The sequence below is a fragment of the Capricornis sumatraensis genome, chromosome 21 (assembly GCF_032405125.1).
Source record: "Capricornis sumatraensis isolate serow.1 chromosome 21, serow.2, whole genome shotgun sequence".
In the NCBI taxonomy this organism is placed as follows: domain Eukaryota; kingdom Metazoa; phylum Chordata; class Mammalia; order Artiodactyla; family Bovidae; genus Capricornis; species Capricornis sumatraensis.
This window is the reverse complement of record NC_091089.1, coordinates 47,970,306-48,114,484: the sequence shown is the minus strand read 5'-3', so window position 1 is coordinate 48,114,484 and position 144,179 is coordinate 47,970,306. Positions and strand designations below refer to the sequence as shown.

General features: G+C 45.9%; 1 protein-coding gene across 2 annotated transcripts; it reads right to left on the bottom strand.

Annotated features, from left to right (window-relative positions):
- Positions 1–34,849: 34,849 nt before the first annotated feature.
- SLC14A2 (solute carrier family 14 member 2) lies at positions 34,850–100,224 on the bottom strand. 2 transcript variants are annotated; one of them, XM_068993570.1, is made up of 22 exons: positions 100,045–100,224; positions 89,001–89,181; positions 87,847–88,036; positions 80,858–80,986; positions 76,002–76,194; positions 71,874–72,021; positions 70,450–70,584; positions 68,652–68,701; positions 67,991–68,165; positions 60,861–60,879; positions 55,909–55,915; positions 54,405–54,412; positions 52,340–52,431; positions 50,252–50,334; positions 49,054–49,213; positions 48,215–48,404; positions 47,773–47,901; positions 46,710–46,902; positions 43,706–43,853; positions 42,944–43,078; positions 41,840–41,889; positions 34,850–35,050 (listed from the first exon to the last, which is right to left on the bottom strand). In XM_068993570.1, exons 1-22 carry the CDS (start codon positions 100,222–100,224, stop codon positions 34,850–34,852), a joined length of 2,796 nt encoding a protein of 931 aa, XP_068849671.1. The 2 variants fall into 2 exon arrangements, with proteins under 2 accessions (XP_068849671.1, XP_068849672.1); XM_068993571.1 differs by lacking the exons at positions 54,405–54,412; positions 55,909–55,915; positions 60,861–60,879 and having other exon boundaries at positions 52,340–52,462; positions 100,045–100,200.
- Positions 100,225–144,179: the final 43,955 nt, after the last annotated feature.

Sequence of the window (144,179 nt, the reverse complement as noted above, 5' to 3'; positions counted from 1 at the left end):
CAATTTCTCAATAGTTTCTCATGCCCCATAACTTACGAGGAGAAACTAGTCTTAAACTGATATCCATTAGATGGGACATCCTTGGTGATCAAGTAGCTAAGACTCCACTTTTCCAGTGCAGGGGGTTAGGGTTTAATCCCTGGTCAGGGAACTAGATCCCACATGCCAAGATTAAGACCTGGCACAGCCAAACAAATAAATTAAAAATCAATATTCATTACCATCTTGAAGGGAGAAAAAGTTACCCAAAGGCAGCCCTGGGGTCTGGTGGAGGACCCAGAGCTTTGCTCAGTGTAGAATCTAAGATTTCTTATCTGTAGAGCTCGTGGGCAGCCTCAGCCTTTTGTCTTGACTACAGCAAGAGATGAAGCATTGAAGTTCTTAAGACATCCTCAAATCCCTTTTGCTTCGAAGGGAAGCATTACTTCATTTATTCATTACTTCACTGAACATTACTTCATTTATTTTTCCACTTGATGTATTTCATCCTATCATTAAAAAATAATCCCAGTTATAAAAATAAAATTCCCAAACAAGGTTTCCTGATGGTGACCATTCACCCTGATGTTGGTATTTCGTCCCAGCTGAAGTCCTTTCTCCCATCATTATGTGCTTAGCTGCTCAGTCGTGTCTGACTCTTTGCGACCCCATGGACTGTAGCCACCAGGCTCCTCTGTCCATGGGATTCTCCAGGCAAGAATACTGGAGTGGGTTTCCATGCCCTCCTCCAAGGGATCTTCCCAACCCAGGGATCTTCCCAACCCAGGGATCGAACCCAGGTCTCCCACACTGCAGGCAGTTTCTTTACTACTGAGCCACCAGGGGAGCCCTCCCTTTCCTCAATTCCAGCGAGACTCCCATTTCTCCGCTCCACTGGACTTCCAGACTTTCTTGGCCATTGGACCCACCTTGTCCTTCTTGTTGCATCCATTCACTCATCCATCCAATTGCCCAATGTATGCTAAGTATGGGAGGACTCATAGAGGAATTAGACGTTCTAATTTAAAGGGTTTTGTGTGTGTGTGTGAGCTTTTCTAGCTTTCTGAATCTTTTCCTCAGCTCTTAAATGTGAACTGTCCCCTGTTCACTGTAACCCTCGCTCTTCTCTGTCTTTTCTCTTGGCAAGAACCTCCATCCTGCTTCTACTCCGGTCCTACTCCATCCCGCTACAGAATTTTTGTTTAGCTGGCTTATTAGAAAGAGTCCTAGAGTAGGAACTGAGAGGTGCTGCTTCTGACAAGATTGGCACTTCATCCATCTCTTTTCAGCTGCCTCACTTACTCAAAGAGGAATTGGACTAGCTCAGTGATTCTCAGTCTTGTCTGCACATTGGAATTACCCGAGGGGCTTCTAAAAAGTGCTGATAGTGGCTAGAGAGTCTGATCTCATTGGTGTGGGGTGGGGGAGTTTTTAAAGTCCTCTTGATGATTCTAATATGAAGGCAAGGTTGGGAACCATCGAACTGAATCCAATCCTAATTCCTTACCCACCAAAACAAGGAAGCATGTCATTGTAGCATTAGATGGGTTTTGGAGTTTGACAGACCAGGTCCAAATTCCAGCCAGCTATAACACCCGGGGGAAAATTACTTCACCTTTCCAAGCCTTAATTCCATTATGAAATGAATGGGGATTACTAATACCTACATTGCCAAACAAATAGATTAAAAAGATCATGGTACACAATAGGCATTCAACCAAAGGTAACCTTTGCTATTTCCCTCTAAAATAGGTCCTACCTCTGATTTTCTTATTTCTGCCAGTGATGCCATCAGTATTCCAGTTCTCAGAGTGAGTAATAGATGGTTGATCTGACTATACTCTCTCATGAAGGAGAGGGGAAGGCTCACTTTTATTCACTCTGGTTAAGGTTCTCAAGTCTTCAAAGTGTGATTCCTTGGGAACTTGTTAAGAATCAAGGAATCTCAGCCTCACTCAGAACTTCAGAATCGGAGTCTGTATTTTAACCAGATCCCCAAGGATCTGCATGCACTGTGAAGTTCGGGAAGCTCCACTCTGAAGCCTCCCTGTCCTTGGAACTGAGTGAAAACAGATGGACTCGAGCTTCTGGAGTGGAGACAGTTTACAGAGTCCAAGGTCTTGTTGGAGATGCCATGGTGAGCCCAAATGAGTCATGGCTGCATTCCAGCTGGTGGCGGGGAGCACGCTGTCACACGCTGGGCCACGCCGGAAGAAGGCAGGGCTCTAGGCAAAGCCTATTCATCCCATTAGACTCCATCAAGCCACTCCATCAGGTCCCACCCTCTGTCTGGTGTTGGTTGCTTCACATGGGCTCAGTGAGTGCCTCACCCCCCAGTCACCATGACAGATTATCACAGATCATGCAAGGGTGACGCCTACATGCATAGGGACTGGCCTCCACTGGCCCCTATGTCCAGCCAGGGAACTCTGCCCCTGCCCACTCATAGGACTGATACGCCTGTGGGTATCAGCTATGACACTCTGGGGAAAGGACTATAATGCCCCCGGGTCTCGGGGATCTTCCCTAGCATTTTCCTTGGTGGCTACCATTTCTCCACCCTCCATCTTGGATTTCTTGGCCTTTTACACCAGGGCCCCTGCAGTGATTTCCCCTCATCCCACTTGAGTTTACAACTCCTTTGGCCCAAAGGCAAAAGCCCTGTGTGGAATCATATTTTTTTACGTTCTAACAGTAGGCGTGTTAAATACCCCTTTCACACCACACTTGTCGCCCCATGAAGACTCACGGTCTGAGGGAAGGTGCTTTTCAGGCTAAGGCTGGAACCGCTGGATGCATATCCCAGAGGGTTTCTCTTTCCTCTTATAGTGTTGGCTGTTTGGAATCACGTGGTTTTGTGAGTATTTGCTTCACTGAGTTTGCCCACTGGACTGCAATCTTCCTGGGCAGAGTTGAGCTGGTCTTGTTCACTCTGTGGTTCCAGGTCTGGTCTCGGAGTCTGGCTCACAGAGATCCTCACAAGGTATTTGTTGAGTGTGTAGACGCATGAGTGGGTGAACGATCTGGGACTCTGGGGCCTTCAAGGGCCAAGGCGAGCTCTTGCACAGCGCTGTACTGAGATGGGTGTGTGCGTCTTTGGTGTGGCAAAGGAGTCGGGGTAGACCTGCCCCAGTTACGTCCTCAGAGCTGGGTGCAGCACCGTGGCCGGGACACGTAGCTCACGTGGCAGAGCCCCTGACACCTGGACACACACAGGCGGCCCTTGCTCATGGGCTTCTGCCACAAACCCATCCATCTAAGGCCCCTGCACCCAGCACTCCAGCTTGCAGGTCAACCTCTGTGACTACAGGCTTTGCTTTTGCTCTAAGACTTTCCTGAAATGGGAGAGGACGAGCTCCCATTCAGGCTGGCCAGCTCTTGGAGCACCTGAGTCATCCTGACTGTGGGTGAACAGGCAGGAAGCTGTATCTTCAGGGCCTCCTTGGTGGAGATCAGTATGGATGGGATAGGACGGTCCCAACCCCAGCTGCCAAAACCTGGTTCAACCCACACCCAGGGAGCCTGGGCTCTCCAAGGGCTGGATGTGGGGTACAGCTGGTTCCTCTTTGCTTTGCACCTCAAGTCATAGGCTGTAAATTCACAATGTCTTGGCCAATTCACTTTCTTCCAGCTGCCCTGGACTCAGCATCTTCTCTCAGGCTATAGACCATTCTCTGAGCCTCCCCACTCCAACCAAGCTGGAGTGCTGGGTGCGGGGGCCTTAGGTTGATGGGTTTGTGGCAGGAGCCCATGAGCAAGGGCCGCCTGTGTGTGCCCAGATGTCAGGGGCTCTGCCATGCGAGCTACGTTCCTGGTTTCCCATCATACTACGGATCAAAGTCAGTCCCTGGGACTCTCGGGCATGGTGTGAAGTGTGGTTCTCACATCCTGGTGCAGCAATAAGACACAGGGAACATTAGTGTCAGGGTCAAGGCTGTGTCTGATCACTGGTCATGCAATGGGTAGAACAGCATTTTCCTTAGCAAGAAAGGATTTGTAATATCATTGCCCTACGGGGGAGCCTATCTTGTGATCTTCCAGGGAGGGTCAGAATACCTGTCAAGTTTAACCAAGAACTGGCAGGTTTTAAGGCCCTCTAACATGATGTGTGTTTTCTGGGTAGCTCAAATGGTAAAGAATTTGCCTGCAATGCAGGAGACCTGGGTTCGAACCCTGGGTCGGGAAGATCCCCTGGAGAAGGGCATGGCAGCCCACTCCAGTATTCTTGCCTGGAGAATTCCATGCACAGAGGTGCCTGGAGGGCCTAACAGTCTATGGAGTTGCAAAGAGTTGGACACGACTGAGTGAGTAACACTAACATGATGTGAGATGCTGTGCAATTAAGTGCTAAACAGGGTGGACGCAATTTAGGGCTAAAAGAATTTGGGTCATATCAGCGGTGTCTGGAGTAGGCAGAGGGAGTTTTACTGAAGATATGGGCCTCATGAGGCCCTTCACAAGTTTGAGTGGCATTAGTGAAGGCTGGAAAAGAGGGAATGGCCTTTCAGGAAGAAACCTGAGTGTCAGCAGAGGCTCAGTGTGCTTGTGGGCTGTGAATAGCCTCATGACTGCACTGGCCATGAGTCCACCCCACTCGGGTCCACAGAGAAAGCAGCGCTCCTTCATGTTTGCATCAGGCATCTATATTGACAGGCACTCCGACATTTGCTTCTTTGTGATACAATACGCTAACTCGGCAAAGGGTCCCTACCGAAGGACCCAGCATCAAAGAAAGCATAGGTAAGAAAATACTACATTATGAAAGAAAAGATAGAATTATGAACCCTTTAACCATATAAAACAGCAAAATTATGCTCAAAGCTTTAAATATGGGCAGTATTAGAGTGTATTGGGGTCCCTTGTGTAAAGTATACATGCAAGTAATAAATGTGGCAAACTGTAAGCAAACATTAAACACTCAGCTTTATTTGCTTTCTTAAAATTTGAGAGGAGTAAGCCAAATTTGCCTGCTTTCTGTTTCCCATGCATGTATTTCTATGCTTCTCTGTAATGAAACTTTCTACCAGTCAAAACCTCTTAACATGGCAGATGTTTGAGAACAGTAGCTGAAGAGAACGTTTCTCTCACTGAGAAGCAGTTTTAAAATCAGAGCCAACTTGCATTTTCTATTTGTTATTCCCTCTCCTCCCCACCCAGTTAATTTCCAAAGCTCTGCCGGCTTTCAGATCAAATAAAAGTTACCAGCAAATAAGAAGTGATACTTGTCACTGTAAGAAAGCTGTGACAAGTCACTAAGACTTTTGTCTTAAGTTCTTTTTCTTAAGTTTCTTGGGGATTCTTTGGAAACAAGAGTGTTGGGACAGTCTCTTTAAGTCTCTGCCAGCAGTAACTCTCCAGCTCAGGGGTTTGTTGTAGAACTGCTAACAGAGAAGACAGATTTCCTGCCAAACAAGCTAAGGACAGAGGCGTTGGAGAATGACGTGAGGGAGGCAGCACTGTGGCCTAAGGGAAAGATGGGATCTGCTTAGTCATTGGCGAGGTCAGCAGGGTGTCAATAACCAGATAAATAAACAGGTAAGCTCCAAAGTAACTGGAGATCAGGAGCGACTGTACTTCTGTGGACCACAAGGTGCGATGATGAGAGAGACTTGTAGGGAGACTGCGCAGGTATGGATCCTGGGAAGGCTCTGCACAAGTTCACAGTGCCTGCTGCAGAACAGCATCAAAGAGGAAAGGCCACAAATGTGAGATAATTGGGGAAGAAAAAAGAGATAGGCTCGGGGTGAAGGATGGATGAATCGAAAGTGGCCCTAAGCGTTTAAGAGTGGAGAAGCCAGAACTCATGATGCAGGTGGGCGACGCACATGGATATTTCCTGGCGGCATCTACAGGAGTGGATAACTGCCTACTGAAGGTGTATGTCCAAAAATCCCTTCTTAGGAATGTGCACAAAAGAAATGTGTACACACGGCCACACTGAAGGACAAGTGCCACAAAGTTCAATGCAACTCTACTCCTAACAGCCAAAAAAATGGGAAACAAGTCAATCGCCCATCACCAGTAGAGTGGATAATGATTCCTTTGCAGAGAAAGTGAGGGAATGACCTACAGCTTCACGCAGTGCTATGAATACATCTTGTAATGTTGAGCAAAAAGAAGCCAGGCACAAAACACTACAGACTGTGTGATTCCATTTATGCGAAGTTCAAAAAAGGTTAAACTGAGAGAAGTCAGGGTATCAGCCACCACTGGAAGGGAGATCCGGGGACTTCTGAAATGCTGACAATCTGCTGGCTACCTGGGTGTGTTAGTTTGTGAAAAGTACATACCATATATTTACAATATGTACCCTTTAATGTCTATCATCGTGCTTTAATAAAAGTTTAATGACAGTGTAAAGTAAAAGCAATTGAAAGCCTATGACATTGAGCTTGAGATGTCTGGACAGGCAGCTGGAAATCCTCAGGATGCGTTTGGAGATGGGGGACTCTGGTCTGCACAAGAATCCAGATCTGGAGACATTTAACATGGGGGGAGGCTGTTTAATCTGAAGAGACAGGAAGACGGGAGGGTGGGCGTGTGTTTGGGACACTAGGGGAGCAGTTAGAGCAGCAGTCGGTCCTGTTAGAAGGCTGAAGGCTGATGAGAAATGAGCAGAGCCATGTATCAGAAGCCTATTCAGCACTTCCCTCCACTGCGACCCCCTGCTTTACTCTGTGTTGGGCCTTATATTTTGGTGGGGTGGAGGAAAGGTGTTCCTTTATCCCTTTCGGTGGCATCATCTTCCCCAAAAAGCTGAAGAAACAGGGGGCTGGCGAGGTGAACGTTCCAGGCGGGCAAGAGTGGCCTGAGGCACCAGCCCAGCCGTCCACTTGAAGGCATGTGATGCCATTGACCGTGCAGCTGCCAACAGGGCAGGCGGGCCCCTGGGCAGGAGGGCGGGCCCCACGGAAGGGCCTTGAAGGTCAACCAGAGGGGGAGGGGTGATGCACCACCTGGCTCTCCTGCTTGGGATACAAGGGCCTCTCGAGATGCAGGAGGAATGTGCTGGAATCCGGGCACACACACAGCGGCGACACAGGCTTGTTGTCACACCGGCTCGTGTGGGCTGCTAGGCTGCTGCTTTCTCTGTAAGCACGGCAGGTCAGGAGGTCAGGGTGCTGTCGCAAACACCTGTGTGATGCTGGCGGCCAAGGTGATATGTCCATAACAGAGCCAGTACATTTCCTCTGATGGAAAATACCAGGGCAGCTGCTGCTACTGCTAAGTCACTTCAGTTGTGTCTGACTCTGTGCGACCCCATAGACGGCAGCCCACCAGGCTCCCCTGTCCCTGGGATTCTCCAGGCAAGAACACTGGAGTGGGTTGCCATTTCCTTCTCCAATGCATGAAAGGGAAAAGTGAAAGTGAAGTCGCTCAGTTGTGTCCGACTCAGCGACCCCATGGACTGCAGCCTACCAGGCTCCTCCATCCATGGGATTTTCCAGGCAAGAGTACTGGAGTGGGGTGCCATCGCCTTCTCCAACCAGGGCAGCAAGGACTACCAAACATAGCCACATAAAACATGGAGGTGTCCGCAGCAATGCAGAAGGAAGATACTTATCAAGATACCTCTCTCTCTCCCACGTGCCCCAGCGTCCCCATCATGAACTCAACCGTTACACACGGAATGGGCAGGAGTGGCAAAGTAGCTGCTTGGGGTGAGCGGGAGAAGTCCTGCATGGAAGCCCCTGACTCGTTTTCAGGACCCTCCCTCTGCAGTGGGCTGCTACTCCTCCTCCATCACCGACTAACATTCCTCCTCAGTGGGATGATGGATGGGTGTGTCAGTCCCCAGGGTAGAAGTGTCCCAGGACCAGTGGTTCTCATTTCCACTCCAGAGCCTTTATGTTTCTTCCCCCTAGAAAGCTGCCCTTGAGGATCCGAGGGATGGGGTTTCTGATTCTGGGCTTCTGAGCATGATAATATGAAGATGTGGGGCGAGTTCTGGGTGCTCACCTCAGTCTTCTCATCTGTAAGATGGGAACGGCACTCCCAGTGGCGTTGCCCTGGTAGCACAGAGACCCTGGCAGAGAGACAACACACACTAGTTGTTCTCCATCTCACTTCCATTAACCTCTGCCTGAAAGGTCCTGACAGTCAACAGGACCTCGTTTTTCAAGTGGTTTCACTAATCAGATAGTGTACCTGCCTCGCCTGATTCTGGCTCAGCTCCCAGGCTTGGGCGCACCCACTGTGTGGCCAGGTTAGCTGAGGGCTGGGGTATTGCTCTGGAAAGGAACACGGTGTCCACATCCTCTGAGTGAAGTCACTTCTGTAATTTCTAAAATGTCTTTGAAAAGCTAGTGACTATTTGCACATTTGAATTTGATAGCTCACTTAAAAAATCGCACGTTTCAATAGTTAATTGCATTTTGAAAATACAACTGTCGGAGGGCTTCTGGATGCTAGAGTGATATTGTTTCTTGACCAGGTATCAGTTACATGAAGTGTGTTCATTTACTAGAAACATATTTATGAAGCGTTCACTTTTCTGGATATATATTTTAAAAAATGGATTTGCTACAGGTTTTCTGAGCTCTGTCACTTGAATTCATAGTAGGCATTGAGGACTGTTATGGAGTGACTGCTGGCTCAGCCTGAGGGTCAGAAGTCTTGGACCAGAGTCTAAAGGGGACCTTGAAGAGGTCACTTTAAGGCTACCTCTGGTCGGCAAGGAGACCCCATCAGCTTGTTACCAGCCAGATCAAAAATGTTAGAGCTGAGGTGTGCACAGACTACCATGAGATGTCAAGAATGGAAACTTACTTTGCCTTGAGGGTCAGGAAACTCCTCATAAAAAAAATGCCAGTGACATTTGACCTGAATACTGAAGACTGAAAAGGAGTGTATCTGGTGGGAAGAAAGAGATGAAGAATAGTGTGCACAAAGACAGTAAAATTAAGGCGCAAACTTGGGTCTGAGGCTCAGAAAATATTCTAATGTGGAAGAGCTTAGTGTGTGTGTGTGTGATTAGTGGGAAGCGAGGCTAAAGAAGTAAGCAGCAGTTGGATCATGAAGCACTTTGTCGAGCTCAGGGGTTGGGATTTATCCTTCAGGTGGTAGGATCTCTGAAGGATTCTGAGTAGCAGAGCCCACCGCGGCTTCTCCACCATTACTTTCTCTATCACCAATCTCAGCAGCTCAACAACCACCAACCTCACCATCACCTCTCCCTGCTCCACCACCACGTTTACCATAAGCTCCGTTTCCACTGCTTCCTTCCCCACTCAGCGTCTGCCTGCAATGCGGGAGACCTGGGTTCAGTTCCTGGGTCAGGAAGATCCCCTGGAGAAGGCAATGGCACCCCACTCCAGTACTCTTGCCTGGAAAATCCCGTGGACGGAGGAACCTGGTAGGCTGCAGTCCATGGGGTTGCACAGAGTTGGACACGACCGAGCAACTTCACTTTCTTCTTTCCTTCCACCACCACCTCCTTCCCTAAAGCATCTACTGCAATAGCTGCCTTTGCAGAGTGAATTATCACAATGATAATTATAGCCCAGTTAATGAGGGAACAACACTTAGATGTCGTTTATATTTTGCTACCTAACAAGGCCTGGGGGAAGGATACAGAGAAAGTGTGGAGCCTGGAGCCAAGCCCCTTGGTGGGAATGGAGGCTCCCCGTTGCTAACCTGCATTCTTCTGCTCACCGTTGGTGTCATGAACTGTGCTTTAGGCAAAATGATAAGGTCCAGACCAAAAATTATCAAGGAGACAGAGAAGCTTCTGAATATAGGCATGCAAGATGGCCAAGAAGAAATTAGATTTGCTTATAACTTGTTGATAATACAATTTTTAGAACTTTTTTTTTTTTGCAATTCAAGGTTTCAGGATTTCAAGCAATGCAAATCACTGCCTATGGTAGAAAAGCAATAGCCAGGGGCACTACCTTTACTATCTCATTTAACTGTTAACAGAACTACACTAACAGGTTCATATTTTTCCTTGTTAAGATGAGAAACTTGTGCTCAGGGGATTAGACAAGTTCCTCAGGGCTTCACAACTCATAAGAGGTTTTTAAAAAACAGCTGTGCGCTCTCATGTGATCTGACGTCCTTTTGGGAATCAGTGAGTTGGGGCACAGGCCTGAGATTGGGAGATTATACCCTGGGCGGAGAGTCTGTAGTGGAAGAGTGAGAGGGCGCGCGTGGCTTTCGGAGGTGCTCTGGCACCCTCTGGTGGCAATATAAAGGTACCACGGACCAAGGAGTGCTTAGTGTGCCTGAGTTCAGCGATCATATATGTACACAGGATGCGCGCACACACACACGAAAAAGGGCACAGAGTGGGCAGTGGAAATGGGGACGGGAAAGAAAGAAGTGCAGGAAGGGAGGAGTCATTCTGGTCCCACTTACCTATCAGGGTCTGTCTCCCTTTCCCCCTCCCCACCCATCTTGCTACAGACTACTTTGCTCTCTCCCTTAATCCAAGGATGAGCCGCAGTTCTTAAGCTTTGGTGTGAACAGGAATCGACAGAGAGCCTGTCAGCGCAGCACCTGGGCTCCAGCTTGAGGGTTTCTGATTATTAGGTCTGAAAGCGCCCCAGCAATCTGCCCTTAAAAACCAGGTTAGTCTGATGCAGATTGTTCTTGGATCACACTCTCAAAAAAAAAAAAAAAAAAAAAGAAAAGAAAAAAGTGTTATTTAATATTTACCTTAAAAAATGATGCTTTATTATAAACCAAACCTGTGCATCCTAAACCAGTTAGCAAAGTGATCCAGAGGAACTCATGGATTACTGACTTATTTCTGCTCTCATCTGGTTAAAGATGAAAACATGAAGTGAAAGTTGCTCGGTCGTGTCTGACTCCTTGCAACCCCATGGACTATACAGTCCATGGAATTCTCCAGACCAGAATACTGGAGTGGGTAGCCATTCCTTTCTCCAGGGGATCTTCCTGACCCAGAATTGAACCGGAGTCTCCTGCATTGCAGGTGGATTCTTTACCAACTGAGCCACTAGGGAAGCCCAAGAATATTGGAGTGGATAGCCTATCTTTTCTCAAGGGGATCTTCCTGATCCAGGAATCGAACCGGGGTCTCCTGCATTGCAGGTGGATTCTTTACCAGCTGAGCTACAAGGGAATCCCTAAAGATGAAAAACAAACAATAAAACAAACAACCTCCAGCCATACTGGTGGCTTAATTCTCAAAGAGGAAAGTTAAAACATTTTAAGAGCATTCAAATGAGTAAGTCTGTTGAAAGAGTGGATCCCAAACTTGAGTTTCTTGGAAACATGCTTCTAGAGAAATTAATATGTGCCCACATGAAAAGCCTTCACTGATAAAGTAAGAGATCCATCAAACATGCTGGTACTAAAGTCTTTGAGACTACAATATGGAAAGATGGTTAATTTTATTCAGCTTAATATACCTAGAACTTGTTGGGTCATGTGGCTTTTTTTCCAGTTGTTTTTGGTAACATGTTTACTAAAGTTCTCAATAGACCAGCTTCGGAAATACTACCCTAGAATAATAAGATTGTTAATTAAAGATTTTTCTGGGTTCTGGAAAAAACTCCAATAAGTGGGAAAGAGTAGTCTTATATAAATGATGCTAACTAAATAGTCATACGTAAAAGACTGATAATTCGACCTCACACCACATGTAAAAATAAACTCAAAATAGATAAGAGGCCTAAATATAAGAGCTAAAACTGTTACATTCTCAAAAGAAGTGTTTTCATGACCTTGGCTTAGGCAATGATTTTTTAGATATGACACCAAAAGCACAAGCAATACAAGCAATAAAAGAAAAAATAAATTGGACTTCATGACAATTAAAAGCTTTTGGATTTTGAAGGACACCAGCAAGAAAGTGAAAGGACAACTCATAGAATGGTAAAAAAATTTTGCAAGTTATATATCTCATAAGGGACTTGTATTCAGAATCTATAAGGAACTCTTACAGCTCAATAATAAAAAGACAACCTAATTTTAAAAATGGGCAAAAGATATAAATAGATATATCTCCAAAGAAGATAACACAAATGTCCATTAAGGACATGAAAAAATGCTCAGCATCATTAATCATCAAGAAAATGCAAATCAAAACCACAATGGGATATCACTTCACACCCACTAGGAGAGCTATAATTAAAGACAGATAATATAACTGTGGAGAAGTGGAGGAAATTGGAACTCTAATACATTCCTGCTGGTAAAAACGTAAAATGGTGCAGCCATTTCAGAAAACAGTCTGACAGCCCCTCAAAAGGTTAAACAAATAGTTACCATATACCTAAGTAATTCCTCTCCCATGTATGTACTGAAATGAAATAAAATCACACAAAAATTTGTACATGAACATTTATAGTGGCATAATTCATAACAGCCAAAAGTAGAAACAACACAAATATTCATTAACTGATGACTGGATAAACAAAAAGTGGTATAAGAACACAATGGAATCTACTCAGCCATAAAAGAGGAAATACAGAGGAAATTTCCTGCTGTAGTGTGATGATCTCGAAAGCCTTATTTCTGCCAAGTAAAAGTCACATTTCCATATATGTGAAATGTCCAGAATATGCAAATCGATAGCGACAGAGAGCTGATTAATGTTGACCCAGGGGTTTGGAGAGGCTGGGGGGAAATGCGGAGTGACTGCCAGTGAGTAGAGTTTCTTTCGCAGGCGATGAAAATGTTCCAAAATTGATGATGGTGATGCTTTTTATACAAGTCTGTGACTATTATATGCTTCAGTGGGTGAATTGGATGATATGTAAATTGTATCTTAATAAAAGTGTTATAATAAATTTATGTTTTTTCTTCCATAGAGGCAGTGGAAAGTTCTTGAGAATTATGTATGAAAACAAATATTTATTTAACAATTAAGTGTTTACGCCAGTCAGAGTGGCTGCGAACCCAAAGTCTACAAGCAATAAATGCTGGAGAGGGTGTGGAGAAAAGGGAACCCTCTTACACTGTTGGTGGGAATGCAAACTAGTACAGCCACTATGGAGAACAGTGTGGAGATTCCTTAAAAAATTGCAAATAGAACTGCTTTATGACCCAGCAATCCCACTGCTGGGCATACAGACTGAGGAAACCAGAATTGAAAGAGACATGTGTACCCCAATGTTCATCGCAGCACTGTTTATAATAGCCAGGACATGGAAGCAACCTAGATGTCCATCAGCAGATGAATGGATAAGAAAGCTGTGGTACGTATACACAATGGAGTATTACTCAGCCATCAAAAAGAATACATTTGAATCAGTTCTAATGAGGTGGATGAAACTGGAGCCTATTACACAGAGTGAAGTAAGCCAGAAAGAAAAACACCATTCCATATATATGGAATTTAGAAAGATGGTAATGATAACCCTGTATGTGAGACAGCAAAAGAGACACAGATGTATAGAACAGTCTTTTGGACTCTGTGGGAGAGGGAGAGGGTGGGATGATTTGGGAGGAATGGCATTGAAACATGTATAATATCATACATGAAACGAATCGCCAGTCCAGGTTTGATGCATGATACTGGATGCTTGGGGCTGGTGCACTGGGACGACCCAGAGGGATGGTAAGGGAAGGAGGAAGGAGGGGGGTTCAGGATGGGGAACACGTGTATACCCGTGGCAGATTGATGTTGATGTATGGCAAAACCAATACAATATTGTAAAGTAATAAACCTCCAATTAAAATAAATAAATTTATATTTAAAAAATAAAAAAAGAAAAAAGAAAAAGATTTTGCATATGATATTAATCCATGTTCTTACTGATACATGTTTACTGTTATGTAGTATCTCACTGTATAAATAAAGTACAACTTATTTATTCATTTGAAAAAAAAATTAAGTGTTTAGTCTATCTTGACCACCTTTAACAAGACCTATTGCCTGCTTGAGCTAAAATGATAACAAGGACATAAAGTTTAAAAAATACACATTCCTAAGGGTAGTGGGGACAAGATGGTAGAGTAGAAGGATGTGAGCTCACCTCTCATGAAAACACCAAAATCACAACTAACTGCTGAAGAAACACTGACAAACAAAACAAAAAACCCCACTGGAATCTACTGAAAAGCATATGCTATGTCCATAGACAAAGAGGAAGCCACAATGGGATGATAGGTGGGGTGCATCTGTAGTAAAATCACATCCTGAGTGGGTGATGCACAGACAGGAAAATAAGTATATCACAGAGGTTCTCCCACGGAGTGAAAGTTCTGAGCCCCACGTCAGGTTCCCCAGCTTGAGGGTCTGGCATTGAGAAGAGAAGGCCCTGGAGTATCTGGCTTTGAAGGCCAGTGGGGTTTGATCCTAGGAATTTCATAGGATTGGGGGAACAGAAATCCCATTCTTAGAGAGTGTGCACAAGGTCTTGTGCATACCAGGAATCAGGGGGAAAATCAGTGACCTCGTAGAAGCCTGGGCCAGACCTCCTGCTGGTACTGGAGGGTCTTCTGTGGAGGCGGGGGTGGCTGTGGCTCACTCTGGGGCCAGAGACACTGTTGGCAGTAGTTCTAGGAAGTGCTCATTGGCGTGGGCCCTCCTGGAGGCTGCCATTTTCTCGCCAAGACCTGGCCCCACCCAACAGCCTATATGCTCCAGTGTGGGCTGCCTTAGGCCAAACAGCCAAAAAGGCAGGAACACAGTCCCATCAATCAGTATCCCTGACCCCACAGCTGTCCACTAAACACATCTCTTGACATGACCCTGCCCACCAGAGGGATAGGACCCAGCTCCATCTGCCAGTGTGAAGGACCAGTCCCTCCCACAAGGAAGCCTGGAAAACTCTCATAGACCAGACTCATCCACCAAGGATCAGACAGCAGAAGAAAAAGAATTACAAATGCAGTCCACAGAACAGAAACTGCAATTTCAGAAAGCTAGATAAAGGGAGATGGCAGAGGAATCTGTTCTAGAAGGAACAAGATAAAACCCCAGAAAAACAAATAAGTGAAGTGGAGATATGCACTTGACCTGAAAAAGAATTCAGAGAAATGATAGTAAGGATGATCCAGGATTTCAGAAGAAGAATGGAGGCACAGATCAAAATGTTTAACTAGAGCTAGAATTTAGAGCTGGAGCTAGAAGATCCATAGAACAAACAAACAGAGATAAGCAATGCAATAAGTGAAATGCAAAAATGCACTGCTGCTGCTGAGTCGCTTCAGTCGTGTCTGACTCTGTGCGACCCCAGAGACGGCAGCCCACCAGGCTCCCCTGTCCCTGGGATTCTCCAGGCAAGAACACTGGAGTCGGTTGCCATTTCCTTTTCAATGCATGAAAAATGCACTAGAAGGAAGCAATGGCAGAATAAACGAGGCAGAAGAATGAATAAGTGAGCTGAAAGACAGAATGGTGGAAATCACTGCAGTGGAACAGAAGAAAGAATGAAAAGAAAGGATAGCCGAAGAGACCTCTGTTGGTTATTAAATGGTCAACATTTGCACTACAGAAGTCTCAGAAGGAGAAGAGAGAGAGAAAGGATCTCAGGGGATATTTGAAAAGGCAATAGCTGAAAAATTCCCTAACATGGGAAAGAAAACAGTTACCCAAGTCCAGGAAGCAAAGAGAATCCCAGGCAGGATAAACTCAAGGAGGAACGTTCTGGGACACATAATAATCAAACTGACAAAAATTAAAGACACAGAGAAAATATTTTTAACAAGGGAATATCAATAAATAACATACAAAGGAACTCCCATAAGGTATCAGTTGATTTTTCAGCAGAAACTCAGCAGGCAGGAGTGAGGGGCACAATACATTTAAAGTGGTGAAAGAGAAGAACCTACAACCAAGAACACGCTACCTAGCAAGTCTCTCATTCAGATTTGATGTAGAAATTAAAAGCTTTATAAACAAGCAAAAGCTAAGAGAACTCAGCACCAGCAGACCAGCTGTGCAACAAATGCTAAAGTAACTTCTCTAGGCAGAAAGGAAAAGGCCACAAGCAGAAACATGAAAATTATGAACGAAAAAGTCCACCAATAAAGGCAAGTACACAATAAAGGTAGGGCTTCATCTACACAAATATGACATGAAATTCGCAATCTTGAGAAGAGGAGAGTACAAATGCAGGATACCGCAAATGTATTTGAAATTAAAAGAACAGCAACTTCAAGCAATCTTGTTTACATACAGACTGCTGTATCAAAACCTCATGGTAACCAAAAATGAAAAATATATAACAGAGACCCATATACACACAAAGAAAAAGGAATCCAAATGCAACACTAAAGTTAGTCATCAAATCACAAGAGAAGAAAACAAAAGAAGACCAGGAGCAAAAAGACCAGCAAAAACAAATCCGAAACAATGAACAAAATGGCAATAAGAGCATACATGTCAATAATTACTTTAAACAGAAACAAATTAAATGCTTCAACCAAAAGACATAGACTGATTGAATGGATACAGAAAGAAGACGTGTATATACGTTGCTGTAAGAGATCTACTTCAGACCTAGTGACGCATACGGACTGAAAGTGAGGGGAGAGAGAGAACTTGTTCCATGCAAATAGAAATCAAAAGAAAACTGGAGTGAAAATACTCATATCAGACGAAATAAACGTTAAAATAAAGCTTGTTACAAGAGACAAAGAAGGACGCTACATAATGATCAAGGGATCAATCTAAGAATAAGATAGAGAAGTTGTAAATATATATGCACCCAACATAGGCAAATAGTAACAGTCATAAAAGGAGAAATTGACAGTAATATAATAATCGTAGGGGAATTTAACACCCCACTTTCCTCAGTGGACAGGTCAAACAGACAGAAAATCAGACAGGAAACACAGGCCTTACATGACACATTGAGATCAATGGACTTAACTGATATTTATACAGAATCCCACCCCAAGGCAGCAGAATAAACATTTTTTTCAAATGCAGATGAAGTCTTCTCCAGGATTGGCCACATACTGGGCCACAAAGTGAGCCCTGGCCACTTTAAGAACATTGAAATCATATCAAGCATCCTTTCCCACTACAATGCTATGAGATTAGAAATCAATTATAAGAAAAAACTGTAAAAAACACAAACACATGGAAGCTAAACAATATGCGACTGAAAAACCAATGGGTCATTGAAGAAATCAAAGAGAAAATAAAAAACCAAACAAAACTAGAGAGAAAAGAAAACAAAAGCACAATGATCCAAAACGTATGAGGTGCAGCAAAAGCAGTTCTAAGAAGGAAGTTTATAGCAATGCAAACTTACATCAAGAAACAAGAAAAATCTCAAATAAACAATCTAAACTTATAGCTAAAGTGGCTGGAGAAAGATCAAAACCCAAAGTTAGTGGAAGGAAAGTAATAAAGATGAGACAGAAATAAATGAAATAGAGATGAAAAAGTTGAAAAGATAAATGAAAATAAAAGCTGGTTCTTTGAAAAGATGGGGCTTCCCAGGTGGCTCTGGACTAAAGAATCCACCTGCAGGAGATGCAAGAGACACATGTTTGATCCTTGGGTCAAGAAGATTCCCCAGAGGAGGAAATGGCAGCCCGCTTTGGTATTCTTGCCTGGAGAATCCCGTGGACAGAGGAGCCTGGTGGGCTACAGTCCACAGGGTCACAGAGCCAGACACGACTGAGTGAGCACGTACACACACTCTTTGTAAAGATAAACAAAGTGGGTAAAACTTTAGCCAAACTCATTAAGAAAAAAAGGGAGAGGGCTCACATTAATAGAATTAAAAATGAAAAAGGAGAAGTTATAATGGATACCACAGAAATACAAAGGATTACTACAAGCAATTATATGCCAATAAAATGGACAACCTAGAAGAAATGGACACATTCTCAGAAGGTACAAGACTGAACCAGAAAGATATAGAAAATATAAACAGGCCTATCACAAATACTGAAACTTAAATGATGATAAAGAAACTTCTGACAAACAAAAGTTCAGGACCAGATGGCTTCACAGGTGAATCCTATCAAACATTTAGAGACGAGTTAATACTTATTCTTCTGAAACGCTTTCAAAAAATTGCAGAGAAAGGAACACTCCCAAACTCATGCTATGAGGCCGCCATCACCCAGATATCAAAACTAGAAAAAAGATATCACAAAAAAAGAAATTTACAGGCCAATATTACTGATGAACATAGATGCAAAAATTCTCAACAAGATACTAGCAAACCGAGTCCAACAATACATTAAGAGGGTTGTACACCATTATCAAGTGGGATTTATCCCAAGGTTGCAAGGATACTTCAGTATCTGCAAATCAATCAATGTGATATACCACATTAACAAACTGAAGAATAAAAACCGTATAATGATTTCAATAGATGGAGAAAAAACTTTTGACAAAATTCAATACCCATTTACGATACAAATTCTCCAGAAAGAGGGTGTAGAGGGAAACTATTTCAACATAATAAAGGCCATATATACAAAGCTACAGCTAACATCATACTCAGCTGTGAAATACTAAACACATTTCCTTTTGGATCAGGAATAAGAGAAGGATGTCCACTCTTACCACTTTTATTCAACATGGTTTTGGAAGTTCTAGCCATGGCAATCAGAGAAATAAAAGGAATCCAAGTTGAAAAAGTAGTAAAACTGTCACCGTTTGCAGATGACACAATACTACACACAGAAAATCCTAAAGATGCTACTAGAAAACTACTAGAGCTTGTCAATGAATTTGGTGAGGTTGCAGGATACAAAATTAGTACACAGAAATCTCTTGCATTTCTACACATTAACAATGAAAGATCAGAAAGAGAAACTAAAGAAACTAATTCCATTTACCCCTGCATCAAAATGAATAAAACACCTAGGAATAAACCTACCTGAGGAAGCAGAAGACCTATACTCTGAAACCTATAAGATGCTGATGAAAAAAACTGAAGATGACACAGACGGATGGAAAGATATACCGTGTCCTTGGACTGGAAGAATTGGTACTGTTAAAATGATTATATCACCCAAAGCACTCTACAGATTCATTGCAATCCCTATCAAATTACTACAGGCATTTTTTTTTTTTTTACAGAATTAGAACAAAAATTTTTACAATTTGTATGGAAACAGAAAAAACACCAAATAGCCAAAGTAATCTTGAGAAAGAAAAACAGAGCTGGAGGAATCAGGCTCCCTGGCTTCAGCGTATATTACAAAGCTACAGTCATCAAAACGTTATGGTCCTGGCACAAAAAGAGAAATATAGGTCAATGGAACAGGAAAGAAAACCCAGAAATAAACCCACACACCTATCATCAATTAATGTATGATGAAGAAGACAAGAATACACGATAGAGAAAAGACAGTCTCTTCAATCAGTGGTGCTGGGAAAACTGGACAGCTACATGTAAAAGAGTGAACTCATAACATTCTTTAATACCACAGACAAAAGTAAACTCAAAGTGGATTAAAAACCTATATGTAAGACTGAATACTATAAAACTCTTAAAAAAAATAGGTGGAACACTTTTTGACATAAATCACATCAATATCTTTTTCAATGCATCTCCTAGAGTAATGGAAATAAAAATAAACAAATGGGGTCTAATTAAACCCAAAAACTTTTGCACAGCAGAGGAAATCATAAATGAGATGGAAAGACAACCCACAGAATGGGAGAAAATATTTGCAAACTATGTGACTGACAGGGGATTAATCTCCAAAATTTGGTTAACAACTGATGGCTCAATATAGAAAACAAACAACCCAATCAAAAAATGGGCAGAAGGCCTAACTAGGCATTTATTCAGTGAAGATGTACATATGGCCACGAGTCACATGAAAAAGTGCTCAACATCGCTAATTGTTGAAAAGTAAAAAAGTGTTAGTTGCTCAATCATGTCTGATTCTTTGCGACCCCATGCACTATAGCCCGCCAGGCTCATCTGTCCATGGAATTCTCCAGGCAAGAATACTAGAGTGGGGTAGTCATTCCCTTCTCCAGGGGATCATTAGAGAAATGCAAATCAAAACTACAATGAGGTATCACCTCACACCAGTCAGAATGGCCTTCATCGAACAATCTACAAACAATATATGCTGGAGAGGATGTGAAGAAAAAGGAACCCTCCTACACTGTTGGTGGGAATGTAAATTGGTATAGCCACTATGGAGAACAGTACAGAGGTTCCTTAAAAAACTAAAAATAGAACTACCATATGATTTGGCAATCCGACTCCTGGGTGTATATCTGTGGAAAACCATGGTTCAAAGGGATACATTCACCCCAGTGTTCACTGTAGCTCTATTTGCAATAGCCAAGATATGATGAAATCAACCTAAATGTCCATCAACAGATCAATGGATAAAGAAAATGTGATAGATACATGCACAGGAATATTACTCAGCTATAAAAAGAATGAAATAAGTCATTTGCAGCAACACTGATGGGCCTGGAGATTATCATATTAAGTGAAGTAAGTCAGAGAAGCACAAATACCACTTATATGCAGAATCTAAATGATACAAATGAACTTATTCACAAAACTAGAATAGACTCACAGACTTAGAAAAGAAATTTATGATTACCAAAGGGAAAGCATGGGGGAGACAGATAAATCAGGAGTCTGGGACTGACATGTCTACACTACTATATTGGAGTGGGTTGCCATTCCCTTCTCTAGGGGATCCTCCCAACCTAGGGATCAAACCTGCATCTCCTGCATTGGCAGGCAGATTCTTTACCACTCAGTTACCTGGGAAGCCCTATATATATACAACAGGCTTCCCATATATACAGCAGATAATGAACCAGGGCCTACTATACAGCACAGGGAAGTCTACTCAATATCATATAATAACATAAATGGGAAAAGAATTTGCAAATGAATAGATGTATGTATATGTATAACGGAATCATTGTGTTGTACACCTGAAACTAACCCAACATTGTAAGCCAACTATATCCCAATATAAAATAAAAACTTAAAAAAAATGTTCCTGGAGAAAAGACTGGGAAAACATTCTGTTTGAACTAAGTCTAATAATGTGCCCAATGACATCAACGGTAGCTTAGCTGAGAGTGTTAGCAGTGTCTTACTTTACTCTTTCTGGAACTTTTAATATGTGTGATCGTCCAAGGAAGGCAGGGTGGGGATTATCATCTCCATTTTATCAGTGAGAAAACAGGTTCAAGGACAGGAAATGCCTTGTTCCAGGTCACAGAAAGAAATGGGACATGGGCTGAGGTCTTTGGACTCCACGTCCAGTGCTTTGGTTACACCAGTGTGGTTTCCTTCAGTTGTCATGACTGCCCCCCCCCCCCCCCCCCCCCCCCCCCCCCCCCCCGCCGCAGATCTCCATGTCACTTACAAGTGTTCAATAGCTCAAAGCCTCCTTTGTTTAGTTTCCTTGGCCAGAGTCCCTAGTCCAGGCTGGTTACTTTTATCGGTCTCCAGTCAGTCATGCCGGACTTAACAAACATTCTGATACTGTCCTCAAGTTCCATCCTTGCTCAAGAGACTCCAAGGGCAACCGTGAAAGTTTGGGTGTGAATTCTGGCTAAAAGATTTATGAGCTGGGTATTTGTGAATACCACTTCTAATTTATTAGATTCTTGGGTATTTGATCTGTAAAATGGGAATAAGATGATCAACCCTATAAGAACGATGAGATTTAACTGAGATTTTACTTAAAGTGCTTTATGGCCACGTCTGTCTCACCTGATTCTACTCCCTGACCTTGCATCGAATCTGAAGTATTTTGCTTAGCTTGCAAGGCCTTTGGAAACCTCTTCCCTTTCCAAAAGCCACACAGAGCACACAAGGGCCAGCATTACACTATTTGGTGCTGGCCTACTTTCCAGTGAATTTTCTAGTCTTAGTCATCTCTCACCTTGAAAATCCCTGTCAAAGTGTGGTACTGAATCATGGAATAAGGGTCAGAAAAAGCTGTGGCTCTAGCCTAATAATCCAGATCTTCTGAATCACACCCCTTGGGTGGTACTGGTAGAAAAGCACAAAATGGCATTTTTTTGGTAAGCTCTGCCGTTATCACACCCCCTCCTGCACCCCCAGTATGCAGTAGCTATAAATTCTAAGCTTCTTGAAGCCAGGAGAGGTTACAGGGTCTTTGTTCCTATCACATTATTTAGCACAGATTTAGGCACCTAATAGAACTTAACATCAGTACCTCTGTGATTGAAGAGACAATTCCGTGCTCAGCTTACTAGTTCTCAAACTCCACCTGCACCAAAATCACCTGGATCGCTGGTTCCCACCCCCGGAATCTCTGACTCAATAGATCGGGGGCAGTGCCTGGGAATTTGTATTCCTAACATGTTCTTAGCTGATTCTGATGTGGCTGGTCTGGGGACTACAACCTGTCTCCATTCAAGTCTGGCCTGAAGACCAGCAGCATCAGCACCACATGGGACCCCATAAACTGCAGTGGCTCAGGCCATCACGAGTACCCTCTGCTGTAGCTTTGTCCTGGGCCTCTATGTGAACCCTGCTCTCACCCGACCCAGAGCCCCCTCTCCTATGCCCCTCCCTCAGTCCTTCATATACTCTGGAGGATCGGCCTTCTCAAGTCACTGGGTGATGCTTGTAGAAATGCAGTTTCCTGGTCCTCTTCACCTGTTGAGTCCCAGTCTCTGACGGTGGGGCCCCAGGATCTACTCTCGAACTAACACTGCCTTGTTTAAGGACGCACCTTCTGGAATTATTTGCTAAAGTAGGGGTTGGTTTTTTGGTAAATTATTTACCAACACTTAGCGCTGCCAGGACCTGGAGTTGGGGGGCCCTGCGAGATGCATGATCTGGCCCTCAGAGAGCGTTTAGCATATGGAGAAGACAGTTCAGTGAACAAGTCATGGTGTGATGGGTGCACAGGAAGCCGAGTCGTGGAGGTGCCCTCTGCTCATACGTACCCGTGTTCGGGTGAAGTCTCTATACCAGGCGGATGAGACTGGTAGGGGGAAGGTTGGCTGCTCTTTTCTCCTTTCTACTGTGAAGGGTTTTGCTTCTTGACCATGAGTAGGGTCTCCTGAGTTTTGCCTTGACTCTAGTTGGGAGAGCCATGGACATTTCCTGGGTTTCCTGGCCTTCAGAGTGGCAGGTGCCACCTCTCTCTGCATATCCCTCTTCCCTGGGTGCTTGCCTTTCTCTCTCTGCGGTCCCTTGGTGGATGTTGGAGAATCACGTTGCTGTCTCAGGCTGCCACCAATGAGGAAGGAGTTTGGAAAGCAGAGGGGAGTTTTGAAGGTGTTGCCATGGGAGAGAGCTCAGCCTCTGGCAAGAGCCCAGTGCAGCAATTCACAGCTACGAAATTCACCGGTCCAGGGCAAAATGTAAATGCGGGTCTACTTAGCCAAAAATTAAGACTTTTGAGATGGTGATAGAATAGCATTAAACCAAGCTGGTAGCCCACATGACTGCAAAGGACCCGTGCCCAGGAGGCCAGTCTCAGACCAGAAACGAGAAAGACTGTACATCCCTTTAACTTGCAAATGACTTGCCTGTCAGGGGATAAGTGGTCTGTGTAAGAGAACTGGGGGAAGAAGAAAATAGAGGAGGCAATGCCCTATTTTTCTCAACATGGCTTAGAAGATTTACTTGAGTAGAACTGTGTCTGAGTTTACTTGAGTATAACCCTCTCTCACTGCTCCTGGGGAAGAGGGTGGGTGCTCTGGGGCATATGAATCCCAGTCTCTATCCACGGGGTCCTTGGAGCCTGTTTCTGTTGAGAACCTGGGACCAAGGCCAACGAGCCAAGCTGTGGTCCCAGGGGAACAGGATGCTTAGGCTCAGGAATGGTGGTGGACACTCTGACCCCCGCCCCAGGCTCTCTGTCTTGCCCTCCTGGTCCTCACATCAATCTTTTCCCCTGCTTTCTCTGCTCTCTGCCTGCCCTGTGCCAGGATAGCCACAGACTGGTTGAGCACCCATGTCTCTTGGGGAGTTTAAAAACATAAGAACCATCAGATGAGCTGAACAAGTTTTTGGTGGGGCCAGGAGCACAGAAAATATGTCTAGGTTCAGAGGTTAAGAATTGGACCCCAGAGCCAGGACGACTGTCCCCTGACAAAATAATGCTGCCTCGGTTCCTCCCACATGATGCTAAGTCACCTCAGTCGTGTCCAACTCTGCGACACACTATGAAAACTGCTCCTTCCTTGGCCCAGCTTAGAGGTTCTGATGGAGCTGCTCTGGACTGTGGCCTGTGGCCTCTGGGGCTTTTAAATGCTCTGCTGCCCTGGAACTAGACTTGCAACCATTTCGAAATGTATGGAAACATCAAATCACTGTGCTGTGTACCAGGAACTAACAGTGTTATAGGGCGCTTATACTCCAAAAACAAACAACCACTCACAGAAAAAGAGACCAGATTGGTGGTTGCCAGAGATGGGGAGCAGGTGGGTGGCTGGATGAAGGTGGTTAATAGGTACAAACTCCCAATTATAAGATAAATAAGTACTAGGGATGTGATGTACAACACAATAAATATAATTAACACTGCTCTACGCTATATATGAAAGTTAAGGCAGCAAATTCTCCAAGTTCTCATCATGAGGAAAACATTTTATTTTTTCTGTTTCTTTAATGTTGTATTTATATGAGATGATGAATGTTCACTGAACTTACGATCACCATTTTATGAAGTGTGCATGCCAGGTCATCACGCTGCACCCCTTAAACTTACACAGAGTGGCAGGTCACTTGTATCTTGTTAAACTTGAAGAAAAAACTGCTCTGCTTCTGATTTGCTCTCTTCCTGCCCTCATGACTCTCCTTATCACGTCTGCCGAGGCCACACCATAGGGGACAATCTCTCTCTAGCATTCTGGTGGGCCAGCAAGTAGTGGGGACAGGAGTGAGAACCACCCTGTCCCCATCCCATTCCTGGCTCTGCCATGAAGGGTGGAACCTCGCCTCAGCACCAAAACCCACCTGCTGTTTGCTCACACCGACTCCATGGATGTGAGTTTGAGTAAACTCCAGGAGTTGGTGATGGACAGGGAGGCCTGGCGTGCTGCGGTCCATGGGGTCGCAGAGTCGGACACGACTGAGCGACTGAACTGAACTGAGTTAGAGGACCACCTGGCTCCTCTGCACGTGCTCCCTGCATTTCTCTGTGTTGGGCTTTTCTCCGTCTTCTTTATTTCTTATCGCAGGCGTCTACCTGGTCCGGACTTCCTGCACGCGGGTCTTGATAAAGCTTCCCGTCCTGCCCATTTTTCTGTCCGCCTGTGGCAGCAGCTGCAACCATCAGTGCCCTCCCAGCCCTCCACACCCTGGCCACCCCGCACCCGACAGCCTTCGAGCTCATCCTGTACCTGCTGGTACGGCACCCCTGCAGCTCCTCACCTCTCGTCACTCTTCCCGGCTGGACCAGCGCTGCCTGTGCCCACGGAGCCAGGGAGATGGGCTCTGGGCCCAGGGCAGCGGGGGCGGAGGTGCTGGCCACCATCCGCTTCCTCACGCCTCCTCCCCAGGGCCAAGGCCTCCCACTGAGCAGGCTTCCGGGGCCAGTGCAAAACCTTGCTTGTCTGCCAGCTATTTCCTGTTAAGTGGTTTCATTTTTCTTTATCTAGTCTCCTTGGGGGCACAGGGCTGTGACCCAAGAACCCTGAGAATGAGGCAAACCTTTTCAAGAATCCTCTGTGCCTCCTGTACATGCCCCTCCTGCCTCCAAGCGCCACGGGCTTTTCATTGTAGCCGAATCAGGCCCACTGCCCCTCATCAGAATCCACTGGGGGACTGAGGGCGGCAGGGCCTTGTAGTGTGTTGGAGTGACTCTACTGGGAGTCAGGAAAATAGAGCTCAGGAAATGGACACCCAGCTGTCTTCAACTTGGGCTGCCCATTGGAACCACACCAGGAGCTTTGAGAAATACCTGTTTCCAGACACACTGCTGACTTACTTGGACTGGGGGAGGGGCTGGGCATCCCGGATTAAACACTGATAGCAGTGATTTCTGGAGAAGGCAATGGCACCCCACTCCGGTACTCTTGTCTGGAAAATCCCATGGATGGAGGAGCCTGGTGGGCTGCAGTCCATTGGGTCGCGAAGAGTCGGACACGACTGAGTGACTTCACTTTCACTTTTCACTTTCATGCATTGGAGAAGGAAATGGCAACCCACTCCTGTGTTCTTGCCTGGAGAATCCCAGGGACGGGGGAGCCAGGGGGGCTGCCATCTCTGGGGCTGCACAGAGTCGGACATGACTGAAGTGACCTAGCAGCAGCAGCAGCAGCAGCAGTGATTTCAAAGTCTGAATCCTGATCCAGTAGCATCCATTATAATCCAAGAGTTTGTTAGAAGCTCAGATTCTTAGCTCTACCCCAGTCTACTAAATCAAAATCCTGGAGCTGAGGCCCAGGGGTCTGGGTTTTGATAAGCACTGTCGATGATTCTTTAAGGCACAAGGGTTTGCAAATGGGGATGTATTGGAGTATGCAAACAAAGAGGAAGGGATGATTGCAGAGAGCATCCTGTTTCTAAGTCTACACCAGTGGTTCTCAAAGTGTGGTCCCTGGACCAACAGCATCAACATCATCTGGGCACTTGTTAGATATGTAAACTCACAGGCCCTTCTCCAGACCTACTGAATCAGAAACTCTGGGCATGTTGGACATGCTTTCTCAGTGGTTCTTATGCGTGCTTGAGTTTGAGAGTCACTGGTCTCCCATCTACGTGCCTCACTTGAGACCATTACATGATTTGTATCTGTAAATCATGTAATGTAGGCGGCTTTGTAGGGAAAGGATGGCAGCCAAGGACAATTGTAGAGGCTTGAAGTTATTACCCATAAAATGATGACATGCTTAGGGTGAGGTGGTGCGTCTGTTCTAATGAGTTCTTTCCTTAACCACTCTTCAGGGAATGTCTGTTGCAGGAGGCTACAGGCAGGAAGTTTTGGAGGCAGGATTCTGTGAGCTGCCCACTCCTCCGTGAGCACCTGTGTGTGTACTATATGCATATGCCTGTGGGTGTGTAACAGGTTTCAAGTTCCCCCAGAACGAGTGCACGGGCTCTGTAGAGAGAGAGAGTGGACGCAGAGGGGTCAGTTATTTCCCTGGCTGCTGTGTGCCCACCTGTGGGGTAGTTCTGTGAATAATAGAGACAGAAGCAATAACAACCATGTGTGCACATGCAGATTACTCTCACGTGTATGTATGAATGTCCAAGTGCATGTGTGTGCATGTGTTGCCTATCTGTATGTACATGTGAATGTGTACGTACTTCTGTGTTTAGCATATGTGTATACATCTATGTGTGTTTATATGTGTGTGTGTGAGTGTTGTGTGTGTGTGTGACAACCACGATCCTCACAGGACTTATAATCTAATTGGAGAGGAAAAATACCTTTAAATGAAGTGGAGTACAGTTGTGCCCTGAGCTCCATGGTATTGACTTTACAGAAGCCATTGTTTAAACTTCTGAAGAAATTGTCCTAAAACAGGTGGTGCTCTTCTCTGGTGAGGCAGGAAGAGGAAGGATGGGGTAGTTCAAATGGGGAAATGAGGGGGCACCTTTGGTGCACACCCCTGAGCGCCCAGCCCGTCCTTTCCTCAGCATCTTAAAGCCACGCAAAGGTTCTGAGCTGGCCCTGCTGGCCCCAGACATCGCATTTTAAAGAAGACCCCTGAGACGATGCCCAGGCTCTGCTGGATGTTCCCAGTCACTGTGACTCTTCCCGGGACTGTGGCCTCTATCTCTCCTGTGCCCATGGCCCCTGCATGGACTGATCTGTTTCCAGGCCTTCTTAAGTAGCCTTCACATGAACACTGCTCTTAGGTGGGTACAGTCCTCATTTTGTAGACGATGAACTGCAGGCTCCAAGACAACCCCCCAGCCAGTAAGTAATAGAGAGGGACTGGATTCAAAACCAGGCTTATCTGAATTCAAAGCTGAGACCTTTTCATACCGACCTCCTGGCTCGCCAACAAGGTTTGATGACTATAGGAGGCTACGTGGATTTATTCTGTTTCTTGTAGGCTCGTGGTCTTTCTGAACTCAGTTCATATCCTCAATTCCTAGATCTTTTATTTTTGGAAATGTTCTTTCCCAACTTTCTGCAATCTCAACAGTAACAAAAATTTCCTTGCATTTCTGCATTTCACCAGAGATTCTAAAAACATCTTAAAAGCAGAAATAAAACCTATGTTCATTATTGTTGTCCTTCTGGGAATTAAAATATGTTCAACTAACTTGCAAGCAAGGTTCAAAATCTTCAACTCTGTCTCAATCCATCTTCCATCTTCTATCTCCTGTGTATTATCTGTCTATCTCACTTTATAGTGTGACCAGAATGCTTCCAAATGCTAGTGGAGGCAGATGGACTGCTCTCAGGCTTTATGGGTTGATCCTGCCCCAATTCTGGGGTCACTCTGAGCTCTAACAGGGCTGAGCAGAGCACACACTATGCCCTGCCCATTTTGTAATTTTTCTGACTGAGAATTGAGCGAATCATGTGGCTTAGTCCCTGCGTATTATCTTCTTGGTCTGTGCAGGGCCCTTCTCTTGAATGTATGAGGGTCTGTATTTATGCCTTTTCATTATTATACTCCACTCTCTTTTCCCTCTCGTATTCCAAGTGCCTTTTTCTATTTGTTTGCATTCTTGAAAAACAAGTGTTGCTGGTTTGTGTGCGTGTATTTTTAATTTATGAAATGGGTATTGATTTTATGCATCATTTTCCTATTTGTGCCACCACTAGGGTTTTAGGATCTATCCACGGCTCTACGTGCGGTCCTGGCCTTCAAACTGCGTGCTGGCTCCCAGCTGTGTAGCAGCCATCTTGGCCTCTGCTTTCTCTCCAGCTCTCTCCAGTGCAACCAAGGCTGTGGTGAACAGCCCTGCTGGGAACCGTTTATACTCTGAAGTCGAACTTCTTGGACACAGGGGCTCTTAATACTCAATGTGAGTGAATTCTGAGGACCTTTGCGCCCCACATGGCAGCAGTGAGCAATTTCCCACCAGCAATGAGGACCCATCTTTGCATGAAATATTCCCTTGGTATCTCTAATTTTCTTGAAGAGATCTCTAGTCTTTCCTATTCTGTTGTTTTCCTCTATTTCTTTGCATTGATCGCTGAAGAAGGCTTTCTTATGTCTTCTTGCTATTCTTTGGAACTCTGCATTCAGATGCTTATATCTTTCCTTTTCTCCTTTGCTTTTCGCCTCTCTTCTTTTCACAGCTATTTGTAAGGCCTCCCCAGACAGCCATTTTGCTTTTTTGCATTTCTTTTCCATGGGGATGGTCTTGATCCCTGTCTCCTGTACAATGTCACGAACCTCATTCCATAGTTCATCAGACACTCTATCTATCAGATCTAGACCCTTAAACCTATTTCTCTCTTCCACTGTATAATCATAAGGGATTTGATTTAGGTCATACCTGAATGGTCTAGTGGTTTTCCCTACTTTCGTCAATGTAAGTCTGAATTTGGCAATAAGGAGTTCATGATCTGAGCTACAGTCAGCTCCTGGTCTTGTTTTTGCTGACTGTATAGAGCTTCTCCATCTTTGGCTGCAAAGAATATAATCAATATGATTTTGGTGTTGACCATCTGGTGATGTCCATGTGTAGAGTCTTCTCTTGTGTTGTTGGAAGAGGGTGTTCGCTATGACCAATGCATTTTCTTGGCAAAACTCTATTAGTCTTTGCCCTGCTTCATTCCGCATTCCAAGGCCAAATTTGCCTGTCACTCCAGGTGTTTCTTGACTTCCTACTTTTGCATTCCAGTCCCCTATAATGAAAAGAACATCTTTTTTGGGTGTTAGTTCTAAAAGATCTTGTAGGTCTTCATAAAACCGTTCAACTTCAGTTTCTTCAGCATTACTGGTTGGGGCATAGACTTGGATAACTGTGATATTGAATGGTTTGCCTTGGAGACGAACAGAGATCATTCTGTCGTTTTTGAGATTGCATCCAAGTACTGCATTTCGGACTCTTTTGTTGACCATGATGTACTCCATTTCTTCTGAGGGATTCCTGCCTGCAGTAGTAGATGTAATGGTCATCTGAGTTAAATTCACCCATTCCAGTCCATTTTAGTTAGCTGATACCTAGAATGTTGACATTCACCCTTGCCATCTCTTCATGGGAAATGGGGAAACAGTAGAAACAGTGTCAGACTTTACTTTTTTGGGCTCCAAAATCACTGCAGATGGTGACTGCAGCCATGAAATTAAAAGACGCTTACTCCTTGGAAGAAAGGTTATGACCAACCTAGATAGTATATTCAAAAGCGGAGACATTACTTTGCCGACTAAGGTCGGCCTAGTCAAGGCTATGGTTTTTCCTGTGGTCGTGTATGGATGTGAGAGTTGGACTGTGAAGAAGGCTGAGTGCCGAAGAATTGATGCGTTTGAACTGTGGTGTTGGAGAAGACTCTTGAAGGTCCTTTGGACTGCAAGGAGATCCAACCAGTCCATTCTGAAGGAGATCAACCCTGGGATTTCTTTGGAAGGAATGATGCTGAAGCTGAAGCTCCAGTACTTTGGACACCTCATGAGAAGAGTTGACTCATTGAAAAAGACTTTGATGCTGGGAGAGATTGGGGGCACGAGGAGAAGGGGACGACCCAGGATGAGATGGCTGGATGGCATCATGGACTCGATGGAAGTGAGTCTGAGTGAACTCTGGGAGATGGTGATGGACAGGGAGGCCTGGAGTGCTGCGATTCATGGGGTCGCAAAGAGTCGGACACGACTGAGCGACTGAACTTAACTGAACTGAATGAGGACCCAAATTTTGCTCCATGAGTGCTTGAGAAGAACCTGGTCTCTATTTGAGAACGCACTTTGGGGGAGGTGTTGAGTGGGAGGGTTTGGAATCCAACATGTATTTAAGAGCTCATAGTTATTAATTCAATTGTTCATAGCCTTGATATCTCTGCTCATTTTTTTTATTGTTCTCTCGGTATATCAGTTTCTGAGGTTTTGGTAAAATCTTAGCTACAATTATTAATTTGTTTGTTTCCCCCTTCAGTTCAGTCAGTTGTTGCTTGATGTATTTTGAGGCTGATTGTTTAGCACACAAGAGTTGATGATAACTGTGTGCTTTTGCCCTATTGTTCTTTTTACATGATTCTTTATACTTTTTTTGCCTTAAATTTCACTTTTCAAGGTGTTATGGTTGATATCCTAGTTTTTTTTTTTTTTTTTTTAGATCTGGATTTGTTTATCTTATTTCATCCTCTCACATTCAAATACTTATGCCTTTCTGTTTTAAATGTGTTTACTGTAAATAGCAAACTGTTAAGTCTCAAGAAAAGTGCAACCTAAGAGTCTCTGTAGTCCAGTGGTGAATTTAATAGTCAACTTTTTTTTGGTCAGTTAGGTACTGTCATATTATATCTAATTTCTTCCTTCTGTTTATTTTTTTTTGCTTGCTATTTTTTTTGGAAAGGAAGACTTTCTATAATATTTTCCTCCTTTTCTGCTTTCCATTGTAAAGATAATTTTCTTCTGGATCAAAATTTGTAATTCTGATTTTGTTCTCATGGTGGTTGCCCTTATCACCCATGTTTATTCCTCCCTGTGGACTTTGTAAACTTACCAACTTTTGCACAAGCCAAGTACTGTAATAGGTGCTCATGCCTCTCTCTCTATCCCACCCCCTGCCATCATTTAATATTCCAGTTCTAGGCCTATTTCTTCCACTTTTCCCCTTTGGTCCTACTACTACTGCTAAGTCACTGCAGTTGTGTCCAACTCTGTGCGACCCCATAGACGGCAGCCCACTAGGCTCCCCCATCCCTGGGATTCTCTAGGCAAGATCACTGGAGTGGGTTGCCATTTCCTTCTCCAACGTATGAAAGTGAAAAGCGAAAGTGAAGTCACTCAGTTGTGTCTGACCCTCAGAGACCGCATGGACTGCAGCCTTCCAGGCTCCTCCGTCCATGGGATTTTCCAGGCAAGAGCACTGGAGTGGGGTGCCGTTTACACATTCAGTCACCTCACATTTCTTGTGTCTTTTGCAGCATTTCCTGGTTTCATTTTTCTCCCCTGTTTGGATGCTTCCACTCAAATTGTTTTCGGTGCAGGCGTCTGTGGGTGAATCTTGTGCCTGAGGACACTTGTTGTTCTCTTTAATGCCTCTGGTGTGTGGAGTAGTATCCAGGCAGTTTCGCTGGACTGAATATTTTGGCCCTAGTCTTGGAGTCTCTGGTTAGGAAGTCTACGGTATTTCCCTTTTCTCACCAAACTGACTTGTCAGTGGAGTACTGGTGAGCTGGCCACCTGGGAAAACTCAGATTTGTGGTCTGTTGATTTCTGGAGTGTAAATACTCCCATCCTGGCCAATTTCCAGCCATCTAGGCAATGCCACTAAGTGAGACCCTGGAAGGATATGTTCACAGAGGGATCTGTATAACCAGAGCTCAGAAGCTGCTTGGAGCTGGCTCCTCTCTCCACTGTTGACACAGAAGTGAAGGGCTGTGTTGCATGGGCATCCCTGGTGGCTCAGCAGTAAAGAATCCCCCTGCCAATGCAAGAGATGTGGATTTGATCCTTGGGACAGGAAGATCCCCTGGAGAAGGAAATGGTGACCCACTCCAGTATTCTTGCCTGGGAAATCCCATGGACAGAGGACCCTGGCAGGTTGCAGTCCATAGGGTCTCAAAGAATTGGATACGCCTTAGTGACTCAACAACGACAAGTAGAAGAACTACTTGGGTAGCCTCTAGATGTAGTACGTTTTGTAACTCAAATCTTTTTTTAAATCCCATCTATTTCTACCTTGCTTGGTATCCTGGGCCAACTCAACTTGCTTTACAGTGGAGGACATTGAAATATTTAGAACAGCTGAACGGATTTGTTAGTGGTCAGTAATCAGAATGGCATGCATGTAGAGAGTTTTCTGCTCTTAATAAAACCAGATTATAACACTTTAGTGGAAAATGCACGAAAAGTGCTATTTTAATAGCGCTATGTCATCACTTGGAGGTTCTGGGGCAGCCGAGAGAGCTGTGAACATAAACAGCCTTCTGGTGAAATTCCCGGATGCTGGATCCTCAGAGACTCATAACTCCCTGGTCAGGAAAATATAGCCTGAGACTTTTTGGCCTCCAGGTGCGATCACAAACTCAGAGGTAGCCTCTGGAGTGTGACTTGCTTCCATTTCTTATGTGGGCATTTGTTTCCAGAGGTGCACCATTTTCCTGGAGAAGCTATAATTGGTTAGATATAATCGGGAAGAGAGGTAGGCAGCCCAGGATTCTTGGGCTGGTGGAAGAGGGCTGGGATCCTAGGGCTGACACAGGAAAGATAAAGAGAGAAAAATAAACGCAGACACCAGCTTTTGCTAAATATTAGATTTATAAAGAGTTTGTCCCCTACACCTTGCTTCCTTCCTTCATCTTCTGCCTTAGGTCACCCCCTCATGCTATCCTGGAAAGATGGAGGACACGGGCACTGTAAGATCATCCCTGTTCTTGGAGGGGACGGGTGGGAAGGCTGAGCCACATGCCTTTCCACAGAGGGGTCCTGTGTTTTAGGAGCTCAATGTTACAACCAGAGCAACTGAATAACAAAGAGTTGTTCAAGCGGCGCTGGATTTTAGGGTGCAAGACCATGCCCTAAAAAATGGGATGAGTTGTAATAACCAGAATTTCAACTCAAATAGAAAACAATGACTATGGTCATTTCTGTATACTTCCCTTTATAAGCAAATCAAATCTTCTGATAACTTTCAACCTATCCTCATCTCTTTTTCTAGAGAGGAGGACTTTTATTGCTTTGCACTTTATATAATACAGTCATTACAATGAATACATAGCTGTTTCTTTCTCATTGTTAAGACAGACTGTGTGGCAAGTGATCCTGTGGAAAAAGGTTAGAGTGTATCTTATTTGTTCATCCTCAGGATATATACTTTTCAAATATACGTTTGATCATAGAAAACCCCTCAAATGAGCACTGTGTGGACAAGGTAGGTGAGCCTCATTTTTAAGAAAACCCACACCAAATTGCAAGCTTAATCATTTAATGAGTGTGCTTATGAATATTCTAAAAGGAAACACATTTGTTTAAAATATGATTTAAATGTTGAGAAAGATCACTTTTCATTTGATGACATTCCTAGTAACATTTGTGATGCAAAGGATGGCATGTTGTCATTTCCAGTGAACTTAGGCTATAACCCCAAGTCAGAGAACATCACATGTGTTCCTGTGTGCTCAGACGCTCAGTCGTGTCCAACTCTTTGCAACCCTGTGGACTGTAGCCCTCTAGGCTTCTCTGTCCATGAAACTTTCCAGGCAAGAATACTGGGGTGGGTTGCCATTTCCTCCTCCAGAACATCGCATGACTTGAGAATAAATCTCCACACAACATTAAAATTGTCCTGTCTCTTCTCCTGGTAGCCCTTTCATCTTTCACTTAACTTAAAGTCATTATTTATTGGTTATGTTGATTTGTCAGTTTAAAGGAAAGAGAAGAATCAATACTTCTGAGGTGGAAGGGACTGCAGGGCCCCTCTCCATCATGAAACCAGTAAGAGATTGGAGCTGAGAAGGGGGATGGACCCACTCGAGTGGTTGGAGTTCACTCGTGACAGAGCTGGAGGCAGATCCGCCCTTGGCCTTGTTGGCTAATTTCCTGATACTGTACATCACTGCACTAGATGACTGATGACAATGTCACCCATCTCTGTCCCCTTCCTGGTGAGTTGTCCTTAGGGATGTGGTTTATTTTGCAGAAGAGGGAGGCTTCTCCTCAAAGGGAGCTCTTATGGAGTGAGCTATAGGTATAAAGTTGAAAGTAACCATATTATTGACAAATATTGTGCATCTTGGAACAGAGAGCTTCCTGAATAGTGACTGCACACATATTTCCCTGTGCTTGGGAATAACTAGGGTGTAGGCTTGCTTGGGGGCAGAATCACAGAACAGACAGAAGGAGAGCTTAAGTGGCTTTCAGCTTGGGAACCTGGACACCCTGCCAAAGGCTGAATTTACAGGGACATGTATTGGAAAGGGCAACTTAGGAGACATCGTAGGCCTGGTACTTTGTGATGGTCGGTGCTCTTCTGTTTTTCTCCTGGGATAGGGAGTAGATGCGGTTGGCCTCTGGGTAGGTGACTCTGCTGAGTGGGAGCTTGTAGATGGCGGGGTTGTTGGTCGTCAGGAGCAGGAAGGTGAGGGCGGAGAGGCAGAAGGGCCAGGTGCAGGGTGGCAATCCAAACTGAGGGGAGGGGAACACAAGAGGAGTCTTGGTTACATCAGAGGCCCGTGCTCATTTCATCAGCCTTTCTCAACCAGCCACCGTCCTGAATGCAAAAGGGGAGGTTTTGTGGGCATTGATTGCAATAGTACTTAATTCATGATCAATATAAATCAAATTGTGCTGGGGTGTGTGTGTGTGTGTGTGTGTGTGTGTGTGTGTGTGTGTGTGAGTCTGCACCGACAAGCACATATTCTTCAAAATGCAGAACCTACCAGAACCCTCTTATAACATGCCTCTGTGTAGAAGACACATCTTTTCTTGGGTGTCTGGCCAGGCTCTGCCTCCTGACTACAGGACTTGTGGCCATTCCTCACCTTCTCCTCACCTCTCCAAGCCCCTGTTGAAGGAACAGCATTGGCAGCCATTTTTATTTTGTTGTTGTTCAAAACCTTTTTCTCTTTGTTCATGTCTGCATGGACTAGAGATAAACACATAGCCCAAATACAGCTTCCCTTAGGCAGACAATCTGGGGCTAAAATCTCCCTCTTGAGAGTCTGAACTAAGAGACACAGAGACTGTGTTCAGAGGCTCTCGATCGGGAAAAACTCGAGAGCCAGCCAGTGCTGGGTGGATATTTGGGGGCCTGTGTGCAGCAGAAGAAACCCATTCCAGAGAGACAGAGGGACAGAGCAGACATATGGAGAGAGGCAAAGATGTCACCTCTGAGTCCCAGGGAGCTAAGACCAAGAGGGGCTGAGCCTCCCTCAAGAGTGCACCCATCCCCAACAGCCTCTCTCCTGATGTTCCTCGGGTTTTTATTCCTTAAAATGCTCGGAGGCTTTTAAATACCCCTCTTCATTCTTCATTTAGGATGACCTCAATAGTTTTTTAGCAAAGAGCCTGAAAATCCAACTATGAAGCAAATCAAACCAATGCCCCTTCTCCTCTACACACCCTTTTATCATAAGCAGTAAAAACCTGAGGGAATGCCTTTGGAGGAATGAGGCCAGGTGTGTGTGCATGTTCAAAGATGGCCCTGTTGGGTGGGACTTAAGGATCAATGACAGACTCACATCACCCTTAAGAAATACCCGCGACTGATGATTTCCACTCTGTGAGTCTTTCCAAAGCCCTGCTAAGGCTGTGTGGGGGTGTTTCAAGTCCTACAGTGGGAAGGATGTGAGCTGGGAATTCCACAGACCCAGATCCAAATCTCAGCTCCAGTCACCTTTGTGGGAGCCATTTCCTCTTTCTGAAAACTATTTCCTCAATAAGAAAATAGGCATAAAGCTATCTACTCAAAGAGTTGGTGCCTTGTGCATACTAAGCGCTCAATAAATGGTCTTCATTTGTGGTCACTGTCGTCCAGCAGAGGGCAGCCCTGTGAAGTTGGGGGCTGCACCTGCCAAGGCTGACTAGAAAGCAAAATTGTGCAGCTCCTCAGTGCTCTCCTCTGTGGAGGCGTGAACAGTCTCATAAATGTCATTCAACACTTTTATACCCTGTTCCTCAAGGAGACTGGGAATTCCTTCAGCGTGAATTAATAGCCTGCATTTTTTGTATCCCTGAGAGTGGGCAGCCACAGTGTCTTACACATAGTATGCACACAGAAAGTAAGCATGATTTTGTTTCGAAAAATGTCTAGATTGAGTGGTGTAACCTGTAACTTCTCTGGACATAGAGGAAAGGGCCATTGACCACAAGCAGTCAGGAGCCAAAGCCTCCTGTTTGCATCATTTCCAGTATCTGGTCTGAGGAAGGACACATAGCTATTGGATGGACAATTAGGTGAAAGGATGGGGGCAAGAAGAGATGGAAAAGCCTGGAGCAGACAGGAGACTCAGATGCCAGGCTTCATCCTGTTTCTGGAGATTGGCTAGTCAGCCCCAGCTCTAATATACCCCATGGCGGGGGCTCACTACCTTAGAGTTTCATTCATTCTGCATTTCTTGAGCACCTACTATGAGCTGAGCCTGTAACAGGCACTAGAGATAAAGATAGGAATACAGTCAGGCCCCTGTTCTGAAGGGGCACAGGGGCTGAAAGTGGAGGAGGATTGGTGTGTACTAGACTTGCCACGGTGTCATCTGTCATATGTCAAATGTTATATGTCATATGTCAAGTGTCACAGCAGATATGCACACAAAATGTGATGGGCCCAGAGAAGGGACTTAATTCAGCAGGGTACACAGGATGGTATCAGGGAAGCTCAGTTCTATTGCTTAAAAATTTCCTTCCTATGCTATGTCCAAACCACCCAATGTCACTGAGGGTGGAGGAGAGATTTAAACAGATGTTAGTGAAATTCCCATCTCCACCCTCACCTGTAGGACCATCAGGACTTTTCCTGGTTACCTGTGATGAGCCTTCAATGCTTATGGAGTGGGAGGCATCAACTGTAGGCTGAGCCCCGTGTGCTCTGCAATGGGGCCTGGGCCCCTCCTGTGTATATGGGGCTGGGGCTGGCCATATGGCTCCCCTGGACTTCACAGGCCACCTACATCTGTGCTGAGACAAACAAAGGTTCTCAGACTGCTGTGCAAGTGCTCAACCACCAGCTCTGGCTTCTCTTGGACTTGGCTCCCTGTCATCGCAGAAACCTTGCCTCCTGACACCAGACCCAGTAGTTGCTGTGGGATGAACAAAGATGTACACAGGCCCACAAGTTAACTGGGTGTTGATCCAGAAACATAGGGGAAAAATTAAATAATCACGTTTTAAAGTTAATTGTGGAAGAGCTTGACTTACAAGAAACTTATAAAATATGTCTGATTTATAAGATCATGCTCTTCACACTGTCCTCTAAGGAGGCCTGCCTGCCCCCTGACCACAGGATCTGATGGACTAATGTGGACATTTCCACTTTTGAGGCCCGGCTCCTTCTATCTAGTAGATGCTGAGTAAAGTGTCATTTGAGACAGTTCAGTTCAGTTCAGTTCAATCGCTCAGTCGTGTCTGACTGTTTGTGACCCCATGGACTGCAGCACATCAGGCTTCCCTGTCATTCCAACTCCTGGAGCTTACTCAAACTCATGTCCACACAGTCGATGTGCCATTCAACCATCTCATCATCTGTCGTCCCCTTCTCCTTCTGCCTTCAGTCTTTCCCAGCATCAGGGTCTTTTCCAATGAGTCAGTTCTTCGCATCAGGTGGCCAAAGTATTGGAGTTTCAGCTTCAGCATCAGTCTTTCCATTGAATATTCAGGACTGATTTCCTTTAGGATGGACTAGTTGGATCTCCTTTCAGTCCAAGGGACTCTCAAGAGTCTTCTCCAACACCACAGTTGAAAAGCATCAATTCTTTGGTGCTCAACTTTCTTTATAGTCCAACTCTCACACCCATACATGACTACTGGAAAAACCATAGCTTTGACTAGATAGACCTTTGTCAGCAAAGTAATGTCTCTGCTCTTTAATAAGCTGTCTAGGTTGGTCATAACTTTCCTTCCAAGGAGCAAGCATCTTTTAATTTCTTGGCTGCAGTCACTATCTGTAGTGATTTTGTTTTTAGCCCCAAACAATAAAGTTTGTGACTGTTTCCACCGTTTCCCTATCTATTTGCCATGAAGTGATGGGACCAAATGCCATGATCTTAGTTTTCTGAATGTTGATTTTTAAGCCAACTTTTTCACTCTCCTCATTCACTTTCATCAAGAGACTCTTTAGTTCTTCTTCACTTTCTGCCATAAGGGTGGTGTCATCTGCATATCTAAGGTTATTGATATTCTCCTGGCAATCTTGATTCCAGCTTGTGCTTCATCCAGCCCAGCATTTCTCATGATATACTCTGCATGTAAGTTAAATAAGCAGGGTGGTAATATACAGCCTTGACGTACTCCTTTCCTGATTTGGAAACAGTCTGTTGTTCCATGTCCAATTCTAACTGTTACTTCCTGACCTACATACAGATTTCTCAAGAGGCAGGTCAGGTGGCCTGGTATTCCCATTTCTTTAAGAAATTTTCACAGTTTATCGTGATCTACACAGTCAAAGGCTTTGGCATAGTCAATTAAGCAGAAATAGATGTTTTTCTGGAACTCTCTTGCTTTATCGATGATCCAACGGATGTTGGCAAGTTGATCTCTGGTTCCTTTGCCTTTTCTAAATTCAGCTTGAACATCTGGAAGTTCATCGTTCACGTATTGTGAAGCCTGGCTTGGAGAATTTTTAGCATTACTTTGCTACTGTGTGAGATGAGTGCAATTGTGTGGTAGTTTGAACATTCTTTGCCATTGCCTTTCTTTGGGATTGGGGTGAAAACTGACTTTTTCCAGTCCTGTGGCCACTGCTGAGTTTTCCAAATTTGCTGGAATACTGAGTGCAGCACTTTCACAGCATTATCTTTTAGGATTTGAAATAGCTTAACTGGAATTCCACCACCTCCACTAGCTTTGTTCGTAGTGATGCTTCCTAAGGCCCACTTGACTTCGCATTCCAGGATGTCTGGCTCTAGGTGAGTGGTCACACCATCATGGTTATCTGGGTCCTGAAGATCTTTTTTGTATAGTTCTTCTGTGTATTCTTGCCATCTTTTCTTAGTATCTTTTGCTTCTGTAAGGTACATACCATTTCTGTCCTTTATCGAGCCCATCTTTAATTGAAATGTTCCCTTGGTATCTCTAATTTTCTTAAAGAGCTCTCTAGTCTTTTCCATTTTATTGTTTTCCTCTATTTCTTTGCATTGATCACCGAGGAGGCTTTCTTATCTCTTCTTGCTATTCTTTGGAACTTTACATTCAAATGGATATATCTTTTTTTTCTCCTTTGCCTTTTGCATCTTTCTTTTCTCAGCTATTTGTAAGGGCACATCAGACAACTATTTTGCCTTTTTGCATTTCTTTTTCTTGGTGATGGTCTTGATCACTGCCTCCTGTACAATGTCATGAACTTCCATCCATAGTTCTTCAGGCACTCTATTAGATCTAATCCCTTGAATTTATTTGTCACTTCCACTGTATAATTGTAAGGGATTTGATTTAGGTCATACCTGAATGATCTAGTGGTTTTCCCTATTTTCTTCAATTTCAGTCTGAATTTGGCAATAAAGAGTTCACGATCTGGGCCACAGTCAACTCCTGGTCTTGTTTTTGCTGACTGTATAGAGCTTCTCCATCTTTGGCTGCAAAGAATATAATCAATCTGATTTCGGTGTTGACCATCTGGTGATGTCCATGTGTAGAGTCTTCTCTTGTGTTGTTGGAAGAGCGTGCTTGCTATGACCAGTGCGTTCTCTTGGCAAAACTCTGTTAGCCTTTGACCTGCTTCATTTTGTACTCCAAGGCCAAATTTGCCTGTTTACTCCAGGTATCTCTTGACTTCCTACTTTTACATTCCAGTCCACTATATGAAAAAGACAGTTTTTTGGGGTGTTAGTTCTAGAAGATCTTGTAGGTCTTTATAGAACCATTCAACTTCAGCTTCTTCAGCATTACTGGTTATGGTATAGGCTTGGATTACTGTGAAATTGAATGGTTTGCCTTCAAACCATCAGTTGAATGGAAATGAACAGAGATCATTCTGTTGTTTTTGAGATTTCATCCAAGAACTGCAATTCAGACTCTTTTGTTGACTATGATGGCTACTCCATTTTTTCTAAGGGATTTTTGCCACAGTAGTAGATATAATGGCTATCTGAGTTGAATTCACCCATTGCAGTCCATTTTAGTTCACTGATTCCTAAAAAGTTGATGTTCACTCTTGCCATCTCCTCTTTGACCACTTCCAATTTGCCTTGATTCATGGACCTAACGTTCCAGGTTCTTATGCAATATTGTTCTTTACAGCATTGGACTTCCATCACCAGTCACATCCACAACTGGGTGTTGTTTTTGCTTTGGCTCCATCTCTTCATTCTTTCTAGAGTTATTTCTCTACTCTTCTCCAGTAGTATATTGGGCACCTACCAACCTGGGGAGTTCCTCTTTCAGTATCCTGTCTTTTTGCCTTTTCATACTGTTCGTGGGGTTCTCAAGGCAAGAATATTGAAGTGGTTTGTGTTTCCATTTTCCAGTGGGCCACATTTTGTCAGAACTTTCCACCATGACCTGTCCTTCTTGGGTGGCCTTACATGGCTCATAGTTTCATTGAGTTAGACAAGGCTGGGGTCCTCTGTGATCTGAATTGGTTAGTTTTCTGTGATTTTGTTTTACATTGTCTACCCTCTGATGGAGAAGGATAAGAGGCTTATAAGCCTCTTATGGGAGAGACTGACTGAGGGGAAACTGGGTCTTGTTCTAATGGGAGGGGCCATGTTCAGTAAATCTTTAATCCAATTTTCTGTTGATGGGTGGGGCTATGTTCCCTCCCAGTTGCTTGACCTGAGGCCAAACTATGGTGGAGGTCATGAAGATAATGGTGACCTCCTTCAAAAGGTCCCATGCATGCACTGCTGCACTCAGTGTCCCCAGCGTTGCAGCAGGCCACCGCTGACCCACCCCTCTGCTGAGGCTCCTGGATACCCACGGGCAAGTCTGGGTCAGTCTCTTGTTGCGTCACTGCTCCTTAAGATCGCGTATTGAAAGAAATGAAGAGCTTCCCTGATGGCTCAGTGGATAAAGAATCTACCTTTTCAGTATTTCGGATGTAGTCTTGCAGGGATTGCAGAATCTGGTGAGGTGGCTTAATTTTTTCCCCCGTATCTGATAGATCTGCATAATCATCCTAGCCACCCACGTGGAGGATCTACACAATGCAAATGATTTGAGACAAGAGGGAAGGATTGGGGAGGGGCTCTTGGAAGAGGGCCTTGGGGAGCCAAGAGAACATGGGGGATGGTGTGAGGCATGTCCTTAGCCCTGTTGACTCACCACGGACAACATGTTAGCCAGGGCGGTACCCAGGTAGGCTGTAAACAGTGCTGCAAGAGAACAAAGAAATTGTCAGGAAACCAGCAGTGCCTCAAGTTTATACATTCTCTCCCCATACATTTTATGCCACAAATGCTATCTCTTGGGTTAAAAAAAAAAAATTGAGTTACATTTCCATTGCTTGGCAGCTTTGAAAAGTGTTAAATTCCACGCAAATGCCGGCATAACTAAGACAGCAGATGAACTTTGTTAAAAAGGACCAGAATTTAGCTGTTACAGTTCTCTTGGGTCCTACCACCTTGCATTCTAGCAAAGAAACATTTAGCAGCATAAACCATAAATGAACGTTTTACTATACAGCCAAGGCGTGTGAATCCCAGAACTCCCTGCTGGGATATTTCATCACAAGTTATTAACATAATATGGGTTTCCAGGGAGGAACAGCATTCTGTAAGCTTGAGGAAGACCAAATATGCTTGCTGCCTTGTCATCTGGGCTTTGCTTTTTGAGGGCATCGCCAGGCTTGCCACTGGGGAGACCCAAGAGCTGGTGGGAGGTCAGGGTCTGTGAAAATGGGCCACAGTAATTGGGATTTGCTTCTGAACCCTCAATTTCTCCACTAAAAACATCCCAATGGTTCCTAGGATATTAACAACAGCAAACCTTTATTAGAGAGGCACTGAATACCCCGACCACACACCTACAAGCACTATTTGAAGGTCCTATGGTCATTGTTTGGGTGTTTAAGGTTAACTGCTATATCTGATGTAAATCACCCAACTCTCCATATAAGGATTAATTTACACAAGAGTTGCTTCAATCACCAGCCTGGAAAGCAGCAATCACAGACAACAAATGAACAACCTCCGTCAAAAACTCTGTCTTCGTGTGCTGAACACTTTGCATTCAGTGAAAATAGTTTTAAATGTACTAATCACTAAAGGACTATTCAAAATAATTTAAAATAAAAATCCCTTTATCAAGCAAACAAATTCTCCCATTTATCTTTGGAGGCTCAGCAAAAGTTTTGCAGGGTGGTTTCCCTGTGGGCATAGAGGCTGGTGTCATTTGAGGTGGATAGAGAACTCTGCTGGCGGTACCCACCGCAGGCGATGGCGAGGAGGTGCGTCTGCCAGGTGATGACGTAGAACATGCCTCCTATGGCGATGCAGGCCAGCGAGCTGTTGAAGCCACACAGTCCGAAGTAGATGGAGTCAAAGGGCGTCGCGAGAGTGAGAGCTGAGGGAGAAGACAGGCTGAGTGCTGTGTGGGGTCGAGTGGGCCCACCTGCCCTGAAGTCCCCCATCGTCTTCAACTCAGACAGTTATCAGTGCCCCCGGAGTATTTATGAAAAGGACTCCTGACTATTCAGTGGGAAAACATCTAAAGGAGACAAATGGCTTTAGAGTCACATGCATATCAGTGGTTCAGCTGGGATGGGTATGAGACTCTTTTGAGTAATGATCTGAAGTTTGATTGAGCAGTGCCAGAAGAAGGAGGATTAAGGTATCAACCTGAATGTTCTCCTGGAGAACAAGCTTCTTATCATGATTAGAGATAAGACTTACAATATAAACACGCCTGGAACAAGCTCCTCCCAAGCTTTTAGTTTATCCAGAGGTGTAAGTGACCAGAGCTTTTCTCGAGGATGGGGTTTGCTCAGCGAAGCAGGAAGATGCAGCACTCAAAATGCTAAGACCAGGTGATGTGGAAGGAAGAGAGTTTACAGAAATAAGCAGGTGGAGCAAGAAGACACACGTCAGCATTTTCTTTGGAGCTGGCCCCAGGCACAACATTCTTGCAGCCCATTAATAAGGGGCCCATTCATAAGGCCCATTAATTAAGTTAATTAATAATGACACTAACCTGCTAACATCCCAATGGCGGATCCAATTGCAGCGTGCAAGCAAATAAGAGGCGATGATATGAACAAAGCTATGAGGAAAATGCCTCCAGTCCAGGGGTTATCGCAGCCGTACACTTGGCCGATTCCAACAGGGATGGCTCTCAAAAGCTGCAGGTCCAACAGGATCACATGCAGTTACGAAGGCAAAAGAGACAACTTGAACAGGAAAATATTTGGTGCCAAACCCTCCATACTAACATTTTGCAACAGTGTTCCAAGATATTTTCAAATAATTTCACTCTACAAGGAATACAAGATTTATTGTTTTAATCTTGAGTTATAAGAACAGTAAAGGGTTAAAATGTTGTTTTCTTTATTTAGAAGCATGAGTGTAAGGCACTAAACTCCCAGGCTCCTCTGTCCATGGAATTTTCCAGGCAAGAATACTGGAGTGAGCTGCCGTTTCTTACACCAGGGGATCTTCCCAAACCTGAGGATCACACCCATGTCTCTTGGGTCTCCTTCACTGGCAGGTATATTCTTTACTGCTGCACTACCTGGCAAGCCCTACAAGGCTGAAACTCTCCTTTAAAAGGACTCCGAAATAAAGCAAAATTTCCTTTCCTACCAATGCTTGTCTCTTGAGAATTGGCTTTTGAGTGATGAGCAACTGGACTTGGGTTTAGAAAAAAATCAGGGTGTTGTTCATTAGAAAATTACTAGATGGCTAATCAGAGTTGGGATTGAAAAACTCTTGTAACATCTGTTTGCTTTTTTTTTTTTTTTTAGCTAAAAACATGCCTAGAAGGCCAGATATTATATGGGAAGATGGTTCCTTGTGTTTTCAAGAACAGCATGTCTGGGCCGTGGTCATATTGGTGTGGTCGTCTGGATGAGCAGCTAGACCTGTATCCACAGAGGAGCCCCTGGGCAGGTGGTGCCCTGGCATGTGCAGGTTTTGGTGGTAAAGCCATCACGTGGTGGCTGATGGGGGAGGGCCCCGACGTGTCAAGCTTCCGTGTGTCTCAGTGAGTGTCTATGAATGAGAAAGGATGTCCAGAGTCCAGTATCTTGTGGGCACTTGCACACGTGCCCTGAAGTTTGGGAAAAGATCCTGGGCACATAAGCTTCCGCAGTGGCTGAGATTGGGTCTGTGTTTCGAAGCTTGGCCAGAGGGACTTGAGCTAGGAAAACGTGGGAGGGGCTCCAGGCCTGCTGGGGGGCACTGGGTTCATCCTCCCCTTGTTTATATTTCTTGGTGAAACAGGTCTTCCCATGTCCTCTGAGGCCTCCTCCTGGGGTGCTGAGGAGGGAGGTCTTGTGGCGGTAGGGCCCTCACCCCACATCCAGATAGGATTCTAGCGGGGAACCCTCTGGGCTCAGTCCCCCCTTAACCTAGGACAGAGAACAGGACAGGACTTGGACATTGCTATGCAGGGGACAGCGGGCCAGGCAGAGTTCTGGACAGAGGCAGTGGCTGGGCTATCTGGTCCCCAGCCAGCCGCAGCCTCCAGCAGGCTCTCCCATCACCAAAGAGCAGGGGAGCTTGCAGAGGCTCAAAATCCTTCCCTCTCTCTAACATCGACCACTGTTTCCCCAAACTCGAAGCTCTAATGATGACTGTCAAAATGACAAGACATTCTCACCATCATCATAATACATTCAAAATTAGCCAGAAGAGCATTTCTCAAAGAATAATCACCAAGCATTGAATTTGTCTTTCCTGGAACTTTGGGGGTTCCAAAGTATTTGTACAATATTTTCCATTTAATTTTTTTTCCCACAAAATTCCTAGTTATCTTTTCTATGGAAACTGTGGTTTGGAGTTTGCAAAGTATCTCAGACTTTCCCTTTCTACCATCATCCCCCTTAGCCATGCCAGTTAGAGCTGTTTTGACTTGAAAAGATACTGATTGGGTGAATATTGTGAAAGGAAAGTGTGAGGGTCTGAACTGCCAACATGGCCCGTTTCTCACCTTTGGCTCACGAACGTACACACGCGTACACACACACACACACACACATACACACACACACGAACATCAACAAGCATGGGGCTAACGTGAACATGTCTCTTCCTAGGTAATACGTCTTGGGCAAATGCAGGGCTCTTTCTTCCATGCCATCCTGCTGTCTCCATGAACTGTCAGAGAAACTTGGCACCATTATTTCTGACACAAAGTCCCTTCAACAAGCCCAAGTGGCTTTGTGGTTAGATGATAGACTGCTAATAACAAATTTCAGAGTGAGCGCTAGTCCGCAGAGTCATTTAGTGTAACAGAGTAGAGGACCTCAGAGAAAATGTGCCCAGTTTAAGAAAGAAGGCTGATGGGCACGTTTCTCCAGGCTGCCTTAAAGCTTTTAGTGTAGTTTTTTTTTTTTTCCTCAATCTATCTTGGCAGACTTCCAGAGGCCAGCATTATATACAGAATGCTTACCAAAAGCTTAAAAAGCTCTGTTAGATGTTTCTTAGTGGAGGAACACCTGTGCTTTAAAGTCGGTGATGCCCCAGAGAGCAAGGGGAACCCGCTCCCCAGCCTGGAGCAGAGACTTCTCCAGCCAACAGACGGCAGTGTGGTGTGCATGTCATCAATGATTCAAAGATATTGAATGAGAAGAAAAACACGACGTAGCTTGGATTGAACTGGAGTAAAGGCTCAAAAAGGCTCAAAAACAAAACAACAAAAAAAGATAAAAGAACCCAAATCTAGAAGTCAGGAGGCTTCTTTTGACTTTACCCCTCACTCATTAGCTGCATGACCTCAGGCAGTCTCTTAACCCGGCCTTGGTCTCTCTCTCAGGCTCTGACAGGACAGAGTAGGGCCAGAAATGGCCCTTTTAGCTCTTAAAAAGAGAAAAGCAAAAGCTGGTGGCTAATGTGATGTTGTAGGTAGAGTGCCTTGCACTGAATAATTGGTAATAGGTATTAATATAACTGGATGTTTCTGACATGCAAATTAACTAAATGCCACTTTAACACTGAGTGTGGGTAGGCGCTGCCTTTCCACCTTCCACAATACCTACCAACGGCACTTGGATCTCTGACCAGGTGATGTTGGGCACGGAGGAGACCGGCTGCAGCAGCGTCGCGGGGAAGAAGAGGTTGTAGTGGCCCGTGGCCGCCAGGTACAGGGTCACGGCGATGTTGAAGGGCAGTGTGAAGACTGGGAGGTCCCACTTGCTGAAGATGGTGCCCAGGGCACTGGAGAGGATGGGGCTGACGGCAGAAGCACAGGAAATGCTGTTCATGATGTCCTCTGGCCCTGGCGCTAGACTGAGTGGGACAAGCGGGCTCCCTGAGCCTTCTTGGGGAAAAACAGCTGGTTGGCTCCCTCTCCCAGCCTGACTGGCTCTGGGCAGCCCCCTTCCTGGGCCTCCTTCCTCTGCCCCACACAGCAACAGGGCGGGTGCCCAGATTCAGCTTCAGAAGCAGGTCTTTTGGAGAGAGTCCTAAGGCAAGGGAGTCACAGAACTTCCTTGAAGGGCCTTAGGCCTCCCTCTGGAAGGGTGAGCAGAGAGAACAGACCAGCGAAGGGGAAACCCATTCATGCATTCAACAAATGTTTGCGGAGGAGCTGAGGGCGATCCTGGCAGGAGTAACCTTTGGTTTCTGCAGGGGAGGGAGGAGCTGGGGTCTGGCCCCCTGAGGGCTCTGGGCAGTGCCTGGGCCTGCAGTCCTCCCTGGGAGGTTGTCCTGGTTGGGGCATGGGGTCCGAGGACAGGGCAGCACTGGGGAGGAGGGATGAGAAGTTTTCTGGAGAGTGACAGGACCCCATGGCTCTAAACCCTCTGTGGACCTCAGCTCCCTTCCCTGTGCTCTGGTTGGGTAGGGCCAGGGGCTCTTTCAGATCTCAAAAAAGAAGAGTAAAGGGACATAGCTAATGAAACCCCTCACTGTCCCCTGGACAACACGCAGCACAGAGGTGCTATCGCTGTGCAGTGTCAGTAATTACTTTTAGACGGTATTTCTGATGTGATGATATTTCTAAGGAAATGCTGCTTTGAACTCCTGTTTAGATGGTCACAGAGTTAGGTAGAAAGGTGGGAAGCCCTTTATCTGCACCCACAGCCTCAGAAACAAACTTACCAAGTCATGGACATCACGATGACCGGGAGTAGAAGCCACCAGAAGTAGTCGCCTTTGTCTGAGAACACGGCCATCAGCAGCCCCACCAGCACCCCGTTATAGCCGTGAAGTCCAGCTGCAATGGCGGACCTAGGGGGGGAGGGCTACTGAAGGGGGGGTCCCCTGCAGCCTAAAGCAGGGCATGGCCCCCCGATTATCCTCCTGAGCCAGGCTTTTCTCAGCTGGAGCCTCACCACACACACTTTCCGATCATCAACTCTTCACCGTCCCCTGGACAACGTGCAGTTTTGTAACCAGGGGATGGTTGTTTTAGTTATGAGTGACCTTGTCTGAGGAGTTTCTGAGCCGTGAGCCAAGCAGTGAGGATGGGAAGCTGGTGGAGGGTCCCCTCAGGGAGCTACCTCTGGTCTCATGCCGGGACCCTGGGTTTCCTGGGACTCACTTGTCCTGACTCAGGATGAGGGCTGTCAGGGTGGACACTACGGTGCCCAGGCAGCCTGAGATGGCCCACCAGGGGTTCTGGATGAAGAGGCCGAGGACGATGAGGGTGCCGCTGAGGGGGTTGTTCACAAACATCACCTGGGACGTGCCCCGGAGCACCCAGTCGAGGAACTGGAACACCGGGGATTTGTCTGAAAATGGAATGGGTCAGGGAGTCAGTCAAGGCTCAGTTGTGCCAGGCGAGGCCCCAGCAGGTGAGAGGGTGAGAGAAGCTGGCATCCAAGGTGGGTTCAGCCCCCTGCTGTCACCTGCCACAGAGCGAGGTAAGGAAAGAACCCGAGAGCATCTGGCTGCCCAGAAAACCCTTCACCCCATCTCGAGCTGGCTCGGGTCTGTAGGTTGTTGTTCAAGCAGTGGGTACCCTGGAGAATGGCCTGAGTTTTCAGGAGGACGGATCCAGGCACCAAGCCTCTGGCCTGAGCTCTGGGAGACTGCTGATGGGAACCTGTCAGAAGGGTAGACACAGCTCTCCCATAAGCCATTTCTAGGTGGGCATTTTCCTAGTAAGCTGGCTCTAGAATTCCAGTACTAAAAAGTGACATTCTGAGGGGGTATTGGCAAGAGCATGACTGTTATGTTCAGAGGTGAGAGCTTGCACATCTACCGGTGTTGGCATTGACATTCTGCGATTCCATATGCCTGTTGTAACAGGGAAACTCCTATCCATGGAAACAGGACTCCATTTCATCTACAGAGATCTGAGCAGCGTGTTTCCTAGAGGACGGCCAGAGGGGACATTTTCAGGGGTGGGAGCAGGGGCTGCTCTCGTGGAGCATTTACCTTTAAGACCCTCTCCACACTCCTTCATCTCTCCAGTGATGTAACCCAGGGCTTTGCGGACCCTCTTCCCAATAGCAGCCAGGGAGCTCCGAATCCAGGAAGTCTTGGAGATGCCCGTTTCCACCTTTATCTCGGAGCTGTCCTCCATGGTCTCCAGAGGCTGTCCAGGGACAAGAGACGGGCAGGAAGCCCCACATTCTGAGCTTTTCACACAGGGGGCAAGCTAAGATTTGCATTTGATATTTAGTGAAATTGCTATTTAAGCATCTTTGTTTCTGTAGACTAGATTATCTTTTGTTTCGTTTGACACGTTACTTCATTTAATATAGGCAACAACCTTGTACCGTCGACATCTGTATCATTTACAAATTCAATTAACTGTGGATTAAAAATATTTGAAAAAAATTTCCAGAAAGTTCCAAAAAGGAAAACTTGAATTTGCTGCACACTGGCAACTTTTTATTAATATGTATCATTTACATTGTATTTACAGCTGTTTACACAGCATTTTCATTGTATTAATATTAAGTATTATAAGTAATCTAGTGATGAATTAAAATGTATCAGAGGATGTGCATAGGTTATATGCAAATATTAATACTATGCCATTTTATGTAAAAGACTTGAACATCCACAGATTTTGGTACCCTTCAGGGATCTTGGAACCAATCCCCCATGACTGTAGTGTAATAAGACACTAGCTTTAGCCTCATTCTGTGGATGAGGTCTCAGGTGTGGATAGAGAGGTTAGGTTCTCACTTATAAAGGTCAAGGTCAAACGATATAATTTGGATTTACCCACAAATTTTTAGATTATTTTTTTTAAAAAATATTACTTCTAGTATACCACACTCTTTGCAGCACCTCCCCAAACTTCAATATGTCTAGGCTTTAAAATTTAACTATCCATAAAATTAAACAAGTAGAGATTCTGTTTTGAAAATTAGCACCAACTTATTTCCTAAATACCTGAATGCTGGATCCAGAAGGACAAACACAACATAATCCAATAAAAGAAGCAGCAAATTTTATCAAGTAAACGGAAAAATAGACATCTTTATCCACATGATTATGTTTCTGGAAATATGAATTCAAGAAAAGACATCCAGAAGATATCTTTTCCGAGCCTGGTTTTTCAACTCTGCGGCAAGCACTGGGATGCGGGTGCCACCCCTGATTCAGGCCACTCTGTACTCACCAGCAACTCGACTGTGGGCTTCCGGTATAGGCGGGGAGAAGGGACTTTGGGGTGCCTCTCCTGCTGCTCACCTTTACCAAACACTGGAGTCGGAAGGAGAGAGTACCATCAGTTAGGACCTCTACCCTGGCACCTTTGTGGCAAGTTTCCTGCCAGGCTTAAGTTGGAATGCTCAGCACTTCCTGGCCCACTGAGGATGGCCTGGGCTTGTCTCCTTGTACAGGAAGGCCCCCTCCTCTGCTACTGCAAACACCCATGGGCAAGCTCTTTGGAGGAAAAAAAATGCACATCTTGATGTAAACAGGACATTTTACAGGAATTTAGGGGATTCAGAGGCTCGGCTGACTTTTAGTAAAGAGGCTCTGATTTTACTCAACTCCTGTGTTTTGTAGGTAAGCAAACAGAGCTACTCGTGAGCCCTGAAGCCAGGGTTCTTTCCCTACGTGACACAAAGACTGGTATTTATAAGGTATTGTTGCTCATAAAGCATTAAGCTGCCCAAACCATCCAAGGTCTGTGTTCAAATTTTACTACAACTCTTCCCAGCTGGATGACCTAAGTTGTTTTGGTCTTTTTAGGATCATGTCTCAGAATTTTAGATATTTAAGCAGCAGTGGCTGGTTGGATTAAGACAAGGGATACCCATGTTGTTAACTCAAAACAGATTTTGGCATGTCCTTGTTATTCTAGAAAACTCATTTGTTTTCATTATTATGAGATAATCTATTTGTAAAGATGAGGAATGTCAGATGTGTTTCGGTATCATGAAAGGCCTTTGGAAGTTTTGCTGTTGATGCTCTGGTGTCCTCTTGTGGTCAAGTGTGAGAATGGCAGTCTGAGCTCTAGGTGCCGAGAATCTTTACACAATCGGCCATTCAGTCCGCATTAACGAGATTTCAGGGCACTTAGACACTAGAAGAGATGCACCAATGGCCCTGTGACCCCTCGTTTGAAGGAGCAGGAACTGCAAATACCAGTGTGGTGGTTGGAAAGTTACACTACGTGGGAGAAACAAATTAAGGGAGTTTGAAAGGAAGAGCAGGAAGCAAAGAGGATACTCTAGACTCTGAGGCCAGTGTGTGTGATATCCTGAGAGATTCTCTGCTTCTGTCTGAAACGCCAGCTCTTCAGCAGCTCCTACTAACCCTTCTCCCAGTCTCTGCAGTGCATGGCTCTCTGCCAGGCCCTCCCTTACCGCAGCCCTCCAGCACCATCCTAAGAAGATGTTTGTAGGGAGAGTGTTAACTTTTGGAAGCAAACTATGCTCTCTTCCTTGGGATGCCCTGGGGGCTCTGTCAAACTTCTGGCCCAAAGGGGTCCTCTCTGGGGGGCACAATTAGGCCTTCATGAGACTGCTCCCACCTTGCATCTGATTGAAGACCCTCCTATCCCTCGCTTGCCTCCTCCCTGTTTGCCCCAACCTGCCCCCCGCCCCCAGCATCCAGGTTTCTGGCTTCCCTGACTGTTTGCCTGCCCTCTGGACCTCCTCTTGGCCTTTGGGAGCCCCTCCTCTTACAGCTGTAGGAGAGAACTTTTTATCTCTAGCAGCGTGACCATCGTGACCACATTGTGGTTGTGATTTGCAGGGCTTTTTTGGTCACTTTAAATGTGATGTTTTATTTAATTTTAATTTATTTTCTTGTATTTTGGCTATACCTGCTGATGGCCTGCAGACCAGTTTTCCAACCATGGACTGAACCTAGGCCACTGCAGTGGAAGCACCAAATCCTAACCATCAGGCTACCAGGCAACTGCCTTACGGAGAGCTGTTCAAGCTTCTTCTGCCACCTCGGCTGCCTCCCAGATGAACTAGAGTAGCGTTTCTGGGCATGGGATGTGGGTGGTTCCAATGTGCCATCAAGTTTGCAACCCTCCTGGCCAAGACTGACAAAGCCTGTCTCAGTTCTGGTCTCCCCATTTTTTGCTGAGACTCTGAGACCCATGGCTGAAGTCAGAGGTTGGGGGATGACAAGGATGAACCTCACCCTCACGGATTTCCCTACTGCCTGTGACAGAGGTGATGCCAGGGTTCCCATTTTAGAAATGGAAAGGTCAAGGCCCCCTGGGAGCCATGGGGGGAGCACGCACCTTTGCTCCTTCTGTGGATGGACGACCACTCGATATGGAACACGTTCCTGGGCTTGGGGAGCACGGCCTCCGAGCCCTCATCCGCCTTGGGGCTCGTCGAGGGTGGCTCTGCCTCAGTGTTGCCTAGCCAGGGGCAAAACGAGACAGGTCAGTGTCCCACCCTGGTCCACCCCTAGAGGCAAGCAGAGAGTGCTGGGAAATTCATGCAGAGCGGGAGGAGCAGTGCAGTCCGACCGGCAGTAGTGATTGCATTAGTGTCTACGGAAAAAGCCCTCTTTCCCACTCTTCCTGCTAAAACTTCCACTTCCTTTACTCACAGAAGCCACATCAGAGATACCTGGCAGTGTCAGGATACGGATAGGCCAGCCTGCCTTGTTCCCCCAGGAAGGCACTGCTCTAAGCCTCCTTCACTGGGCTTCAGACTGGTGTGAATGATGGACCTTAGGCCACTGCCCATTCCCGTCCTTCAGCCAGTGCCCTGGTCTCCATCTGCTGCAGAGAGAGTGTGTGTGGGGGAGGGTCCTCAGTGCTCCCTGCACATAAGAGGCACCTGAGTGCTTAAAATATGTCTGACTCCCATCCCAGACCAATTTTAAAAGTCAGAATTTTAAAGTCAATGGTGTTTAAAAGATGACCCTAATGTGCAGTTGGAGCTGAGAACCTCTCATCTAGAGTCTTGCTACTCAAAGTGTGGTCCCCGGACCAGTGCCATCAGCCTTCTCTGGGAGCTTGTTAAAAATGCAGAACCTGAGCTTCCACCCAGACTGATGAAATCAGAATCTACAGTCCAACAAGATTCCCCGGGTGCTTTCTGGGCACATTGGTTTGCTCTGTGGGAGGTAAGAGTCCTGGAGCTGTGTTCAGCTACCAGAAACCCGCAGTGAAAATAGAGTAACTTATCACCTGGGCAGCGTTTCTCAAAGTGGGGTCTGAGAATTGACAGCATCAGATCACCTGATGGCTTGTTATGAAGCATGCCCCACGCTGATTAATTTGGGTACTTGGTGGTCCCCAAGGTATGCAGTTTTGGGACTTTCTGCTTGTGGTTCCAGTGAACTCTGGAGTTAGCTGATCAAATGGCTACCTGGAATAGTGGAGAGCTCTTGAGCTGTCTTTCCATTTGGATACTTTGGGGCATTGTTATCTCCGAAAGATGGAAAACTTAGGCTCTGGTGATTTCTGAACCACTCTACAGTGAGTCACATGGCCCTCAGCCCTCAGTTCTTTCCTCTGCATCTTTGCTGCACAGCGTCAGCTTTGTGGACTGGCTTCACGGACATCCAAGGGTGCTTGTTAGAAATGCAGACTCTCAGGTCCCATCTCAGACCCACTGAACGGGAATAAGTTTGTTTTTTTAAACAAGATCTCCAACTGACTTGCGTGCAAATGAAAGTTTGAGAAAACTGGTCTAGATCACGTTGCTCATGTAGAAAGAGCTCAGCAAAGCTGAGAATATAGCATCACCAACCAGAGCATGGGGCACATGTATGAGCAAGGAAAGGGGTTTGTCTATAGTTTCAGACTGAAAGTTCAAACATGGAACTTCAAACACGCCCCTCTCCTCTAGGCTCGGGATGGGAAAAATCTATTTCACTCAGCATCCTGCCTGTGGGTCACCATGGAGCCTTAACTTCAGAGGCTGGAGAAGCTCTGGTACATCAGACACAAGTGAATAAGGCACCTCTGCAGGTAGGTGCTGTGCAGGAGGGTGGGGACCCAGAGGGTATCATTGCATCATCTGACAAAGCAGGGCATTCTTCCATAGCCAGTCTACAGGGCACATCCGCCAGGCTGGAAGGGCACCTCTGCCCGCCCAATGCTTTTCATCCCTCATATGCCAAGTGTCAGCCACCCTAGTCACCCTCTGCATAGAGAAATATATTGACCTTATTTAGCATCAGAGACTCAGAATTGCATGGATCTTCAAAATCACAGTCTACTTCCCAAGTCCAGAGAAATTGCATTACTGCCCCCCGACCCCTCCCAGATCATGTAATTAATTATGGCGTAGCCGGGAGTTGCACCCAGGTTTCCTGGCTCCCAGTTTGCTGATCTACAGAAAAACTGTCCCCCCTTTCCTGCCCTGGCCCTTTGCTTTCAGTTCTTATCAGTAGACTGCGCTGCCTGCTCAGAATCCAGGAAAGTAGGTCAGGGTCCATATTACCATGCATTCCTAGAACTGATCTCCCAGCCACAAAAACAAAAACAGAGAGTATCTTTCTTTTCCTTGAACCCATGTTCTGTACTTATTTGGGTGATTGGGGAGATGGCTCCAAATGTGGTCTGATACAGTGTTGCTTCTGGTCTCCTGTGGGCAGGACGGGAGTGCAGGCACAGACTGACCCCCCAGGGAGGGTGACCGCTCTTCCAGATGTGCTGGCCAAGAGATGAGGATGGCAGGTGAGAACAAATGCCACAAGGAAGACTGGAGATAAAATAACAAATTTCCCGAGGCTGTGGAAATACTTAAAGCTGAGGTGATAGCAATTTACCACTACCTTTGGGACAGATTCTCAGGACTTTCACAACAGATAAAGGCAATTTCAAGGATATCATGAACACATCTATCAAATGCTCTAGAAAGAAATGTTCCATTGGTGTGGTGGGGAAAAAAGAAAACAATGAGAGTGCTGGCCAGGAGCCAGCATCACTCATTTCTGCGCTGCATTTTGCAAGTCATCAGATTTCATTGACAGTTTCCCCCACTGCAAGCATGGCGGTACTCAGAAGGAGATCTACAGACCCTATAGGACTGGCCTTGCAAACCCAGCTTAAACAGAATGATGACAAGTACTTTGGAGGGTACCTGCTTTTTCATTCTCATGTTGTTACAAAGATGAAACTAATGCTCACAAAATGCTGGGGAGAATTACTTTGCAATGCTGACATCAGGGAGCCGGCTCCTCGGGGAGGCCATGTCCCTGGAATAGCTTGTGCTCTGGGCAGAGTGGGCCCTCATGTCAGGCCAGGGCTGGCAGCTTACACATACCAGCACCCCCTCCTACCTCGTGTTCCTGTCTGTCACCCTCACAGGATCCTTGACAGCCCATTTTTTCCCCTTACAGTGGTTTTTCTTGGCACCTCCAGCACCCAGCATGATCCTGGCATATTGTAGGCACTCAGAAGTATTTGTTGACTATGTTAATGAGGGATAATTACCCTAGATATTTTAATTTCTGACTGGTATAAAGAACCACCATTGGCTGGGTATGAACCACCATTTCAGGGTATGAACTATAAAAGAAATAATATATCTCACTGTAGATGTTAAATGCTTGGTAAATATTGAAAGTGAGAGTCTTACACAGGTTCACGATGGTGATGGCTGAGCTGTGTAGGGATGCGGAAACTGATGGGCAAGAGCTGACTGTTTCCAGCACTGCCTGGAGAGAAGAAAGGGAGTTTATAGATGTGATTGAGTGATGGGCCGCCTGTGACCAACCAATCAGAGGCCCAGAAATCGTTCATGAGTGGATGGAAGAACACAGTTAGTGAGAGAGAATGAAACAGGCCTCTGAAGACCGAGATTTTGCTCCATGTGATTTGTTTTGGTTAGCAAGAGGTTATACCCCGTGGCTGAAAACCGCCAAGCTGCTTGGAAGGTGGGGGCCTGGGTGTTCTAAAGCCCAAGAACAAAATTTTTTCAACGATGACTCACTTTGTGGGTTTATTTCGGCTTTCCCTCTAACATCATGGCACACAAAAAATAGTACTGTGTGGCATAGTGCAGCAAACAGATGGTGATGCTTACGGCCTGATCCTGGGGACTCGGGCCATGCCAGGCCCCCTCTGTTTTCTTCAAGTACCAAGGGCTTTGCTCTCTTGCTCCAACTACACATGTTCTGGGAAGCTCTGTCCTCAAGAATCTGCAGGCAGACCTTAGCAGCTGAGTAACTCCTCGGCATGCCTACCTGGTATAGGGACTGCTGTTACCTCCTTCTCTAACCAGACTTTTAAGTGTCCCAGTGCAGGTAGCATCACACTGGGGTTGTCCAGTTCAGGGGCACAGTCCCTGCCCTCAAGGATTGCCAGCATCTTGTATCTTTAGAGGCAAGAGTCCAACGATGCTACCCTCTCATTGATTCAGAGAAGGAAAGAACAGTCATGAGCCACAATGATTTGCTTAAAAGGCCCCCCCCTTCTTTTTTTTCTGAAGAGTAGTATCCATAGTATCTACGCGTCTACTGATTGCTAACACACAGAAAATGCCATCTGTTCAAATATCAGGGGTAAAAGTCATTTTACAGAAGACCCCACCTGTCAGATACAGTTTTGAAGCTTACTAAAGTTCCTTTGAGGGGAAAAAAAAACAAACCCAAATCGTATATGACATCTTTCAGAAGAGGAAAAATGATCTAGTCTATTCTACTAATAATCAACCTTTACTCCAACAAGTCTCTACCTGTACACTGTCTACAAGCTGTCTTTCTCAGGTTTTGAACAGGTTTTCCTGCCTCCTGGAGGTGGGCCAATGCTGTCCATCTATCTCTAGCAATGCCCAACATATAGAGAATCTGGAACCTACTGTCAAGACCCTTTTGTCATCACTCCACAGATCCCTACGTCTCTTATTTCTCCAGCTTACTGTGGCAGAGACTCCCACATCATGAGGCAACTACACCAGAAGGATATTTTTTGAAGTGACAATTGTATATAATTTGATTTTTTCCTACATCCAGTCCTACAGGATAACACTGGCCACAATTTGGGCACACATTTCCCCATGGAGAAGTTGAGCTTTGTGCTGTGATGTGCAATTTTCCAGGCTACCGTGTGTGTATGTGTGATGCAGACATCTGTGGGTGGTAAATGAGGTGTTATCTTTTTCTGTGAAGTTGTGTTTAGTTGACATTTTCAAAGATCATTCTATTAACTATCAGAGGCATTGAACGTTAACTGGAAAAGGCTTTTCGGCGTATCCAGTCCAGCCCTCTGACCCAGCCCTTCCCCTAGTAGCCATCTCCTCATAGAGGTGCAGAGAAAGGCTTAGAGGAACGGGGAACTTTGGAGTCTCTGTCTCACTCCAGGAAGACATTAATAGCATAAATGAGTTGGTGCCTCTTGCAACCTCGTTTAACCTTATAACAACCTCATGAATGAGGCTGAGGAGAGTGCGAAGGTCAGAGCGCCCCATCTGTAACTGGGGTAACATCTGACTGACCTTCCTCTGAGGGAGATTTCACTCTCCTTCCCCTATTCACACCCAGGCCACACCTCAGAATGGTGTGTCTGTGCTGTTAATTTCCCTCCTTTCAATCCATTCTGTGCTTCAGTTATTAGGCATATCATTACGTGACTCTCTCACTCAACAATCTCTGTGGCTCCCTACTGCCAAGGGTATATTAATGCCTAAACTGCTCAGCCAGGCTTTCCAGCTGTTCCACAATAGGGCTGATTTCATCATCCCACTCATCCTTTGCTGCCCAACACACACCCTGCCTTGGTATTCTGGCCTTGCCTCTGGCCCCCTCTGCCTCTTCTTGCCTAGTTTCTATTCAGCCTTCATCATCTGGTTTATGTTCCGCTTCCTCCACGAAGCCATCCTTGATTTATATGGCCACGTGGATCATTCCGTTTCTTTCCAGAAGGTACTCTAGATCCATCTTTTGAAGTTAGGGCCACGGGGGAGTTTTATACTGATAGTTACAATGTACATGAAAATTTTCCTATCCAATGAAACTACTTTGAACTCTCAGTCTTTAATAACCAAGTGAATTTGGGTCTGTGTGTGTGTTAGTCACTTAGTCGTGCAACCCCATGGACTGTGGCCCACCAGGCTCTTCTGTCCATGGGGTTCTCCAGGCAAGAACACTGGAGTGGGTTGCCATTTCCTTCTCTAGAATTTGGATCTAGGTATTAGCAAACAAAGCAAAACAAAACAAAACTGAGGCCCAGAGAAAAGCAGCTTTCCTGAGGCCAAATAGCTGATTAGTTACAGAGCTATGTTTTAACCTCCTGGTTTTGAGTCTTTACTCCTGCAATATAGATGTGTTACAGACTGTTGGAGCCTTCGCAAATGATATCAATGGACTTGTGATCATTTTATTTAAAAAAATTACAAAGTATTTCATATCCTAAAAGGAGTAACAAAAGTTACCAAAAACAAACAGAAAGAATCCACCCGTGTGCCATTACGTTCGTGTCATCCAGTGACAGGCCAAGGAAATTCTGGGCTGCTGTGTACCTGCTTTTTCTCTTGTGGCAACGTTTCCCTTCTCTGCCGCTTCTTCCCTGCGTTGTCTGTGGCAAACACAGCTATCTGACCATAGACCTCTTTCCCAGTCAGTTTCAACACAGCCTCAGAATCCTTCTTAACACAAATCTCCAGACAAACAATACCAGTTAGATACAGTTGGCACTTGAGAGTAAACTTATTTTTCCCCTCCCCTTTTAAAGGAAAGTGTGGATGCTGTACAAGTCTGAGAGGGTACATGAAGGCAGGCAGACGACTGGCCGTGGGCTCTCCAAGTCTCAGGATTGCCTAACCTCAGCAAGTTCACTGAGGCTCCTATCCTTCAGCGCTAGTTTTGAGGAGATCACATATCATACCAGATTGTTCATTCTCTGATCAGATAAAGTCAGTGTCCTGAGACTTTGTTCCTCATGGCATGGCTACCTATCTTCCAGAAACATCACTCTGTAGCTACATGGAACACGTCTAAAGTTATCTCAGATGCCCATGAAAGAAAAGGCCACTGAGGAGATGGGCTGTGTGAAGATGTTTGTGGATACTGAGATGCTCTAGTTCTCTTGGCATGTCTGTGGAAGGAGCATAGGACCTGAGGTGAGAGGCTAAGGTGCCTCTGGACCAGGCACCTCCACCCTGGAAGCAGCAGGTGAGGACTCTTGGGAACAAGGTTCTCAAACCTACCTCATTAGCATCTCACAGTCAGCTCAACATGGGGCTGCCCTGGGAATCACACTGATGTCAGAGCTGTGTGTTGCAGAGTTGTGGAAAGGATGATAAATATGAAGGCTCATCCAGCGGACAGGTAGGTGGTAAGGGGATTTGAGGCTGATGGGTTAACTTAGATCCATCGCCAGATGTCCAAGAAGAGCTCAGTGTTGTGAGTTAGGACACCTGGGCTTCTGTCCAGGCTCATTTATCACCTGGACAGTTTCCTGTATAAGCCATGGGGTTCCTCATGGGGTTTGAACTATTAATAGAATTATTTAAGAGCTTGTCCAGCTTGAAGCTTCCAGGATCTGAACTCTCCCTGGAGTTCTTAATAAGGTCCTCCATTCCCAGGACTGTCTTTCTGAAGCTCAGCAGAAGAAGGAACAGAGAGATTGACCTTTTTTTTTTTCTGTTTCTTTGAAAAGTCAGATAGAGGCCCCTGTCGGGTAGGGGGTCTGTTGTTCAGTCGGTCAGTCGTGCCTGATTCTTTGCAACTCCATGGACTGTAGCCCACCAGAATCCTCTGTCCATGGGATTTCCCAGGCAAGAATACTAGAGTGGGTTGCCATTTCCTGCTCTAGGGGATCTTCCCAACCTGGGGATCGAACCAGAGTCTCCTGCATTGGCAGGTGGAGTCTTTCCCACTGAGCCACATGGGAAGCCCAGCTGGAGGGTCTCCCTGATTCATTTTTCTCCCCCAGACCTCTTACCTGAGTTCCTTTGGATTTCTTGCACAGGTCTGGAGGAGTCCAGACCACTGGGATTTGGGAAGAAACTTCTTTCCAGTTGGGTGGCGTCTCTGGTCCTCAACTCAGGCGCTGGGCTTCTCCCTAAAACTGAGCCTCTTCAGTTCCCACAGCCCACCAGCTCATCCTCTGGCTGCCTTTCTGTAAATTCCCCTCGCGTTTCCTCACCTTATGCCTGGTGCTTGGCTTCCACTTGAGGAAGGGCACCATGTGGCAGAAGAGGGAGAGAAAAGCAGCGCTCTTCCTGCAGCGGGCTCACTCTTTGACTTTCCTAAACTCCCTGGGGAAGACTGGCCTTGGCCACCATGGTGCCCCCATCAGGCAGGTTTCCTTTAAAGGGGCAGAGCTTGGACTGCCTGGAGGTAGTTTCTCTGTCCTTCCTCAGGCATCACCTTCAATCACCCCTTTCCTTAGAATTCTTGCTCCAGTATATGCCTTTAAGGCAATTACCTAAGTGTCGTCTCCTCAGGGGCCAATTTGCGTTCCCACCTCAATGAACTCCCTTAATCCCCCACACAGGCAGGGCACAGGCTGAGGAATGTTATTGCCATCTGTGTCTTGATGGATATTTCTGCACAGCCTAATTAATACTAGATGCCTTCTTTCTGGTTTTGTGGAAATTTCTAGACCTTTCCTCCTGACTCTGCTGACCAGGTCCTGGTGGGCCCTCTCAGAGTAAGGAGGGCAAAACCTAACCCCTGTCTCCAGAAAGGACTCTGAGCTCTATATATGGAGGGAAGCGGCCCTCCTGGGTCCCAGACAGCCGTGGTGGTGGTGGTGGGGGAGGGGTGGTGTCTGGTGGGCTGGAGTCTGGGGAGGAGGCCCAATCCAAACATGTTCTGTTTGGCTTTGTGAGTCTGAAGGGTCAAGCATCAACTGCGTATCACCCCCACCCCCTCAAGTGACAGGGTGTGAGGTGGCTGCCCAAGTTCAGAAACAGAACTCACACTGAGGATATTAGCTACACCTGAGTAGACAAACTCCCCGCTGACGTCAAACGCCCTTTCCACCAGGCCAGGTGTTTCGGAACTGCCGGAGAGGGGTCCTGATCACAGGGTGAGAGGGCCCTTCTGAGGAAGGAAAGCAAACAGACGAGTGGCAGGGGGGGAGCCCCGCATTCCAGGGAGGGGTGGGGAATGGACTGGAGTTCAGCTCCCGCACAGGGGCCTTCCTCTGGTGTTGAAGTTCAGGGCCTGTGGTCATCTGCTGATGACACGTTCCTTGTCCCCAGCCTGCTGGTCTCTCAGCTCAGGAGGCCCACCTCGTGCCCTCTCTTGCTCTGGCCTCTCCTGAACACTCCTGAACTTCCAGTGCTGCATTCTTCACTTTAGCCCCCTACGCATCCGAAAGTAACAGGGAGATGCTACCCAGGAACAACATGTGACCAATTAGAAAAGACAGGAAATGAGTAGCCAGGAGGGAGGAGCCATCAGGAAATCCACCCACATCTCAGGAGCCAAATGGAGCTTCGTCCTCAGATGAGTGGTGTCTGTCACACACACTAGCTTAGGGAGGGGCAAGCGAGTGCTCCTGGAAAGCAGAAGACTGAGGTGGATGCTTGTTGCCAAAGGGTCCCACCAAAGGCCACAGCTCGATACTGGGAGATCCCCAAGATAATTTATGGGTACCGGTTATTATCTCCTGGTGGGCTTGGTCAATCAGAATTTACTTCGGAACTATCTTCTTCATAATGTTCATGGCTTCAACTCTGCATTGCCAACTTTGTAGGGGCAGGAGCCTGCACTGACCTCTAGGAGCCAGACGTGGGGAAGTCAGATTCCTCCAGGGAAAAGGCTAGAGTTCCTGTGGAATGAATGAAAGCTGAGCTAGAAGCTCCCTGGAGAGTTACTTCCTTTATTCATTCAGTTTCAGCAGCCTGTGGAGGAGAGGCTGGAGGCTCCTAGCTACCAGTTCACAGAGAATAAGAGGACTTTTCTAGCAATGTCCCCCACCTCCCTCCTTGGGGCCTTGGAATTCTAATTCCACTAGGAATAGAAGTGTTTCTTATGGATTCTTCTATTTTCTTTGAATCACAAGAGGCAAGAAAAGCCAAGTAAGTTGAAAAATCTCATATTAAAAAGTGAATGCCTTTTAAAGTTGCCAGATGAGACTGTGGTTTATTGAGTGGAAATCAATAAACCTCACTGAAACTGCCAACTCTTAGCTGGTTTTAGATTATATTAATAGTCCCCAGGCCCTTACAACATTTATGACCCATGGAGACAAAGCTCAAGACTTGTACAGGAAGTACAAACAAACCAGAACACACAGATCTGATGTAGCCACAGATGTAGGCCACAGATGTAAGAAGATTGAGTTTCTTGATGGGCAGATCTTATAGGGTTGACCGGAAGAGGAATCCCTGGACAGAGGAAAGTGATGAAGATGAGAAAGTCAAGGAAAAGGCACAGTTAAATGATGCTGGTCCCTCAGGCTGCATCCACACAAGTAGCCATGTTGAGCATTTTGATAGACTGAGCAAATGGCTAACCAGTCAAGCTCTAGGAAAACCTATAAATGCAGCAACGGTATATTTTTGATATATTTGTCTCCATGTTTATACTTTTTACCACCTTAATGATACCTCCCCCTTATTTCTCTGTAGGAACTCAGGGCCATAGTATCACTGAAACTTGAAGTTGGAAGAGAGGCTGCCACGGTCATCTGGTCTACCCTACCAAAAGCAAGCATCTCTTATAGGTCTCCTGCCCTTGTCCTGAACTCAGAGTTTCACAGGACAACCATTTCTCAGGCAACTTCCATTGTAAAAAGCATCCCTTTCCATTGGTTCAATGTCTGTTTGCTTATCACTCCCATCGAGTGGTCCTTATTCTATGCTCTGAGGTATTGTTGAGTAACAGGACAACTTCTTCCACAGTCATGGCCCTAGGCATTTCTTCTCTTCTCTAAGCTGAATACAACAGTTCCTCATCACCGATGATAGAACAAAGGGCCTCCATATCTCATTCCTCTAGCCTGGCCCCATCTCAGCCAAAGACACTCTCACAATGTGCTACCCATTTTTCTCTTTGTACTCTCGTCTCCTTTTCTCATCCAACCAGTTCTCAGAAATGACTCCTTCAACCTAAGATGCAAGTGATTGATCATGCTTACTATGTTACCTTCCCAAGACTGTTTACTTTGTAACAGGTTCAAAGACTTGAACTGAAGGGACAGCTGGGAGTGTTTGGGCAGGCAGGTAATGACAAGATAAAGAACAAGAGGAGAAGAGGCATAGAAATTTTCCTGAAACCCTTAACATCATGCTTAATCTTCCTAAACAGAAGATTAACCCAACAAGATATTTCATTCACCACTCAAAATCATGAAACTGGCGCTGTGACCTTATGTGGCTCAGGCAGTCTGGGGTGACATCCTCTCAGGTAGGATTACTCACATGGCCAGGCAAATCCCCATAACATGAATTCCTTGAAGGCAGGAAATGGTCTGATTCTTTCCTGGTTTGTTGTCAAGGGGGCCTGAGTGACATATTAAAAAAGTTCATGCAATGTCTTCTGGATGAATGAGTGAATGAGGTCAGAAACACAGTTAAAAGAAAGTGGTACAGTTAAAAGGAAATGATAAAGTTTAAAATAAAAGGATAAGGAAATACCAGAAAGTGGATTCAGCAGTGTCAATGACAGCTGAATTGGAATTTGGTTAAAGGCATTAATGAGCATAACAATGGGCAGTCTGTAGTAGTAAAAGATAAAATTTAAGAATAATCAATGTTAATCATAGTCCATAGGTACCAAACAATGTAGCTCCTAAATATATGAGACATATTTCAGAAATACAAAAAGAGTTTAATAAAACTATACAATTATAGTTGAATTTTAATAAACCCTTTTCAGAATTAAGATTTATAGACTAAAAATAAATAAGTGCATAGAAGAGTTGAATGATGCAGTTAATAAATCAATTTAATACACATTTCCTTCAGATTAAAAAATCTGCATTTTGTATGTTCAAAATCAATCATATACTTGGCTACAAAGAAAAATGCATAACATTTAAAAATAAAGATTGTACCAGCCATATTCTTTGCTCATAATCCTATAAAAGTAGATATGGAAAGCTGAAAAACATCAAAAAGTTTGAAGTGCTGGAAATCAAGAAACACATTCTTCAAAAATTCTTGCCTCAAAGAGAAATAAAATGTAAAAATAACAAACTTTTAAAATTGATGAAAACAGAACACTTTATTCCAAAACCTACAGTACACAGCTAAAGCTGTAACTGAGGGAAATTAATAGACTTAAATGTCTTTGTTGTTAAATGGCAAAGATCTAAAATAAGGGAATTTTATATGAATTTTAAAAACATTAGGAGAAGAGAACATTTAAATAAACCACAAGAAAACAGGAAAAAGAAATAAAAAACAAATCGAAATGAGTAGAAAAAGACAAATAAATTCTAAACTGCTTCTTTGAAAAAAATCAATAAAATGAATGAACCCCTCACAAGCCTAAGGGAAAGAGAAAATTACATAAGATTAGAAATGAAAAAGGAGACAAAGCCGCAGATAACCGGAGAGATACAAATTACCACGAGAACATTGTGAATAATATTCTGGCAATAAAATTTTAAAGCTAAAGAAAATGGATTATTTCCTAGCAAGCTCCCAGTTTGAAGTAGAGATTTTGATGATGTCAGTTATCATAGAAGAGACTGCAGAGATAATTAAAACCGACCATTTAAAAATGCGACAGAACAACACTGTTTCACAGTGATGGTAGAGCTTGTCAGTGTTGTAGGACAGAAGATGAAAATGGGTGGGAGAGATGGCCAGGTCAGAGGAAGGAGGCAGTGGAGAGGGGGAGAAAGGGGTTTGTTAGGGAAAAAAGAGTTTAAAGACAGCACTCCTGCTAAAGCCCGCCCTCCCCAACCCCACACATACATTCTTACTTTCTTGAATTTCAGACAGTAGTAGTTTGTTTCTGTTCAACCATAAATATTTATATTCAACTATCATTTGTACTTCCCTGGTGGCTCAGATGGTAAAGCGTCTGTCTACAATGTGGAAGATCTGGGTTCGATCCCTGTGTCGGGAAGATCCCCTGGAGAAGGAAATGGCAATCCACTCCAGGACTATTGCCTGGAAAATCCCATGGACAGAGGAGCCTGGTAGGCTACAGTCCATGGGGTCGCAAAGAGTCGGACACAACGGAGCGACTTCACTATTCACTATATCATTTGTACATCCAAGAGCTGCTGGTAGTTTGAGATGATACTAGGGAAACAGCTATGACATGTTCCCAGAAACCCTTCTTCCCTCCTGGAGGCCTCCTGGATTGCCCCATGCTGGTGGGGAGAATCTGCAAGGTTAGGGCTCTCGACATGTTCATTCAGGGGCAGGAGAGGGGGAAGCTCTGGTTAAAGTGGGATAAGATAACACCAGGGAGTTAGCTCTCAGGTGCTGGGGGCTATTTGGACTACTTACGAGGACCTCTGGACATCTGTCCATGGCCTGTGGACAGTGGCCTGCGCTGGGCAGAGTTTTCTTAGAGGGTTTTCACTTCTGCCTACCCTCAGCCGTGCCCAAGAGAGATGCCGCTTCTGTTCACCAGCCTGGCTTAATGACTATACTTGTTCTGCTTTTAAGAGGAGATTGTTTGATCACATTTGGAAAATATCGTCAACTTTCAGCATCTTAGCCTCAAAGGATTAAAAAAAAATTATTTTATCATTCCTGTACAACTTCTCTTGGCAAGATAATTCACTGATTAATAATACACTGTCTGTTTTTTCCTTACATCATACTAGCAGATAATGTGTAAAAACACTTGTAAAAACATTTACTCATGCATAAATACCTGGCCATCTTGATCACACTGCATTATAGAGTTTCTGGGGCTGTGCGGCTTTTCCAGATTTGCTGGACATACTTTTTCCTTTTTCAGAATAACTTAGCTTTTATCCATTTTTCTCCGAACAAGTTTGGCAGCTTGCAACACAGTTAACTTTTCATTCTTGTGGGGGAATTAAAGCAGGAACTTGGGAGGGAAAAACAACCCTGATAACTGTGACCCATGTGTTACCTTGTAAATGACAAACCAAGAAGTGGTGTAGGAAGAGAAGGAAGGGGAGAGAGAATCTTGTCCAACTGAGCTGAAAGCATTTTTCATATCCAGATAGTCTTCCTCTCCTGAGAATCCAATAAAAAGCGTGGCTAAAGGACTGTTCCCATCAGATCCAGTGCTTTGGGTGGAGATTCTCAGGGCTTAATGGAGAGAACAGGGGATTTCCTAGGACAATTTGCCCATAAAGAACAAATAGGGTTTCTGGTTCTATCTCCTGCTAGGACATGTGGGGTGCGGGGTCTCCTTCCAAAGGGCGACGGGAGTCCCCTCTGGAAGGCTGTCTGGAAACAAAAAGTCCTCTTCCTCCAAATGGAGGTCATGGGTCACAGTATGGTGGCACAACCTGGCCTGCGTGCTCCCTCCAGCCCTGAGATTCCAGCGCCTCCCTGCTCCTCTTGCCTGGAAACCCTGCACTGAAGGGCTCCAGTTTTCTTCCTCCCGTGGTGGTGAACCTACTGGCAGAGGCAGAACAGCGAGGAGCCAAGAGCGGGTGAGCCTGAGGGGTGGTTCCTAGACACGTGTGTGGACGGAGGGGCCGGTGTAAAACTGCGCCCCCTAGTGCTCATCACTGGGCGTGTCAGTCTCTGAAAGAGCCCCAGGGCAGATCTTCCTGCTTCCTGCCACCCTGATCTCCCTTTCTCGGTGCCCTCGATTTCCTAAGACACTCCGCACTATCGCCCAGCATGTAAATGCCTTGTGGCTTTGTCTGATGTAAAGAATCTGGTGGTGTCCTTTGAGTCTGCCCACTTCCCACCAGCTCCTAAGTCACATATGGGTCTCCAGATCCTGAGCGTTGTTGTCTGGATGGTCTATAGCAGGGACCAGCCAACTACAGCTAGTGGACCAAATCTAGCTGCTTGCTTAATAAAGTCTTATTGGAACACAGCCACCCTCTTTCATTCACATGTTGTCTAAGGCTACTTTGCTCTATGATGACAGGGTTGAGTATTTATTTGTAAGAGATTGTGTAGCCTCCAGAGCTGAAATTTGACACTTTTCAGGACAAGGTTGACAACCCCTGTATCTAAATAAAGATAGAAAGTTAATGCCTATAATTGGGAAGACAAATTATAAAATTCATTGATAACTGTTTGTTCTTCTACTCAAGGTTAACCATCTGTTTTAAGTATCATAAATCTCATAAAATTCCAACACCCACAGGCAAACTGGGAAATGAAATGGATCTCCCCAGCCTCTCACATACTGAGCTCAGGTGATTTCCTCAACTGAATTTCCTGCTCAAAGTCGCTGGCTTGACCTGCAGTGAGACATGCCAGTCTTTCATCATGAGTCATGTAGGAGCCTAACTTACTGATTACTTCCTGCTACAGAATATCCTCTTGCACTTTACTCTGACCCCTGAATGTCTGAGTCCCTATTTAGATACTTTCAGTGCCCTAACTGTCCCCATTTTGACTTTCAAACTGTGTTCCTCTATCTGAAATTTCTCTCTTTTATGTAAAGCTGTATGTACCCACCAGTCGTCAGCTCTGTGCACTCTGGCATCCGCATTCCCTGAACTTTCACCCATTCAGGAACCCCTCAGCACGTTTAATTTCATAGCTTCTATTATTTAGTTAAACCTGCTAAGAAGATCATCTCTGAATCACCTTTACAAAAGACTAAATACAAAGAATGGTTTTGTTTTAAGTCACTGACATTGAAAATACACGCCTTCCTACTACCACCAGGAACTCATCACCAACTTCTTCTAACAGTGCACAGTGGAGAGTTAAGGCGATTTGGGCAGAGAGAGAAAATCAGCGACAGGGAGAGGGAGGTATAGGTGTGTTTTGTTCCACACAGGTGTGAGGAGAGGCAAAGGAAGCGAGTGCTGCAGCCGATTGACCCAGAGCTGAGATCACAGGGAGCAGAGACCCTGGTCGAGGCAAAGAGCATTTCTGCCTATAGCTTGGCTCGTCACCGCTGGAGGGCTTCTCCTCTTCCCGGCTTTTCACTGTCAAGTAGTAGATGCGGTTGGCCTCTGGGTAGGTGACTCTGCTGAGCGGGAGCTTGTAGATGGAGGGGCTGTTGGTCGTCAGGAGCAGGAAGGTGAGTGTGGAGAGGCAGAAGGGCCAGGTGCCTGGTGGCACACCAACCTGAAAGCAAAAACACTGGGATCTGAAAATGTTCCTGGGTTCCTGGGACCCTGAAGGAGAAGGATGCGGTAGGGGCTGAGAATGGCGACCCTCCCCTGGTGACAGCCTTGGCTTCTGGGTTGATCGTGTCAGAATGGTTGGTTTGAATTTGGGGACAATCAGATTCTTCTAATGATGGAGCTGAAAATCCCCTAGAGACAATCTCTCATTTCCGGCTAAACATGAGTACCTCCATCTGTCCACCCATATTCCCCACTGCTGGTTACAACACTTTCTCTTTCACACACACATCCACACGAACACACCCCCCAGAGGCACATAAAATATGCCACGGCCAGTCCTTCTCTGGGAAAACCCTGAATAAACCTTGACCAGGCTGTTGTATGGAGTGCTAGTGACCAGAACTCACTCACAAGACTCCAAATGTCCTGAAGCCCTGGTTGGGTCGGGGCACTTTAGGGTAGTGTCAGGAGACCCCAAACTTACCACTGACATTATGTTGGTGAGGGCTGCTCCCATGTATGCACAGAACAGGGCTGTGGAGACACAAGGACCATCAGGAGTCAGCTTCCCAGGGCCCATCCCCAGCCTTCCCTAAGAGCAGGCTCCACCCCGGCCGGCCCCAGTGCCACCGTGTTGGCCCCACACCCTGACATCTGGCGTGTTTCCTTGTGACCCATCTCTCACTGGGCTGTGTGCTCTCTGAGGGTAGAGATGAAAGCTTGCATATCCCTTTATTCCCTCCCCACCTCCATGGTAGCCCTGCATAGAGTCAGGGGTCTACAAGCATCTTGTACTCCTCCACACTACCCTTGGTGATGCTCTAGCACAGACTGGATGGCTGGGTGATTGTCTGTCTGGAGGGATGAGCTGTCAGACTATATGAACTCTGAATAAAGTCCCTCTTGTCCAAAATTCTGAGCTGCTGTGATGCTGTTGGACCCTCACCAAGTCCCCTCACAGCTGGACCATGTTGGGTCCCTGAGCCAGGCACCTGGCTTCACCCACAGATGAGGACCCCCAGGACAGTGAGGGGAACTCATCCACAGCCCTGGTGCCTCTGGACAAGCTACTTCTGCCTCTGTTTCTCTGTTTTCCTGTCCAGAACACCTTTCCCCTCTCTTTGCTTATCTAAATCCCACCCTGAAAGGGTTGAGATAAGCCCCAGCCTCCTCCCAAAGCCTTCCCAGGTGGTTCCAGCCACAGGAATCAGCCATCTCTCTGAGGATCATAGACAATTACAGTCTCAACCTCAAAATACCTTGGTAGTTTTGACTTGGTGAATATTTGCTGAGCCCACTGGCTCCAAGTCCAGCCTCCAGCTGGATGCTGAGGAGGGTACAAGAGACACAGAAGGCATTTACAGTTCCCACACTTAACTGGGGGAAAACAAACAAAAAAAAAGCCCTTCTGGATGATATTATGCCCTTCACTTGTCTCTAGTTTTGTGTATTAGTGATTAGTGTCCTGTTGGTTCCAGAGGATATAGGCAACTCCAGGACAGGGAGACTGATGGGACTGGAGTTTGAATCTCACTTCTGCCATCAATAGTTGTGTTTGGACAAGTTTGTCAACCCTCTGAGTCTCATTTCCTCACCTGTAAAATGGGGCTAAAATCCATGCCTGGCAGTGGCCTTGGCAGGATGAAACGAGTGCTGTTTGCCCAGCACGGAGCGCGGCGCTGGGGTGCAGTATCATGCCTGTGGTCATTTCTCTTCACACAGCGCGTTCTTTGTTTACTCGATGCAAGTCAGGCTCCTTTAATTATGTGACTATTTTCTGGGACCTCAGTCCTCCCAGGCACGTCATCTCACTGGCTCTTTCCAGTGGTCTTTTTAGATATCACAGACAATTGTCCTGAATATTGGGCAATTACATCTCTGCTAGACCATGGCTTCATGAGGATGCGGTCGGTGTCTTCCAGGTCTAGCCGAGGGCCTAGCACTTAGCGGTGCCCTGTCGATAGCGGTGGAGTGAGAACGGTTGTTGAGGCCAGGCATGCTGCCACTAGCACATGAGGAAATGCGTGTGTGATTTCCTCATGAACTTTAGTGGTTCATGAGGAATAGTGGTGGTGATGCCATCTGACAGGGGAAGAACCTCAGATCCGCCAGCTCTTAGGGAAGGCCCATCAAATCCCTTAGTGATAAGATCCCAGCTGCAGTCCTTCCATCACTACTGCTCAGTACTGATGAGGGTCCACCATGGGTATCACACAGCCAGGGGAGTGGGGAAGGGCAAGGAACAGCAGAGTGGCTTGGCTGCCAGCTTCCCCGGTACCTACCGCAGACGAGGGCCAGCAGGTGGGTCTGCCAGGTGAGGGCGTAGAACATGCCCCCAATGGCGATGCAGGAGAGGACAGAGTTGTAGCCCCAGAGGCCCAGGTAGATGGTCTTGAAGGGCGTGGCCACCGTCAGGGCTGTTGGACAAGGTACTGCATTTCTGGCTGATTCGAGGTCACAGCACAAAGGCCACCCCATGGCTGGTGCCAGTCCCCGGGTGCCCTTCCTCCCATCGCTGACCCCCCTCTCCCCGCCAATACCTGCTCATCAGAGGAGCCTCTACAAAGGGCGTCTGGTCTTAGGAAAGCAACAGTGAGGGGAGAGCAGTGGCTTCCAACTGTTTTTCAAAGATTTCACTCAGAGGTATGACTGCTTCTAGGGTGAGGGTGGGCCAAGGAAGCAGGGCTGCAGGCCCTCCCCACTCCTTTGGCCAGAGCAGCTGCATTTTTAGCAAGAAATATTTCAACTGCTTGAGAAAAATTATGTCCAGACACTTATCGATACATGCAGACAGAGAAATGAGACGGCAGGGGTTGGGTGTGAGCAGCAGGTGAATCTGGATGAAGAATTTGTGGGTATCTCTCAGACACAATTTCTAATTTTGTAAGTTTTCATAAGTTTGAAATTATTTCCAAGTAACATTTTTTTTAAGTCATGCTTCCTAGAAATTTTTGAAAAATATTGGGATAAGTCAACAGGCTTCTATTCCCAAAACACTCAAGGTCCATTTCTGACTCTACTCTCTTCATTTACATATATCAATGTGTGTATAGACACATATGTAGAAATTAAATCACATTCGTTAAACTGCAATCCAATTCTTGGGAAAATTTTTCCTGTTAGCTTAGTCAAAATTTTAAAGTGCTAGGTCGTTTATGGAGAAGGCAATGGCAACCCACTCCAGTACTCTTGCCTGGAAAATCCCATGGACGGAGTAGCCTGGTAGGCTGCAGTCCATGGGGTCGCTAAGAGTCGGGCACGACTGAGTGACTTCACTTTCACTTTTCACTTTCATGCATTGGAGAAGGAAATGGCAACCCACTCCAGTATTCTTGCCTGGAGAATCCCAGGGACAGAGGAGCCTAGTTGGCTGCTGTCTATGGGGTTGCACAGAGTTGGACATGACTGAAGCGACTTAGCAGCAGGTCGTTTATACCCCTACAGGGTCTGCTAGTGCTCCACACCCACACCAGATTCTCCTCTGCCTCTCACCCCTCAGCTCCCAGGGGCTACAGGCCAATAGGTCTCAGCCCTTTTGCATCTCCCCATATGCCCTGCAGACTCAAGAAAGGAAAAAAAATAAGTCTCAAGCCCTGACAGTGTTTAAAAACTTCAGTGAAGATAGTAAGCTTAGACTCTTTAGTGTGTACTGGGAGAAATGACCTCAGGAAAATGACCCCTGCCGAGACGGGGCGTCTTGGCCTACCTGCCAGCAGCCCCACGATTGAGCCAATGGCTGCGTGCAAGCAAATGAGTGGCGAGCAGATGAACAGGGCCACCAGGAACACGCCACCTGTCCAGGGGTTGTCACAGCCGTACACCTGCCCGACCCCGACAGGGATGGCTTGTAGCAGCTGCAAAGTCAACAAAGTCCAGGTCAGTGGAGTGTGGGCTGATAATGCAAGGACCAAGCCTCGGGGTGAGGACTGAGCCTTTCCCCAGGGGGTCATGGCATGGAACGGGAGGATTGCTGTGCCCGCCAGCGTGTGGGAGAATGTGGAAGGGAAGGCACGAGCTGGAACAAATGACTCCTCACTCCACCACCTGGCAGGCATCTAAGCATCCCTCATGCAAAACCGAGCAGGTCCCCAGCACAGAGGCTGGAGCCAGGTGGTTCTGAGGGACATGTGGCTTTTGCTTTGGGGGTCTAGAGGGTGCCTCCCTGGACTGCCTTTGGGAGATTTCAGGGCACCAGGGGGCTTCCTCTAGACCTTCTGAAATCCTAGAAATATTCCAGGAATTCTGGAAATATTCTAGGCCATTAAAAAAATTTTTTAATAAATTTTTTAAATGGAAGGATAACTGCTTTACAGAAAATTGTGTTGGTTTCTGTCTAGGCCATTTTGATGAATGATTTGACCGAAGATCACCCAGCTCATGGTAGTCGATCCCAGCCTAAAGCCTCTGAGCCTGACCCCTAGTCTCTTGGTTGCTCACATTTGGTGCTACCCCGGGGATGCGGGAGCCTGGGAAAGAAGAGGAGCACTTCCCCTGATCTCCAGGAGCACTTGGCAGACAGGTAGCATGAGGAATATCTGGAGAACAGCACGAAGCACCGGATCCCTGGGTTTGAGAGTCACTGGGAGATGTTGGAACTGGAGATGATTGATTTGGTAGTGATGTCAAGATAGCTTTTTAAAAACAATACCCAAATCACCCACATTTTGGCAAAAAGTTCTTTGAGGGCACAAAGGAAAAGAGGGAGATTGACAGGGCAGGGAGAGCACTGGCCCAGAGTTGCGAGCCCCAGCTTTTAGGGGTTTCTGCAGAAGTTTGTGTGTGACCATCTCTGTAACACAAGGAGGCTGCCCAACAGACAATCTTCCAGCTTCAAAATTCTGCCAACTCCTTCCTCCATTACTAGCTCATGTGACCTCTTTGAGGACAGGACTCCTTTAGCTGGGGCCATAATAGGTGTTTAATAAATATGTGTGGATTAGTTCAGTGGTTTCCAAATTTTGTGAACACTGAAATCACCTAAAGATCTTTTTAAAAAAATGTTAATGCCTAGCACCTCACCAGACATCCTAAGTGGTGTGAGGGGGCATGGCCAGAGCACCAGATATTGCTAATGTACAATAGAAATTGGGGACCAATGGATTAGTCATCATCTACTGTAGATGTAGGGAGTTCACTGCACTTCTCCCTTTGGTGAAATTTTGTTCTTTTTAACAACTTGATTTAATTCTAGAGTCAGTCTGATTTGTTTAGAGAATTTGAAGTGTCCCAGACAGTTTTTAAACTATGTCCATTCTTGCCTCTGAATGTGTGGCCTTTTAAACACCAGCCATTGTTTAGTCCAGAGCCTATAGACTTGTGCAAGGAATCACAGGGTGCGGGCCCTGTCTTATTTAAAGGAACCCTGAAAATCTTTTGTTCCAATCCAGGGACCTCTGCTCCATCTGGGAAGCCAAGTTTAAAGTCCAAGCAGCAAGAATGAGAAAAATGAGGGGGCAAGCTGCCTTGGAGTGAAGTCTGAGTTTAGAATGAAGTTCTGCTGGGATCCAAACTTCAGCCTGGTGAACCAGGGCCCTGACCCCTCCATGTTGCTCTCTAAGCCAACACCCTGGTGCAAAGGGCAGTCAGGTGTACGGTGGAAATTTCCTAAGGACCGGCCTTCTCTGTACTCTGGATAATCCTTGTGTAACAACAACAAGCCGGCTAAACAAAACAGAAATCACTCCCCTCATTGTTTTAAAGAGGAAAAAGAGAAATGGCGCTGACTGGTCAAAACTCAGATCTGGATGGTGTAGAAGGAAAGGAGTCAGTGGTCAGAGAGGCGGTGGGGGGGAGCTCAGAGGGTGAGCCTGGGCCTCAGGGAACCTGGATTTGGCTCCTAGTACTTTTACTGTTTGAAGATGAATAAGAAGCATCTCTTCTAAGTGGCTGTCTCTACTCTGGTCTCTCAGCACGGGATGGCACAGCCTCACCATGCAGGGCTGGTCGGGGGCTCAGTGGGCCTTTTTCTGCAGTGCCGCCTGCCCTGTGGCTGTCACTCAGACCAGCTTCACCCAAAGGGCTCAGGGACAGCAGATTGTGCCCTGAGGCAGTGTGTGCAGTCAGCAGACGGCTGATCATTCAGTTCGTTTTGTTCCTGCTCTGACCCCAGTAGTTTTCCATTTGAGAGGGTGGGCTTTCACTTAAACACAGGGCTCTGTCTTTTCCATTGCCTTGGATTTAGACCCTAACCCTGCTTCTGATCCCATTCTAGCCCCAGCCCCAGCCCCAGATAAAACTTCTAACACGACAAAAACTTTAAAAAGAGTTTGGCAGCAGCGTCTGCCACGAGGGACGGGGGAGGCCTTCCTTTCCTGACAGTTTCAGGCTCAGGGTGTGGCTGAACCTCCAGGGCCTGCGCTATGCATGCCACCTGATGTCTGCCCGGCACCAGGGCCACACCGAGCCCCACACTAAGCACATCGAGACGCAGGGCCAGGCTGGGTGGGGAGGGCTCAGAAATCAGATTTTGTGGACAATATTTGAAGCACCAGCTACAGCTTGATCTTGGGCAACTAACCCTCCCTGTGCCTTAGTTTTCTCATCTGTAAAAGAGGATGATGGTAGTTAGCATTGGGTTATGGTGAGGTTTAAATGAGTTAGTAAGCTAAGGGCTTCGAACAGTGTCTGGTACATGATAAATTTGCTTCAGGGTAAGCTGTTAGCTATCCCTGTATCCATTAACAGGGGTTCCCTGGTGGCTCAGATGGTAAAGAATCTGCCTGCCATGCAGGAGACCTGGGTTTGATCCCTGGGTTGGGAAGATCCCCCAGGAGGAGGGCATAGCAACCCACTCCAGTATTCTTACCTGGAGAATCCCCATGGACAACAGAGCCTGGTGGGCTACAGTCCATGGGGCTGTCCATTAATATGCAATAACAAGGTCAAAATTTTACAATTCTATATATTTAATCTTGTGTGAGATTTTTATTATATCCCTTTATCTCTGATTTCTAGAGATCAGTAGAATAAATACATTTGTATATGTGTGGATATCAGGACATAAGGCAAGGTTTCTCAGCTTTGACATTATTGACATTTTGGGCTGGTTAATTTTGCTGTGGGGAGAAGGCCGTGCATTGTAGGAGGTCCAGTAGCATCCCTGGCCTCTACTCACTAGAGGCCAGTGGTACATTCCACCTAGTTTTGACTTTTAAAACATTTCTGTAGACATTTACCGTCCCTAAGAGGGAAAAAAAATCACTCCTGCTTGAGAGCCACTGAAATGGAAAATACACAAAAATTTACCCCCATCTTCTATTGATAATATCTTTTTTTTTGGTGGGGGCAGAGGGCATGCCTCGTGGCTTGTGGGATCTTAGTTCCCTAACCAGGGATCAAACCTGGGCTCTTGGCAATGAAAGCTTGGAGTCTTAATCACGGAACATCCAGGAAATTCTCCTATTGCTAATATCTTTAAATTCCTAATTTTAAATATTATTTCAGTGCCGTGACCCTCCACCTACCTATTCATCTTGTTTAATATTTTTCCCTCAAAGCCACCGTTCTATATTGCCAGCCTAACCCTTATCTGTACCCTTGTTTATCATCTGTTGCCCTGGGTAGATTGTAGGTGTCCTGAAGGCAGGGATGTTGTCCTATTTTCTGTGTATGCTCAGTGTCTGATGACAAGCCTGGCACAAGTAAGGTCTCCAGTAGGGGGTCATGGAAAGAAGATGTGGAGGTGGCAGCGACCCTTTCCCGTGCTCCTCTCTGCTAAGACGCATCATTTACTGGAGATGCAGAGAAGCTGAGAGCCTGAGTAATCCACAGAGTGGTGACTGAGATGGCTGCAGTGGAAACAGGCCGCCCCCAACACCTGCCGTTGGCGACTTACCAAGGGCATCTCAATCTCCGACCAGGTGATGTTGGGCACTGAAGACACAGGCTCCACCAGCGTCGCGGGGAAGAAGAGGTTGTAGTGGCCGGTGGCTGCCAGGTACAGAGTCACGGCGAAGTTGAAGGGCAACGTGAAGACAGGGAGGTCCCACTTGCTGAAGATGGAACTCAAAGCACTAGAAAAGACAGGGCTGGAGATGAAAGAGAGAAAAGATTAATTGCTGTCATCAATCTTCGGTCTACACTGTCTAGTCCGCTCACTGGGCCACTCACTGTTCCCCTTTCCTTGACACAGTCATTCTGTCTCCCTTGAGAATCTAGTGGTCCACTGACCTGGGACTAGATATAAGCCAGTGTTCAATATAAGTCTACATCTTTGGGAAACAAAATGTAAAAGTCTTATACTTTGTGTTCAGTAGGAAAGTTTATAAAATAATAATTTACATATTTCTTGATTTCTTAAACCAGGAAAACAAAATCTAATCCTTACAAAATGGCATGAGTTGCCTTTGGGTCATTATAAGGTACATCATGATGTATCCTGGGCTGTGATAACATTTAGAATATATGCTTGAAGTAACCTTCTGGGGGAGGCTGCTATGGACGTAGGAAACTCACAGGCTTGAATTCAGCTCAAGTGCTTGGAACTATTCTGGGAACCAGTATGTGAAAATGAAACCTTCAGTTGATTGTGTCCTGTGTTCTTTTCATCTTCCTTGTAGAGAGCACGGATTTTGGAGAAAGAGGGAGTGAGGTGCAAATCCTAACTCCTACACTTAAAGGCTGAGTGAGTAGCACTAGGAAATTTACCTTGCCTCATCTGAGTTTCTTCTGAAAGGACCATCGCCTGGCATCCAATGCCCTATGCCTCCCACAGGTGCACAGGTGTACAGCTGCAGGGCCAAACTTGAACTCATGTGATGCGGTTGATTGGGTAACTTTTAATTAAGGATGATCAGTCTCAAACAGGCATTTAAGCCTGCCCTAATCCCTACTATAGATCCCTAGCAAAGTAACTTTCCAATTTGCTGAGACAACTATTTCACATTTTCTCCTTTCTCCTCAAATCTTTGCTTTCTGTCTCCCTGTAGTTTCACTAACCACCTTGCTTTACTTCATTAAGAAAACAGAAATGACAAGATGAGAAATGCCTCATCTTCCTGACCATAAGAATCATATTCCATCTGCTTTGTTCCCACACACTCTGCCTCTCTGCTTTTCGTATAATGGAGTGCTCCCGCTCTCTTCTCAGGCTAATTCTTTTTCCTGTATTTGGGATTCAGCCTGTCTCAAAGTCTTGGTTCCTGCAGTTCTGTCCTTTCTCTTTTGCAGCTTCAACCTCTCCTTTTTCTCCAGGTCACCCTCATAAATGCATAACGTGCTCTAGTGTGTGTGTGCTCACTCGCTCAGTCGTGTCCAGCTCTTTGCGACCCCATGGACTGTAGCCCGCCCCAGGGTCCTCTGTCCATGGGATTTTCCAGGCAAGAATACTGGGGTGGATTGCCATTTCCTACTCCAGGGGATGTTCCTTCCCCAGGGACCAAACCCGGGTTTCCTGTGCTCCTGCATTGCAGCTGAATTTTTTACCACTGAGCCACCTGGGAAGGCCAAAGTGCTCTAGCGCCTTCTAACATAACGATCTTCCCCCTTTAACCTGATTTCTGCTCCAGCTATTGCCCCATTTCTCTGCCTCCTGCACAGCAACACTCAAGACTAGTCTGCCTTTGCTGTCCCCAATCTTTCTCTTTCACCTCTTTACTGAACCCACTCCCATCAGGTATATGTTCTGCCCACACCATGGAAATGGCTCTTGTCCAGCTCACAGATGCCATCTCTTTTGCTGAATCCATGGTCAATCTCTGCCTCTTTCATTTGACAGTTGGACCTTCAACCCTTCCATCAGGGATTGAGACCCTTCTGTCAGCGCTACAACGACACTGCACTTCGTTGCTTCTGCAGGCGCTCCTCAAGTCCCCTTTGGCGGGTCTTCCCCTCTTCTGCCAGACATCTAAATGCTGGAGGATCCTACAGCTCTGTATTGGGTCTTCTCTGTTCGAACACTCTCTTTATGTGTGACTGTCTTTAGTCTCCAGGATGAAGTATCTTCTACATGCTACTATTTTCTAATCTTGACCAGATCACTAAGTTCCGGATTTGCACATCCAATGTCTTTCTCAGCATCTCTACTCAGAAGACTGACGTTTAATGTGTCCAAACAGAATTCTTGATTTGTGTCCTGTCTCCCACCACCAGCTTGCTTTTTTCCCCTGCCTTTTCCATCAGCCCAAGTTCTCAGGCAGATTATAGGAGCACACTGAGTCTTCTCTCCTCCCTGCCTCATCACGCTCCACAGCCTCCCAGAATGTCCTGTTGTCTTCACCGTCCTTAAAATACACCCTAAGCCTAGCCGCTTCTCATCACCTTCATGGACATGGGTCTAGTCAAAACATTTCTGTCCTCTGTGGGTTATTGCAGCAGACTCCTAACTACACTTCCAGCATCCATGCCTGTTCCAGCTAGAATCCACTCTACACTGCGAGGAGAGAGATTTGTTTAAATTTATCCACATCCTTCCACTCGTCTGCTTAACTGCTTCTTAACACAGCTGTAGTAAGAATCGAAAGGCTTACTGGAGAGGTAGAAACTGTTAGGTACAAAGTAAGCTACAAGGATATATTTGCCACACAGGGAATATAACCAATATCTTATAATATTTATAAATGGAATATAATCTTTAAAGATTGTGAATCACTATATTGCACACCTGTAACTTATATAACACTGTACAGCCACAATATTCCAATTACTAAAAGGCTCCCTGGAGTCATGTGGTGTATGGAACATGGCCCTCATTACCTCTGCCCTCGCCTCCTGCCACCCCTGCTTCATGCACTGGGCTTCAGCCCCGCTGGTCTTGTTTCTTGAACACATCATGCTTTTTAGTTGGAATTTTTTCACATGCTGCTGGTTCTGCCTGCGACTTCAAATGGCAGGTACACTCTTGTCGTTTAGGTGACTGTTTAAATATCCCCTCTGCAGAGTGGCCTTCCCTGACCATACGAGTCTGAACCACTCCTTCCCATTTGCCCCGTTTTGCTTTTCTTAAAGTACTTACCACATCTTGAAAGGATCCTTTTAATGAACAATTTATGAATGCATTTCTTTCTTTGCCAAGAAGAATGTAAGCTCCCAGAGGATGCAGACCTTCTCTTGGTCACAGCTGTCCCCACCATCTAGAACAATCCCCGGACAATGAAGGCCCTCAGCAAATTGTAGTTTGCTGGGGAACTCTGGCACTACTAGTCTCTGCCCTGTGGACTGGCTTCTAGGACTGCATGAATGGATCAGTGAGGTGCCAGGGTAGAGGTGCTCAATTTTTTTTGTTTTGTTTTGTTTTTTTCATTTTAAATTGGGAAGTGAAGGTAGGGTGAGGGCACTGCAGACACACTGGCATCCAGTGCTCCATGTCTTAGGGGCTTAATCTTTGCAGTTATAAACCAAATGGATGCAAATAAAGACAGGCCCTCCTCCTTCTGCAGCGTGGCATGTGGGGGGCATTAAGGAAATCACCACAGAAATGACTGCCTTAGCATTTTGTCTTGATACATTAAGGAGGAAATCCTAAGAAGAAATGTAAATTGCCCAGAATGCTTAATGTCTTAATTTATTTGCAAACACTACTAGAAAGTGCTGGAACAGCACTTAAACTAAATTAAACTGACGGGTTTTAGTAACTCCCGACTTTGAAACCAGAGAAAGATGTTAAAAATCAGACGGCATGTCGGAGAGCTGTAGAGCTCAGGGGCTGGGGGGCACAGGCTCCCCTGAGGCTCTCAGCCACTGCGTGGCAGTGGGCGTGACCAGCGGCAGTGGGCGTGACCAGCGGCAGTGGGCGTGATGCTACAGACTCACTGCAGGTTCGAGTGAACTGGGCATCATGTGTGTAAAAGGCCTATTTGTTCCTAACACCCTTTATCTTGACTGTTTTATTTTGAAAAATGAGGCGATTGCACAGCAAGACCTCAACTGATGCTTCTTGCTCAAAGATTCTCTGCTTTAAACAGAGAGATTTTTGTCCCAAGCAAGCTCTCTGATTTTGTTAGAAGTGAAATTTCAGCCTTTGGGTCTTGGTTAGGCCGCTGGATAGACGATTCCCATGTAGCCTGGAGTTGAATAGTGTGGACTCTGGGTTTATCATCTGGGGTAGGTTACGCAGCCTCTGCATGCCTTCCTTTCCCTTCTGTAAACTGGGGACAGTAATAGTCCTCCCTTCGTAGCACTGTGCCAGGCACTTAGAAAATACTTGGTAAGTGTTAGCCCTCATTAGGAAGCCTATCATAAAGAGGAGTTTATCAGCACAGTAAAACCTATGTGGTGGGCTTCCCTGGTGGTCCAGTGGTTAAGAATTCACCTGCCAAGGCGGGGGACGTGGGTTCAGTCCCGGGTCTGGGAAGATTCCACATGCTGTGGAGCAACTGAGCCTGTGCTACGACTGCTGAGGCCCACGCACTCAGGGGCCTGCTTTACGACAGGAAAAGCCGCCACAGTGGAAGCCCACGTATGGCAAGGAAGAGTGGCCCCCGCTCATCATGCCTGTAGAGACCCGTGTATAGCAGAGACCCAGCACAGCCATAAACAGTAAAGAAAGAGCCAATACTAAAAACATGAGGCATTTGGCCTTTGAAAGGTCCCTATTATTCCCAACTCAAAATGACCCCCTCATGTTACAACTGAACTCCTGGACTCTTGGGAGACAAGCCAGCCTTTGAAGAAGACACTGGGCCCCATGCCAGTGTCAGACACAATGCCTTGGGTCCCTGTAGGTAAGGAAGCAGAAGGAAGGAGGGGCCTCACCAGGACATGGCTGTGAGGGTCACAGGAAGCAGAAGCCACCAGTAATAGTCTAACTTCTCAGAGAACACGGCTATCAGCATTCCTACCAGCATCCCGTTGTACCCGTGCAGACCCGAGGCGATGGCAGCCCTGGGGGTGAAAACACAGTTACTGTGTAAATTTGGGGGCACTCACTTGGCCCATTCCTGGTGCTCACAGAAAAAGATCAGCTCACTTGATGAATATTGGGTAGTCACCCTGCTGCTAGTATCTTTCTAGATCACACACACACACACACACACACACACACACACGTGATTACTCTCATTGATCTGGAATTAAATGACGCACTTTGTGTATAAGATCTCCTCTGCAAGTCAGGGCAATCTAGGCTCCTTGATATAGAGAGAAATCTAATAGAAACCTGACACCAGGAAGGTGTATGTGTGTGTGCGTGCACACGCGTGTGTGAAAGAGACAGGGCAGGAGGAAGAAGAAGGGAGGCAGGGAGGAGAGTGTATGTTTTGACTGTGCTGTGTGACACTGTGACTTTCTGACATTGAATGCTTTCTCCTGTCTGAGGTTGTCCCCAGAGTTGATGAGGGGTGTTCTCTGTGAGGCCCATGTGCCTCCCCACCCCCGGCATGGCAGGAGGACCAGAGGTGCCCTAGAATCCAAGCTTTGCCTCCTTCTGCTTCATCAGAGATGCCTGTGTGCACCCAAACTCTCCCTGATCTGAGTGAACTCTGCCCTTGACCCTTCCCATTGCTCTGCTGGGCAAGGGATGAGACTGGGCAAATATCATTGCAAAGCCCCCACAGAGAATAAGATTTGTGTGCTGTGGTCTCCGCTGTCCTCCACTGAAAGCTTCATGGGGCCAACGCTCATCTGACGTGAGTGTCAACAGCAGTGAATAGTGTCTGTACAAGGAGTTGTTGAATGGATGTGAGTGCATGTTAAATCCTACCAGGTACTGACTGTTTCACAGGCAGAGGCATCTGGAAGCATCATGTCCTGTGATGGAGGAAGGGTGCTCTGACCAGAGTTGGCTCCTGCCTGGCAGAGGCCACAGCTTAGGTCTGGAACAGGGGGACCTCCTGTTGTGGAATGAGCAGGAGATCAGCTCAGCTGGAGTGGGGGGCAGGGGAGAGGGTGCGCAAGCGTATCAAGTTTCCAACAAGAGAAGCTGAACATGGGGCACTTGTGTGGGGACACTTGTATGGGATTCAGGACAGCTGAGTCTTTAGCTGCTCCCGGGAGCAGGCTGGGGGCTGAGAAATAACAGGGCAAGAGGAAAGACCATTGGAGTTCAGAATCTCCTCAGGACTAGAATAACTACCTGAGAAACCTATGTTTTGGGAAAAAAAAATCATTAAGGGTGTTTGCATTTTCTCTGTATTTCTCATTTCTGTTCCATGTTAGAATTTAGTCCTCTTTTAGTTTTAATAACGGCTGATTTGGGAAAACTGAGCAGAGACCATTGACCCATATTGGCAGGAAGGTGTATAGGAACAGCAGGAATCAAATAAAGGAACTCAGGGGAGATGAAATTAGGGGGGCATCTAAGGCCTGCCTCCACAGTTGCCCTTCCCCATGGCAAGTCCTCTCCCTGGACCCTTCTGTACCAAAACTTTGGTGGCTTCTGGTTTGATTGTCAAAAGGAAACCCATCACCTTACATCCCTACCTTGACCATCAAAAATATAAAATTAGGTTCAATCTCAATGCCCCCAAAGACCTTCACTAGAACCACATTCCTCCAGGACTCTGTGGCATCAGTGCTTCTGAACTTGAGGCTGCAGTGGTAGGGTGCCTTCTTGGACTAGTGGGGGTGGGGTAGGAGAAGTCAGGATTGGGGAGTGAGCGTGCAGGGAAGAAGGAGTGGTGGACAGGGAGAAGGGGTGTAGGGGGGAGTGGGGATAGGCCGGTAGGCATTGTGGAGGGGAGTGGTGGAGGTCATGACTAGGATATGCAGCTACATCAGTAGTTTTCTGGGGACCGTGGTGAAGCTGGGGCTTCCCGGAATGATGTGTGTATGGATGTCATGTAGGGTGCTTAGAGCCTTAGTGTAGAACATGTCACTGACCTTCCAGAAATGAAGTTGGAGTCTTTGCTAGACACTGTGGTGGAATATGGAACATCTGAGATGGAATTCTTGTTCTCAACATAGCCAGTGAGAGCAGACTCAGAAAGCAGAGAACCATCCCATATGGTATGGGGGTATATTCTGTGATTGTTCAAAGAGAAAGGAGGGTTCAGAGAGCACTGGGAGAGTCAGGGGTGGCTCCCTGGAGGAGGAGGGATTTGCAGGAAGTAGAATTAGATTTTACAGTGGAGGTGATGAGATAGATTCTAGGGATTAGATTTGGTAGACAGAGTGCCTGAAGAACTATGAACAGAGGTTTGTAACATCATTCAGGAGGCAGTGACCGAAACCATCCCTAAGAAAAAGAAATGCAAGAAGGCAAAGTGGTGTCTGAGGAGGCTTTACAAATAGCTGAAAAAAGGAGAGAAGCAAAAGACAAGGGGGATATGGAAAGATATACCAAACTGAATGCAGAGTTCCAGAGAACAGCAAGGAGAGATAAGAAGGGCTTCTTAAATGAACAATGCAAAGAAATAGAGGAAAACAATAGAATGGGAAAGACTGGAGATTTCTTCAAGAGAACCAGAGATATCAAGGAAATATTTCATATAAGGAAGGGCACCACAAAGGAGGACCTAACAGACGCAGAAGAGATTCACAACAGGTGGCAAGAATACGCAGCAGAACTACCGGAGGAAGGTCTTAATGATCTGGATGACCACGATGGTGTGGTCACTCACCTAGAGCCAAACACTCTGGAGTGTGAAGCCGAGTGGGCCTTAGGAAGAACTAAGAACAGTTCAGTTCAGTCGCTCAGTCGTGTCCGACTCTTTGCAACCCCATGAATCGCAGCACGCCAGGCCTCCCTGTCCATCACCAACTCCCGGAGTCCACTCAGACTCAACATCCATCGAGTCAGTGATGCCATCCAGCCATCTCATCCTCTGTCGTCCCCTTCTCCTCCTGCCCCCAATCCCTCCCAGCATCAGAGTCTTTTCCAATGAGTCAACTCTTCGCATGAGGTGGCCAAAGTACTGGAGTTTCAGCTTCAGCATCATTCCTTCCAAAGAAATCCCAGGGTTGATCTCCTTCAGAGTGGACTGGTTGGATCTCCTTGCAGTCCAAGGGACTCTCAAGAGTCTTCTCCAACACCACAGTTCAAACGCATCAATTCTTCGGCGCTCAGCCTTCTTCATAGTCCCACTCTCACATCCATACATGACCACAGGAAAAACCATAGCCTTGACTAGACGGACCTTAGTCGGCAAAGTAATGTCTCTGCTTTTGAATATGCTATCTAGGTTGGTCATAACTTTTCTTCCAAGGAGTAAGTGTCTTTTAATTTCATGGCTGCAGTCACTATCTGCAGTGATTTTGGACCCCCCCAAAATAAAGTCTGACACTGTTTCCACTGTTTCCCCATCTATTTCCCATGAAGTGATGGGACTGGATACCATGATCTTCGTTTTCTGAATGTTGAGCTTTAAGCCAACTTTTTCACTCTCTTCTTTCACTTTCATCAAAAGGCTAAGCTACTAGAAGTGATGGAATTCTAGCTGAGCTGTTTAAAATACTAAAAGATGATGCTATTAAAGTGCTGCACTAAATATGCCAGCAAATTTGGAAAACTCAGCCGAGGCCACGGGACTGGAAGAGGTCAGTTTTCATTACAAGCCCAAAGGGCAACACCAAAGAATGTTCCCACTGCTGTGCTATGGTGCTCGCTTCACAGGTTAGGATGGCTATGCTCAAAATCCTCTAAGTTAGGCTTCAGCAGCATGTTGACTGAGAACTTCCAGATGTACAGGTTGGATTTAGAAAAGGCAGAGGAATCGGAGATCAAATTGCCAACATTCGGTGGATCATGAAGAAAGCAAGGGAGTGCCAGAAAAACATCTACTTCTGCTTCATTGATTATGCTAAAGACTTTGACTATGGATCACAACAAAATATGAGAATTCTTAAAGAGATGGGAGTACCAGACCACCTTACTTGTCTCCTGAGAAACCTGTATGAGGGTCAAGAAGAAACAGTTAGAACTGGATATGGAAAACTGACCGGTTCAAAATTGGGAAAGGAGAATGACAAGTATGTATATTGTCACCTTGCTTATTTAACTTATATGCAGAGTACATCATGTGAAATGCTGGGCTGGATGAATCACAAGCTGAAATTAAGATTGCTGGTAGAAATATCAACAACCTCAGATATGCAGATGATACCACTCGAATGGCAGAAAGTGAAGAGGAACTAAAGGGCCTCTTGATGAGGGTGAAAGAGGAGAGTGAAAAGGCTGGCTTAAAACTCAGCATTCAAAAAACTAAGATCATGGCATCTGGTTCCATCACTTTGTGGCAAATAGAAGGGGAAAAAGTAGAAGCAGTGTAAGATTTTATTTTCTTGATCTCCAAAATCACTGTGGACTGCCCTTTCCAATCACTTTCATGACTGCAGCCATGAAATGAAAAGAAGCTTGCTTGCTAGAAGGAAAGATATGACAAACCTATTAAAGAGCAGAGAAATCAGCTTGCAACAAAGGTCCATATAGTCAAAACTGTGGTGTTTCCAGTAGTCCTGTACAGATGTGAGATGTACAGGTACATCAGGTATAGCTGTAAAGAAGACAAAGCACCAAAGACCCTTGGATGGCGAAGAGATCAAACCAGTCAATCCTAAAGGAGATCAACCCTGAATACTCACTGGAAGGACTGGTGTTGAATCTGAAGATCCAATGCTTTGGCCATCTGATTTGAAGAGCTGACTCATTGGAAAAGACCCTGATGCTGGGAAAGACTGAGGGCAAAAGGAGAAGGGGGCGACAGAGGATGATGGTTAGACAGCATCACCAGCTCAGTGGACATGAATTTGAGCAAACTCTGGGAGACAGTGAAGGACAGAGACCCCTGGTGGGCTGCAGTCCGTGAGGTCACAGAGAGTCGGAAATGAATTTAGTGACTGAACGACAACAACGGGATTAGATAGGCAGAAGCAAAAGTTCTCAGCTGGGAAGAGTGTGATGTTGGGTAGTAGGTTGGGTGAGGCCTGTCAGAGAAGGCTTTGGAATCCGGCTGAGGGATTGGGTTTTTAATCTAATGCACTCTTGTCTTAGATTCTTAATCAGGACAATTGGGAAGATTAGGCAGGCAAGGTGTGTGTTTCCCTTGTAAAATTGGGAGCAAAAAAAAAATCCATGGAGCAACTCTTTGAATGACTTGGCAAGTTTTCCAGTGGATTATGGTCAGCAGGGAAGGGGGAGAATCAAACTGTCAGATCAGGAAGGAACCTGGGCTTCTTGAAGATGACCTGTAGGTTGGCTAGACGGAATTCACCTCAGGGGATTTTTGGCAAACAACGACCGAGCAGAAAGGACAAGAGCTGATCCTGCCAGAGGCCAGTTATGTGTCAGCTGCTGGGAGGCTTTAGGTAAGTGGCAGCAAGGAATAGGGAGCCCAGTGCTAGACGCCAAGACACAGATCCTGGCTGGAGTGCATTTCTTCTGTCACTCGCCAGAACTTCACCCCGAAGAATTCAGCCTCTCATCCATCTGACCTGGAATGGCCTTCGAGCTTAGAGCTGGCGTGTGTCTTGGTGGAGCTGGAATGTCGGGTGGCTGGAGGAGTGTGGCACTGGTTACAACACAAGCAGCTTGGATCGCTCCCCAGGCTCTGGGGTCACCAGGGGCCTCTGGCTCTGCTGTCCACTCTGTCCATGTGCCAGCGGGAGCAGCCACGTGTCTAAATCTGAGCCCTGCTGCTCATTGGCCATGGCACCATGCGTCAGCAACTCCCGGCCTCCTTTCTCTCACTTGCAAAATGTGAATGCTTTTACCTTCACTATCTGCTTTGTGAAGTCACAGGAAGAACCACAGGTAACAAGGCTAAAAGGTATTTTTCAATCTTTTGACAGTGCTCCACAGTAAGGAAGGAATGTATTTCATAGTATGACCCAGTTTCTCTCTCTCTCTCTCTCTCTCACACACACAACATGATTGAAACAAAAATTTCACAAAATAATCCTTTACCTTTACTATGTATTGATCACTCTAATCTGTTTTATTTGATGCTGTTATTTTAATTAAAAAAAATTTTTTTAAAGCTGCTGACCATTCATGATATGTGAATGGATTTGTGACCCCAAATTAAAAAAAAAAAATTGAGATCATAGGCATTCCTAAACCTCTCTGGTCATCAGAAGAACCCAGGAGAATCTTATTTAAAACACCACCCCCATATCCAGATCTGCTGAAAGGGAACATCTCTGGGAAGGAGGAAGAATTGGGGGGAAGTGAGAAACTACATTTCTTAGCAATCACTCCAGGTGATTCTGGCCCTCAGGAAAGTTTGGGAACCATAACTTATGGCAAAGGTCAGTTCAATAAAATGCTACCTATTGTTACTGGAATTTGTGGCCCTGGTGCAGAGCTGGCCGCTTCCCCCGCCTGCCACTGTGCTTTCTGGCTCTTGTTTATTCCCTTCTCTAAACCACCCCGGCACTACCCTCTTGCCTGCTGGCCTTCCACTCTCCCACATCAGCGCTGCTAGTTCAAGGCTGCCCTCTCTAACCTTCCCAACACGTAGAGATGTCTGCCTGCTCTGAACTCTCCAGTATGTATACTGCCTAGTGTTATTCAGAGACATTTCTTGTGTGTTAGTTGTATCTCCCTCAACTGCATTGTAGGCTCCATGAAGGAAGAACAGCTACATCTGCCTTTGAGGGAATGTTTCCAGAAGGCTCTACAGTCAGATGGAGCCTGGTGCTGTCACTTGCTGTGAGCACACTGTGTGAAGAACTCCAGTGACATGTTCAAAGGTGATTCTCAGGAAACTGGTTGGCTGATGCTAGGGTACAGTTGGCTGGTCACTCAAGTAATTGCTTCTCCACCTTTCTACTCCGAGAAACCAAGACCCTCACAGAGAGGAACTCACCTGTCCTGGCTCAAGATGAGGGCAGTTAAAGTTGACACCACAGTCCCCAGACCTCCCGTAATTGTCCACCAGGGATTCTGGATCAGGAGCCCTATGAAGATGACGAACCCGCTGAGAGGGTTGTTGGCAAACATCACCTGAGCGGCCCCCCTCAGAACCCAGTCTGTGAACTGGAAGGCCAGGGGTTTATCTGAAAGAGATAGGCAGAGTCATCAGCAGGGTTGAGCCTGTGCTTCCCTGCCGGGCCGCTGGTTGGCGTGGCAACCAAAGCAGACAGGGCCGCACTAGTGGGGACCTCTCTCATTCCTCCGGGTGCTCAGCCTGAGCCTCTGAGTGGCCTGGCAGTCAGTCCACGGTGGCTGTCCGTTCTGTCGTACAGACTGAGTGCCACGCTGAGACCAATTCAACGCTGTTCCAGCCATCAGCTTGGCTGGCAAGGAAGCCCAAGGATCATTCCAAGGGAAATTTATTGGTCCAAAGGAAGAGGTGGGGAGGGAAGGAAACTCTTTTTGTGTAGAACTCTATGGCTCAGTTGAGGGCTGGTATCTGAGCAGGAAAGAAGCTGGTCTGGAGGGAAAAAAAAAAGCTGGGAAAGAAACGATTTTAGCCCAGCTGTGAAATTAGCATTGAGTTATGCATTGACACTGAAGACTGACATATGTTCTGTCTCATTCCCTGGCTTGGTTTCCAGGACAACCTGTGCAAGTGGGCGGCAGGTGAGGGAGAGGAGGGTGGGGGGTATTTGTGGCAACATTAGTTAAGGAAACTGGCAGATGAATGATGTTATAAGGAAAGAACCTGGAACACTGGGGAGGGTGAGGCCAATATTTTCTTGGCACAGAAAAAATGACTGTGGAATAAGTGAAGGAATGACCATTTAGTTTGCTAGAAAATGGCTTACATGTTGCCACTATGGTTGCCCTATATCTATTCCAGGTAGGAGTGACGCACTGGCCAAGAGCTAAAATCAGTGAAATGTACTGAACTCTGAAATCATGGAAATTCGGATGGTAGGATACATTATGCTCACTGGAGCCAGCTTGGGGCTGGGACCTGCCATGGGTAAGTGAAGGAGCAGCTTCCCCAGTCCAAGCCAGGGGGAGCACCGGCTCCCTGGCCTGGCCTGGCTGCTTCGTCCCTGGACATCTGCCTACCTTCCAGCCAGCTCCTGTACTCCTCCATCTCGCCTGTGAGGTAGCCCACTGCTTGGAAGAGACCGATGCCCCCTTGGCCGGCAGAGCCCTGAGGGGCTGCCCCACTTTCTCTTCTTGTATCCTTTTCATTGGGTTTTTCAATCTTCACAATGTGGCTTTCTTCGTTGGATGACCGGAGATCCTTTCAGGAAGAACCATGATAAAACATTAAATAACAGAGCTTTTTGGGATCAGGGGTGTTTGGGGCTAGGGAAGATCGTCAGATTTTTTTTTTTTTTTTGATAAAGATAGGGGATTATGAGATACATGTCCATTGCGCAATGCTGTCTAGAGCGCTTCATGCAGGCCTGCTCCTCCCAGGACCACTACACATTCCTCATAGCAGGGTTCTTAACTTTGTGTGTCCGTGGATTCTTTTTGGTAGTTTGGCAAGCCTGTGGACTTCTCTCTAGAATGTTTGTAAATGCATAAAATGAGATTGCAACGAAAACCAATTATATTGAAATGTGGTTATCATAATATTTTAAAAACTCGATGTACATATAGGGGCAGTAGATCCAATACCAATACCGATTATAATCCCAAGGTAGAGATGAGTGAATATGTGGGATGTCAACTCAGGACAACTGCATAGGGCCATTCCAGCTCCAGCACTCACGGCAGGATCACCCACGACCTTTGCTCTTGACTACATCACAGCCCAGCTTCGGCCCAGTCCTGCTGCTTTCACTTCTCTACAAGTATTGACCCAAGGACAGACCCCAGTAAGCGTCTTAGATCCATATCTCCACCTCGGAGTCAGCTTCCTGGGAGAACCCAATCTCTGGCAACGACAAAAATCCCAGGTACTACTAATGTGGCTGTTGTTTATTGCTTGCATTTATCATCGAAGTAAATGCTAAAGTTCCTCGGAGGTTAGTGAAAATAAAGATAAATTCTTTTCTCCATCTAAGTTCCATCCATTTATGAACCCTTGGGTCAGGACTCCTTGCTCTAAAACTATGTCTTCCAATATAGTAGCCAGTAGGACATGTGGCTCTTGGCACTTAAAATGTGGTTAATCTGAACTGAGATGTGCTTAAGTGGGTTTTGAAGCCTTAGTATGAAAAAAGAATGTATGAAAGACCTCAATGATGCTTTCTATTGATTATATATTAAAATAATAATATATTCATACATATTAAGTTAAATAAAACATATTACTCAACTAATTTCACCTGTATGAACTGTTTGCTTATTTTAGAGATAAATATATTTTAGAGCACATTTCAATTTAGATTAGCCACAGTTCAACATCACAAAAACAAACAATCCAATGAAAAAATGGGCAGAAGATCTAAACAGACATTTTTCCACAGAAGGCATACAGATGGATAAAAGGCACATAGAAGATGCTCAGCATCACCAATTATTAGAGAAATGCAAATCAAGACTACCGTGAGGTATCACCTCACACCAGTCAGAATGTCCATCATCAAAAAGTCTATGAACAATAAATGCTGGAAAAGGTGTAAAGAAAAAGGTACCCTCCCACACTCTTGGTGGGAATGTAAATTGGTACAGTCACTATGTAGAAAAGCTAAAGACAGGGCTACCATATGATCCAGCATTCCAACTCCTAGGCGTACATATGGGGAAAAACACAATTTGGAAAGACACATGCATCCCAGTGTTCACTGCAGCACTATTTACAATAGCCAGACTATAGGAACAATGTAAGAGTCCATCAGTTGGACAATTGGATTGATAAAGAAAATGTGGTATATTTATACAATGGACTCTTTCTCAGCCATAAAAAGAATGAAATCATGCCATTTTCAGCAACATGTGGACCCAAAGATGATCATACTAAATGAAGTAAGCCAGTCAGAGAAACACAAATATCATATGATATCTCTTATATGTGGAATCTAAAAAAAAAACAGTACAAAGAAACTTACATGCAAAATAGAAACAGACACACAGACCTAGAAAACAAACATGGTTACCAAGGGGAAAGGGGAGGGAGGGATTATTAGTTTGGGATTAACATATACACACTACCATATATAAAATAGATAAGCAACAAGGACCATACTCAATATTTTACAAAATATTGCAATAACTTATTAGGGAAAAGAATCAGAAAAAGAACACACACACACACACACCCACACACACACACACACACACACCCACACACACACGTAACTGAATCACTTTGCTGTACACCTGAAACTAATACATTGTAAATCAGCTATACGTCTAAACAATAAAATGATTTTATCTATTTCTTTTCTTTTTACTTTTAAAATATAGTAATATATATTTAAACTTATATGTGTGGCTCACATTATGTTTCTATTGTACTTTAATGGTCTACAGATTTCTCTAACCTCGTCCCTGCATCAAAACTTAAATATCTTGAGGATGTCAGTAGAAATGGTGAACTGAGGCCCCCTCAAAGTTTCTCCTCCATTAAGGCAGTGAGAACACTGGGAAACAATGTGCCTGAGGTGGTGGATAACAATTGAGGAAAACAAGAAGCTAATCAAAAACTTAAAAGGAAAAAATGGATGTCCAAAGGGGGCTTTAAAAGGCTTGGGCATAGGCCTTGCTATTAGCTGGAATTCTGCATTCAGTTGGGTCTATCTTTCCTTATCTCCCTTGCCTTGCACTTCTCTTCATTGGAGAAGGAAATGGCAACCCACTCCAGTGTTCTTGCCTGGAGAGTCTCAGGGGCAGGGGAGCCTGGTGGGCTGCCGTCTATGGGGTCGCACAGAGTCGGACACAACTGAAGTGACTTAGCAGCAGCAGCAGCACTTCTCTTCTTTCCTATTTGTAAAGCCTCCTCAGATAAACACTTTGCCTTCTTGCATTCCTTTTTCTTTGGATGGTTTTGGTCACTGCCTCCTGTACCATGTTATGAACCTCTGTCCATAGTTCTTCAGGCACTCTGTCTACCAAATCTAATTCCTCTAATCTATTTATCACCTCCACTGATTTAAGTCATATCTGAATGGCCTAGCAGTTTTTCCTACTTTCTTCAATATGTCTGAATTTTTCAACAAAAAACTCATGTCTGAGCCACAATCAGCTCTATTGTTGATGGGCATACAATATATAAAGATGTCATTTGTAGGACAATAACAGCACAAGAGAGGTAGGGATAGAGTTACACAGTAACATAGCTTTGTGTAATATTGTAATTAAGTTGAATTTAATCCAAACTATATTTTTATATATTGACATTTAATTATAATATCCAGAACAACTACTCAGACAAAAAACTAAAACATATACATAACAAGGACAGAAGAATTAAAACGATACACTAGAAAATACCTGTTTAAGATAAAAGATGGTGGTAGTGAAATAATACATAAACAGAAAAGATATATCATATATAGAAAGCAAATAGCGAAATGGCAGGCATAAATCCTAACTTACCAGTAACTACATTAAATGTAAATGGATTACACACTTCAAAGATAGAAATTTGCAGAACAGAATTTAAAAAGTTATACAACTATATCTTCTCTAAAAGAGACATACTTTATATTGAAAAATATAAATTGATTGTAAGGATGGAAAAATATATATTGTGCAAACAGTTACTAAAAAAAACAAAAGCTAGAGTGACTATACTTATATTAGCAAAATAGACCTTTTGCTAAAACAAAAATTGTTACTAGAGAGTACGAAAGAAAAGTTTAATAATAAAATGATCAATCTACCAAGAAAATATAATAATTATAAACACTCCATGCTTAACAACAAAGCCCCCAAATTTATGAAGCAGTAGGTTTTAGAATTGATGTGAGGAAAAATTGACTCAATAATAATAACTGAAGCCTTCCATACTGCATTTGAAAAAAATGATAGACTATCTAGACAGAAGATCAAGGAAATAGAAGACCTGAACAACTCTAATAAACCAGACCGAATAGACATCGGTAGAACACTTCACCCAACAGCAGCAGAATATACCATTTCTGGTGCACATGGAACCTTCTCCAATATAGGGGATGCTGTGTGCATGTGTGATTGGTTGTGACTGACTCTTTGTGACCCCAGAGACTGTAGCCCACCAGGCTCCTCTGTTCATGGGATTTCCTAGGCAAGAATGGTTGCCATTTCGTTCTCCAGGGAATGCAGGAATCGAACCCACATCTCTTGCATTGGCAGGCGGGTTCTTTACCACGGTGCCACTAGGAGGGTCTGATGCTGAAGCTGAAGCTCCAATACTTTGGCCACCTGATGTGAAGAGCTGACTTACTGAAAAAGACACTGATGCTGGGAAAGATTAAAGGCAGGAGGAGAAGGGGATGACAGAGGATGGTATGGTTGGATGGCATCACTGACGGGTATTGGTGAAGGACAGGGAAGCCTGGTGTGCTGCAGTCCATGGGTTCACAAAGAGTCGGACACGACTGAGCGACTGAACACCACCACTTGGGAAGCCCATAGACCATGCTGGGCCATCAAATAAGTAAAACATTTTTATGGTTAAAAACATTAGTAAAAGGATTGAAATCATACACAATATGTTTTCTGGCCACAGTGGAGTGAAAAAGATCCACTGGGAAAGGATTAAAGCTAAAAATGAAGAAAAGAAAAAAGAAAACCAAACACAGAAGGATATTTGTAAAATATGTAAAAGTCAAACCAACCTAAAATTTCCCACAAAGAAATTGTGGCTTCATCTGTGAATTGCACCAAATGCTTAAGGAATTAATTCTAATACCTTCCAAAAAGCAGAAGAGAAGGGAACACTTCTTAAGATAATCTATGAGGCTAGTACTATCCTGATATCAAAGCCAGACAAAGACATGACAAGAAAGAAAATATAGATCAATATGCTTTATGAATATAGATGCAAAAATCCTTAACAAATACTAGCAAAACAAATCCAGTAGATGTAAAAAAGATTATGACCAAAGAGAGTTCTAAGAATTTGAGACTGTTTCAACCTATAAAAACTATCAATAGATTGTTTCAGAAAGAAAAATACTCACATGGTTATTTCAGCAGACACAGAAAAACTATTTGAAAAATTCAACAACCTTTCTGATAAAAGCAATCAACTAACTAGGAATACAAAGGAAGTTCCTCGACCTAATAATTAAAAAATTCAGAGCTAATATCACACTTAATAGTGAAACGGGATGCTTTCCCTCTAAGATCAGTAACAAGACAAAGATGTGAGTTCTTGTCACTGCTATTCCATATTGTACTAGAAATTTTAGCCAGAGTAGTTAGGCAACAAACAAACAAACAGAAAAGACAAAGGGAACCAGATTGGAAAGAACAAATTTAAACTATCTCTATTTGAAGACATCCTTTTGTACAGAAAACCTTAAGAAATCTGCAAAAAAAAAAAGCCCAAAACTGTTAGAGATAATGAATTAATTCAGCAAGTTTTCAGGGTAGATAATCAGTATACATACAAAAACAGATTTTATTTTTATTTAAAAATAAAATTAAGAAGACAATTCTATCTGTGTAGCATGAAAAAAAATGAAATAGTTTGGACTGAATGTAACAAAAGAGGTGTAAAACTGTGCACTCAAACTTACAAAACATCACTGAAAGAAGTTAAAGACTTAAATAAAAAGAAAGATAGCTTATGCTCACTGACTGGATGACTTAATTTTGTTAAGATACAATATTCTCCAAATTGGTCTATAGTTTTGATACAATCCCTATCAAAATGTCAGTTGCCTTTTTGTTTATTTATTTATTTGTGGAGATTGAAGTTTGGATCCTAAAATATAAATTCAAGGATCTCAGATTAGATAAAACAATCTTGAAAAAGAAGAACAAAGTTGGAAAACTCATATTTCCTGATTTCAAAACTTACTATGAATCTCCATTGCTCAAGGTGGTGTGGTATTACCTTAAGAATAAACATATAAATCGGACCTATAGAAATTAGAGCCCAGAAACAAACCCATGTATTTATGGTCAATTGATTGTTGATAGGAATATCAAGGCAATTCAGTGGAGGAAGGATAATCTTTTTAACGATGGTGCTGGGACAAGTGGATACTCACTAGTTAAAAGACTGAAATTGTATCCCTACTTAAAATCATATAGAGAAAGTAACTTAAAATGGATAAAAGATTTATATGTAAGTGCAAAAACTATAAAAGCATTCAATTAAAACATTGGTGTACATCTTTTGACCTTGGATAAGAAAATGGTTTCTTGGATATGACATCAAAGGATAAGCAATCAAAGAAAAAAATAGATAAATTGGACTTAATCAGAATTAAAAACTCTGTGCTTCTAAGGACATTATCAAGAAAGTAAAAGGACAACCTACACAGTGGGAGAAATAACTTGTAAATTATATATCTGGAAAGGGTCTAATATCTAGAATATAAGAAGAATGAACACAACTCCACCATAAAAGGACAAGTAACATAATTTAAAAATGAGCAAAGTACTTGAAAAAACATTTTTCCAAAGGAGATATACAAGTGGCCAGTAAGTACATGAAAAGATGTCCCAGAATCATCTGCCATTGGTGGTGGTTTAGTCGCTAAGTCCTACTCTTGGTGACCCCATGGACAGAGGCCCACTAGGCTTCTCTATGGGATTTCCCAGGTAAGAATACTGGAGTGGGTTGCCATTTTCTCCTCCAGGGGATCTTCTCGACCCAGTGATTGAACTCATGTCTCCTCCATTGCAAGCAGTCTCCTACATTGCAGGCAGATTCTTTACCAACTGAGCCACCAGGGAAGCCCCATTTGCCATTCGGGAAATGCTAATTTAAATCACAGTGAGCTGTCCCTTCACATTTACTTGCTGCTGCTGCTAAGTTGCTTCAGCCATGTCCGACTCTGTGTGACCCCATAGACAGCAGCCCACCAGGCTCCGCCGTTCCTGGGATTCTCTAGGCAAGATCACTGGAGTGGGTTGCCATTTCCTTCTCCAATGCAGGAAAAGTGAAAAGTGAAAGTGAAGTCGCTCAGTTATGTCCGACTCTTCGCGACCCCATGGACTGCAGCCCACCAGGCTCCTCCGTCCATGGGATTTTCCAGGCAAGAGTACTGGAGTGGGTGACATTGCCTTCTCCATCACATTTACCTAGACTATAATAAAAAAGACAACACAGTTTGTTGAGGAGGTGGAATGGCACAATGTGTACATTGCTGGTGAGAATAAACACTAATGCAGCCACTTTGGAAAACAATTTGTCAGTTTCTTAAAATGTTGAATGTAGACTTACCATGTAACCCAGAAATATCACTTCTAGGTACTCTTGCCTTGAGAACCCCATAAACAGTATGAAAAGGCAAAAAGATATGATACCAGAAGATGAGCCCCTCAAGTTGGAAGGTGTTCAATATGCTACTGGGGAGGAGTGGAGGGCAATTACTAATAACTCCAGAAGAATGAAGTGGTTGGGCCAAAGTAGAAACAACACTTAGTTGTGGATGTGTCTGGTGGTGACAGTGAAGGCTGATGCTGTAAAAACCTAGAACGTTGAGTCTATGAATTAAGATACATTGGACATGGTCAAGCAAAAGATGGCAGGAGTGAACATTGACATCTTAGGAATCAGCGAATTAAAGAATGGGAATGGGTGAATTTAGTTCAGATGCCCACTATATCGACTATTGTGGGCAAGAATCCCTTAGAAGAAATGGAGTAGCCTTCATCATGAACAAAAGAGCCCAAAATAGGTACAACCTTAAAATGAAAGAGTGACCTCAAGTCCATTTCCAAGGCAAACCATCCAACATCATGGTAATCCAAGTCTATGCCACAACCACTGATGCCAAAGAAGCTGAATTTGACTGGTTCTATGAAGACTTACAATATCTTCTAGAACTAAACCAAAAGAAGGTTTTCATCACCAAAAGGATTCATCAACCCCTTTTCATCACTAGGGGTTGGAATGCAAAAGTAGGAAGTCAAGAGATACCCAGAAAAACAGGCAAGTTTGGCCTTAGAGTACAAAATGAAGCAGGGCAAAGGCTAACAGAGCCTTGTCAAGAGAACACGCTGGCCATAGCAAATACACTTTTCCAACAGTCCAAGAGACGACTTTACACGTGGAGATCATCAGATGGTCAACATAAAAATCAGGTTGATTATGTCCTTTGTAGCCAAAGACAGGGAAGCTCTACAGAGTCAGCAAAAACAAGACCTGTGGCTGACGGTGACTCAGATCATGAGCTCATTATTGCAAAATTCAGGCTTAAATTGAAGGCAGTAGGGAAAACCACTAGGCCATTCAGATATGACTTAAATCGGTGGAGATGACAAATAGATTCAAGGGACTAGATTTGGTAGACAGAATGCCTGAAAAACTATGGACAGAGATTCATAACATTGTACAAGAGGCAGTGACCAAAACCGTACAAAGAAAAAGAAATTCAAGAAGGCAAAGTGATTAACTGAGGAGGCTTTACAAATAGCTGAGGAAAGAAGAGAAGTGAAAGGCAAGGGAGATAGGGAAAGATACACCCAACTGAATGCAGAATTCCAGAGAGTAGCAAGGAGGGTAAGGAAGGCTTCTTAAAGGAACAATGCAAAAAAATAGAGGAAAACAATAGAATGGGAAAGACTAGAGATTTCTTCAGGAAAATTGGAGATATCAAGGAAATATTTCATGGAAGGATGGGCACCATAAAGGACAAAAATGGTAAGGACCTATTTGGTAAGGACAGAAGCAGCAGAGACTGAGAACAGGCAGAGAAATGCACAGAAGAACTACACAAAAAAGGTCTTAATGACCTGGATAACCACAATGGCATGGTCACTCACCTGGAGCCAGACAACCTGGAGTATGAAGTCAAGTGGGCCTTAGGAAGCATTACTAAGAACAAGGCTAGTGGAGGTGACAGAATTCCATCTGAGCTTTTTAAATGCTAAAAGATAATGCTGTGAAACTCCTGCACTCAGTGTGTCCGCAGATTTGGAAAACTCAGTGGTGGCTACAGGACTGGAAAAGGTCAGTTTTCATTCCAATCCCAATGAAGGGCAATGCCAAAGAATGCTCAAACTACTGTACAATTGTGCTCATTTCACACGCTAGCATGGTTATGCTCAAAATCCTTCAAACTAGGCTTCAGCAGTATGTGAACTGAGAATTTCCAGATGTATAAGCTGGATTTAGAAAAGGCAGAGGAACCAGGTATCAAATTGCCAACATTCGGTGGATCATGGAGAAAGCAAGGGAGTTCCAAAAAAACATCTACTTGTGCTTTGTTGACTACACAAAAGCCTTTGATGGTGTGGATCACAACAAACTGTGGAAAGTTCTTAAAGTGATCAGAGTGCCAGACCACCTTACCTGTCTCCTGGGAAACAGGAAGCAACAGTTAGAATCAGACATGGACAACTGACTGGCTCAAAACTGGGAAAGGAGTATGACATGCCTGCATGCTGTCACCCTGATTATTTAACTTGTATGCAGATTAGATCATGTAAAATGCTAGGCTGGATGAATCACAAACTGGAATTGAGATTGCCAGGAGAACTATCAACTTCAGATATGCTGATGCTGCTACTCTAACGGCAGAAAATGAAGAAGAACTAAAGAACCTCTTGATGAGAGTGAAAAAAGAGAGTGAAAAAGCTGGATTTAAATGACATTAAAAAAATGAAGATCATGGCATCTGGTACCATCACTTCATGGCAAATAGAAGGTGAAAAAGTGGAAACAGTGACCGATTTCATTTTCTTGGGCTCCAAAATCACTGCAGATGGTGACTGCAGCCATGAAATTAAAAGATGCTTGTTCCTTGGAAGGAAAGCTATGACAAACCTAGACAGCATATTAAAAAGCAGAGACATCACTTTGCTGACCAAGATGTGTACAGTCAAAGCTATGGTTTTTCCTGTAGTCATGTAAGGATGTGAGAGCTGGACCACAAAGAAGACTGAGAGCTGAAGAACTGATGCTTTTGAAATGTGGTGGTTGAGAAGACTCTTGAGAGTCCTTTGGACTGCAAGGAAATCAAACCAGTCAATCCCAAAGGAAACCAACCATGAATATTCATGGCAAAGACTGATGCTGAAGCTGAAGCTCCAGTACTTTGAGATGAGTCAGTTCACCTGATGTGAAGAACTGACTCTTTGGAAAAGACCCAGATTCTGGGAAAGATTGAAGGCAAAAGGTGAAAGGGTGGTAGCAGATGAGATGGTTAGGTAGCATCATTGACTCAGTGCTCATGAATTTGAGCAAACTCCTGGAGTTAGTGAAGGACAGAGGAAACTGGCATGTCACAGTCCATGGGGTTGCAAAGAGCTGGACATGACTTAATGACTGAACAAAAACTGAAAATACAATGAAATGTTATTGGCCATAAAAGGGAATGATTACTGAAAGAACCCAAAATGTTATGCTAAATGAAAGGAACCAATCACAAAAGGCATATATTATATGATTCCATTTACATGAAATATATAGAATGGGCAAATCTATAAATCCAGAAAGTAAACTGGTCGTTTTGCCAGGGGCTCGGAGGTGGGGAAGATGAAAGGAGGGCTGACTGTTAAGGAGTATGGACTTTCTTTTTGAGGTGATAAAAATATTCTGGAATTAGATAATAGTGATGTGTGCACAACCTTGTAAATACGTGAAAAACCAGTGTATTATATACTTTAAAGAGGTGAATTTTATGGTACCTGAATTACATCTAATTAATAACCTTAACAGTCTTGGGTCCTTGGCCACTGAGTTGTAGCTAGTCATGCTGCTTTGATGGTGCTGGGTCCAAGGAATACTAAAGGCCTGCTTTGAAAGAGGGCTTCCTTTTGAAGACAGTAGGGTAATTCATGGAGCGGATACAAGGAGAAAGATTTGGGGGACTGGTTGGAAGACTTGTGTGTATCGAGTATGCATTCTCTACTTGTCCTTAACATCATGTCACACACAGAGTCACATTTTCTGTCCAAGGTCAGGAGGGATTGATTGTGGATGTGAGCTGTATTGGGGAGTGGGCAGAATCTCCCCCAGTCTGACAGTTATAGGCATTAGGTCGTGCATGCTCCACCCTTCCTCCCACCCCGACTTGGGAAACATCCTGGGAGGGACATTCCTCACCTTTTCTTCAGGCATTTCTAGAAGAGGCAGGGCTGGGTGTGCATCCTGGGAGTTGGGCGAGCAGCTTGGGCTGGGAAACTCCAATTCGTAGAGTCTGTATCTACTGGACAGAGGCTCTGCCAGGAGAGGGCTGCTGTGAGTGTGAACATCAGACATCTCTTTCAGGCTTTGGCTGCTCATCGGTCATGCAGCTGGTAAAAGGGAAGGGAAAGAACAAGTGAGTCAGGATGGAGCCCCAGGAACTTGGCTGATGCTAGATGGGGGCCGTAGGAGGTCTATTCTGAGGTCTATTCTGAAACAAGGGACCTACTGTTCCAGTCACTTGTGCTACCAGAGGGGCCTGGAGCCATTCCTCCACCAACATGACCTGTATTGTTCAAAATCCACCCATTCTTTCAAGTCCAGAAGAAAGCCCATTTCTGCTGTGCAGAGCTCCCTGACCACTCAGTAAGAATATATCTCTTTTCTCCTGGTCACTAAAATATTTTTTCTCTATCTTTCATATTGCCGATGGTACTGTTCTGCCCGCTGTTTTATTGCAGTGATTAGTTGCACATGAATTTTGCCCTTGATACGTACATGTAGACCTGGGTTTCCAGCTGAGAAGGGCTCCAGGAGAAGTTCATTTCCTTAGTTGCTATGCAGCCTATATTGCTGTCTGTTGGCCTGCAGTGCCCTTCTCTCCCCTCTGCCCTCAATGCCCTTTCCAGCTTCTATTTCCTTCCCCTCCCCAGGAGCAGTAAGTGGCTCTTGTGTGACCCACTGGAGGCTGTGTGCACTGATTCCTCCATGTGAGACACTTTTCCTTTCATCACTGGGCCAGGGCTTATGCCAGTGCTTGGTGTTGGAGCAACCTCTTCACAGTGTCTTCAGTTTCCACTTGAGTCTGGCTGTGTAATGGTAGTTATACTTCTTTCCTTCTTGCTTCTGCCATTCTTTTTTTGGTCTCCTCCAGCTCAGTTATGTCTTACTTGAATTTATTGTTTCTTTGGGAGGTGGTTTTGGGTCTGCATGGAGTTGTATCTCAGTAGGATCGAAAGTTTTCCTCATTGGTTCCTGCTGCTGTGGCTTTATCTCCCATCTACATACCTATGGCCCCCAAGTCTAACATTTGCAGCCTAGCTTTGAGAACTAGATTCGCAGATTTAATTCTTTACTTCACAGAAGCTTAGACTTAATACACTGAGACAACTCATAATGTTCCTTCCTGAGTCCTGTCTTCTTCTCTCCAAAGGGCCCATCCCAGGAAAATTCCTGTCTCCCTTCCAAGTTTCTTCTTTAGACAACTCAGGAGTCAAACTCCACACTCCCTTCTCTCCCACTCTCCAATCCAAAACTTTCTCTAAAATACACTGTGATGTCCAATATCACCACTTAGTTACCATCACCTCTTGCCACTTCTCCAAATAACTGCCAGTTGCTTACTCCCACTTCTTCTCAGATTTCTCCACCAAGCTGTGCCCCACAGCAGTCAAATTAGTCACATTAACATTTAAGTCCACTCATGTTTCCTGCTTAAATCCCTCCAGGGGCTACAGATGGAAAGCCGCATCTTTAGCATGGCGCTCAAGCTCTGCATCACTGACTCCACTGTGCATTAGCCTGTCCTGTGCTTCTCCTGCTCCTCATTTCTGGGCCCCACACTGGCCTCCATTTAGCACTTTTTACCTCAGAGTCTCTGCAAATGCTGGTCCGTTTGCCTGGAAGGCTTCTCACTAGCCCGTTACCTGGATAACTCCTGTTCTTCCCTCAGTCGTTGTCTTAATTGTCATCTGTTGGACAAGCCTTCTTTGATGGTTTGCTATCACATGTTCTCATGGGACCCAGTAGTTTTCCTTATACTGCTGTATCTCCTAGCTCCTAGCACAGAGCCTGGCACATAGTTCAGTTCAGTTCAGTTGCTCAGTCGTGTCCAACTCTTTGCGACCGCATGAACCACAGCACCAACTCTCGGAGTCCACTCAAACCCCTGTCCATCTAGTCGGTGATGCCATCCAACCATCTCATCCCCTGTCATCCCCTTCTCCTCCCACCTTCAATCTTTCCCAGCATCAGGGTCTTTTCAAATGAGTCAGCTCTTTGCATCAGGTGGCCAAAGTATTGGAGTTTCAGCTGCAACATCAGTCCTTCCAATGAACACCCAGGACTGATCTCCTTTAGGATGGACTGGTTGGATCTCCCTGCAGTCCAAGGGATTCTCAAGAGTCTTCTCCAACACCACAGTTCAAAAGCATCAATTCTTCGGCACTCAGCTTTCGCTATAGTCCAACTCACATCCATACATGACCACTGGAAAAACCGTAGCCTTGACTAGACGGACCTTTGTTGGCAAAGCAATGTCTCTGGTTTTTAATATGCTGTCTAGGTTGGTCATAACTTTCCTTCCAAAGAGTAAGTGTCTTTTAATTTCATGGCTGCAATCACCATCTGCAGTGATTTTGGAGCCCAGAAAAATAAAGTAGTAGGTGTCCAATAAATAGTTCAGTGAAGGAGAAAAAGGGAAGGAAGAAAAGGGGGAAGAAAGGATGGAAGGCTACAGGTAACTGGTAGAGTAGGGTAACTTTATAAATCACTGTGGGTCTCAGGTCTTGAGAACTTGAGGGGCCACCTGTACTTCAAGGCAGAACTGCCGAACTCTGCCCTCTCTAGAGCCTATCCCCATTCCCAGGAATAGCTCATCTAAACCATGGCTGGCTTTTAGCATAGGTCTGCAAATATCATTCATATACGATCAACTCTTCTTTCTGGTGCTTCCATGGCTCTGGAAGAGGCCTTTCCTTCCTGACTGCAGGTGGAATTTCAGTGACTTTCAGACGGCCCTGGTGGGGCCACGCTGGAAAGGTTTAGCAGAGTGGAAGCCAGCAGGCCTGAGAATCTGTCCCTTTTCAATGCACTCTCTCCCTCTGGTGGCCAAGAGGTGACACGGCATGGTATGAATCCTTCCAAGTCATCCAGATGAGAAGTGATGGGCGCTATCTAGACACATGATCTTCATGACACTATATATCTGGATTTACTAGAAATGCTCTGGAAAGAACTTGTGTTAAATTCAGTGCCTGTGAATTACATTAAAAATCCAGTTGAAAATAACTTTTTTCCCTAAACATATTTCACTGCATCTAAGATATTATCAACTGAACATTGGGTTATTGTTTTGTGTCTTACCATGAAAGAAGAAAATGCTGCCAATTAAAACTGCAAGATGTACTCTGATTTAATAAATGTTACAATATGAGAAAGATGTACATTTTATAATCAAGGACAGATGACAAAAGTCATAGTGATGCAACTCAAGTAGACCGGAGTAGGAATTATTTTCTAGCTGTGGGACGTCAAACATTTATATATTTTTTGATGAAGAATGTGTGGATAAATCACGAGACCTTTAAGAACAGGGCCTGTTACCATGTTGATTTCTGTATTTGCATTGCTCAGCAAAAAGCCTGAGGCATAATAAACCCTCAATATATGTTTAATAATTATGGAAAGACGGAGAAGGCAATGGCAACCCAGTCCAGTACTCTTGCCCGGAAAATCCCATGGACGGAGGAGCCTGGTAGGCTGCAGTCCATGGGGTCGCTAAGAGTCGGGCACGAAAAGAATGAATGATTGCACAATGGAAGTACTCTCCAGAGTCTTTCCAAAAAGGCTCTATCTTCTCTTCTTTTGAGTATCTCAAGTGCAGTTAATATTCCCATTTACAGATGGAGAAGTCAAGGCCCAGAATAGCAGACCAAGAGTTGTTTCTCACATGGATGTAGCTCTCTGCACTTTCTGAAGCAAGCTTGCTGCCTTGGGATGGCTGCAGGGAGCAGAGACCCAGGGAAACCAGCAGCTTGCTACAGAGTCAAGATTAGACCCAGCTTCCCACCCTGGGCTCCTTCTGTTACTCCAACTGCCTTGCAGGGCACAGCTGGGGGAGGCAGAGAAGGGGGGCCACCCTCCAGCCTGGGGCCAGGCCCTCAGCCCAGTGTCCTATTTCATAAGCCCACATAACCTCAGCAGGAACAACGTGATTGCATCTCCTCTGGGGAACACAGCGTTCCTTTGCCATGGGAATGTTTATCCTACTCAAATGGGGGAATTTTGGCTTTGGGGTAGGGGCGAGACATGCAGCAAAAAAAAGGTCTTGTAAAGAGAAGGTCAGTGTTTGGAAAGAGCACAGGCTGCGGAAGCTGAGATGCCCAGCTTCACTTTCTTCTCTGCCACGAGGTGCTCTGTGGGCCTCTGCTTCTCCCCCTTTAAAGGGCTCCCAGGACAGTGAAACTGCTGACTTGGTTCTTGGCACATAGTAGGCACTCAGTGATTTTTCAGTTTCCTCTCTTCCTGTGCTCCCAAGCTGAAGGGAAAGATGGCTAAAGCAACCCGATGAAGTGCAAGCTGGCTGCTCTGAAACAGAGCGCCTTTCAAAAGTTTCCATAAGGCGTCGGCCACTTGTTAAAACTGGACGGGGAAATGGCTGCCCGAGCCACGTCCCGTCTGAAGGCGGCAGGCCTCAGAGCCCATTCCCAGCTCCGCTCTGAGCCAGTCCATTAAACCTGCTTCCAAGAACACATAATTATCTGCTTGGCGTGAGAACGCTCTCCTTGGCTGCCTGAACCTCCTCCTCTCCCTCAGAAATGTGGACACAAAGGGCTGTTTGCATTGGCCTCCTATTTCTCCCCAAAGCCGGACTCTCCAAGTGTTCCCGCAAGGGGGCTCCCCCGACAGACTGGGCCGTCACTACTCTGTGAAGATGCTCCCTATTGAATACCTACTGTGTGCCTTGGGCTTCCCAGAGAGAGCACCGAGCTCCAGAGACAGGAGAAAGGGAGCAGACTGTCCGTGTGGGGCAAAGTGGCGGGGTTGGGGGTGGTGTGGGCAGAGGGGCGGCTGTCGGAGTGCAGGGCAGTGCCCAGCCTCCCACAGCTGGCGGAGACCAGCTCAGGCTTTTATGTCAGGACTTGGTTGAACCAGCAAGAAGGAGGTGAACACTCCAGCCAAGGAAATGCCTGAAAAAAATACACGCCTGGTTTGTGCCAGGAAATCCCAGTTGTGAGCCCTGCTGGAGCAGGGGGCAGCCCACTAGGAAAGGCGAAGCTGGGTGTTAGACGCTAGACTGTGAAGAGTCCTCAGTCCATATATTTGGACCCAAGTTCCCTTCCCAATATAGAAAACATGGCGCTCACTCTCTTGTACTGAGTTTGAAATTATTCTGGCTCTTTTCTCTAAAAGACAGTTTCTGGTAGCAATGCAAGAACATGTCCCTGCCCAGGGGGAAGAGGCTGCACCCTCCCTGGCGCATTCCTGCAGTTAGGAGAAGAGCCTGCAGCTGCAGGGGCTTCTTGAGTTTTTGGTGTGAATCAGTGCACAGTCGAAGAGCCCCCTCCCTGAGACCTATTGGGTTTAAATCTGCTGGTGACCTTGTCGTGGGGGATGAACGTCAAATGGTCTTACATCATCTTTCACCCAACTGAGTTACTGAGGTTGCAGAGTTCTGGAGAAGGAAAAGTGATTGGTAGGTTTTATTTATTGACTTGATTGATTTTTCCTAAGACTTTGCAATTGATATAATTATGGAAAAGGAGAGTTTCCATAATTTCTAGAACCTTAGGAACAAAAGGCATATCCTATGCTTATTTAGCTTATATGCAGAATACATCATGAGAAACGCTGGGCTGGAGGGAGCACAAGCTGGAATCAAGATTGCCGGGAGAAATATTAATAATCTCAGATATGCAGATGACACCACCCTTATGGCAGAAAGTGAAGAGGAACTAAAGAGCCTCTTGATGGAAGTGAAAGAGGAGAGTGAAAAAGCTGGCTTAAAACTCAACATTCAGAAAACTAAGATCAAGGTATCCAGTTCCATCACTTCATGGCAAATAGATGGGGGAACAGTGGAAACAGTGGCTAACTTTATTTTTCTGGGCTCTAAAATCACTGCAGATGGTGATTGCAGCCATGAATTTAAAAGATGCTTACTCCTTGGAAGGAAAGTTATGACCAACCTAGACAGCATATTGAAAAGCAGAGACATTACTTTGACGACTAAGGGCTGTCTAGTCAAGGCTATCATGTATGGATGTACTATGAAGAAAGCTGAGCGCCGAAGAATTGATGCTTTTGAACTGTGGTGTTGGAGAAGACTCTTGAGAGTCCCTTGGACTGCAAGGAGATCCAACCAGTCCATCCTAAAGGAGATCAGTCCCGGGTGTTCTTTGGTGGGACTGATGTTGAAGCTGAAACTCCAATACTTTGGCCACTTGATGCAAAGAGCTGACTCATTTGAAAAGACCCTGATGCTGGGAAGGATTGAGGGCAGGAGGAAAAGGGGACGACAGAGGATGAGATGGTTGGATGGCGTCACTGACTCGATGGACATAGGTTTGGGTGGACTCAGGGAAGCCTGGCGTGCTGCGGTTCATGGGGTCGCAAAGAGTCGCACACGACTGAGTGACTGAACTGAACTGAACTGATGCTTCTCTCAAACAATGAAGGAGCTGAGTGCCTCTGACTCTTGGCAGGGGTCCCCTGGCCCTGTGACGTGGGCTGTTCTGACTGTGAATACCTCTGATTACCAGAAACCCTTGGACCTATGGAACTGACATCGAGCCCCTGGGTTTTACCCATTGTGGGTTCCAGTTTTGTCCATCCTGTGGGCATGGACACATGCCCTTCCTGTCTCACATGAGTGCACTTCAGATGTTGATTCCAAGCCTTCCTTTCTCTGGGATGGACCTCTGGAGCTTCCTTCCATTTTTTTTTACCAGTCAAGGCCCCAGACTCTCTGCTGTCCTGAAACAGTGACAGAGGGACCAAAGGCAGGGATGTCACTCATCCTTGCTGAGTCAGGCTGGTCCCTGGGCCAGGGGCTCTGGGGTGATCCCTGAGCCAGTGGGTAGCTGCTGAAAGGAAGAAATCAGCTGTGCGGGGCTCAGTGGAAATGGGAATGGGGACAGAATAGGCCCATGGGCTGGTGGACCATCCCCAGGGAGACCAGGGAGGGGATAAGGCCAGAAGAGGCCTGGTCTCTAGACAGATAAACTGGGGAAGGGGGGAAGGGGCCTGGCCAGCTGTGGGGCCAAGGTGAGAGGTGCTGCTCTCAGGGCCGATTGTGTAAGAGGTTGGCTGAGCCCTCCCTCTTGTTAGGGACGGCCCAGAGCTTTTCTTGGCAGCTCCAGCCCAGTGAGTCTGATGTGGGCTCAGAGGAGCCTGACTCACTGGGGCCAGAGGGTCAGGCCGGGTGGACGGGAGTCAGGAGACACAGCTTCTCTGGGCCCTCTGCAGACTGTCTGGGGTTAGATGGCTGTTGGCCAGCATGCTGGGGGGCTGCATCTTTCTAGGCTCTTCCTCAGGGCCAAGCTTGGAGCCTGCAACTGGGGATTTAACCAGGGCCCTCTGCTGGAAGTCTCAAGACTCTACGTGGGGCAGAGGTAAGAGACCAGACTTTTGATCTCTTCCTTAGGTATTAGCTTGTGTTTGGAAGGACATTCAGAGGCGCTCACCACACCCTTCTCAGCTGACACTTTTCAAGTGGGATGGCCCTTCCATGAGCCAGGTATGGAACTCCTGCCTCACCGTGCCAACAGCAGTGACTACCAGGCCAGTGTTGTTTCCTTCGAGGCCTCTGTCTAAGTCAGTCTATTCTCTCCCTCTGGGCCAGGCCAGCTCCCCACTGGTGATGGACAAAGGATCTTAAAACACTAGGTCACACCACAGCTCAAAAAGATTCCAAGTTGCTCCAGGCCTGGGTGTCTCATTACCTCTGGACGTGACACTCTGGGCCTGGGAGTGACGGGGGCCCAGAGTACAGGACAGCACGCTGCTCTGGATGTCTGGGTAGGAAACAGCTGTATATTTAAGCAAGCATGGCATATAAAAAAGTACAGTGCAAAATTTTTACTTAAAAAAAAAAACAAAACATTTCTAAGTCTGTAGCAACCTAAAGGCTGCTTTAGGTGTGTTTGCCTGGGAGGAGGTATCGTGTGCCCCCATCACTTGGGGCTTCTTTGGGGAAACGCTAAGCAGCACTGAAGGTGGCACCTGTCCTTACTCCCCATGGCTAAGCCTCAGGGCTGGACCTGAGCACACGCTCCTGTCCTGGGGGAGGTCTCCACCAGCCCCACGGCCTCCTCAGGCTCGATTCTATGGCATGTGTGTAATTCTTCATTATCTGCCCTGATCCTGTCCTGAGCTTGGCCGGGTCATCACCATGGTGCCCTCCTGACCATCCAGAGGCACTCTGACCTGTGTGGTGGTTGGGATCTGTTTCATAGCACAAGAATTACACACGTCTCTCTCTCTCTCTCTCTCTCTCTCACACACATAGCATTCACACTATGAGCCCTGCCAATTCTGCACTGCTGTAAGTCTTCACGCACACAGCATTTCATACTTGGCAGAGCACCTTCCTGACGATCCCTGCATTTGTCTCCTCAAACGATTCCACAGCGTGGGGAGAGTGGTAGGGCAGCGTTCTCCTCTCACTAGAGGTCCAGAGCAGTGACGGTCGCTACGTGAAGTCACATGGGGCGGACACGGGAGCTGGGGCTGACCCTGCCGCCTAATGCCCGGACCTGGGTTCTTCCTGCATCACTGTCAACCCTGCTGACAACCCTGGACTGACAACCCCTGGACTCTTCTCTAAGGATGGCCCTCTGCCCCCAGGCAGAGACCAAGGGCCTGGCTGTACATGGTTTAGGTTTTTGAATGCAGTGTGTACAAACACACGCTTCCTTTCAGGCTGGACCACCGTGTGAGCTGGCACTCTGTGTAACCAGGGTGGCATGTAGTCCAGCCCTGTGGCAGGGAGAGAGTTCTGTACTTGAGCTCTCCAAAGGGCTTCATTTGGCATGTCCATAAGGCCTCTGAGCTACCCCCTTTCTTTTCAACAAAACCTTGATAATTTTCTTTCCTGCACAGATGTTTGTTTTCTAAAAGCAACACTGATTAGAGTGGGGAGTCAGGCTGTCCCTGGGAGGTTGCAGAAACTAGGACAGATCCCATCAGGTGCTGTCCCTGGAGCCTCGTAACTCAGGTAAAACAGAGTCAGGTGAATATTGAAGGCCTCTGTGGACAGAGTGGAGGTGTTTAGAATCGGGTGAGGGGTGCTGATAAGAGGGGGTGAGGAGTCAGTTAATGGTTCATTCTTAAGCATCAGCTGAAGGATCAGCTGGGCTGGATTCTCCCAGGGAAGCCTCCTGCCTGTCCATCCTCTGTGACTTCAGACAGTGCTTCTCAGTAATGTGCTTAGGAGTTGGCTTTCCCTCAGTCTCCCAGTCTTCACAATTAGCTTCACATAAGCCATTTTCTGCACATGATGAACCCAAGCCACTGTTTTCAGCTGGTTTGGTGGGAACTAAGTAGGGAAGAGTTGTTTTCAAAGCACCTCCCCTTTCCTTTCAGCCAGATGTGAATTCTCCTTCCTTTAAACCCTGAGAGCCAAGATCCTCAACCTTGACAGCACATGGTCATCATCTTCCTCTAGGGAGCTTTAAAAATGCTGCTGCCTGGGCTCCTTCTTCAGAGATTCTGACTTGAGTGGTCTGGAGGTCCAGCGTGAGATGCTTCAAAACGCCCCAGGGTTACTGACTTGTAGCGCAGATGGAGATGCACTGACCTAGTTCTCTGTGCCTATCCTTGCTGTCTGGGCAAAGTGAGTGATGAGCATCAGCTCCAGTTCTAAATACAGGAGCTCAGCCCCACCTGCAGAAGCAGAATCTGCATTTGAGCAAGAGCCCCAGGTCTGCTCTTTCAGGTCTGAAGGGCACAAGTGAAGGGGTCTCACCTGAGCATGGTGGCAGAGGGCCTGGAAAAATCTTCATTCATTTCAGAACCTCTGTTGAGGGGTCCAAGCATTCAGCAAACAAGCAAAACCAGATAGATATAGGAACAGCAAAACCAGATCAAAACAGAGGTTATTTAGAGTTAAACGTAATCTACGTCCTCTGTTTCCAGATGAAAGGGCATGTCAAACACCCGTCTTTTCCAGTGTGTGTGTCTTGACCTGAGAAGCTAAGTCCCTGCTTCCCAAATGCAACCTGCACAGGTCATAGCAACAGCCTACTCCCGAGGAAGCGAGTTATGGGGTGGCACGATTTCAGAAATAAACATGTACTGCCTATGGAAACAGAGGCTCATTCAGTTGTTGGAATATTGAAATCCAATGCTCACCTTGCCGTGTAAATCTATATGAGAGTCATAAAGAGGGGAGACACAGAAGGGCTGTTGATTTGACCAGCCCTAAAGAGAACAGAAGCGTGGCCCCACACCGGGGTTAGTGGAAGTTAGGGGGCTTTGGTGGTGGTGTCCTCATGGAGCCTTGCCAGAAGCTTCAGTGGGGGCTGAAGGCAGCAGGAGGCACCAGGGAAGACCCCTGGGGGATCAAGTGATTAGTGGGACTCTCAGAGAGGAGAGGACAGAGAGACTCCCACCTGATATGGAAAGGGACCTTTCGTGGAGAGAGTGAGAAGAGAAATACTGTTGGGATGGGCAGAGGGGAAGGCAAAAGTGGAGGACTGGAGAATTCCAGACACAAGGAAGAAGACGAAGAGGGAGAAAAAGTGTGACTGAGGCGAGGACCGATGAGAAAGTGAAGTCACAGCGCAAGAGACACTGACACGCTGGTCGTAAAGGAAAGGCCGAGGAAGCAGGCAGACTGACGGGACGAGGCCAATCGACGCCCAGGAGCCAGTTGTCTCTGCTCTGAAGGGGCAACGACCTTCACACGGTCACACCCCTGGCCTGGCTTCCTCCCTCCTCCCACTTGCATGAGTTGAGTGAAGGATGGAGGAGAGGAACTGAGCACTTCTCTTCACTGGCCTATGCGTGGCTCCTGGCATATCATCTGAACTCAGAAATGGACCCTGGGCCAGCTATCTAAGAAGGAAAACCAGAGCTCAACAATTCCAGCTTCATTCTGCCCTTGCTCCCCCCTTATGACTAATAAGACTGACAAAACGAGCTTTCTTCAGATGCCCAAAGAAGTCACTTGGGGTTGCCTCAGTTGAGTGACAAGGAATGTGTGCATTTGGAAGTGGCTGAACACATTTGCCAAGATGCTTGTCCTCTGACCCCATGAGGCTTGACTGAGGTAATGGGAGAGCTAAGTTGGCTATATTTAAACGGCCAAAAAATCTGAAGGGATGGAATTTGTCTGGACATCACTGGAAAGTAAACTGAGCTTGTTGTGAAATCTCCGAAGATGTGTTTTCTCTTGAGTGTCTGAGAGGAGGGGTGAGGGTAATGAGCAAGTTCCACTGGGACGGAACAAAAAGTGCACGGAATCTGGAGCTCAGCCAGACTCCAGCTCTGCCGCTCACCCTGGTGCCACGTCGGACCTGGTCTGCCCTCACTGTGAAGCAGGATGTTGGTGACTGCCTTGCAAGGCCACGTGCAGAGGGCCTAGTGCACTGCCCAGAACTTGGTAGGTGTCAACCACCGTCAGTTCCTACCTCCCTTCACCCGCATGTTCTGGGGTTGTCCACAAATTCTAAAGACTCCAACCACCAGGGATTTTAAGAGAGTGGATTGATAGTGTAAATATTTAGATATGTTAATCTTTCAAAGTTTCTCTGCAGCAAGTCTTATACTGAATACTGCTGTTTCATTTGAAAGTGTCTGTTGAGCACCTACTGTGGGCCAGTCACTGGAGATTCAACAGTGAGTGAGAAAGAGCTCTTCTTGACTTAATGGAAGCCAGAAGATCACCTGTAAAGGCCCAGGGACGGGACTGTCTGGTTGCCACGAGGGTAGGGTAGGTTTTGGAGGTGGTCTCAGTGATGAGAGGCATCACCAGAATGTTTTGGAGAAAAACTGGGAAGGCTAAAAGTCCTTCAATATTCAGGACAAGCCTATATGACAAGCGGTTGTCCCAGTCAAATGCTCAGTGAGAAACCATCATAGACCAAGGGTGAAAAAAGTCATGGAAGCCAGAAACTTGTCTGTTGGTAGAAATTTTTAATATCATCATTTCCCTAACATCAGCTTTTAAGAGACCTTTGAATTGGGTGTGACGGGATCTCATAGCCTGTTTTCTTTCCTTTTTCAGGTTTTCTAGGCACTTCTCTTTTCTCCTAGGGCTTTTCTCTACATGATGATTGTGTTCATTTTTTGATAATGTTCCTAATTCCTTCATGCACAAAGCTCATGCAACCAATTGTGAATTAAGAAGTGGGATTTACTCAGGATTCTAGGCTTCCACAGACCCCCTTGATCAGTGGTTTCCCTCTAGAAGGGGTCTAGCTTTGATTAGCGGTGCACATGAGGATCACTGATTTGGGAGAAGACAAATGGCTCACTGGGGATCGGAACCCACCACTGTCTTTGGCAGTATTACATCTCACGAGGCTGAGAGTTAGGAAAATGCCTCTTAAAACTGATGACCCATCTATAACATCTTCAAGGGATTCTGAAGTGTTAAGATATGCACATTTTTGCGAATACACAGTAAAAATGAGTTGACAATATAGCCCACCCAACAATCATATTCTTTTAATTTATGCCCCTCTTTATCATGTTCACAAAATCATATATACTCATTGTGAAAGCTTCAACTATTGATGAGTACAAAAAGAGAGCAAATACTTATTCCATTGTGCAGATGCAGAAAAGGTCATCATAAACACTGGGGGACTATCCTTCCAAACAACTCTTATATTCACAAGTAGCCAGAGAAATGGACAGACAAGAATAATTTTCTAGAAATAGGATCATGCCTTACAACCTATTTTTTAAAGTTAAAAGTATTCTATTTAATTTTTTGTGACATCAACAAAAGAAAAATGGATTAAAGAAATTGCTAAACTTCAGATAAATGTTTATTTATCACGGGAAATATTTTTGCTTTTTATAATCTTTAAGGCTAATAAAACAGAAAAATTACTTGGAAAAAATTCATGAATTCAGTATTGTTAAAAAAAATTCCAGATTTCATACTTAGGTAATATTGATTACATCTTCTCAAAGAAAAATGAGGAAATTGGTTTTCTTATACTTTTATCAGTGTTTACTAATTTTATTACCATTATTCTTTTTGCCTTCTTAAGGTTTATACCATTTCATTCTATTCTTTAATTGTAATTCAAACTCATCATCTATCTTTATTTATCTATCCAGAGAAAAAAGAGCTAATAGATTAGGCTCTTATCAAATGTGGCAGCTCAGCCTCCAAGGTGGGGCTCAACGCTCTTCACTTACTTGTATCTCGGAGCTTATCTGCATAAACAGCGGGACATAGTAGAAATGATGGTCTATGACCTCTGAGGCTGTGTTATAAAAGACAGCCTTGCACTTCTGTCTCACTTGCTCTAGGGGAAACTGCTGCCACGTCATGAGGACACTCAAGCAACGTTAGGAATTTCTCATGGAGAGGAACTGAGATCTCTTGCCAACAACCAGCATCAGCTCACCAGCTAAGTCACCTTGAGAGTGGGTCCTCCAGCCCTGGCCAAGCCTTCAGATGAGCCTTGCTGACATCCTGACTGCTGTCTTATTAGAGACCTTAAGTCAGAGTGACACAGTTGTGCTGCTCCTGGATTCCTGGATAAGACATTCTGAGAATAATAAATGTTTATTGTTGTTTTAAGCTGCTAAGTTTTGGGGAATTTGTTCCACATCATTAGGTAATGAATACACCAGCCATTTATACCTTTTCAAGGATCTGATTAGCCAGTCTATTAGCAGGAATATAGAAAGGCATATTGTTTAATAGAGGAAAAGGTTCTTGGGGCGAAGGAAGGAACCACTATCTATTGAATACCTACAACGTGGTAGGTATTGTTACCCTATGTTATCTTATTTAACCCTATAGCAACCCTGTAGAATTGTGCAGAGGGTACTTGCTTGCCAGCTCGGAGGTAGTCTGCTGCAAAAATGTAATGATAGGACCTATAAAAAAACATCCGTTTGCCTCACACTTTTGCAGGAAATTTGTTTCCTATCAGTTGAACCTCATGGGGCAGAAATTTTTCTGGGAAAAAATATTGACTGGGAATCAGCTGTGAAGTACAATCAACCCACTAATTGAGTAATATATATATCCAGCCCTGTGGCTCATTCTGTAGGGACATACCTGAGAAGTACTAACCGGTATTACCTTCAAGGAGGCAGAGACAACACTTAAGTCCAGGAGTAGAATCAGAAAGCAAAGTGAGAAAGTACTGACACAGTTAAAGTGCTCCATCATTTGATTATTTGGCTTTCCTTAACAAGAGCCTCTCATTTGTCAGGTTATACCCATGAGGAAGATGAAATATATGATTTCTGTTCTCTGGGAACTAAGGGATGGTTAGACATGCAAAAATGATATAGGTTGCATTATTTGGAAGACTCCCATGGTAGGGTGGAAACTGTAGCTTGGCTTTCCCAGTCTTCTTTCTAGGGTACCTTACTTTACCCAATAGCCTGAAAAGTTAAAATCAAAATTTTCAGCTTCCCTTGCAGCTAGGCTTTAGAAGAAAACCAGTTTGTTTTTTTTTTTCCAATTAGAGGTATTTAGGAAAAATTTAGAAGGTAGGAGTGTAGCAGTCTTTAACTGTTTTCTGATGAAAGTCAGGTCATGAACATACGATGTTTTCTGCCACGCAGGGGGTTCAGCTGCCAGCTTTGGGGGTTTGAGAAGCAGTAGGTGTAGTGACTGTGATTCTGGCATCCTGATTTTTGGAACACAGTTGTGGGTTCTTGAATTCAAGTTTCGGGGGTGGTCTCAGAGGTAAATCCGTTTTGTAATGTCCAGGAGTAATTTCTGGCCTAACCTAGAGAGCTCCCTCCTACAACTCTGCCTCAAATTTTGTATGCCCTAAATAAATACATATGTTAAATCCCTTTTCGCTTACAATGACTGTAGGGTTTTCTGTTTCGTGTAGTGAACCTTCACTGATAAACGCTATAAGAAAAAACTCAGTGTTCAAAGTTCGAGCAGGGGATAGAAGGGAAAGGGAAATAAGAAAGGAATTTTTGGAAGATGTAACTTTTTTACATAAGGATTTCAGACAGGCCAGAGGAGAGATGAGGGCACCCAGGTGGAAGTGAGTAAAAGAGCCCATTTCTCCTTCTCCCAAGCTTGTACCTAGCACTTTCCACCCTTCAGCAGGGTGGGTTATGTTTTTCAGTAAGGCCTAGGTTTGAATGGGAGAAGGAAATAGCAACCCACTCCAGTATTCCTGCCTGGAGAAGCCTGTGGACGGAGGAGGCTGGAGGGCTGCTGTCCATGGGGTTGCACAGAGTCGGACACAACTGAAGCGACTTAGCAGGTACAGCAGCAGGTTTGAATGAACAGTTCCTTGGAGTTTCTGTTTGCTGTCACTGGAAAGTGTGTTGTTTCAATATGGGATTTAATTCCCAGAACACAGACTCTCATGGAGCCCCCTCATGGATCCTGTAAAGACAAATACATCTGGAGAAGGTAATGCTTTTCCTTTCCTGCTGCCTTCCTTCATCACCCCCCTGGAAACTGCAGGCTGCTGTCCGGGCTCAGCTCCCGATCACCAGCTTCCCCCAGGGAGGATAAAACAGAGGGACCAGGTGTTCTCTGACATGGCAAATCAGAAGAAAAATCACTGTACTGGGAGCGAGGAGACCTGGGATCTAAATTTAGCTCTGCTGCCTACTGGCTGTTTAACCTTGGGCAGGTTTAATTAATAACCAAATCTTTACTATCTTGAGAATCTGCCCACTTCGCTCCATTTAAAAGGCTGCAACCTTATCACTTCTCCTGTTACACCTCCTGATATCTGTGCATGCTCCACGATCCATTCTCCTAGATGCATCCAGCATAATCTTATAAGAATGCAAATAGGGTCATATCCTCTTCTGACTCTTCAATGCTTCCCAGTGCCCCCAGGTTGCCAAAACTCCTGGGCAGGACCTTCAGTCTGGTTTGGTCTCAGTGACCCTCTTTACCCTTCTCTCCAGAAAAGGCTGAGTTTTAAGGTCAACTAGAGTCAGTGGTTCCTAAATGGGGGTATTCATACTGAGCGGTACATAAGACAGTCCATTCGGATGTGGCTAGAAAATACTAGAAGTTCTATGTGGTTTTTTTTGGGATTTACACAAAATGGACAGTTAATTAATGACACCTGCACAGAGACTTCAGTTTATAAAGAAAGATTGAATAAGATAAGCCCACATAAATTCCAAGAAAGGGATGGGACTATTGTTTCCTCAGTTCTGATTATAAACTCATTATCAGCCACATTAGGAAGTAAAGGCAATGGCAACCTAATTAGCCAAGATGAGAATTAGGCCAAAAAAGGGTCAAAATAATGAAGTTGACTTTATAAAGGATTTACATTCACTGTCATTAAAAATGACCCTCACCTAAGTATGTATGGTGCCTTGACATATTGGCTTCTATATGTGAATGAATATAAATTATAATTAAATAACCATATTGGGGTGCCTGCTCAAAAATATTTTCTGGCATAATTGGGTAGTGAAGAAATTCAGAGACCACTGAGTTACACATAGACTTAGGTGTAGATGCTCTAAGAATCTGCTCTAGATTCAATAAATGAACCCTGGCTTAATGAAATAATGTGAACTTCTTGGTTTTGGGTGCTTTTATTGCATTTATAAAGTGGAGTTTTTCTGTGCAGTATATTCTCAGTGTGTGCTAAAAGAGTAGACTTGAAAATTTGGAATATTTTATTTGCAAAATCATTTGATCTGGATATTGTCTGATACTCAAATTTTAAAAAAAGGTAGATATTATGTACCATTCAAAATTATGTCCCTAATAGGATGGGTTACAGTACCCTGCCCCCTGTGATGGTGAATTGCTTCCTGACATTAGGACCAATTGGATCTCACACCTGTCCATCATTTAGAACCCAGCAAGCAATGCCCTTTTTGAACCACAGCCATTGTTGAAGTAATTTGTTTACCCCAGCCATCAGAATACAGTCAATAAACTGTAGGGACTGACAAAGTGGCACTGTATAGGCAGCACAGGAAAATTGGAAAAGTGAATTGTAGGTGGTATGTGACCAGCAATAAATAATCAGCTTATTCCCATTGCAGCAATGTCTATGACCAGGAGGAAAATCTGACTAGTGGAAAATTTGAATCAAACCAAAGTGGGTCATTTAATTCTGTATGAATATCCTTGAGAGGGAATATGATCTGATTCTCTAAGCAAGATGTCTCTCCACAATACCTGGTTTTGTTAAAACCATGTCTGCTGACACCTGGACTCTGAAATTACAGTTGGCTCTCCATACCATGGCATCTGCATCCACAGATACAGAGAGCAGACTGTACTATGCCATTTTACATAAAGGACTTGAGCATCTGCAGATTTTGGTATCCACTGGGGTCCAAAAACCAATCCCCTGCTAGTATGGAGGGACCACTGTATGTCGTTAGTGATTTACTCTTCTGAGCTAAACACAGACCTCTTCGGGTGCCTTCTGTTCAAAAACAGGCAGCTCTAGAAAGAGCACAGTGAGTCAAACATCCCTCAGTGTGACTTGGCCTAGTAAATGGTTTCCCCTCTGGGGAGAGCTCTCAGACAGTATTAGGGCTCCAGGATCCTGGGAGGGGATCTAGGAGGAGGTGGGGAGCTGCTAGGGAGGGAGGGGAGTAAAGGCAGAGAAGCAGAGTGCCAAAGGCCAGCGTTAAAGGTTTTGTTTGTAACCAAGAAAGAACCTGATTTTAACCCTTTAGTATTCTTGCCTGGAGAATTCCATGGATAGGCGAGGCAGGTGGGCTACAGTCCATGGGATCACCAAAACTTGGACACAACTGAGCAACTAACACTTTTACTTTTCACTTTTTCAGGTCAAAAATGGACTGTTTCCAACACTGAGTTTCTCATAATCCTCCGGACTTGGGTAGGAATCACATCTTTCAGAATTAATTCAGTGTGATAGAACATTCAAGGAGGCCCAGTAAATTCTAACTTCCAGTTTTCGGTGCACTTGCCATTGGCTTGTTTGTTGATGGGCAATCCAGGCACATTCAGAGTCTAGGCAATCACCCCATTTTCTTATCAGTTATGGACAAATGAGAGACAGGAAGGGGAATTTCTAGGGAAAATGGATAAATGGTCTTCAACACAAAATTGTTGTGTGATTAGGGGTTATCTGTCAAATCTCTTGCAGGATCCCATTTCTCATCGTTATTGTGGATGATTGAGCATGATATTGTGGCCATTCTGATGGCATCTTTCAGAAGATTTCATTTCTGATGTTCACTTGCCTGCTTATTCAGCAAGCTGACATATCTATTCAATACTGCACCCCCTCCCGCAACACACACAACTGATGGATTTCAGTAGATGTAGTAGATTAGTAGTGAAAAAAATCAAAGTAGTTTGACAAAAATGTCCGCTTTTGATAGAATTTATTAGTCATTTGCTAACTAAATCGATCAGCTATTTTTATCTTGATTTTTGTTTTTGTTTTTGTTTTTAGACATAACAAGTTCAGCTAACTAAAAAGACCAGGTGTCTAATCGACTTGGCTGGTTGTGCTGACAGTTATTTGATATGACATCAATTGACTCAACTGACGGGAATTTGAATGAGTTCAGTCAAAATGTTTGAATCCATCAGCGGGGAGTGTCAACCGATTTTTGCTCTGGAGAAAGCACTCAGTCTGCCTTTTTCAAGGAGGAAGTACAAGCTGTTTGGCCTCAAGAAACGAAAAATCAAGAGGAGAACTCTTTGAAAGACCCTGAGTGATTTTTTTTTTTTTTTTTTTTTATGTCTTCTGATCTCTGTAAGGACCTGAGTTTCTCCAGGGAACAGAAATCTATGTGCCCCATTAGAGTTCCATGTTTTAAGTCTCTGGGGAGGCTGGTGGCAGCAGAAATGAATCTGAGGGTAGATGTTTTCTATGTTACAGCAGAGACCTCACACTAACTCTGTCCTTAGGGTGTCCAGAGCCAGACCGTGGAGAAGCCATGTCTACTGCTAAAATGAATGTTCAGTGTCCATGATCTGCACTCCTCAGCCTGCCTCAAACTTCTTTTTCTACCCTCCTACTTCCTTTATCAGAGTGTCTAATGCCCTCATACTGTCTCTCTCTAGGGCAAATAATAGCCTCTAATACCCCTCAGGAAAGAAAGTGAAGTCGCTCAGTCATGTTTGACTCTTTGTGACCCCATGGACAGTAACCTGCACCAGTAATCCTGCACCAGGATTTTCTAGGCAAGAGTACTGGAGTGGGTTGCCATTTCCTTCTCCAGGGAATCTTCCCAACCCAAGGATCAAACCCAGGTCTCCTGCATTGTAGACAGACGCTTTGTCGTCTGAGCCACCAGAGAAGTCCATACCCTTCAGGAAGAAGTGGCAAATCATTCCGCTCACTAGCCCTCCCCGAGACAGATTACACTCCCTTCAGAGACTGGCACTTCAGTAGGTACTGGGAGCCAGGCCTGTGCCAAGCACTTCACACGTGCTGCCTTGTTTCACGGTCCCAACAACCCCTGACCGTCACAGGCCTCATCCGCAGCTTTGCAGAGTTTATGAATTAAACGTCCTTGGCTGAAGTTTGGAGCTGAAGTTCTGGCAATTTTCTGGGTGTGTTTGGCTTGCTCTAGGCAGTGAACTGACACTCCTGGAACAGGCCCCCAGATCCCAGAATGACAGAGACCCTTGGGCATCTTGTACGGCCACGCACACCCTCACCTAGAGAGAGTTCCCGCAGTGGCCAGTGATACTCTGACCGTTCAGATCCTTCAGACAGCCCTGCCAAAGTAGCAGCTTCTTTGATAAGACCAAATGAAATGCCCCCGACCTTGTCCGAGGAAGCACATGTCACGCGCTTTAGTTCAGCAGGAAAGACTCAAGAGCTTGAGGGTCACCAAGGCTGTGTCTCATCGAGTTGAGACAGCCTGGACCCTTTGCTGCAGTGCTGCAATTCTTGCACCTGCACAAATGTCTCCTTGAGCAACAAAATGCAAAGAAACTATATGGGACTAAAAATAACTGCAGGCTTGTGCAGTTGGGGCACATTCTGGACCAAAAGATACCAAAAGACCAAAGAAACAAACCCTCCACTTCCGAAGAGCTGGGAGCAAAAACTGGGTGTCAGGAACAAAACCAGGTACTAAGCACACCCCCTGCACCTTATACCACAAAGGGGTGGACAAACCACTGAAGCCACCCTTGTAGCCCGACACGTGGACACACCCTTACCCTCACCCCATATAAAGAAGAAGTTGCCCACTCCCTCGGGGAGCCCACAAACAAGGGAACTTGTTACTTGCTCTTGCTCCCTGTTGCTGCAGCAGGGGCCCAAATGAAGTCTTGCCTGGATTTCTTGTGTGACCTCTAGTCAATTTCTATTGATTGAGGAAGGCCAAAAACCCTGGCTGATATCAATATTACAGATTTGATGTTCGTTCCCCAAGCAGCGCTTACTAATGGGTCAGTCTGATCGATGCATTTGAGGGAAAACCTCATGCAGAATTTTCCTCCAATGGCATCCATTCAGCAAACATCTGCTCAGTGGCACAGATGTCAGCTGGGCTGGGGGCATCCTCTGGATCTCTGGCCCGTCGCACTAAATACAGAAGAAAACTCTGCTGGAATTAGCCGATGAGATCAAAGCACTTGCACCCAGACTCAGAAAACATTACTAAAGTGATCTGAGTGCTGAACTGGTCCAACCTCGTCCCTTTCTGTGTGGCCACTGAGCAGTTCCATTACAAAACATGCGCACTGTCCTCTCTGCAGATTCAAGGTTGGGGTCAGTTGCCTGGCAAGGGGTTGGGGAAAGTCCCGTAAAGGAGGCGATGGTTCTGGTCGGTTTATCTCGCCTGTCTTCTCTATTTTAGGTGACCCTGGTGCTTCTATACAATGGACTTTGATGACTCCGTGTTTTTTCCCCACAACACCCGCATGTGGCAGGTTAGGCTGACAGAGACTAAGGGTCTGTCCATTGTCACACAGCCAGTGGGTGCCTGGTTCCATAAGACGGTGTGTGTTGGGGTGTGCTCTCTCTTTCGCCTGTTCCATAAGATGACGTAGCAAGGTACTGATACCCCTGGGCAGGACCAGTCAGATTCATTGGGATAAAGGACAGCGTAGTGATGAGGTGAAGGATGGGGCTCTGGAGCCAGATGACTGAGTCTGAGTCTCAGTGTTCACCCCACTTCCCAGCACCATGACTTTGGCCATGAGTTCTCTCATGTGCAAAATGAGGATTGTGGTTAATATTGGCCCGGAGTCAGCTTCATGGGCACACGACCAATGCGAGGGTATGTGCTTTGAGCTTGAGGTTTGATGCTCTATAATTGCCATCTTGAAACTCTTCATAACTCACATACCTTAAGTTATTAAAAATCTTGAATTTGTGCTTTGTGAGTGAAGTCTGATAGAAGAGTGGGTCACGAGGTGGGAAGGCTTGGATCCTCAGCTCACACTCGGTGCTACCTCCCTCTGCCTCCCCTGGTCTCTCCTCACTGCTCCCCTGTCTCTGGGTACCCATGGCTTTGCCCAGCTTCTCCCTCTTTGCCCCGCATATGGGGATGTCTGCTGCCTTCTCTGCACAGGTGTGTCTAGGTGCCCAGGTACAGAGGTGGGAGGTCAGAGCTGGGTGGTGCCCCAGAGGCATCTTGGCCATTCCTGGTACCAACTGAATCCTGGCCCAGGGGTGGCCGTTTCCTTGAGGGGTCACTGTTCACAAAAGGCTGGGGTCGAGAGCTCGGTTCAACTCTGGGGCAGGTGTGTGCATCTGAAGGTTGGGGGTTGGGAATCTGGTAGCCAGTGGGCCTTTATCTGTATGCTGAGTGTCAGGGTGGGACCCTTGGTGTCTGGGAGAGTCTGCATTCACCTGGCTGGTGCAACATTATAGTATCAGATAAAAACACCATGACAGGCCAAGAAGGTGAGAGAGCGAGAAAACCACTCCAAGGAAGAGTGGGAAAACTTTTATATTTGAGTAAATTTCCTTTTAGATTTCTCCTGCTTTTTGGACGGGGCCCCATAGTTTCATTTTGCACGAAGCCCCACAGGCTCTGTATCTGACCTGCATCGCCTTGGGGCTGTGGGGAGGGTTTTGGATGAGCAAGCACCTGAAAGTGCTGGGCCAGTGGGGACCAGTGGGGGTGTGCTCAGTGTGATCTTGTCCATTTCCAGCTGGAGATGCTGACCAACTGTCAGGTTCTGCTCCTTTGGAGCAGCAAGGCTGCAGTCAAGTTCCCCAGGGGCGCCCCTCCACCCATCGAGCTCACAACAAAATAGAGCTCTTTTCCTAACTCCAGACATGCTTCTTTAAATCGGGCCCGGTATTGACAGGTAACTAGCTATGTTTGCAACAGACAGGGCAGGTCAGGGCCAGGGCTGTGGCAGGCATCTCACTGAATCCAACTGGAAGGAGAGCAAGGGGATCGTCATATGGTCACATCCACTGCGATTCAGCTCATTTCCATCATGATAATGAATTCAAGAATGAGCTTTTGAAATGAACTCTTGATCAGAAAAGAGGCGGTAATTGCACTGGTTATTAGCGATTACTCCTGGATGGGGGTTAGGGGTGTGAGCAATAGAATTAAATGAATTTCCTTTGAAAGTTCTGCTGCACAAAGTAAGAGATATAAATGCTACATTATGTGTTTAAAATACCTCCAGGCTTTGGTTTATAGACTTGTTTATATTTATATATTTATTTGAATGTTTATGGCTTTCTCTGTGTCATTTTCACATTGGTATCTCCATACTCATTATGGTTTTATGACCGCTTTTTGGAAATCAGTGGCTGAACACACCAGCACGTGATTTGATGGGAGAAGGAGATCCAGAAAACAAAAACAAGTTTAATATTGTAGTTGAGGGGAAGAGCCTTCCCTTGGGGTCAGAAAGTTAAAAATGAAGCTCGAAGTCTGTGCACATTAGTTAGAATCTTGGAAAGTTACTGCTTAGTAGGCAGCTGTGCCATGCTTGTCACTTCAGTTGTGTCCAACTCTTTGCAGTCCTATGGACTGTTGCAACCCTATGGAGCCCACCAGGCTCCTCTGTTCATGAGATTTATCAGGCAAGAATACTGGATTGGGTTGCCATGCCCTTCTCCAAGGGGCCTCCCCAACTCAGGGATCAAACCCAAGTCTTCTGCCTTACAGGTTGATTCTTTACTGCTGAACCACTGAGGAAGCCCAGTAGACAGCCTAGTGATAGTCAAATTCCAGCCCTCCAAAAGCTGGGGAGACAGAGGCCTTGAGAGTTTGAGGGGCTGATCAGGGCTCTTGAAGCTCATTGTCCAGAAATCAGGATGAGGGCCCAGCTCTCCAGATGTCCAGAGCTCCTCCAGACCTACCCTCCTTCCCTTCCTGTACACAGAGTGACTTTCCCATTGGGCATAGCAGGCACAGCCCACAATACTTTTAAGGGTCCACAAAAATGTTTTAGTTTCTTTAAACGTCATAAGTGAAAATGCATATAAAGGATTATATTTATCTAAGTACCAGTTCAGTTCAGTTCAGTTGCTCACCTCAGTACCAACGCAGTCATAAAATACAATTTTTAATTTTTTTTATGGAAGAAGGGACTTATGAAAGTCAAGTGCCTAGGGCCCCCCACAAGGCATCATTTTGCCCTGCTGATACAGACCAACCAAGACAGCCATAGGAGAAATTCAGGGTGGGGGACCCAGTCTTCCAAACTGGCCCCGATGAGGCTCTGCTCCCGCCCCATCATGCTCCTTTTAAGTAAGCTCTCTTGTCTCAAATGTCTTTTTGCCTCTCTGCCGAAAGGTCATTTCAAACAGGGAAGAGAGGCTCCAAATTACACATTAGAATGGGCAACAAGTGATAGAAATAAGCTACATGGGCAAATCTACGTGTGTGTGCCGTCAGTTGCTCAGTTATGTCTGACTCTTTGTGACCCCCACGGACTGTAGCCTGCCAGGCTCCTCTGTCTATGGAATTCTCCAGGTGAGATTACCGGAGCGGGTTGCCATTTCCTGGGCTTCCCTGGTGGGCTAGTGTTAAGGAACCTACCTGCCAATTCAGGAGACATAAGGGGTGCAGGTTCTATCCCTGGGTCAAGAAGATCCCTTGGAGGAGGGCATGGCAACCCACTCCAGTATTCTTGTCTGGAGAATCCCATGGACAGAGGAGCCTGGTGGGTTATATAGTCCATAGGGTCGCAAAGAGTTGGATGTGACTGAAGTGACTCAGCACATATGCATGCCATTTGCTACTCCATCTTCCTGATTCAGGGATGGAACCCACATCTCTTTTGTCTCCTGCATTGGCAGGTGGATTCTTTACCACTCCGCCAGCTGGAAAGCCTGGGCAAATCCACACTGAGCAGCAAACCTCTGCTGACTCAGTTCTGACCAGGAGACACTTGAAGGTCTCAATGGTATGTTTGAGTCACAGCTGCTGTGTGAATGCATGGGGGCCCATATATAGAAGGTTCCACGTGGTAAAATGCAAGGTGTGTTGCATATCTCTGGGTGGGTGTGTATTGGTTGGCCTGCACCTCCTCAAACCTGACCAACCTTCAAGGTTCTCCCGTCTCAGTAAGATAGTCACTCACAGCAGTAGACTGACTCTTTAAGTCACCTCTAAATTAATGTTTTGAAACCTCACCCACACGTGATGGAATTGAGAGGTGGGGACTTGGGAGGTGATTGGGCCTCAGGAGGTGATTGGGCCTCAAGGGTGGAGCTCTCATGGATGGGATTAGTGCCTTTATGAAAGAGGCCTCAGAGGCTTCCCTAGTCCTTTCTTTCATACGAGGACACAGTGCAATGACTCTCTAGGAACCAGGAAGCCAGGTCTCACCACGGCTCAAATCTCCTGGCTCCTTCATCTTTGACTTTTAACGTCCAAAACTGTGAGGAATGGGGGCTTCCCTGGTAGCTCAGATGGTGAAGTGTCTGCCTGCAATGTGGAGGACCTGGGTTCGATCCCTGGGTCAGGAAGATCCCCTGGAGAAGGAAATGGCAACACACTCTAGTACTTTTGCCTGGAAAATTCCATGAGGAGCCTGGTAGGCTACAGTCCATAGGATCTCAAAGAGTCAGACATGGCTGAGCACCTTCACTGGTGAGGAGCAGGTGTTTGTTGTTTATAGACCACCCAGTCTATGGCATTTTGTTATGGTGGCCCAAACAGACTGGGCCCAGAGGGACTCAGGTCCCACATTCTCTCATGCTCCACACCTATATGGACCATTATTCCTATTAGCGTCTCCTAAAATTCACACGTACAATCAGTGTTTCTCATCACCTCGTTGCTAGGCGGCCAAGCTTAGGGGATTATCATGTCTCTCCTGCATTACGTGAACAGCCGTCTGACCAGGACTTGTCTCTCTGCCTTCTACTTCAGTCCAGTCAGTGGTCCTTCGGATATGTAGCTGGAAACCTACCCTTGCTCCCTGGGGACTCACCAGCAGACTCAGACACAAGTCAGAGGTGCTCTTTCACCCACTTGGCTTTTAGGTCCTGGACTCCGGCTGCTTCTCTGACATCATCTCCTTCTTTGCTTCGAACACGTCAAGCTCACGCGTGTGTGGACACTTGTATGTGCCGTTCCCTCTGCTTAGAATACCCTCCCCTGGTTAGCCATGGCTCCTCAGAGATGCATCCTCCAGCCCCCTCTTTACTACAGCAGCCCCAGCAAAACTTTCCTCCACGCGCTCACCACCACCCGCCACTCTAGTAACCCCCATTTTTTTTTTTTTTTTTGCTGTTTGTCCCTCCCATTGGAAGGAAGTACTCCCCTCCCTAGGGAGGAACCATGTCTTTCTCATTGTTGTTATCTCTAGACTTATAAGAAATCACATTTCAAATAATACTTGTTGAATGAATGGAGCGAAGATTGGGACTGCAAAGTAATTTACTCTCTGAAAATGCCTCAACACCTGCTTGTATGGGCAGGTTTTCTATTTCTCATCCCAGATTTTGAACCGGAAATTTTGCTGATTCTCTTGGTCTCTAGGGTGCCCCTGCCTAGTTTCATCCCTCACCCTTTGCAAATGCTGGGTAGCTGGTTTCCCTGCCCATGCTCCATGGAGAGCATTTCTAAAATATGACTAGAGCCTGTACCTCCCCTGTGAGAACCCTGCCAAGGCTCCTGGCAGCCTCCAAGGGAACGGCTCCTCAGACCAGCATCCAGCCTCCTTGCCCACCCCACCCATCTCACCCTCTTGGCTGCAGCCCTCCTGTGCTTCTTCAGTTCCTGAAACTGGCCCCACAGTTTCAGGCCATAACTTTTTTATGCCATAAATTATCATGACACTATTCTTGCTCAAAACAGTTCTTAAATTGACAGGGAAGGGAGAGGGAAAGGGAAAATATCATTTCCCCACCTCAATAAATTTCAGATGGAACTATGGGAAGAGCAAGAAAGCGAGGAGCGCTGCTAGAAGAGCTGACGATGGAACAGAGGGGCACTGGGTAATTTTACTGGCAAACATCTTGTTCATTAGTTCAGCCATATTGATGAAACACACTCTGTGAGCCAGGCAGATGCTGCGGCCTGTGCTGGGTTGGGGCTGGGGGCAGAGGTGAGATGCTCATTGGATTGTGGAGGGGCAGATGGCAGGTAGGGAGTCATGCCACAGAGAGGTGTGTGCCTGGTGCAGGGAAGCAGGGGCGCTGAGGGAGTCTAGAAAAGGGGCTTCCCACAGCCGAGAACGGTGTGCTCAGAGCTAGTCTTCCATGGGGAGGGAGAGGTGGTGAATCAGAGACATGGGCGATGGTCAGAGGAGAGGGTAGGCTTCATCAGGATGGAGGCTTGAGTGGGTTCGGTCCAGAAACCATGAAAGCACAGGGTGGTCGCAGCAAAGATGGTCAGGTGGGCAGGGGAGAATTACAGGATCACCAGGAGCTGTGGGAGCTATGAAAGGGTTTAGCACAGAAAGGGCTGGCCTTATACATAGCTTAGAAGTTCACTGGGTAACATGGACCTGGAGGCAAGGAGATGAGCCAAGAGATCGTTCAGCAACTCGCTTGAGAAAGGAGGCACAGACAGAAGTCACGCAGGCAGCCGCCTTGGAGATCCGTCTGAGGTTCAGGTGGGATTGGTTGGCAGACAGCTCAAAGGCCATTCCTGGGGGACAGGGACTCCAGGAGTTACTTGAGGAGGGGAGACTTCAGGAGGTGGTTGAGGGTTTGACCATAGAGGAGCTGGGCTGCCTGGCGAGGAGGGCAGGCAGCTGTGATGGTTAGTTTAGTGCATCGGCTTGTCTGGGCTCCAGTTCCCAGTTACTCAATCAAACGCTTATCGGGTGTTGTTGTGAAGGTGCTTTGTAGCTGCGTTTAAGGTCCATAATCAGCTGATTATGTTGTTGTCATAATCTAATAATGACATAATATAAGTCATAATCAACTGACTTTAAGTATGATCCGAGTGCTGCTGCTGCTGCTGCTGCTGCTAAGTCGCCTCAGTCGTGTCTGACTCTCTGTGACCCCATAGACAGCAGCCCACGAGGCTCCCCCATCCCTGGTATTCTCCAGGCAAGGACACTGGAGTGGGTTGCCATTTCCTTCTCCAACGCATGAAAGTGATAACTGAAAGGGAAGTCCCTCTGTCATGTCCGACTCTTAGCGACCCCATGGACTGCAGCCTACCAGGCTCCTCCGTCCATGGGATTTTCCAGGCAAGAGTACTGGAGTGGGTTGCCAGTGCCTTCTACATGATCCGGGTGGGCCTGATTCAAAAAGCCTTACAAGCTGAAGTTTTTCTGGGAAAAAAGAACCGTTACCTGTGGATAGCAGCTTCACTGCAGGCTCGAGAGTCCCATGCAGATTTTGGACTTGCCAAATCAGCCCTCACAATCCCATAGCAATAAGCCAGTTCCTTGCAATAAGTCTGTCCCTATCTATCTATCTAAGCTCCCACTGGTTCTGCTTTTCCTGGCTGACCCCAACTGATGACAACAGCTATGAGGGAACCAAACCCAGCACCTTGCCTGGAGAAGACCTCATGTTCCCTTGCAGCCTTATCACTCCCTAGGGAAGGTGCTTCTTCCTCTTCCTCCTTCATCAGGAGCCCCATGGAGAAGCTAGAAGCAAAGATGAGTCTGTCTGGGGAAGGGAAGCACATCTCTACACACAGGTGTGCCAAAGTACATGTCCCTACAAAGGGAGGACTGATTCTTGCCTCTCAGAGACCCAAATCAACCTAGCCCAGTGCATCTCGCTTTATAAGTACTCCCTCTCTCTCGTTATGGAGAAGAAAATGGCAACTCACTCCAGTATTCTTGCCTGGAGGATCCCAGGGACGGAGGAGTCTCGTGGGCTGCCGTCTATGGGGTCTCACAGAGTCGGACACAACTGAAGCAACTTAGCAGCAGCAGCAGCTCTCTCGTTAACTCCTGGGCAATTCTCTGTGGGTTTATCACATCACGGGAGAATCCCCATCCTTGCTGTCTTTTCCATCGCTTTTAATTCTCACAACTCTCCGTTCCCTTATAAGGGCTTGAAATATATCCACCAAGTTTCTAATGAAGATCCTGCTCTATCTGCATATGTATCAATTAACCAAACTCAATCTCAGGCATCCTGGGGGTGAGATCAATTTTGTTCCAGATAGCTGTGCCAATTTCCACAGCTTCCAGTAGTATTTCAAACTCACCGAGAGCGCTTGGCAAGCCAAACATTTCCACATGGTTTACCCACATTAATTAATTTAGCCTCATGCTGCCATGGAGGGATAGGAGAGGGCACAGGTGGAGTTTAAGGGAGGGCTGATGGGGGAGGGTCCTTGTGAGCTGGGAGAGGCCTCCTCCCCCCAACGCCCCTTCCCTTCTACCCCACCCCGCACCTCCACCCATGATGATGTGTGGCTTTCTTTTTTTTGGACGTAATCTACACGGCTCAGCAGGAGGGCTTCCAGAAGCACGAGCAACGTGAGCCCCATGATCCCTTTTCTGCACTGTCTTAAGGGTTGTCAGGGTGGCAAAAATCTTCTTGATGCATCTGCTAGGGGCAGCGGGCTCAGTATGATGCTGGCTCCCAAGGACTGAGTCAGGCAACTTGAAAAATGATGATGCCTGCAATGCCACCTGAGTGTGTGGGAGGGAGAGGGAAGGGCTGAGAGGGAGAAAAGAGGCTGGAGGCTGCCATTGAGTACTTAGGTCCATCCAGGAAATGCCTGAGAATCTTCTTGGTTCTCATCTTCATAGCAACCCTGCTGGGTACTTACTGCTATTTTCTTCTTAAAGAAGGGGAAACTAAGGCTTTGTTGTTAAAGTCTTTGCTGTTTTCTGTATCCATGGTGTCTCTCACATGGAGGGGTGAATCCAATTGCAAAGCTTGAAAGAGCCTGTGAACTTGGTGGAAAGTACCTGGTTTCTGGCATCAACATATGACTTCAGGTAATCACTCAATGCCTGTGTCCCTCAGTTTAGTTATTGGTTAATGGAAAGATAGTATAGAATGGAGGAAAAACTGTGGGGTGTGAAGTCAGCCTACTTTACATTCTAGGACCTTCTATGCCACAGCTTTTTAAAACTCTATAAAATGGAAATATAAATAACCTATCTCATAGGGTTCCTGATTAAATGACATATTGGATATAAAGTGCTTAGTGTAAGGTCAGTCACATTGTTAAATGCTAAATAAGTGAAGCATCACTAATTTTTCATGGGGACGTTGTGAAGATCAGTTTTTAGCTCATTTTAAATTAGCTCCTGCCTTTTGTATAACATATGTTTGGTACTTCCACAGATAATGCAAACACACTGAAAGGGTGTAAAGAATACTGTTATTTTTGTAATGCAAGGAAATAGCTTAAAAAGGTAGTTGAGGAAGTACATTAAATTATGGAAGGGATGGTTGAATACACGAGGTGATCAGATTTTGGAGTGATTAATGCAGAAAAGTTTCATGGAAGAATAAATATCTGGGCAAGTTCTGGAAAGAGGAAAGGGTTATGTCTGGAGGAAAGGAGCATTTGTTTCTGGAGGGGTTAAAGACTGGCAGAGATGGGAGGACACTGTGTGTGTGTGTGTGTGTGCGCGCGCATCTCTGTGTAGGTGTGTGCATCTCTGTATAGAGTGTGTGTGTATATGTGTGGATCTCTGTGTAGGGGTGTGTGTGTGTGTGTGTGTGTGTGGCATGGGGAAGGATGACAGGTGGACACCTGGAAGGAACCTGTTCTGACAGGTGTGACCGCTGCCAAGGGCAGTGGAGTCAGGGCGGTGGTGAGCCATGAAATCCATGTGCAGGAGTCTCACTTTGGTAGCAAGACTTGGGCTGTAGAATTCTTGGCTTGTTTCCTGGAGTTCCAGAATTTAGAACTAGAAGACATCTGGTTCAGCCTCCAGCCTATCAGGCTAGTAAATATTAACTCACATTTTTACAAGGAAGAGATTCATAAGGTGCCAAGAGTTATGAAGGGCCTGGTATCACAGGCCCCACTCTCCCTGGTTCACCCATCTGTCCTGACTTCTTCTCTTGGCAGAAGTAATAACCCATCCAGGAGAGAGAAGAGAGGAGGAAGGGGAGGAGTGGTGTGGCAAGCACGACCTTGCAATCCTCGCAATAAAATGAGGACTGAAGAAAGCTAGGCAGGCCCGCCATGAAGCTGGTGTGGGAGACCCAAAGTACTGCTGTCTGATTGGAGGAGGACATGGGCTGTTTAAACTCTGCTTTCCCTTCACCCCAGGATCCCTTGAGCCTCATAGCTAATGCCCAATATTCTGTGATATACCTTATATTTCAATCCCTCATTGGTATAGCAAGACCCCTAACGCTCTGCATCACTGAGTCCTCTAGCCCAGTACCCTGCGCTGGAGTCTGTACCATGGTGCTCCTCAAATCTCTGCTTACTCTGGTAGCAAATAATCTCTGCCATCCCTCTGGTCCCACTGCCCTGACTGTGCTAAACCCTGTAGCCAGGCAGTCTATCCTACCAGCTCCCTCTGCTCTGGTGTTCAAGGTCCTTCTTTAAATAGCATTTTTAAAAAGTAAACAACACTGAACATTCATCAGTTGAGGAGCTCCTGCAGGTTTTTTTTTTGGTCTTCTCCATTGGTCAGTCATAGTTCCAAATATTTTTTATTGAAGGAGCTTAGGGGCAACAGTCTTGCTGGGAAGGGGCATTGTTAAAATCCTCAAGTAGCATGTGCAGAACAAGCCCAGCATTCCTCTTTAGCTGGAATACTAGAGAACAATAAAAATAGCAAACTTTTCTAAAAATCCTTTTGCCTAAGATTGAAGAAATGCTTGTGTGCTAAGTTGCTTCAGTAGTGTCCGACTCTTTGCTACCCTACCAGGCTCCTCTGTCCGTAGGATTCTCTAGGCAACAATACTGGAGTGGGGATCTTCCTGATGCAGGGATCGAACTTACACCCCTTATGTCTCCTGCATTGCCAGGCAGATTCTTTCCAGGGCCACCTGGGAAGCCCTGAGGAAATGCCTAGTCACTGTATTTAAGAACATTATTCTTAGGGCTTTATTGTTAGTAATAGGATTATTATTTGGACTGGCTGAGGGGTGTGGTGTAGGAGATGATGGAGAAGCTAAATGCTACCCACCGCCACCACACTGGCAAGGTGCCAACCAGTTCTTCTGTATCCACACTGTTTGGTAAGTCATCACTGCCCACACATGCCTATTGAGCACTTGAAATACGGCTAGTCCAAACTGAGATATGTTGTAAATGTAAAATGCACACTGAATCTCAAAGACTTTGTACATAAGAATGTGATATTTTTCATTAATAATTTTTAATGTTGATTACACGTTGAAATGATACTACTTTAGATATATTAGGCTCAATTAAAAATATGTTATTAAAATTAGTTAGAACTATTACTTTAAAAGATGTAATACACTAAAATTTTAAAAACTTTTTTTAGTAAAAAATTTTAAATGATGTATGTGACACACTCATTGGAAAGCTGATGCTGAAGCTGAAACTCCAATAGTTTGGCTACCTGATGCAAAGAACTGACATTGGAAAAGACCCTGATGCTGGGAAAGATAGAAGGCAGGAGGTGAAATGGACGACAGAGGATGAGATGGTTGGATGGCATCACTGATGCGAGGGACATGAGTTTGAGCAAGCTCGGGGAGCTGGTGATGGACAGGGAAGCTTGGCGTGCTACAGTCCGTGGGGTCACAAAGAGTCGGACACGACTGAGCGACTCAGCTGACTGAATGCGACACACATCAATAGCTCATGATGTATGTCTATGGAACAGGGCTGGTTTAGAGCCCCGGACCTTCTGTCGTTTGATGATGCTGGTTCCAGAGGTGCCCTTGGACTCTATCAGTTTGAAGGACAGATCTGGGAAGTATCTGATTTATTACCAACAGTCACTTGAAGGAAGGAATAGCTTCACCTTATCGCCTCCCTTCTCTGCGCCTGTGTGTTGTCCCCAGCAATGACACTCACAGTGTTGCTGACGATCACAGAGGTTGAGATCTGGGGGTGCGAGGATCCAAGCCCAGCTCTGCAGGACCAGCCATCCACTGGGCCTCCTGCCCCTTACCAGGCCATGATGCTCTGTCTCCCTTTGTCAGAGAGAGCCGGATGGAGGAGGCCAGGGGTCGAGTGCTGCCCCTTTCTGCTCTAAAATGCCTGTTTCTCTTGGCTGAGGGAGGCCTTCAGAGCTTTCAGGCACAATACTGCATGTTTGGGCTGTAAAGCAGAGCCCTGGGGACTAGGCTCCACCTTCCAGTCTCTGGCCCAGGCTTGGTGGATGCAGGAATCAACCTCCTGCATCTGTTTCTCAAAATGTGGAGGAGGGGGGGGGGATGGGGTGCCCAGGTTCACGGGGGAGCTGTGTTTATGGCGTTCCGCCTCCAGATGGAAAGGAAACTGGTTCCATTTGATATCCTGATATGTGGCATTGGCGACAGGACATCAGGATATTTAGACATGCAGACAATTGGCTGAATTTTTATTTACTGTACAGGCATTTAGAGACTCATAGATTGGGATGGGAAGGAGAGGAAAGGTTGGAAGAGTATCTGGTGTGATCCTCTCATTTTACATGTCAAATAAATGGAAGCAGAAATGCTGAAGGTCTGTCCAACCTCGCCAGCAAGAAGGTGGAAACTGCCGCACTGGGCCAGTGTCCCTTGGCCAGCAGCTTCCTTTCAAGATGTGGGAGAGGCATTGGTGCTGACCGTTCCTGACCCCAGTGATTCCATATACTCATCACCTCCCCTGCTGGAGATGTAGAGACTCTGGAATCTGTTCCTGCAGGTCCCTGGCTGTGGCCAGCTGCTGCAGAGATTTCAGTCAGAGGCTTCTCATGGCCCCAGAGACTCTGCACCTTCCCCAGGTGTCCCAGGGCCTGAGACTAGAAGCCTGGGAATCTGTTGGCTCTCCTGACAGGCGGCAGGAGGGCTAGTCTGGGTCACAGTTGTGAAGTCAGCGAAATGGCCTTGGCCCTTCCAGCTGCCTCCCACGCGCGTGCCTTTTGGGGGATGTCTCCGTTGGTGGAGGGAAGCAGTCAGGTGAATAGTCTGCAGCCTTACTGCTCAAGTGCCTCCATGGCCCAGTAGCATGTTAGAACTGTGGACCCCCAGCTCCTCCGCAAACATGCTGAAGAACCTGCATTTCAGCAAGACTGCTAGGGAATTTCTATGCTCAGTACAGTCTGTGAAGCACTGGCTTAGAATATTAGTGACTTAATTCATTGCCACACTCAGGGGGTACTTACATAACAAAATGGTAAGGTGAGAGTGAAGTGTTTGTTTCAAAAAGTGTACCTCCATCGGTAGGTGAGAAGGGGAAAGTAAAGACCTTAGTGCCCCTCACTGGTAATTAGGTCTGTGTTTCTGTATGGGGAAAGTAGGGTGGGGTGGGGTAGGGTGGGGTAGGGAGGGTAGTGGGTCATTTGAGAGCTTAGGCTCTGGAGCCTGATTACTAAGTCACTTCAGTCGTGTCCGACTCTGTGCGACCCCATAGACGGCAGCCCACCGGGCTCCCCCATCTCTGGGATTCTCCAGGCAAGAATACTGGAGTGGGTTGCCATTTCCTTCTCCAGTGCATGAAAGTGAAAAGTCAAAGTGAAGTCGCTCGGTCGTGTCTGACTCTTAGCGACCCCATGGACTGCAGCCTACCAGGCTCCTCTGTCCATGGGATTTTCCAGGCAAGAGTACTGGAGTGGGGTGCTATTGCTGAGGTTCAAATACTGACTCAGTAACTATGTCAGCTAAGTGATCTTAGTCCCCAATGAGACCTTGGGCAATTTGCCCCAGTTTTCTCATCTGCAAAATGGGGATAATAGTATTACAATATTATCTATTCACTAGGAGGAAACGATTTAACTCTTGCAAGCCCTTAGAACAGTACTTTAGCACACTGTACACACTTGCTGTGCCGTGCTCAGTTGCTTCAGTTGTATCCGACTCTGCAACTCCATGGACTACAGCCCACCAGGCTCCTCTGTCCATGGAATTTTCCAGGCAAGAATAGTGGAGTGGGTTGCCACCTCCTACTCCAGGGGATCTTCCCAACCCAGGGATCGAACCTGTGTCTCCTGCATTGGCAGGAGGATTCTTACCAGTGAGCCACCTAGGAAGCCACTGTACATGCTTAATTAAAGTCAATTTTTATTCTGATTATTTCCATACATGAAGCCAACCCTGACAGCTGGGTCAGAGATGTTCTGCCTGCAGAGTATGACATTCCTATTTAGGGACAACTGCTTGGATGACAAGTAAGTCATGATGTTCTGTGGACCCTTCCATTCCGGAGGTCTAGACTTCGGGTCCCTGGGGTGCCAAAGGCCTGGGGAAGAAGGGCCCCACTTGGCTTTCTGCAAGGCAAGCTCCACACACACACATACACACACACACACACACACACACACACACACACACACACGTGTGAACTGCCATTGCCATGTGCTGGGGCAGTTTCCAGAAAACAAAACCAAGTCACCTCCAGGGAGTCGTCACCCTGTTTTGTTTGAAAATAAACATGTAATAGTTTATGATGTGAATTATAGTTCAATAGGAAATGAACTAAGAGTGTCCAATTCCTTTAGGGTGGGTCATTTCATAGCTGAGGGGAGTCTGGGCCTGTGAGTTCTTGCGAAAAAAAAACCATGTCAGCAGCTCTGATTGGAGGCAGAGAGCGCTGGTGCTCAAGGCGAACTTCTCTGCCTAGTCTGTGCTGGAAGGTGGAGAGAAGTCAGGAGCCCTCGGGTTTTAATTTGCCAAACCTCAGGCAAATCCTTCTCTCTTTCTCTATCCTGGGCCCTTCAGCTATAAAACAAGGGAATGGAACCTAACAGTATCCCCTAGTTTAGCTGGAGTTTCCTGTGCTCTAAAAAATGTCATCTTGACAGCTCACTGGTGACAGTGGGGTGATCAGCAACTTGACAGGAAGGGAAGTCAGGGTGACACCCCTCTCTGAGAGGAGTCAAGCCTTTCCAAAGTGGGGTGCTGCTGGGGTCTAGAGGAGCTCCCATGCCCCCCACACCCGCCCAGCATGTAGCCTCTTTAGAATTCCCAGCACCGCTGCGCTTTCCTCAACAGCGCCTCTGGGCCCCCACCCTGCCCCAGCCTTGCCACTTCCCCCTTCTTCAGCAAGTTAACCAAATTCTCTCTTCATGGACAGTTCAATGGAAAGTTAGTCTGAAACGACAGTATATCATATTTCATGAATTTAATAGGGTTTTCATGATTTTACAAAGTGCCTCCACCAGACACTCGCAGCTGGAGGCGGCTCAGCGGGAGGCTGAAGCCCTGCATCTGGGTTTTTCAACTCTTGCCAAAATCCATTGAATTTGATCCGGAATGACTATGAATCTTTGGAATGTACAGTCCCTTTTCTCTTGCCTTATCCAAATAAAAAGGGGGAGTGAGGGTGCAGAGAAATATCCTAAGAGAATTCCATATGGAAACACTAAACGTGCATTATAAAGGATTTCCTATAAACAAAATCACGGTCAGAGATGTCGAACCCTCCCCATGTTTAAAACAAAGGGCTCTTGTGTGTGTGTTTGTGTGCACTTTCTAACATACACACGTATTCATGGGGTACCCTGGCCGTCCCCCTTTCTCCCTAGCTAACTCTCTTCTTTTCCATCTCCCCTGCCCCCAGACTAGCCCCAAACTCCTAACAAGAACAAACTTTAATCGTTCTGTGCAGTAAATCCCCTACAAATAAATATCCAGGGCAACTTCAAACGCGCTTAATTGGAAGCACATGGGAAGAACTCCCCAGTCCTGGCCAAGGCTGCAGGGCTGTAATTTAATGTTATGATCCGCCAGAAATATGCGCCATAATGAGCAGAGTTTGGGTTTCCTTTCTGTGTATCAGAAAACTGCAGGTTTGAGTTTTTTCACGTTCTTTTTTTCTCATTTGCTCCGCTTTTGTTCAGTCATCAAACTTCACATTTAACATCCCCCCATCAACCCCAAACGAAAAAAGACAACCGCAATCTAAACAAGCCTTCCTCTCTCTTTAACCTCTCCCCGCAACTCCCTTGCTTCAAACTGTGCATGACTGTTCTGTCTTTCCCTCTGCTGTGAAAGAATTATGGCTTAGGGTTTATGGGATTTAAAAAAAAAATGTGTTCAATCACCAGGATGGGAGAAATGAGGCTAAACCACCTCTGGACCCTCTAATGGTTTTATCATAGAATTATAGCTAGAATGGGCTGGCGGGAACTTTGAGAGGTCGTGCAGTCCATCCCCCGGACTCCACACTGCTTTATCTCCAGCACTGAGGTCCGTGGGTAGCCGCCTCTCCTCAGGGATCACCCAGAGAGGAGTTTGTGTAACACTCCCCGGAAACTGAACCACATCCCTAAGCTTACAGTATAGGAAGTGTTTCACAGGTCCTATGAAAGTCACATGACCTAAGGCCATTTCTCTTCATCATATCCTTAGGAAGTGGAAGACTTTTCGATGTCATTTTTGGGAAGACTTCACTGGGGAGAATGCCTCCAGCCAAGAGGGTAGGAGCAACTCCTTCTGGTTTCAAAGAAAGGAAACCCAATGCCAAGTTCCGTTTGCGTAGAACTGCTGAATATCAGTCTTCAGAGGAAACTCAGGGGCCATCCAGTCCAACTGAGCCTGAAGATCTGGGGTCTTCTGAATGGTGCCCAGGCCCTTCTAGCAACTGGAAGCCCACTGTCCCCTCAGCCAGTTTCTTCTACTTTGTGAGATTCATATTTTCATTCTTTGCTTTTGCTGGGCTTCATTCTCTTCTCTGAAGCTACATGGAAGAATTCAAATTCCTCTGAATGACAGTCATATTCCTATCATATCATTATCATATTCATATTATATTATTATTATATTTACATCATAACATATTCATCCCAACTTTTCCCTTTCCAGAAATGAAGAAAGGACCAACTCAACTTTTTCAGTTACTCTGCCCCGTCTCCCACCTTCCCAGTTCAATAAATATAGTCTATACCACTCAGCAGAATCTTGGTCTTTGTTTCTTCTACCTACAAAATCAGGGTAATTCTGTCATTTGTTCCTACTGCCTAGAATGGTGAGGATTGTCTTGAGATGGAATATTGTTTCTGTTGCCTTTGTCTTCAGCACTAACACAGTTGGCTGGTGAGAGAGAGCCCTCTATCCTCACCGTTTTCAGTTGCCTTTCCTAGCTGGGGGGCTCTGGGCCAGCCACTCTACCTCTCTGGGGGCTAGTTTCTTCCTATGGAAAATCAGAGAGCTGGATTAAATGCCTTCCAAGATTCCTTCCAGTTCAACAGGCTCACAAGGGCAGATGTTGACACCAACTGGAGCCAACACCCTAGAAGCTTTTGTGTCTTTGGTCCTGCTGCCTTCTGCTCATCTATCAACTGGTGAATGAATGAGGAGTACTAAACCAAGTTAGGGCTTCCCTGGTGGCTCAGAGGTTAAAGCGTCTGCCTCCAATGCGGGAGACCCGGGTTCGATCCCTGGGTCGGGAAGATCCCCTGGAGAAGGAAATGGTAACCCGCTCCAGTATTCTTGCCTGGAGAATCCCATGGACAGAGGAGCCTGGCAGGCTACAGTCCACGGGGTCGCAAAGAGTCGGACACGACTGAGCGACTTCACTTCAAACCAAGTTAAAGAAGATATGGCTCTTGCCTGCTGGGAACCTACCTTCTGGTTCATGAGATAAGAGATACACAGAGGACAGAACCAGAGGACAGGGCAAGACATCTTACATCCAGGTGGGTGCCAGAAAGAGTATCCTGGAAGGGGGTTCTCATTCCCAGTGTTGACACACTGGTAAAAGCAACTGGTTGTGTGGTGGTATGCTGCAGGCCAGATGTTTTCAGTAACAGTTAAGGGACTGTGTTTGTGAGTGTATAATTAAAAATAAAGCAGAATTAGAATATTTTTCTATACCATTATTCTCAGTCATGCACAATCTATGACAGGCTCTTAAAGCAGTAGATAAAGGGGCACAATTATAGCTAGCATTTCATCTCTACTGCTTTCCATAGCCTGAACCCTGCCCCACCAATCCCTGCCTGGGGGCCCCACCCCTTACCTGGAAATCTGTGGTCTGTGGGAGCCGCATTTATTTTACAGGGCATGGTAGCCAATGCCTGCTAACCACTGACACATGATTGAAGGACAGAGGGAAGAGACCTGTGGGTCTGAAGAAAGAGCAAATCCTCAAAGGATGGACTCAAAGCTTGCACCAGGCTGGGGAAGGGGTGAGGAGTGCAGCCAGCCAGGGCCTGGTCCAAGCCCCCATCGTGCCTTTGGACTATTGCCATTTTGCTTCCACTCTTGTTCCCTTACAGAATATGCTCCATGCGGCAGCCAGAAGAAACATTTGAAAACAAATTAGATCATGCTGCTTCTCTGCTCTGGATCTTTCAATCACTTTCCAAAGTACTGGGAACGATATCCTAACCCAAGCTGAGGCCTCTCAGGTTTATGAGAATCAGCTTCCCACTATCCTTCCTGCCTACCTTCCCGCCGCCTCCCCTTTTGTGCTCCACTCCTTAACCACATAGCATTCTCGATCCTGCCTACACCAGCCAGGCACACTCCTGCCTCAGGGCCTTTGCACAGGCTGTTCCCAGATAAGTGACTCGCTCCCTTGTTTTCTCAAGGTCTTTACAAGGGAGGCGTCCCTGATCACTGCATCTAGGGCAGCATTCCCTGCCATTCTCTCCCTAACTCACACCACTTTTTCCCATAGTATTATTACTACCTAATAGTGTACGATCATCTATTGTCTCTCTCTGTCACAAGAGGGAAGGGAACTTTGCCTTGTTTGCGTCACCGGTCACCTAGATGAGCCCTTTCATTCTAGTGCTGATGGAAAGGCCGAGAGAAGTAAAAGGACTGGTCCACAGCGTGTTTCTGAGGGACCCAAGAGGAGAGCTCAAGCCGTCCAGTCTCCAACCTGTGCATCTCTTATTAAGGCCTGCTGATTTCGATCTGAATATTTCAGCATTTAACGTTTTCCAGAGCATTTCCCACAAACACCATTTTGTCCTATATGCAGAAACCTGCTGCCAGATTCTCAGTGTCAGCTTACAGAAGCATAAAGCGAACTTCAGAGATGAAGAGATTTTCTGAAAGTCACAGGGAGCTGGGGCTGGAACCCAGGGCCCACAGCGTCTGCCGGCCAGGGCTTCAGAGCTGCAGAACTTGCCTTTCAAAGAAGGAGGGCTGGCATTGTCGTTGTCCCCGCGTCTCCCTACCCCGCACCGCGGTAACGCGCCGCCCCCTTGCTAATCGACAGGTGCATTTCTGAGCACTTCCATTCTCATCTGGCTTCTGAGAAATCCAGCCCCCTCCCCCAGGATCCGCACTCTCCAGTAGAAGCAGCCCGGACCGGGGCGGGCGGGGAAGAAGGAGGTGGAGGGGTTTGTGGGGGGAGGGCCATTTCTGATGCTAAATTGGCCCGCGCGGAACGGAGGAGGGTGCAGCTGGGTTCATTAGCTGCCTTCAGTCTCGCGCATTGAAAGCTGGAAGGAATGTGCGGTAATTAATAAGCACTCGGGCTCCCAAGGGAGCAGTCCTGCGGGTGAGAGGAGGCAGTGAGGTCCTGTTAAGGTGCAACAGATCTGGCCCCCTCTGAAATTAATCCAGCTCGCGGGACAAGCATCGTTTCTGCCCGAGTTGTAAAAAGACAACGCCATTTTAAAAATCATCCCCATCGACAAAATCCTAAAATGGCAGGATGTCCCCGTCACCCTGTCTCTGTGTCGCTTCGACTCCGATTTGAGACGGGCGCTGTCAGCACCGGTGGTGGCCGGTCACGTGCAAGGTCCGAGGGGAGGTGTCCTGCAGTATAAAATACACACTGGCATTCTGCAGACTGTGTGAAACCCAGAAGGTAAAATATCTTAGTAATAATCTTTTATAAGGATTGGATGTTGAAGTAATATTTTGGATATATTGAGTTAAAAATATTAAGGTTAATTTTGGCTGTTTCTTCTTAACAATTTTAACGGGACTACTAGAAAATTTAAAATGACATATGTGGCTTGCATTCAGCAGTCCCTGGAACTGGCTCATGCCAGCTCCGGAGAATCAACAGTGTGCCTTTCCTCCCAACTCTGTGTTTAGTGAGGTCAGGTTAGCGTCTTGAAATTAGTATTGGTGGGATTTTTAACACTAAAATTGGCAAGTGCTAGAAATCAGGATTTTTTTTTTAAGAGCTGGCTTATCAACACACTACTCCTTACATTATATTTCCCTGTTAGTTCTATTTGAGGTGTTTTGTTTCTTAAGATGTCCTTTCTGGGTATGCAGGTTGCGGGTGGGAGTTTTGTGTGCTTTCCTCTGTCTTTTTTCCCTAGTGCTTATATTCTTGTTTTTGTTTATTTATTCATTCATCCACAATCATTGAAGAAGCACTGTGCATAAGGTACTGTTTTAGACCATACAGATTTATGATGAATAAGTCACAGTCCTGGTCCAGGAAGCACTCAGGATCTAGTGGGAATGAGAACAGAAGTTGGGGCAAAGTGCTGTGGCAGTGGTGGTGCTGTTTAGTTGCTAAGTCCTGTCTGACTCTTTTCTGACCTCATGGACTGTAGCCCATCAGGCTCCTCTGTCCATAGGATTTCAGCAGTGGTGAAGGTGAGGTCAAATGAATAGGACAACCTGCAGAGCTTGGACAAGGGTGAGACACAGGGGCAGGAAAAGCTTCAGAAAGGAAAGGTTATTTGAGCAGGGTCTTCAAGGATGAATAGGAGTTTGTCAGGAGAGACTCTGGGAAAGATCATTCCAGCTTGGGATCACGACAGCATGGGAGACAGAACAGAGGAGTGATGTTAGATAAGACTGGAAGAGAGTTTTGGAACACAAAGAAGAAGCCGTTGTGAAACATGCGAAAAACCTCAGACAGATTTTCTCTTTTCCTTCCTTCTCCCCTTCCCCAATGTCTCTTTCTAATAACGGGAAATTGGAATGTAGAGCATTTATCCTTTTAAGCCCCTTCTCCCAGGGGTCAGGGATTACATGAAGGAGATAAGGCTTTTCATGCCAAGCCCTGGGTGGAGTGATGAGGAGATCAGACTGGACCCCTCATAGGGCAGTGGACTCAGAGACTCTGTGTGTGGAGTTTGGGGTGCTCCATTTCATTATTTGGAGTGTTCCTAAGGAGGTGGATGTCTTTGGAATCAAAGGGTGTGTCACTGAGATGAAGAGTGAACATGAAATAAGCTCGCTGCCTATTGGTGCCAGTGGCAGAGTGATGTTACAGCAAAGGGTGCTGAAAAGAGTGTGGCAGAGGCTTGATGTTTGTAGTAGGAAAATCATCCCCTCATTTTGACCTCAATTCTCTCATCTCTAAAATGTTTAAGTCATATTCGATTCTGTGTTTCAACATTTATCATAGTTGTTGATTATTTTATGTTTCTTCTTCATGAGTTTTAAGAATATTTTCTATTTCCCATAAGTAAACCCTAATTTATTTTTTATTTATGTGGTTTTGGTCAGTAGTGCATAAGGAAAAAAAGCTTTCTCATTTCTAGTCCAATATCGTTTCCTTCCTCGCTTGCCAGGGGTTGTCTCAGTCTGTTCTTAGATCAGGGAATATTTCGATGCTAGAGGCAGAGATTCGGCTCCCTAGACCAGGTGCCCAGGGTGAGCCCTTCTTTTCATCATCTCTCCGTGACTGAGGGTTCGTGAAACTTCAGAAACCAGTGGGCCCAGAGCAAAGGTTTTCTGAACTGGATGGGGTGATGCGTGTTCTGTCTGACCGTTTCTTATTTGCATCTGTAGCTCACTCATCTTGACTCTGCCCACTTCTATCAGAAGGTGCCCCTTTGTGACGGATTTGTCTCGCTTGTTTTCTTTCTGCTCTAGAGTTATCAGTGGATCCTTGGGGAGTCAGAGGACAGGGCTCCACTGGATGAGGGAGGCTCCATTCTTTCAGCATGGCTCTCCTCTAGCCATCTGTCAGATGGCTCCCAAGAGCCTTCCTTCTCCTCGTCCTAATGGCATGATCACTTGCCCCAACCCCCAGCTCCAGAGACACCTGCTGTTTCCTCTCTGACTCAATTCCTTCAAGTTCTCTTTGTGAAATCTCCCTAGTCTTGAGCCTGTATCCCCGCCCCCCCCCGCCCCGCCCCACTGCCCCGCTAATCACCTATAGACATTGGCTGTGGGTCCTTACCTGCTCCTTCAGGTCTGCATCTTGTCCTCCAAAGCACACAGTAGGTCTGGGAGTATGTGGACCTTGTAGAGAGAGGGGGCAGGAGGAGATGCCTGCTGGGTGGGAAATAAACGCCAGGACAAGTTTCCAGCTCGTTGGCACCTTACCTGCTTTGTCTGTAAGATGGGAATAATATTCCCTGTCCTCCTTCACAGAGACTTTTTTGGAGGATCAAAATGGACAATAGAAAACAGGATTTAAAGGGCTTAATAAGTGACCAGGAAGTAGGTAGAACTGAGGTGCCCCTCCCAGGCTTCAATCTCTGGACCTTCAGTGATGGATCGATTAAGTGTCATGACAATAGTTCCAGTGATGTTTCCCTAAAGCTATTTCTGTGATAAACATACAAACAGGAAAACTTGGACATCGGTCTGTCTGGAACTGAGCATGATTGGTTAAAAAAGAAGGGACGACTCAGGGTGGTGGCAGTCACAGAAGCTGTTTTCAAACATGTCAGGGGCTGTCTGATGGTAGATGCTGGCTTAATGGAGCTGGAAGGTGGGAGGAGTCTGTAGACACACAGAAGTGGGCAGAGATCTCAGGGAGGAAGGAAGTTTCTAAGTAGAGCTGTCCCATTGGTCCTGGGCTGTGGGTGCCAGAAGACCCCTCAGAGGTGCTTGCAAAAGGGTTGCTTATTCTGCAGACGGATGTGAAAATGAGGGCAGCTTCTCTGGAGGACAGGAGCAGCTCAGACCGTGGTTCTCTTTGTGCTACTTGGACCTTAGACTGGCTAACTGTCCCGGAGGCTAGGGCAGGGTGCAGAGGCCCACACTGACTGCTTTGGTGCCGAGCCCTTCTCCACCAGTCTGTTAGCGGAACTGAGTCTAAGAGAAGATGTACCACTTGCCCCAGGTGTACGGCAGAGCCAGAGTTCAAACTTGGTCTCTCTGACTCAGAGCAGGTGCTGGTGTGGCTTCTGGCCACCACCAGGAAAGTGAATGTGAAAGTCGCTCCGTCGTGTCCGATTCTTTGTGACCCCATAGCCTATTCAGTCCGTGGAATTCTCTAGGCCGGATGACTGGAGTGGGTAGCCTTTCCCTTCCCCAGGGGATCTTCCCAACCCAGGTCTCCTGCATTGCAGGCGGATTCTTTACCAGCTGAGCCATGAGTGGCGTGTTAATTCTCTCCCCTCCTGCATTGCAGGCGGATTCTTTACCGGCTGAGCCATGAGTGGCCTGTTAATTCTCTCCCCTCCTTCAGTCCCTGGCTCTCCTTCCTCTTGTGAAGCCTGCCCCTTACAAGTGCTCCCTCTCTTAGCCCCCTGCTGCCCGGGGCTCTGCGCTATGGCCTCTCTACTTAGCTTGGATCCTGAGCTGGCTCATCCCAGGGTGTCTCCCTTGAGGACCCTGGACCCCTTCCTCCCCTGTCAGCCCATGCCTGTCCTTCAGCCCTGCAGGCCTGCCTTGCGGTACAGGGCTCTTTGGGGATGTTGGCACACTCATGGCCCATGTCTGTCAGGTGGCTGACCCTCTGGGCCCCTAGCCCTCCTGCCCTCTCTTTTCAGCTCCCTTCCTTATTGCCATAGTGCCCATTCAAACAGTCGCTGATCTTTTCATCGCCACCCCCCACCCCCCGCCACACCCAGCTCTACCCTTCCTGCCCAGGGCAGAAGGATGACCCTTCATGAACACTTTATCCCCTCCTGGCTC

Bases quoted from the DNA above. Each gene is read 5' to 3' on its own strand.
- SLC14A2 (XM_068993570.1), bottom strand. From the start codon at position 100,224: ATGAGCAGCCAAAGCCTGAAAGAGATGTCTGATGTTCACACTCACAGC. The intron at 68,166-68,651 runs GTAAGTTTGGGG...TTTTGCTTTCAG, and splicing joins TCACCAACATAATGTCAGTG to GTTGGTGTGCCACCAGGCAC. The intron at 47,902-48,214 runs GTGAGTCCCAGG...CTCCCCCCCTAG, and splicing joins CTCATCCTGAGTCAGGACAA to GTCCGCCATTGCAGCTGGAC.